The 143,280-nt window shown below is 34.7% G+C and overlaps 12 protein-coding genes and 1 pseudogene across 31 annotated transcripts; 6 read left to right on the forward strand and 7 right to left on the reverse strand.

The window, feature by feature from the left end:
* Positions 1 to 20,380: 20,380 nt before the first annotated feature.
* LOC100246810 (protein Asterix) lies at positions 20,381 to 24,754 on the reverse strand. Its single transcript, XM_002284244.5, has 4 exons — positions 24,666 to 24,754; positions 24,328 to 24,576; positions 23,384 to 23,484; positions 20,381 to 20,657 (listed from the first exon to the last, which is right to left on the reverse strand). Exons 2-4 carry the CDS (start codon positions 24,484 to 24,486, stop codon positions 20,588 to 20,590), a joined length of 330 nt encoding a protein of 109 aa, XP_002284280.2. The 5' UTR covers positions 24,487 to 24,576; positions 24,666 to 24,754; the 3' UTR covers positions 20,381 to 20,587.
* A 109-nt stretch (positions 24,755 to 24,863) lies between these two features.
* LOC100251942 (uncharacterized) lies at positions 24,864 to 30,819 on the forward strand. Of its 5 annotated transcripts, none has more exons than XM_010664963.3 (8): positions 24,864 to 25,099; positions 25,393 to 25,477; positions 26,158 to 26,199; positions 27,588 to 27,756; positions 28,729 to 28,781; positions 28,895 to 29,119; positions 30,169 to 30,215; positions 30,541 to 30,819. In XM_010664963.3, exons 1-8 carry the CDS (start codon positions 24,864 to 24,866, stop codon positions 30,593 to 30,595), a joined length of 912 nt encoding a protein of 303 aa, XP_010663265.1. In that variant the 3' UTR covers positions 30,596 to 30,819. The 5 variants fall into 5 exon arrangements, with proteins under 5 accessions (XP_010663265.1, XP_010663269.1, XP_059590182.1 ...); XM_010664967.3 differs by having other exon boundaries at positions 28,895 to 29,030; XM_010664966.1 differs by lacking the exon at positions 24,864 to 25,099 and adding an exon at positions 25,106 to 25,216 and having other exon boundaries at positions 25,329 to 25,477.
* Positions 30,820 to 31,442: 623 nt separating this feature from the next.
* On the reverse strand, positions 31,443 to 32,698 carry LOC104882399 (agamous-like MADS-box protein AGL80). The gene has a single exon (XM_010665554.2). It carries the CDS (start codon positions 32,474 to 32,476, stop codon positions 31,484 to 31,486), a length of 993 nt encoding a protein of 330 aa, XP_010663856.2. The 5' UTR covers positions 32,477 to 32,698; the 3' UTR covers positions 31,443 to 31,483.
* A 130-nt stretch (positions 32,699 to 32,828) lies between these two features.
* LOC100262180 (uncharacterized) lies at positions 32,829 to 39,676 on the forward strand. 4 transcript variants are annotated; one of them, XM_010664968.3, is made up of 8 exons: positions 32,829 to 33,347; positions 33,641 to 33,725; positions 34,375 to 34,416; positions 35,825 to 35,993; positions 37,131 to 37,183; positions 37,297 to 37,521; positions 39,068 to 39,114; positions 39,398 to 39,676. In XM_010664968.3, exons 1-8 carry the CDS (start codon positions 33,112 to 33,114, stop codon positions 39,450 to 39,452), a joined length of 912 nt encoding a protein of 303 aa, XP_010663270.1. In that variant the 5' UTR covers positions 32,829 to 33,111; the 3' UTR covers positions 39,453 to 39,676. The 4 variants fall into 4 exon arrangements, with proteins under 4 accessions (XP_010663270.1, XP_019082131.1, XP_010663272.1 ...); XM_019226586.2 differs by having other exon boundaries at positions 37,297 to 37,432; positions 39,398 to 39,453; XM_010664969.3 differs by having other exon boundaries at positions 33,203 to 33,464; positions 33,577 to 33,725.
* Positions 39,677 to 53,687: 14,011 nt separating this feature from the next.
* Positions 53,688 to 55,430, reverse strand: LOC100255340 (pentatricopeptide repeat-containing protein At5g66520). Its single transcript, XM_002280984.3, has one exon. It carries the CDS (start codon positions 55,428 to 55,430, stop codon positions 53,688 to 53,690), a length of 1,743 nt encoding a protein of 580 aa, XP_002281020.1.
* A 4,162-nt stretch (positions 55,431 to 59,592) lies between these two features.
* Positions 59,593 to 78,480, reverse strand: LOC100265641 (uncharacterized). 9 transcript variants are annotated; one of them, XM_059734235.1, is made up of 12 exons: positions 78,346 to 78,464; positions 68,593 to 68,674; positions 68,221 to 68,471; positions 66,552 to 68,008; positions 65,379 to 66,464; positions 65,133 to 65,278; positions 62,764 to 64,776; positions 62,416 to 62,464; positions 62,057 to 62,304; positions 61,824 to 61,931; positions 60,374 to 60,587; positions 59,593 to 60,234 (listed from the first exon to the last, which is right to left on the reverse strand). In XM_059734235.1, the coding sequence occupies exons 3-12, from the start codon at positions 68,411 to 68,413 to the stop codon at positions 60,169 to 60,171; spliced, it is 5,580 nt and encodes a 1,859-aa protein (XP_059590218.1). In that variant the 5' UTR covers positions 68,414 to 68,471; positions 68,593 to 68,674; positions 78,346 to 78,464; the 3' UTR covers positions 59,593 to 60,168. The 9 variants fall into 9 exon arrangements, with proteins under 9 accessions (XP_059590218.1, XP_059590217.1, XP_059590213.1 ...); XM_059734234.1 differs by having other exon boundaries at positions 66,552 to 68,011; XM_059734230.1 differs by having other exon boundaries at positions 65,379 to 68,008.
* A 6,288-nt stretch (positions 78,481 to 84,768) lies between these two features.
* Positions 84,769 to 95,630, forward strand: LOC100248444 (protein LEO1 homolog). 2 transcript variants are annotated; one of them, XM_002280939.5, is made up of 11 exons: positions 84,769 to 85,337; positions 87,025 to 87,359; positions 87,962 to 88,097; positions 88,218 to 88,403; positions 89,268 to 89,444; positions 90,916 to 91,047; positions 92,700 to 92,879; positions 92,967 to 93,098; positions 93,467 to 93,571; positions 93,675 to 93,920; positions 95,259 to 95,630. In XM_002280939.5, the coding sequence occupies exons 1-11, from the start codon at positions 85,221 to 85,223 to the stop codon at positions 95,382 to 95,384; spliced, it is 1,872 nt and encodes a 623-aa protein (XP_002280975.2). In that variant the 5' UTR covers positions 84,769 to 85,220; the 3' UTR covers positions 95,385 to 95,630. The 2 variants fall into 2 exon arrangements, with proteins under 2 accessions (XP_002280975.2, XP_010663257.1); XM_010664955.3 differs by having other exon boundaries at positions 84,883 to 85,337; positions 87,965 to 88,097.
* Positions 95,631 to 103,368: 7,738 nt separating this feature from the next.
* LOC100852505 (uncharacterized) lies at positions 103,369 to 103,896 on the reverse strand. Its single transcript, XM_003634210.1, has one exon. The coding sequence runs from the start codon at positions 103,894 to 103,896 to the stop codon at positions 103,369 to 103,371; it is 528 nt and encodes a 175-aa protein (XP_003634258.1).
* Positions 103,897 to 104,865: 969 nt separating this feature from the next.
* Positions 104,866 to 107,763, forward strand: LOC104882296 (uncharacterized). Of its 3 annotated transcripts, XR_009464594.1 has the most exons (7): positions 104,866 to 105,767; positions 105,875 to 106,015; positions 106,109 to 106,466; positions 106,590 to 106,998; positions 107,096 to 107,180; positions 107,260 to 107,527; positions 107,649 to 107,763. XR_009464594.1 is itself a non-coding variant. In XM_059734108.1 (4 exons), exons 1-3 carry the CDS (start codon positions 105,495 to 105,497, stop codon positions 106,220 to 106,222), a joined length of 528 nt encoding a protein of 175 aa, XP_059590091.1. In that variant the 5' UTR covers positions 104,866 to 105,494; the 3' UTR covers positions 106,223 to 106,466; positions 106,590 to 107,063. The 3 variants fall into 3 exon arrangements, 1 of the variants encoding a protein (XP_059590091.1); XR_009464593.1 differs by having other exon boundaries at positions 107,096 to 107,527; XM_059734108.1 differs by lacking the exons at positions 107,096 to 107,180; positions 107,260 to 107,527; positions 107,649 to 107,763 and having other exon boundaries at positions 106,590 to 107,063.
* A 1,005-nt stretch (positions 107,764 to 108,768) lies between these two features.
* Positions 108,769 to 108,843, reverse strand: LOC132253029 (small nucleolar RNA Z122; annotated as a pseudogene).
* Positions 108,844 to 111,990: 3,147 nt separating this feature from the next.
* On the reverse strand, positions 111,991 to 112,512 carry LOC104882397 (uncharacterized). The gene has a single exon (XM_010665552.1). The coding sequence runs from the start codon at positions 112,510 to 112,512 to the stop codon at positions 111,991 to 111,993; it is 522 nt and encodes a 173-aa protein (XP_010663854.1).
* Positions 112,513 to 116,808: 4,296 nt separating this feature from the next.
* On the forward strand, positions 116,809 to 121,394 carry HSP101 (heat shock protein 101). 2 transcript variants are annotated; one of them, XM_010664718.3, is made up of 7 exons: positions 116,809 to 116,981; positions 117,859 to 119,038; positions 119,214 to 119,395; positions 119,507 to 120,129; positions 120,240 to 120,519; positions 120,615 to 120,812; positions 120,901 to 121,394. In XM_010664718.3, the coding sequence occupies exons 2-7, from the start codon at positions 117,886 to 117,888 to the stop codon at positions 121,198 to 121,200; spliced, it is 2,736 nt and encodes a 911-aa protein (XP_010663020.1). In that variant the 5' UTR covers positions 116,809 to 116,981; positions 117,859 to 117,885; the 3' UTR covers positions 121,201 to 121,394.
* Positions 121,395 to 134,463: 13,069 nt separating this feature from the next.
* F3'H (flavonoid 3' hydroxylase) lies at positions 134,464 to 137,024 on the forward strand. Its single transcript, NM_001280987.1, is given in 3 exon segments — positions 134,464 to 135,064; positions 135,500 to 135,952; positions 136,201 to 137,024. Coding segments are annotated over 3 exon segments (1,530 nt in total). The 5' UTR covers positions 134,464 to 134,629; the 3' UTR covers positions 136,843 to 137,024.
* The last annotated feature ends 6,256 nt before the right edge of the window (positions 137,025 to 143,280 follow it).

Raw genomic sequence — 143,280 nt, forward strand, 5'->3', positions numbered from 1 at the left:
TCAATTCTCCCCCCCCCCCCCCCCCCCCCCAACCAAGTTGAACATTGTCCCCAATGTTTCAAAAGCGATTAAAAATAAAGGGAGGAAGTGGTACCTCCTGAGTGAGAGAAAGTCTGAGTGTAAAGGAGGTATGCAGTACCTTAAACCACATGTTCCAAGGACAAAAGAGTAATGAGAAAAGGGAATATAATCAAAAAGGATATATATATATATATATATATATATATATATATATATATATATATATATATATATATATATATATATATTACTTGAAAAAGAAATATACAATGTATGATTTCAAGTACTATTTCCAATCCCAATTTATAACACATGCAAAAGATGGGATTTACAAGTCTAAAATAAAAAGTAAAACATAAAAAGATCAGATATGAGTGGGGTCATGTGATGGCTCTGCTCTGATCTCCTCCTCTGGTATAGGCTGCTCAGCTGGCAAGCTCTCCTCATCTGGCACTAGAGGCTCGGATGGTGCAGACCTATCATGCCCAAGAGGGGTCTGCATACTCAGATGCTGCTGAATCTGATGAAGGATCGTGGTATGCTGGGCCTGAGTAGCGATGATCTGATCCTGGTGTGCCCGAATAGTGGCCATCTGGTGGATAATAGAATCCTGAGCAGTGCTCAGTGTCCGCAATGAACGCTCTAAGCCTCTGAATTCTGTAAGAGAAATGGTGACAGTGGGCTCAGATGGAGGAGGAGGTGCTGGGGTAGCTGGCGCTGCTGGTGGAGCACCCTGAGTGATAGGGGAGGTAGAATGTATAGCCTCGGGCATGTGCACTGAAGGATGTGCTGCAGGGGCAGGAGGTGGTGTCTTTGTGAGAATCTCATCCTGCTGGGCCTGAGGTATCTGCTCATCTCGGGGTAGCTCTGGAGGTGCATGTACAGCTGGGGCTCCCTGAGGTGCAAAGTAGGCTACCAAGTGATGCCATTTGTCGAGAGAGAAGTCCTCTCGGCAATGGCGGCGCCTCTCAAGACGGGGCTCTTCAGGATAGCCCAAGTGCTCTAAAATCTGGCAGAGGAGCCTCGGAAATAGTAATGGGATGCCATCTGCCCTCTGAAGCTTCTTCTGATGGACTTTCTCTTCAAAATGAAGAAGAGAAGTCATAATCAAATGATGAGGGCCGAAGAAATAGCCCTCAGAAATCCTGAATAATGCCTCAAGTATAGCTCCTCTCCTCTGAACCTTATGCTGAAGGGGGAATAGGTTGGCACGCAGGAGCACATCAATGAGGAGCATCCCAGATGGAAGCTCTCTCCTGGTCAATACCGAGGCTGTAGAAGTCCCCCTGGACAAAATGCGGACCATGTCACTCTGAGAGAATGAGGACCACTCCCTGAAATCTGCCTGAAATACGGGCTCATAAGGTATATGGAGGGCCTCAGCAATGTGACGAGCTCCAATGGCACCCTGACGTCCGTCTATAGTAAACTGGATGAGGGTAGGATTGCGGAGACCTCGAGTAGTCATAGATTGATAAAAATCTATAACTACTCTGGGATAGTAGAATTGCCTAGGAGTGAGAAAAGACTCCATGTGATACCTCTGCAGCAGTCGGAATGAATCTCTGAGCTCTGGCTGCTGTCTGAGGGCCTCTATATCAAAATAGGTCTCAGAATGGAAGGGTCGATCTCTGCAATCCAGGTTACCCTCAATCGGCGGTCCAGCTATCATGGGACGCCTGATAATGGCCTCGGGAGGCATGTCGACTGGAATCCGAGGTTCCTCTGTAGCTGGTTGTGGCTGAGGTACGTGGGATGGCTCTCCAGGACCCGAGAACCTGGACCTTTTCGCAGGGGGCCGAGAAACAGGGCTCGTGGCCTGTTCGACTGGTGGCACAGGGTCCGCGGGTGGCCTCCGGGTGGGGTATCGGCGCTGAGAAGGAGCTTCCCCCTCAGATGGGGGAATGGCCGAGGCCTGAACGGGAGGTGAAGGTGCGGCTCCCATGGCGGCTCGCTGTGGCCGAGGTGTCGGTGAGGATGGGGAGGCGGAAAGGCCTCCTCTGGTCTTCGCCATGGCCGAAATGAAGGGAGATGGGTGTTCGGGATTCCAGAGGTTTTTCAGCTGGTGCTTAGGAGAGTCCTTTGAGCTTCTGGACTTCAGGGGTTTATATAGGAATGAGGTTTAAGGGGTTTCTGATCTTTTAAAATTTTCCAAGGCAACCGAAAAGTCGTTTTTGGACGTTAGGCACAATTTCGGGGGTAAAATTTTAATTTAAAAGTCGGTTTTAAATTTTTAGAAGTTAAAATTTTACCGTGCGAAATTTTCGCACCTTGGCCTGCAAATTTCGCACATTGGAATTTGGTGTGCGAAAATGGCACCCTTTTTACTGATGATTTCGCACGTTAAAAGGAGGTGTGCGAAATTTTCGCACCTTGAATAGTGGTGTGCGAAATTTTCGCACACTATTTCGCATAATGCGAAAATCAGCTTGAGGTGTGCGAAATTGGCACACGTGTGCCAGGAGAGGATTTCGCACAGTGCGAAAATTTTCGCACCTTCCACAGTGGTGTGCGAAATTGGATTTTAGGAAATTCGCACCTTGAAAAGGGATTTCGCACCTTGAAATTGATTTCGCACCTTGAGGTAGGGGTGTGCGAAAATGGCTTCTTTTGGCCCAAGGATTTCGCACCTTGGTTTTGGGGTGTGCGAAATTTTCGCACCTTGAAATCAGGTGTGCGAAAATTTTGGCACCTTGAAATTGGGTGCTCTGCTTCCTTGGTTTTACTCCCCTGTTCTGCTTTTGAAGAGCTCTCCTCACCTTTCATGATTTTTTTCTGAAATTTATCATGAAAATTGACTTGAATTAAGACAAAATAAACTAAGATTAAAGAAAAATTAAAATATAAAGAAATAAAAATACTAATATAACTATAAAACTATAACAAAAAATTCATGGACTTCTTTAGCCCATGATACCCTGCTTTTCCTTAAAGTTGTGGTGGTTCAAGGAGGTTGATCTCCTCCTTGTCTGTATTGTAAGGCTCTATAAATGGCTTGAGACGATGGCCATTGACTTTGAAGGTTTGATTGCCTGTGGGATTGAATATTTCCACCACTCCGTTGGGATGCACTTCATGAATTATGAAAGGACCCGTCCACCTGGATTTCAATTTTCCCGGAAAAAGATGAAGCTTAGAGTCATAAAGCAAAACTTTTTGTCCTTTGGTAAAATTCTTCTGATTTACCAACTGATCATGCCATTTTTTCAATCTTGCTTTGGCAATTTTTGAATTGAGGTATGCATCATTCCTCAATTCCTCTAATTCATTCAAATCTAAACATCTCTTTAACCCGGCTCTTGACAAATCCATGTTGAGCTTTTTGATTGCCCACCATGCTTTATACTCAATTTCCACTGGAAGGTGACACGCTTTGCCATAAACAAGGCGATAGGGAGACATTCCTAGAATGGTCTTGTAAGCGGTCCTATAAGCCCATAAGGAATCCAGGAGCTTGATAGACCAATCCTTCCTATTCACATTGACCACCTTCATCAATATATTCTTGATCTCACGGTTGGCTAACTCAACTTGGCCACTAGTTTGAGGGTGATAAGGTGTAGCTACCTTGTGCTTAACCCCATATTTGGCTAGAAGAGTCTCAAAAGGTTTATTGCAAAAGTGGGTTCCCCCGTCACTTATAATGGCCTTTGGCACTCCAAATCTTGCAAAAATGTTGTCCTTGAGGAATTTAAGTACCACCTTATGATCATTGCTCCTACATGGGATTGCTTCTACCCACTTAGAGACATAATCCACTCCTACCAAGATGTAGGAATGTCCAAATGACATTGGAAATGGTCCCATAAAGTCTATACCCCAGACATCAAAGATATCCACTATTAAGATGGGGTTCAAGGGCATCATATTTCGGCGTGTCAGCTTACCAAGCCTTTGACACCGATCACATGCCTTACACATAGTATGGGCAACCTTGAAAAGAGAGGGCCACCAGAAGCCTGATTGGATCACTTTCATAGCTGTTTTCTGGGAGGCAAAATGACCTCCACATGCATTATCATGGCAATGGGAAAGAATTCCCGATTGCTCTTGCTCAGGAACACATTTCCTTATAATTTGATCTGCACAATATTTGAAAAGAAAAGGTTCCTCCCAATAATAGGCATGGATCTTAGCCAAGAAATGCCTCTTGTCTTGAGCACTCCACTCACTTGGTACTTCTCCAGTAACCAAAAAGTTTGCAATGTGAGAATACCATGGAGCTACATCTACTGACATGAGAGACTCCTCAGGGAAGTCATCATTGATAGGTAGACCATGTGAGTCATGTGCTATCACTAGTCTGGACAAGTGGTCAGCTACCACATTTTCTACCCCCTTTTTATCCCTGATTTGGAGATTGAATTCTTGGAGCAAAAGAATCCATCTTATCAATCTTGCCTTGGCATCCTGCTTGGTTAGCAAGTACTTCAAAGCAGAATGGTCAGTGAACACTACTATAGAGGACCCTACCAAATAAGCACGAAACTTATCCAAGGCAAAAACTACAGCCAACAACTCCTTCTCAGTAGTTGTGTAGTTCTTTTGAGCCTCATTCAAAGTTCTGCTTGCATAATAGATCACATAGGGCTTTCCATCTTCTCTTTGCCCTAAAACAGCCCCCATAGCAAGATCACTTGAATCACACATTACCTCGAAAGGTAATTTCCAATTTGGGGCTCTCACTATTGGTGCAGTTGTGAGGAATTGCTTCAATTCCTCAAAACTTCTCTGACACTTCTCATCCCACACAAACTTGGCATCCTTTACCAAAAGCTCACACAGGGGTTTTGAGATTTTTGAGAAATCCTTAATAAACCTCCTGTAGAATCCTGCATGTCCAAGGAATTGCCTAATTCCTTTAACATTTGTGGGAGGTGGCAACTTAACAATAAGTTCCACCTTTGCCTTATCTACCTCAATGCCATTTTTGGAGATGATATGTCCTAAGACAATTCCTTTTTGTACCATAAAATGGCACTTCTCCCAATTTAGCACTAGGTCTTTCTCAATACATCTATGGAGAACAGCTTCTAAATGCATCAAACACTCCTCATAAGAACTTCCATATACAGTGATATCATCCATGAAAACTTCCATGATACGTTCAACCATATCACTGAAGATGCTTAGCATGCATCTTTGGAAAGTTGCAGGAGCATTACATAGACCAAAGGGCATTCTCCTATATGCAAAAGTACCAAAGGGACAAGTGAAGGTTGTTTTCTCTTGATCTTCCAAATCAATTTCTATTTGGAAGTACCCTGAATAACCATCTAGAAAACAATAGAAAGGATGTCCTGAGACTCTCTCAAGGACTTGGTCCATGAAAGGCAGTGGAAAATGGTCCTTCCTAGTTACTGAATTCAACCTCCTATAGTCTATACACACCCTCCATCCTGAAGTAGGACGTGTAGAGACTTCTTCCCCTTTCTCATTCTGGATCACAGTGATTCCAGATTTCTTTGGGACTACTTGGGTGGGACTCACCCACAAGCTGTCTGAAATGGGATAGATGATCCCAGCTTGAAGTAGCTTCAAAACTTCATTCCTCACCACCTCTTGCATGTGAGGATTCAGTCTCCTTTGGGGTTGCCTCACTGGTTTTGCATCATCCTCCATATAAATATGATGGGTGCAAACCAAAGGGCTAATCCCTTTCAAATCAGAAATTTGCCATCCAATGGCTTTCTTACATTTTCTGAGGACTCCTAAAAGACTATCCTCTTGATCACTATTGAGGGTTGAGGCAACCACTACTGGACATTTTTCATCATCCTCCAAGTATGCATACTTCAACTCCACAGGAAGTGGCTTTAAAATAAGCTTTGGAGGGTCCTCCACAGCAACTCCTTGTGAGTCTTCCTGGTTGAACAGTGGCAAGATCTCTTCCCGTCTCCTCCAAGGAGACATAATGGCTAGCACATCAGAGGGTTCAGGGAACCCATCTTCAAGGACTTCCAGGTTTTCATTCAAGCTCTCCTCTAAACTCTTGTCACAGTGCTCTTCAACCAAAGTGTTGATCAAGCATACTTCCTCAAATCCTTCTTCCTCTTCAGGGTAAAGATGCCTCTTACATAAGTGGAATATGTTTACTTCCAAAGTCATGTTTCCAAATGTGAGCTGCATCACCCCATTCCTACAGTTAACGATGGCATTTGAGGTAGCTAGAAAAGGCCTCCCTAGGATGATTGGCACATAATTTTCTTCTTTGACAGAGGAATCAGTATCAAGCACCACAAAATCCACAGGATAGTAGAATTTGTCCACTTGAACTAGAACATCCTCTATCACACCCCTTGGGATTTTGACTGACCTATCAGCTAAAGAGAGGGTCATGGCTGTAGGCTTTAATCCTCCAAGTCCCAGTTGTTTATAAACAGAGTATGGGAGCAAATTCACACTTGCTCCCAAATCTAATAAAGCTTTTTCCACATGTGTCCCTCCAATGTTGACTGATATGGTGGGACATCCCGGGTCTTTATACTTAACTGGGGACTTACTCTGGATGATAGCACTCACTTGCTCAGTGAGGAATGCATTCTTTGTCACCTGTAAACCTCTCTTGACTGTGCACAAGTCCTTTAGAAACTTTGCATATGTGGGGACTTGCTTGATCATATCAAGTAAAGGTATATTCACCTTCACTTGCCTCAGCACTTCAAGAATTTCTGATGAATTCTTGACTTCTTTCTTTCCATGTAAAGCTTGAGGAAAAGGGGGAGGCATATGTTTCTTCATCATATCCTCCTTAATCACTATCCTTGGTTCTTCCTTAATGCTTGATTTGGATGCACTTTTCTTCCCACTCTGCTCTTCTTGGTTTTTGCCCTCTTTAATCAAGGGTCCCTTTGATCTGAGTTCTTCATCAGGCCCCAAGTTAGGCAAGGGTTGATCAACCTCCTTTCCACTCCTCAAGGTTATCACAGCTTTGACCTCCCTCAACTTTGAAGAATCCCCCTCTTGGGTTTCAACTTCATGAACACCCTTAGGATTTTGGCTTGGTTGAGAGGGGAATTTTCCTTTCTCATTCACTGTGTTGAGGTTGGTAAGTCTAGAGATGGAGTACTGAATATTATCTATCTTATGATATAGATCATTTTGCATCCCATCCATTCTCTTATTTAGAGAACTCTCAACATTCTCTATCTTTTGGTGCAATTGGGAGTTGATTGCCCTTTGTTCACCCACAAAGTCATTCATGACTTTACTTAGGTTTGCAATGGCTTACTCCACTGAAGATGGTTGTTGAGGTGCTTGGGTTTGGCCTTGTGGTTGGTATGGAGGTGGTCTTAGTTTCCAAGAAAAATTTGGGTGGTTTCTCCAGCTTGAATTATAGGTGTTACCATAGGGTGCATTGGTGTTAGGCCTAAATTGCCCCACAACATTGGCTTGATCACCTAACATTTCTCTCACGGCTGGCATGGTTGGGCACTCATCTACCACATGATCACATGATTGGCAAATGGTGCATGGCATGGCATGGGCTTGAGTTTCGGAAATAGCTTGGACGTCATGCATCTTTTTCAACTCAAGTTCTTCCAACCTCCTTGCTATTGTTGCCACCTTAGCTTTCATGTCCACATCTTCACTCAACATGTACATTCCAGCCTTTGGATTTTGGGTTTGTTGAGAGGGGAATTTTCCTTTCTCTCTTGAGTTGGGCTCATCCCATCCTTTTGACACCTCAGCCACATAACTTAAAAAGTCCATGGCTTCATCAGGATTCTTACTCATAAAATCTCCCCCACACATGGTCTCAAGAATTTGCTTCATGGAAGAAGACATTCCATCATAAAAATAGCTCACTAAAAGCCATGTATCAAAACCATGATGAGGACAAGCATTGATAGCCTCCATATACCTTTCCCAACACTCATGGAACTTCTCATTTTCTTTTGTAGAAAAGTTTGAGATTTGTCTCTTCAACCCATTAGTCCTATGGGTGGGGAAATATTTTTTCAGAAATTCAGCTTGAAGATCAACCCAATTCCTTATGCTCCTTGGCCTTAAAGAATTAAGCCATATTTTTGCCTTATCCTTCAAAGTAAAAGGGAATAGCTTGAGTCTCATCAAGTCTATTGAAGCTCCTCCCTCTCTAAAAGTATTACATACCTCCTCAAACTCCTTAATGTGAGCATATGGATTCTCACTCTCCATTCCATGGAAAGTTGGTAGGAGGGGTACAATATGGGGTCTTATAACTAACTGCTCAAGAGGGGGCAGGATGCATGAGGGTGCACTCATCCTTGGGGGATGCATTCTATCCCTCATGGATAGGTATGCATTAGGATTACCCCCTTGACCTTGTTGAGAATTCTGATCCTCTGGTGGAGGGTCCATGATATTTACACAGATATCCAACTCTGTGTCTTGAGGATTCTCAATCCTTACTAATCTTCCCTCTTGGTCCCTAATCCAATAGGGCATGCACAAGTTACAATACCTGAAATAAGACAAAAATAACAAAAACAAAAGGAATCTAGAAAAAAGGTTAAAGTTAGGAAGAAAATGAAAATAAAATTAACAACAGGGAAATGAAAGAAAATGAAATTAATGAAAAAGGAATTCACCTAACTTGTGATAAAAATCACAAGTAGCCTCTAAAAGGTTGTATCACTGTATTGTGGCACCATCCCCGGCAACGGCGCCATTTGATTCTTTAAGCTTGACTTCCCCAGCCGGATCTTTTAATCAAAAACATTTATAAAACCTATGACCTTATACTGGCGTAGCAAAGCTACTGTAGTATAGCAGTTCTAGGGTCGAACTCAGGGATGGGTTTTCACTCTACCAATGATAGACTCTAAATTAGAAATTGATTCTGATGATTTCCTTTAGCACAAACTTGAAATTTAAAAGAAATTAAAATTGTTTTGAAAGTGGTGATTTAAACTAAACTCACATAGAACTAAGTAAAAAGTGGAAGAAAGAAAGTCTCTCGGAGATAAAGGTTGCTAGGTTCAAGTTCCAGATGCAAAGTGGAAAATTCCGGATTTTTCTCCTCGCATTGGGGATTTAACCTATAGTTATTTCCCGAACCGGTATAGGTTTGACAATGAAGTTTTAATCCATAAAAAATCATTAGAGATGGTAGTCAAGGTCCATTAATGACTTAAGACACTATGGACTATCACCTTGAATCACTTTCCACTGGCTCGTACATGATAACTAATGGACTGATATGGATCTAGCAATAAGCATCCACAGAGACCTTAAGCTTACCATGTATTGGCCAGTCAAAGTGATCCTAAGGGATTTAAGGCAAAAACCTTGGCTTTAAAAGCCATTTATGGACTCCAACTACCTGAATTCAATGCACGGAAACTTTCCACCTTTTAATCTGGACTTTTCACCTAGCTTCCTTCACTCCAAGAAACTAAATGTTTAGCCTCTCATCCTCTGGGAAAACATCCTCAGAGGGTGTTTGGCTTGCAAGAAAATAGAAAATAGAAGAGAAAAGAAAGTAAAAGAGATCTCTGTATTTCACTAAGTAACAAATTTACAATAGTTGGTCTCCTGGAGAAAGCTCCCCGACGAAGATCTATATTCAGTGATTACAAGAGAATTTATATAGGAAGGTAGTTTTACCCTTCCTTGGATACTTCCTAGCTAAGGAATTACATGGTTGGTTGAATACAAGGAGAAAATGGAAATTTAAACACAAAAATATCAGAAGAAAAAGAGTCGGCAAAAATATCCAATTTTCGCACGCTGAGTTCCAATTTCGCATGTTGGTTTGAGGTGTGCGAAAATTTCGCACAGTGGACTGAGGATTTCGCACCTTAAACAGTGGTGTGCGAAATTGTTCCTCAGCTTGATGCAGTTGTCTTCCGAAGTCCATATCTTCCTCATTTCAGCTCCAAATCATATATGGTTTGAACCGTTGGATTCTTGACTTTCTGAGCTTCAAAATGGTATATAGAATGCAGAAAATGGACTTCGGGAAGTGCTCCAAAAGTGCACTAAAAGACTGCAGCTGTGTCCCCTATTTTCATCCCCTGTTTTCTTCTTCTCCATTGTTTCTCCCTTGTAAACTTTGAACGATTAAGGCAAAGGATTATGAGGCTCCATAGCTTGATTTCTTCATAAATTTAAGCTTTCAAAAGCTTTGCCCTGAACTATAAATAGCTCTCCCTCATTCTTAAATTGCTTTGGTGAGCATAAAGCTATCAAAAAGCACCAAAACTTAACACAATTGTTAGAAACGATTGCAAGGGCTCCTAACATGCTAATTGGGTTAAAAGGTAATAATTACTACTCAATGGTGTTTAAAAGAGCTAATTACAAGCTACAAAATAGCATGTTTTGAGTAGTAATCAAGTATCATCCACAGTGAGTTAACAAAAAAGGGACAATTACCCTTCCAATGACATACAATTATGTGGGTCTAAAAGGCATGAAACATGTATAATTAAGACCAAAGCCAAAGCCAGGAGATGTATGTAATTGAGATAAAGGATATTTGACGTATTGACCACCCAATGATACCGAAAGTATCCTTAATGGATATGAGATCATTTTCAAAGAAAAAATCTCTCTTACACGACCCTCTCTTTTGCACTACCCCCGCAGAAGAGATTGTCTTTATTCGTTTTTGAATAAAAACTTTAGGACAAGAGAGTCTTCGAAATTGTTTTTATATTGTCATTAAACTTTAGGAACCAAGTAATTGTCAAGAAATTGTTTTTTTATTATTATTTTTAATTGTCTTTTAATTTTTTTTAGGATTAGAAAATTGAGGGGGGGAAAAAAGGACATGAGCAACAAGAGAGCTTTTGTTCCTAATTTTTTTTAAAATATTATAGGCATTGCATTGTTCAACTGAACCTATTGGCTCCATGTCCACCAAAAGTCGATTACCTTCATCACCATTAGGGATGGCAACGGGGCGGGTTCGGGGCGGGGCGGGTTCGGGGCGGGCGGGTATGCTACATTCCCATACCCGCCCCGTTTAGCTTTTTATTTAATTTTAATTTTAATTTTTTTAAAAAATTATTTTTAAATTTTTTTAATTATATTAAAATAAATATATTTTATAAATAATTAAATAATTATATTTTTATAACTTATTTTATTAAAAATAATTTATTATTATCTATATATTAAAAATAATAAAATAAAAATTAAATTAAATTAATTTTAAATTTTAAATTAAATTTAATTTTAATTTTAATTTTATATATAATCGGGGCGGGGCGGGGCGGGGCGGGGTGGGGCAATACCCGAACCCGCCCCGGGTTTCAAAAAAAATCCCAAACCCGTCCCATACCCGTTTAGAAAAATAATATCCCACCCCATTAGGGGCGGGGCGGGGCGGGTACCCGAAATGACCCGCCCCATTGCCATCCCTAATCACCATTAGCATTTTGTTCTCTCTCAATAGCTTCAATAGTTCATTGAAAGTCTTTAGTGTAATGAACCGCAAGCCTTCCAATTCAATTGTGAAGCAGCAGAAGCTTTTCTTTTTCTTTTTTCTCTTTAATAAATATTTTGTGAGTTTTTTTATATTTTTAATCAATTAGCTTAACAACATAAGAGAATACTATTGTATATAAATAAGGAAGGAAAAAGAGAAAGAGAAAAAGAAAAAGAAGAATATTTATATTCTCAAATACATTTATTCTTTTTTTTAAGGGAGAATTGTGTTTTGGCCTGGTTAACATTTGGTTCATATAACTTGAGAAGGAAATGATATAAGATATTAAAAGACCAATATATCCTTCAAATTTCTATATATTACCTTTTAAGGATATAAAATAGTGATGGACTAAAATACCCAATGACCTTTCACTTAAGCTTTTTTTAGTCTTTATTGCACTACTATTCATGCAACCATAATAATTCTATTTTAACAATTTGGATTTTTTCATTGTTTTTTAAGAAAATATATAAATAATTGAAAATCAACATTATTTTCTATTTTAAATTATAAATAAAGAAAAATTATGTTCAAAAAATATTTTAAAAAATACTTTCTAAAAAAATGGCAATATAATTTATATTTTTTATATTTTCTTTTTTAAAAAACATTTAATTAAAAAATGAAAACTATTTTTAAATATAAAAATTGAAAACCTTGTTTAGTACTATTTTTTATATGAAAATAAAAAAAAATTAAATTTCATTCATTGATTATCCATTTTTATTTTTTTCCATTAGTTATTTTAATAAAAAAAATATATAGTATCTATACAATTAAACAAAGAAATTGATCAATTATGTGTTTTTTGTGGGACTATCTTTTACATGAAAAATAATTAAATAACTAAATTATATATATTTATTACTCTTTTTAATTTTATTTTCTTTATTTATTTTTTGTCTAATAGAAAATTTTAATATATTCATAATTAACAAAGTAATAAATGCACATTTTAATCTATTAAAATAAATTACTTTCTAATTTAAATAAATAAAATGAAATAAGTAAATAAATTTGGGGTTATTTCTATTTTTTAACATATCTTATATCAATATTTTTTATGGTTAAATAAATTTTTTATTTTTTATTTCTTTAATTCCAAAAATAAAATGAAATAAATAAATAAATTTGGTATTTTCCAACCGATCTTATATTCATATTTCTTATGGTTAAATAAATTTTTATTCTTTTTTCTTTATTTCCAAAAATAAAAGGAAATAAATAAATAAACTTGGCTTAAATAATAGTTTTTAAGTAATTTCTTTGTCTTATTTTTAATTACATTTTGCATTGAAAATAAAATAAAATAACGTTTTATTTGAGTCACTGTACAAGGTATTTCTACTAAGTGTACATGACAAATATACTAACTGTACAAGGGTGTACAAGACTATTATTTGTGAATGATTTTAAGTGATTCTGAAAAACTTGTTTGTTTATTTCCCCTAATCGATGATAAATGACATTCCTTACACACATTGGTTAAACATGCATTCATCTCATGCACTTTATCTAACTTGTATATGGCCATTTGAATAAGTACCTCACTTATGATGATTGTAAAACAAAATTATATAACAATTTTTCTTCTTTTTTAAAACCAAACCAATACAAACATGGTTAACCGACCTATTGTCATATATTCATGAGATGATGTATGAAATTTGAGTTATTATACAAGGGTATTACACTAACTGTATAAGACAAATTTACTAATTGTATAAGGGTGTATAAGACTATTTTTTGTTAAGGATTTCAAGTGATTTTGAAAAACTTTCCCATTTTTTTCCACTCAAAGATTTTTTCCCCACTCAAATTCTCTCACTCAATAATTGTTTCGAATTTTATTTTTAAATTTCATCATTAAATTTTTGTAATTGCATATTTTGTTTTTGTAGTTTTAGCAATGTTCTTTCTTTCCACTTTTTTTTTTTTTGTGAAATTTTATCCAAATGAATCTATATTTAAAATTATAATCATATTTATCAAATTTTTTACTAAGATTATCTTTAATTCTTTTAATATATTTATACTCATTTATTTAAAAAATGAAAAACTAATTTTTTTTTTTTTTTTTTTTGTAAACATGTTCTATTACATTTCAAGTAAAAAATTAGATAAGTTTGAAAGTCAATAAAAAAAATTAAATACCACTTTCAATAATTTTTAGATAAAATTTTATATAATATATTTTATTTAAAATTTAATTTCTAAAGTTTCACTAAAAAATTGTATTGACAATTTTTTTATTGTGAATCAAAATACTTTACATTAGTTTATCTAGATAAGAAAAATTATTAATATAATATTAGAACTTAGTTATTTTTTCAATAAATTTATCTTTTTATGAATTTTAAAATAAAAACATTAAAAATTAAAAAGCTAAAAGGATATATATATATATATATAAACGGAAGTGATGGTCAATTTTTAAATTTTTTTAAAATATGGTTAATGTAGAAAATATAAAAAATAATTAAAAATAAGAGAAAAATATAAATGAAAGGGTAATATAAATTTAAATAAAAAATGAAAAATTAAACTAAAAGATAAATACAAAAAGATAAAAAAATATTTAGATGAAAAATCCCAAAATTTTTATCATTGCTTATAATAAGAGCAAAAAGATTCAATATCTTTAAAAATGAAAAACAAAAAAATATTATTGTTTTTTATTTGACATAAAATAGAAATATAGATTGGAAGAAAAAGAAAAAGAAAAAGAAAAAAGAGTTAGAAATGAGTAATACTTAAATAGAAAAGGGAAAAAAATACAAAAAAAATTGAAATTCACATTCACTTGTAGCTATGTAAGGGTTAAGGGTATTTTAGGGATTAATAAAAGACAATATTTTTCATCTTAATTTTCATACTTTGTTTGAGTTTTAAGCTTAAATATACATGATATATGGACCAAATGTTAATTTTTGGGCCCAGTTGCGCCCAAAACACAATTCTCTCTTTTTTTGTAAGAGTTCTTCAACTTTTCTTACTTCAATTAAAAGGGAAACTCTACGCCTTTTCTGCCCATTCAACCATTTCATAATCAATTAATTTTTAGGTGTAATGTTTGATTGGTTAGATATGGTATAGAATTAAATTGGATTAAAGATGGAATAATGTAACTCATCCCATATTTAGTTCACGATGGAATATGATTAATCATGTTATATCTCATACTCATTAATCATGTTATATCTCATACTCAACCTCACATCAAATAGGATAAGTAATGTAATATATTATATAATTTCTTTTTTTTTATTGTTGTCTATATGGATATATAAAAATATTTTTTATTTTGGAAAACAAAAATTTTTATTAAAAAATTAAATTTATAGTTAGAAAAAAATAGTATATAAGTTTTTTTATACATTTAATGACAAATTATGATTTTTTTTATTTATAAATTTTAAATACTTTAATCATGAAAATTATTAATAAAGAAATAAAAATTACTTATTACAATAACAAATATCAAATATTGAAATGCAATATTTTTACAATCTAATTTTCTTTTCCATTTTTTACAAATTAAATATAAGTATAATTAAAGATAAAATATCGATTTTCATGAATATCAATAATCAGATTTTATGGATATATAAAAAAATATTTGTAAAAATTTTAACAAAAATATTTAGTGGGACAAGAATTGATTAAAACTCAAAAAAATATTAGGTAAAATTCCAAAAGATAATAAATAATAATAATAATAACAATAGATATATTGAAGTTGTTTTGATAAAAAAAATTAATATATCTATGATAAAATTTATGGTAGTCAACAATAATATCTTATGTACTAATAAAAAATGTGAATTTTCTAAAGTGTACACTCAATATTAATCTATATTAAGTAATCAATTTCATTAAATATCATACCAATAATTTATATATATTACATTGTAACGGTTCCTAAAACAAGGACCTATCAGTTGCATGGCAGTATTGGATAAAACATTCTCATCTTGAAAAATGTTAGATTGGTACTAAAACATGATAAAAGAAGCAACAGTACATATATTAAAGTTGTTATACCGAATAAATCAATATATGATATGTTTAATATTAAAATAATAATTTATTTACTATAATTATTTTCTATTTAAAAATATCTATAATTATATATATATATATATTTGTATTTAATTCATGATTTTTGTGTTTTCAATAATAAATAAAACGGAATTTTAAAATAAATAATTAAAATTAATAATTTATTAATATTTTTATTTTTCTACATATTTTATTTATTAATATGTAGGCTAACATATATAATAAAAGCATATTTACCTAAGTGTAAATACCAAAATGGGGAAAATCCCAAGAAATTGGGGGAAAAATTCAAAAAAAAAAATTGTGAAAATATCAATTGTTAGATATATCTTACCAATTTTCGCATCGAAATCCAATAATATCTTCTATTAGATAATATTATATCTTATTAAAGTTGATATCTTAGCATATACTTATCCTCTAAAAATGGGTATAACATTCTACATAAGCTCAGCATCTATTCAACCCATAGGCATAGTCGGACAACTTCATGTGAAGCCCTGCCTAGGCCTTATGCAGGGTATGCCATCGGCTATTGCTAGCACATGCAGACGCCTGCCCATTGTGCCACTGCCACCACCCTAGGTATCGTAAGTCCCCTCCCTTGATGGAGCTATTCGCCACATTGCGAAATCATCCGTCCAGTAAGAATAAGCCACCTGTCCCTCACAGCAACCCAAACATTGTTCCTAAACTACCCTTTGGATGTGCCATTTGATGAATCCAATAACAAGGGACAATGAAAGCCATGTTTAGCATGAAAATAGTTTTTTGTTCTTCAAAATAAAAAAATAAAAATACAAACATGTTTGATCGTGTGATTGAAAGATATTTGTTTAATCAGTTTTTTTCTAATTCCGGTTTTTTAAAAGCAAAGTGAAGTAAAAAATAATTTCTAAAAGTTGTTTTTAAAAATTCATAATATTATGTAATCGTTGTTCTCTAATTTCAATTTTTAAAAACAAAGTAAAATTGAGAACAATTTTTAAAAGCACTTATTTTCATTTACTTTTAAAAATAAAAGAAAAACATAGAGAAATTTAAAAAAAAAATTAAAAAAAAAACAAATAAAATTGAATATGATATTATTTTTTTGTCTTTGTGATCTAATGTCAATATTGAAAATTTTTAAATATGATATTTCTTTAAATTACATATATTTTCTAATTTATTTTTAATTTATCTAAAAGAATTATTAAGAAAATGAATTTCAAATCAAAATGTATTCGATACATAAAATTTATTAATTTTTAAAAATAATTTGAAACTCAAAAACTTATTTTAAGTAGTACTAAAAAGTCATAGAACTTAATAGCATTGAAAAATTATAAACCAAAATTATATATATATCAAATAATAATTCAATTAATACAAAAAATTTATGAACAAAATTTAGTCTAAAATGACTATTATTTCTCGCAAATCATTTACCTATCACTACTCAATATATCCTTATGAAAATTTGATAATATCTTAGCGTTTCTGTGGTCAAATATCTCCTTTATATAAAATTATTATTTTTCAATTTTTCACTAAATAAAAAAAACTTTAAATTAAATAAGACTAAGTCTAGTAATTTTTAAAAATAACTTAAAATTCAAATAGTAATCTAATTAATGCCAAAAATTTATGAACAAAAAATGGTTCAAAACAACTCTATTGTTTCTTTTTGGCATAGAATCATTAATTTCTATTTTTTTTTAGTGAGCAAATGAACTCTAAATTAAACAAAACTTAATGTATTGGATTTGTTAATGAATCAAGTAATTCTTAAAAATAATTTGAAACTCAAATCATAAACTCATGGATAAAAATTTGAATAGACTCTATTATTTTTTTCCGCATATAATCACATTTTTATAAATTTTCTCATTAGAAAAATAAGTTTAAAATCAAGTGATACTTTGTATTAAATTTATTAATGGGGTTGATAGTTTTTAAAAATAATTTAAAACTCAAAAAATATATCTAATTACTTAAAATAATAATAAATCAAAACTAATATATTATGAGTAATGACTTTATTATTTCCTCTATACATAAAACTACATCTTTTTAAATTTTCTTACTAGATAAATGGATTAGAAGAAAGAAAAATTAATAATTTAAATTATTTAATAAATTATTTAATTTTTAAGAATATTTTGAAATTAAAAAAATCAATTCAATTAATTATAAATTAAATCAAAACATTCTAGAATATCATGCTCATAAGTAGTACTTAAGTACTAAATGTGAGTATATAATGAAAAAAATGGGCTCATTTACAACTTAAAAATGTTAAACTTTATTCATTATTCATTTTAAATAAAATATTAATAATAATTATTATTCATTTTTAACAAAAAAAAATTATGAAAATGTTAATATCCTTATGTTTATAACATTTATTAAATATGAATAAAATAATTTATGATTTTATTATAATATTACAATTGATGTTTTACTAAAAAAAAATATTTATTTTTTAGTCCATGTCTAATTACAAAACTATATTCTTTTTTATTAAGACTTGAATTAAATTTAATTGACATTACTCAAATTGAATTTACAATTTTACAAAATCAAACCATAAAAATTATTTTTACAAATGACTTATCCAAATAAGTTTTTTGATTTTTATTTTTTAAAATAACTTGCTAAACATCATTATTTTTATAAAACACGAAAAACTATTTTTGATTTTTTAACTTAAAAACAAGTATCAAAAAGCATGGTTTGACGTGTCCTAAATTAAACACCCAAGAAATACAGAAATCTTAAACAAAAAAAAAACATTCTTTTTTTAGCTATTTTTAATTATTTTCACTTGTTTTTTTAAAGGTTGTTTCAAGAATTAATTATACAAATATGGAAAATGATTAAAAATAAAGTATTATATATAAAAGTTATTTTTAAAACATATTTAAAAATATAAAATCCAAGTTAACAATATTTTAAGTTATAAACAAACTTTTGTTTTACAGAACAATAAAGAACAAATTTCAAATTTTGGTTTTTTATAATTGTTTTCTAAAATACTTCCATAACAAAGCCTAAGATTCTTTTTTTAGAAAAAATTCTAGAAAAATAATTTTTGAAAATTATTCTATGATATTTTATATAACAAAAATATGTTTGAAAAAAGAAAAACTCATCTCTTATAATCAAGGATTTCGACAAAAGAAGGAGAAGAATGGGTGAATAGACAGAGTTTTGAGAGACCATTTAGGTGTTGTTTGACAATGTTTTCAAAAACATTTTTCTATCCTTTCCAAATCATGTTCAATAACTAGAAAATAGAAAATATTTTTTTTGACAACATTTTTTAACTCGATTATTTTATAAGTATTGTTTCAAGGTCCTCTAGGGTTTTCTCTGTGACAGGGCTTAGTCTTCACCAGCGTACCCACTTAAAAGCACAAGTTCGGCTAATATTCTAGGGACCGAACTAGCCTCTTCGAAGTTGTCCCAACAGGCTTGGCTTTAGTTTCTCCATTTCTTCTGTTTGAGTACAGCTTGAATCACCATTTTCAGGGCTCTTACAGTCCTTAACTCAGTGGCAAAGCAGCTTCTTATTTCATTCTTAACCGTTGCTTTCTTTTTTTACCTCTTTATTAAAAACAATTTGCTTTCAAATTTCAAATCATTTGTATTTCACCTTTTCTTTACTCATTACTTATTTCTTAAGTTTTTTTTATTATGTTAATTTATTATTTAGTTTTAAAATATTTTGATTGAATAAAAAAAATCAAAATTTAATACAAAAAATAACCGAGGGCTTTTTTTTCTTCTTCATACTTAATAAAAATAAAATATATATATAAAAAAAACCATCTTCTTCGTATTTAATACTTAACACTATTAAATATTATTTAATTTTAAATTATAATTATAATTAAAATTAAGTAAAAAAAACAAACACCAACTTAGTGTTCTATAAAATACCTGCCTTCAGTTTCTTCGGACCCTTTAGGTCTACATCAGACTAAAACTAGAGCAGAGTATCTTAAAATTGGTAGCTTAAGGATTTTAAGTACTTTGAGGTAACAAAAATGTAGAATTATTGGAGCCAACAATAAGTGATTGTCAGGACATCAGGGCGGAGTTTGTCTTCAACATCGGTTGGGAGGCTTTAATGCATCCCTTACTCAACTGAATGGATGGAAGCAATGCCATTCTTGCCATTCTTGCCATTTGTTCCTCATGAAACTTCAAACATGTTTTGATATTTCTCCGGACGCTGCCTTTTCATTCGCATTACTTAATCATCTTTCTGCTTTTTCATTTGTGTTAGTAAATGATCATCACAAAGAAATCAACACTTTAACACATATGTTGCAATCTTCTCAATGAGCCAAAGGACATGAAGTTACACCTCTCAAGAAGGGCATGTAGAGATTTTTCGCAATGCACCATAGGATATGTAGGGATCTTTCCCATTGAGCCAAAAGGGACACTGAATCACACCCCTAAGAAGGGAATCTGCAAGGCTATCAGTAGTCAACCTTCCAATGATAACTAAGATTTTTGTTATTAAGAGATAGATCATTCTTCCTTGATACAATTTACAACATGCAAAGGTGCAGTCCCTGCTCTTATAGTGATGTAGCATCAATTTAAAGCAACCATCACAACAAAAGATTTCTCCCCAGAAAAAGCAATATCACACTCTTTCATTATGTTATATTTTGACCATCACAAATGCAATTTGGGGTTGTCTATTGATCTCAGTAAGCAACACAAGCAAGTTGAGGGTATGGTTCTGTTTCGCATTTATTTTTGTTTAACTTCACAGGCTAAAAGTGAGGAAGAGGCCCTAAACCCAGTTCCCATGGTAGAGCTGAAATGCATCTATGTGACTTGAGCCATGATCACAACAGTTAGCCAAACAAATCAGAGAGAAGTAATAGTTTTGTGAATTTAAAAAGAGAAAGGTCAATTAAATATAGTTCAACATCACAAGGTATATTTTGATGTGTCTTCAATTGAGTTTCATTGGATTCCATCAACATACCATCACAACTCAATAGCATGATTGTCATATAAAAGAAAACCTCATTACTATCACGGTTCAGTTTGACTCAGTGTTCCAAGCAATCTTTAACCTTGTGTGCTTGGCCGTGTAGGCCCTAAGCCCAAGTAGTTTGTCATTAAACCCATAATTGCAAACCTGGTATTCAGATATAAAAAATAAAAGAAAAAATATTAGTAGCCATCATTTTTCCAAGTTCGAAGTAGAACTAAGGTGTGAACTATAAAAATCAGTACGACCATTATGGCAAGAAAATAGCAAGCCTGTAAAGCTCAGGACTCTTCAAAGCAGGGTAATCAGTGTAATCTTCACCAAGTTCAAGATTATGTCTATATCACAATAGCCAATACATGCCAAGAACAAGTTTAACATATGCAAAGTGGCATCACCGCCTATTAAATCCATATTCATCTAGCATAACTATGTATTTTAATTGTATATCCAAAGTTCTTGTCAACCCTAATGTATTCGTATTCTCCTGTAGCATCACAAATAAAATGTTATCTTTTAGCTGCAAGTAAAATATCTTACTAATCGATGACTTTTTCAATAAGGACACATGTTTAACACATGATGATGGAATGGGAATACAAAGACCAAGCTTTTAAATCCAAAATTCAGGATAAAATTAATTGAGTGATTGGCTGTCTCAAAGTGGTAAATCCAATTTCTTTCCATGTGTGGTGTATGGCTATGAATTACAAATATCATATTGAGAAAGGACCTCATGATGATCTATTTGATATTGTTTATAAAAATTATTGGAGAGGAAAAAACTTCAAAATAAATTCATATAAATGAAACACCTTATATGAAACACCTAGAATTTACATTTAAATGTTTCAGGAGAACCAGTCATATTATTATAATTAATCCCATCCACTATAACCATAAACAGCATTTTTGTAATATCTTTAAAAGAAGCAATAATGTCCTTACAAGTATAAAAACTAATAAATAACCATAAGTTTAGGTTGATCTAAACACCCTTTCAGAGAGTAATGTCAACACAAAATGCTCAACTAGGTAGCCTCTTATGGTTTGGTGTGGCGGTTAGTGAGCTAGATTAGCTAGGCATAGGTTGGCAATTTTGCTTCAAATAACACTGGTCAGAATCTACGTACTTCCATGGGATTTTTTGGCTTCAAAACTTCAGTTGCACAGGGCATCTCATTGGCAAGTCAAGTATGTAGGAAACATTGAGAAAATGTAATGGCAGTGTAGCATCATTACAAAGGCATATTTTATTGATTACAGGAAATGTGTTTGAAATTGCTATCCCAACTATTCCTGATGCATCATCTTTTACAAGATGAAATGGGTTGGTTAAAAAACAGAATATTGCAAGGAGCACTCAAGCGCCTCATAGGAGCGCATCAGCATCCATTGGGAGCAGTCAAGTCCTCAAGATGGGGACCATTTTTTTTGGGTTTTAAGGTTGTTTTGGTCCACCCAACCTTCTAAGGTTTGTTTACTATAAATATGCTTAATATTGTCTAAATTAGTGATATGTCTATCGTACAACATTAACATTACCCTACCAGGATATCCTTAAACTCTCAAAGCTTCTTCAAGATTAGAAAGGAATTGGTGCTTGACCACATTGCCTCAATAAGGAGTCAAGGTGTCCATTAAGGAGTACAAGGTGTTGCATCGAGGGCATGAAAGTAGAGTGTATGTGCTAGTTGGAGCAAGTCTCTTGGGAGGAGGTAGTGTTTGTGTCCAAGTAAATATGTGTATTTGTTTTTCATATTTAATGAATTTGCTTTGAGGTCCATTAGACAATTTAGACTCATAGTTTTTAAATCTATAGTGTTTCTATTGAGACTGTGGAAGTAGTTTTCTTCAAACACCGTATCTCATTGTGTGGTTAATTGGTTATTCATATTATTCTGATAATTAAATAAATAAGATTACAAAGATAATTGAGAATCATAAAAAAAAAATTATTTTTTGGGCTTATTTAACTAGACCTGTTCACCCCCCTCTAGGTAGTTTCACGAATAAAGATTGTTCATCAACTTTCAGCGGCATTATATAGTGAACCCTCAAGTATGTATGGCCACCTCAAAGAGGGAATCTAGGCCCCTACGCAGACAGTTGGATTATAAGGGAAAGGATGAGGTAAAGAAAATAAAAGGAAAAAAGCAAGGAAAGAAATAGTGAAGGAAAATAAAAAATAAGTTTAAACTCATTAAATTTTTCTCTCATTGTTTTCCAATTTTTTTCCTCTTTCATAAAGAATGAAGAAAATGAAAATGTATAAATTTTTCAAATGATTTACATTATATTTTATTCCCTCTTATTTTAAATGGCAAACCAAACAAAACAACTTCGGATTCCTTCCTACTTATTGAAAATGTTTCTGTAAGATGGGGAAGTCAGAAAAGGGTTATTTGTGTGACAGGACAAATCCATTTCCATTAAACATCCAAAAGAAATCCATGAATGGTTAAACAAATTTAAACTTTTTTTTTGAGGTTGATTTCATTTTACATATTTTTCATGCACCCCCTAGATGAATAGCAATGCTGTCAGGTAAAAAAAATTTGAACTCTGCTTTTTCACTAGCCCCAGTTCTGCAATTAATTAAAAACCCTGATACAGTGCTCAGAATAGAGAGAATAGCCCATGATTGCAAGATTGCCCAACATGATATCTACATCTATGTGCTCTTTTTTTTCTTTCCCAAAATTGAGCTAATTTCTGAGCAAACAGTTGACTGCCTGGCAAGCTAAACAAGAAATAGGAATCCTAAAAGAATCCACATACATCAGTCACTCACAGGCTACACATATGAACCACAATGCAAAAGCACACACAAGATGAATGCACAAACAAATAAAAGACACTTCAGAACTTACATCATGGCCATGGAAATCTGTTTAAGATCATTTTCGAAATTCCTCATGTTGGAAAGTGATTGGGCACAGAATATGATAGCAAGCCACGAGCAAAGCTTATACTGCAATGAATTATGAATCCAACTTTAATCACAGTGAGAAAAGAGAATATATATATACCAAGTTCCAACAACAGCACAAAAAAAAGGTCATGATTTTAGAGCTAAGATATTGTGAGGCTCCATTTAAAACTTATTTTTTATTTCTTTCGCTCTCTCTTTCCTTCCACTGGTTTTACTTTACTTTCTTTCTCTAGTGTTTTCCTCAAATCTCTAAGATCCAAAGGAGACTAAAACAACAAAAGGGCACAAATCTTATGTCTTCCAACAATAGCATTTGAGTTAGCAACGAATAATGAGTCACAATAACACACTGAATCAAAATATTAATTCCAATTCAATATATTATTGAGTCACAATAACACATTGAATCAAACTATCAATTCCAATTCAATATTATTCTGTGAAATCTATTGGTTCACGAATAGAGATCAATTCAAGCACGTACTTTGGCATTTTGAAAGTAATTTTCTTTCTTTTGAAAACAAAATTTGCTTGATTTAGTACTTCAAAACCAAAACCAAAAATAATAATAATAATTGTTTTCGAGATTAATAGGCCAACATCAAAGTATTAGCTATTGGCTGAATCAAATTACTAATTTCTTTCAGACCAATTCAATCGGCAGATGTTTTGCTCGCATTTTCAAACACTTTTTTTTTCTTTCTTAGCTCTTCAAATCCAAAAAATAAGAACTTCCAAAAAGCCAACCAAACAGCATCTTAAAGAAAAAACAGGGAACCGTGATTCATATTGCACAGATCTAGACAGAACTTGAGTATGATTTTTGGTATGAAAATAAACCGAAAAAAAAAAAACACAAACACAAAAATTGAGAGCACGGACCCTGAACATTAAGCCGACGATAGCGAAGATGACGGCGATGAATCCTGAGTAATCAACTGGTAGATCTTCTGGTCGTACCATAGGAGCCACGTACGGATTCGCCGTTGACGGCTGGCGTGGATCGTTCACCGCCGGCGACGAGTTGTTATGTGACGACATCTGTCCTCTCCCTCCTCCCCTCCGTGAATCAGAGTTGATGGTTCTGGGCCTCTGGCTGACTGGCTCCCAATCGGCCTTAAAATTTTCGCACTAATAAATAAAAAGAAATCAAAATTAAAGTTAAAATTAAAAATAACAAAGAATAATAAAAATAAATAAATAGACCAAAGAAAAACAACCTAGAACGGCGTCGTTTTGTTTGAAGAGGGCTAATGGCTTTGGTGAAGGATAAACGGAGAAAGTCCCAACCTTATGGGATTTCTACAAACGGCGTCGTTGGGAGCCTCTTTGAAACGCGTCGTTTCGGTTTCACCGTTTGCGCCCGTAGGTCGATTGATCAATTTCTGTGCGTGGCTTGATCCTAGGCGGAACGGACCATGGAAACCCTAGACTCAACTTCTTCTTGTTCTTCTTCTGCTTCAAATCTCCAAAGCCCTAGCTCCAAAACTCCACAACCACCACCTTCTGTCATTCGCCTATGGAGACCAGCCGCGCAGCGAAACCTACGAAACCAGTGGTCGAAATTAGCTTCCTACAGACAACAATGGACTTCTACTGCCTCAAAGGGAAGGTCACATGCCACAGATCTTGTCAATGCTTATCTCTCTCTAAGGCAATTACAAACTTTTTGCTTCAACTTAGGGTTCTTTGAATTTTATGGTCCGTTTGGTTACTGAGGAAACGCGGGAAAAGACAAGAGAGATGCAGTTGAGAAATGCAATCTCAAAATGTTTGATTCTTTGCCTATTTTTGTGATTTTCATTTTAATTGTCTCAAACCGAAGCAATATGGCAAGGAATTTGAAAATATCATAGTTTAATTTTCCTGAAATTTCCCAGCAGCCAAACAGAGGATAAGGGTTTGTGAGAGTCTTAATGCGCTCATTGGGATTACTTTTTGGCTCAGATATATGCCTGCCATGGAGTTGGGTGTTCTGAGTGATATGCCCAATATTAGAAAGAAAGCTTGCATGAAATTATTAAAGCAGCAGGTACTTCTACATTATGTCTTTGCCTGTGTGTGTGCATGATTCTTAATTTCCTGGTTCAATGTTTTTATAGCTTATGTGTTATACCTACTACCATTTCTTTTTGTTTGCGTAGATTATACGCCAATGATAATCAAGCATTTTTAAGATTCATCTTAAAGTCTTGTCTTGTTAGCAGTCTTTGGATTCTAACTAGGTGCCGAATTGAACTTAGGATAAATTTGGATGCAGAAAGTTTTGCCTCTATTTGTAACTTTTTCCAAAACATGGAAATGGGAAATTTTTTTGTGAAATTTTGGCTTGTTGATAGGTATTATCATTAATTTGACTCAACATCCAGTCAATATATTTGGAACCACTGTCTGCAGCCATGGATTTTTTTTGCGTTAATGGGTCTTGGATTTAGTTTTTTGTATATTGTCATTTTTTTTAATATTCTGCAGGAAATATGCATTTCCATAAATGCATTCCATTTTAAAGGTTGATGAGATAAGCTCTGAACTCCTCACATTGTTGCTGTGGTTCACTGCTTGGCTAAATGATTTCCTGTTTTGTCTTTTCAATGAGAAATGAATAAGAATAGATTATTTTAGGATCCCGAGTCTGTCATGCAAACAAGTTTTGCTTACTATCTACTTTTATTTTGATGGATCTGCATCTTATAAAGTATTTCATCGTTTCAGGGCCTTCATGGGAGCAAACTTTTGTCAGCATACAAGGATATGGTATGCATACTGAACATGTGTTATTAGGTCCATTATAGGTGTCAAAGATGTTACCTTGCAGAATTAGAGCAGTATTTATGTGGGTAAATAGTAAATTAGATTAGACCTAACTGAAAATAAACTCTTTAAGGACGAAGAGGCAACAAGAAATCTGGAACTGCTTCCATCCAAGCTTAAATTTCTCTCAAATTTTTAGGATATCTTGCCAATTCATGGGTAATAGAACTTCCATTATTTAAAGACAAGAAGGAAAACAAGCACTGAAAGGAAAATGCATTTAGGGATATCAGCTATGCTGGGACCACCAGGAGCTAAACCCTCCTGCATGGATTGAGTCATTTGACAACAAAGGTCTCCTTCCAGAATTACTCAATGAAATTAGAAAATAAATACGAAACTGCTAACTTTAAATGCTTAAATTTCTATACTTTCAATATTCAAAAAAAGAAACCCGAATGAAAATGGAAAAAAAAAAAAAGGAATAATAAAGGAACAAACTCCAATATACACAGAGTATGTATTCTAGTACCCTGTTTATGCTTATTCTTCACCCACTGCTTTTTCTTTCACTCCCCCAAATGGAATTTGGCTTCACTGCATTTGAAACTGTTTTATTTATGGGAAAAATAGATGTCAAGATTACAAGATGTTTAGGATGATTTTGCTCACCCTTTAAGCTCAACAGCTAAAACGGAGCTGTGCTCTTGAAAATTCATACAACTCTCATTTAACAGGGAAATTGTACAATATACCAATATGGGAACTTATGCTGTATGAGGTTAATTACTAGTCAAAGCTCATATCAGTATGTTAAGGTGAATAAGAATAGAAATAGTAGAAGGGATTTAAGAGTAGATCATGCTGGAACTAACGCGAAGAAGAATTAAGGAAAAATCAGTAAGAATGGGATATATTCTTGAAGTAAAGTTAATGATTTCTCAACAGATATATATATATATATTTTTTGTGGCCTTAGTCACTATTGAATCCTAATGTTCAAAATTTGCCTGGAAATTGACAAATGGGTCCACTCTTTCTCTCACTTGATCAATGTTGAAATGGATAATATGGTTGTGTTCTGCCATTGCATGGATAGAGAACACACAGTATTAAAAATTGATTAGAAAACACCTGTTTTATTAATTTTTACCCAAAAAAAGAACAGTAAGAATGATAAGATATAATGACATTTTTCTAGGTTATGTCAACATGTCAAGTGATCATCTTGGACTCCAGAAGCTCCAAAGAGTGGAGCAAAGCCTGTAGATTCATTGGTAATGATTGTTCTTCATTATGGAAGGATGCAAAGCCAATGACGAGTTAAATATTTTATTTGTTGAATAAGCAAAGTATTTTTATCATGTTAGACCTTAATAATTCATCTGCAGGTGGCTGTCGTGACTCACATGGTCAATACCAGTAGATCCATGAGATGTTTCCTTAAAGGGACTAGCAGCAGTCCACTTGTGCAATTTTCTAGCTTATCTGAGGATACAAATGACCTTGGAGATGGTGGAGGAACTCCAGCCTTTCTCTTTTGGCCAATCTCTTCTTTCGGTAAATCGCTGTCTGCAAAGATTTTATACTGCATTTAGTTTTTTTTGGGATGTGAGTCATCAATTGTAACAAGTTAAAAGCTTAAATTAAGGAAGTAAAAAAGTGGCCTCAAAAAGCCATTTATTTATTTATTTACTTATTTTCTGATTGACCAAAGGTTCATTGATTTAATGAGAACGGTGATAGTGATGGGGAGAGTGATGCGACTAAGTTGAAGTGAATGTCTCTATTGTAGTACAGAGATCCTCAATTTACTAGGTCTATTAACTTCACGTGATATCAGAAAATAAATGTATGTTCACATTCAAAAAATTTAAGCTATATGTTTAATCAAAAGTAGGTTGGTCATTTGCATTTTTAGCACATATCTCTAACATTATATCTTAGCAAGTATTCTTTTATTAAAAAATGTAAGTGAATTACCCAAATGTTATTGTACTTTGAAAAAGCATACACATCATTGTTAAGCTAATATGTCATTAATATGCATACTCTTATTTGCCTATCAAAAAAAAAAAAAAAAAACAATGTTAAGCTAATATTCCATGTCAAATAAAGTGGTGATTTTATTGAGTTCCAAGCAGTTTTGAATAGTTACAGTGAACTTTGAGAAGTTTGGGAAAGTTTAAATGAGCTTTTGAGTATCTGTAAAATTAAATTAGAGAGAGGGAGGGAGGGAGTAGCTTCCAGGAGTTATAATTTAAAACTACATGGAGGGAGGGAGGGTGTAAAAAATTAGAAGTTACATTTAGACTTCATTTCTATTGCCTCAAGAATGGAAAATTGCGTTTTTTCTTTGAAAACAGGTTGGAACTTCAAACCATGATGTGTTGGCATGTCAATCTTCCCAAACTCATGTAGTATGATACTTAACCATGCCTATTATCCTCTTGAGTTTTTATTTGGCTGTCTTTTTTTCAATTCTCCAACACATTTAATCATGACATTTGTGATCTTTGAACAATCTCTCAGAGAAATTAGCAGAGGAACTTGTTCAGATGTTCATACTTGAACTAAATTTGAAGGTGAATTTTGGTTTTGTTTTGCTACTCCAGATTTCTATTTTATTTGGACATGTAATAGATCACTTGTCTTTGCTTGTAACTCTATTCTTATTGGTATTGTTTGCTCTAAGCAGCGGTTGCTTGTAGTGGAGTTACTCTCCATCAGTTGTGAAGAAGCTCCACAAGATGATCGATATTGTTGGTCAGATGAGCTGTATCCAGGGGAATTTGATGATTTGGGTATATGCAGCTTGCATTCAAAAGAAATTGGTGAGCTTATTCCCCCAAAAATAATAGGTTTTGAATCTCATTCGCCTGTTATACGTTCTAATCAGCAGCCAGATCATGAGATCTTACAGGTATAAAACATTCATTATTGTATAATGCATATAATTAATTGTTTGAAAGTATGATCGACTTTAGCATGCATTTGCTTTTGGGTTAGATGTGTATATACATAGATTTTATACATGCATATTTATTACATTTGTAAGCTTGTATTCTTGAACAAGGAACTACCTAGAGTGGGATGAATATGTCTTCAAAATTTTATGCCGAAGCGAAATATCTTAAATCAATAACTTTTAGGTCTATCTCAAATTGATTAATGTGATTCAATTATGCCATTTAGATTAGCCCTATGAGAATTGATACATGTCCCGATAATCTTTTTCTCTGATAATTTTGCTCCAAAGATTACTTGTCCGAGACTACTTTACTACCACTATACTAACATGTTTGAGTTGAAGACACAAAATTTGAAGCTAAGGTAAGAATGTGGTTTTGGATTTGATTAAGCAATGACAAAATTCAATTTAACGTAAAAAGAAGTCTAAAAAATTTAAGGAAGTTTAAAATAATGTTTCCTTATTGATTTCCACTTTCCACTTTCCAATTCTATTAAACATTCTATTGTGTTCTAACTAGGTTTTTGTGCTTATAAAAAGAAGACTACTTTTCATAATCCTGTAATAAATTACATCACCTAATATTACCACAGATGATGCCTTGCATAGTATCTAGTTTCTCCGAGATAGTAATTCTATTTGTCTTCATAAAGAAGCCATTTCCTTACTTACAATTGACAGTGGTGAGCAATCAAGTTGTCCACATACACATGGGTATATTCAGAAGGAAGGATCCACCGTTATGGATCTCAAGAATTCCACATGCACAGTACCTAGGAATGAATGACTAGCTTTCTTGATGGAAACTTTAGTACCGAATTCACCCAAAAGAATTAGAGATGAAATAAATTTGCGCAAGTGAAATGATATAGTTTTGTTGATAACTGGATTTGGATACTCCTTTGTATTTGAATGCTTTTCTAGTATTCTCACCATAACCAAAGATAAAAGAAGTGGTTTCTATCTCTGTTGCTGACTGTTGAATTATTGGAGTTTTGCAGGTTTACCTTACAACTTGGCTTGCAGAGGTGAACATTGATACACATAGGTAAAAATGAATTACAAGATTTGAAGCTCATTAGATACTTTCAAACCCAAACTACCCCTCCCCACAAAAAATAAATAATAATAATAAAAAAAAAAATTCAATTCCTGAAGTATGAAAACATAAGTGACAGACTTGAAGTTAGATACCAATATCTGTTTTCAAAAATTGTGAAAAAGCTGGAACTTTTTAATGCTCATGTATCCTTAATGTTGAGCACAGACCATTGCTTACTGTCTTTATAATTTGAAATTCTCACCATTTTGATTGGTTGAGCATGAATGGTTACTTAGGTTCTGATCCCTGTTTTCCTTGTTTTCCTTTATAGGGTTGATGAAATATTTGCTGTAATTGGGGAGGAAATGCACGTTGGCCTTCCATGAACCTGCTTGTATGGCAAAAAGGAGAGAAGTGCTACTACAATGAATCCATCAAAGATTCTGCAGACCACAATAGGCTAAAAATTGGGTAGTCCTATAATTTATCTGTATCTATACCATATATAAAAGAGCAAAGTGTTAAGACTTTTTTTTCCCTTAAATATCCTGTTCATCACTCTTATGTACGCATACATCCTATTATTATTTTATTGAATTAATTTGGATAATGTTTTTTTTTTTTATTTAAGAAACACATTATTTAAATAATGTTTTTTTTTAATTATCATAATTTATTTAAAGTAACTTTAACATGAAAGTTTTTATATTATTTATAAAATTTTTAGATGAAAAAGATAGATGATTTTTTTTTCTTTTTTGCATTTCTAAAAATGCAATCATATGAAACAACCTAAAAACTTTGATTCAAATAATATTTCTCTTTTGAAAAATCATAATTTATAAACGGTAATATTTATATAATATAAAAAGTATGAATTTACTTTATATCTTTGAAAAATCATTTTTAAAAATTTTAGAATTTGAGATAATAAATTTTTTTTACATCTCATTTTTTTTAAATAATTTTTAAAATCATTAATTTTAATGTAAATCTTTAAAAAATTTATTGCACCGTTACGACTACTTTTTTATTTTAAAAACAGAAAACATGAAATATATCTAGAATATAATAAGGAAATAGTTTGCATACAATGTGTAATGTAAGCTTCAAGTAGAATAACCTTAAAAGAAACAATTTCAAGGTTTTCGTAAAACATTAACGTAACCATATATAATGAAGTCTTAGAATATAATCATGCTAACAAAACTCTTATGGTTCGGATGTCGGATGTACAAAATCAAGAATGAATTAAGAACAAATATACGTCAAAATCAAGAATGAAAGAACAAATAACCGTCCAAGAGGTACTGCCTATATGCCGATATTTGTTGCATAGAGATGCTATGATCCATGTCGAACATCGTATTCTCAGACAACCCCATCTGCGGCATGGAATTTGTGGGATGGGTGTTAAACATCATCGTATTCTTGGATACCGACATCTCTTGCATGGGAGGAACAGTCCCCATCTTCTGATATGAAGTTGAAGGATCAGGGTTATTCTTGAACATCCCATGAGCTGGATCATAATGAATTGGGTCCTGAAATTGAGTACTGTGGTGCAGGAGCTCACTGCTGGATGCCTTCCCACTTCCAAATTCTTGATATCCGTTATTCTCCATATTCATCATCATCATCGGGTTCAAATCAGATTCAACCACTCCACTACTTGTATCGGGAAAATCCAAATCATATAAGAACATTTCAATGCCTTCAAAGGCTTGCTCATCAGCTGTAGGCAAACCCGGGATATGAGAGGAGTTCACAGGAGTCTTACTCATCAAGCCCGCTTCTCCCTTCTTCAAATCAATCAGACTCATCACATGTTCAAGTTTCCTGTCCAATTGATCATTTATTTCCATCAGATTTTCATAGGAAAGCCCATCCAGTTCCAATCCAGTCTCAGAAGTCTGCCCTTTGGTTTCGCCATTTTTTTCCTGCAGCTTTTGCAGCTCAACTTCGGCCTTCCTCTTTCTGCTTTCAAGAATGTCAGATAAATCCACCGCCCTCTTTCCATGGTCTGCCTTCACGTACTTGTTCACTATACGTTGAACTTCATAGTGATTTTCAGGCCAAACATCAGGCTGAGAAGAATAGGAGCCATTGCCATTCTGATCACAATACATGATCATACACGCTTCAACATCACATAGAGTTGACAACTCCTGGAGCTTTTTCTTCAAGCCCTTTTGCCTATTTCGGAAAGTTCTGCACCGAAGTTTCTCATTAGCGATCAACTCCATTTTTAACTTGCCACGACCCATTCTTCTTCTGAAGAAGAACAAGAAGAAGAAGAAGAAGGATTGATCAAAATGCAGTCACTGGGTATGTGGAGCAACAGAAGAAAAAGGGGAGAGATCGATCAAGAACAGCACTTCTCCTCTAATGTCGTCAATGGGTCACCGGTGCTATTTATAGAAAAGCTAAGCTATGGAAACCGGATTTAGAAACCAAATATAAAATACCCATAAAAATAAATAATAAATAAAAATAAAAATAAAAAGTGAATGATCAGTTACTAATTATGATTACGGATATAAGATTCGAATTTTTTTTTTGACGTTGCTAAAATCGTTTGCTAAAAACGTTGGGAAAAGTATAGCATTGGAGTGATTGAGATCAAAACGGACGCAGCTTTCATCTTCTCCGGCACCGCTCAGATGGGAAGGATCTTGCTATTCCCAAAAGGCTTCCTCTTCTATTATTCATCTGTGCCTGCTATGAGACGTGCCTGTGGCTTTGGTGAAGGATAAACGGAGAAAGTCCCAAACTCATGGGATTTCTACAAACGGCGTCGTTGGGACCCTCTTTGAAACGCGTCGTTTCGGTTTCACCGTTTGGCGCCCGTAGGTCGATTGATCAAGTTTTGTGCGTGGCTTGATCCTAGGCGGAACGGACCATGGAAACCCTAGACGCAACTTCTTCTTGTTCTTCTTCTTCTTCAAATCTCCAAAGCCCTAGCTCCAAAACTCCAACACGACCTCCTTCTGTCATCTGCCTATGGAGACCAGCCGCGCAGCGAAACCTCCGAAACCAGTGGTCGAAATTAGCTTCCTACAGACAACAATGGACTTCTACTGCCTCAAAGGGAAGGTCACATGCCACAGATCTTGTCAACTCCTATCTCTCTCAAAGGCAATTACAAACGTTTTGCTTCAACTTATGGTTCTTTGAATTTTATGGTCCGTTTGGTTACTGAGGAAATTCGGGAAAAGACAAGAGAGATGCAGTTGAGAAATGCAATCTCAAAATGTTTGATTCTTTGCCTATTTTGTGATTTTCATTTTAATTGTCTCAAACCGAAGCAATATGGCAAGGAAGTTTGAAAATATCATAGTTTAATTTTCCTGAAATTTCCCAGCAGCCAAACAGAGGATAAGGGTTTGTGAGAGTCTTAATGCGCTCATTGGGATTACTTTTTTGCTCAGATATATGCCTGCCATGGAGTTGGGTGTTCTGAGTGATATGCCCAATATTAGAAAGAAAGCTTGCATGAAATTATTAAAGCAGCAGGTACTTCTACATTATGTCTTTGCCTGTGTGTGCATGATTCTTAATTTCCTGGTCTCAATGTTTTTATAGCTTGTGTTATATCTACTACCATTTCTTTTTGTTTGCGTAGATTATACGCCAATGATAATCAAGCATTTTTGAGATTCATCTTAAAGTCTTGTCTTGTTAGCAGTCTTTGGATTCTAACTAGGTGCCGAATTGAACTTAGGATAAATTTGGATGCAGAAAATTTTGCCTCTATTTGTAACTTTTGCCAAAACATGGAAATGGGAATTTTTTTTCTGAAATTTTGGCCTGTTGGTAGGTATTATCATTAATTTGACTCAACATCCAGTCAATATATTTGGAACCACTGTCTACAGCCATGGATTTTTTTTGCGTTAATGGGTCTTGGATTTAGTTTTTTGTATATTGTCATTTTTTTTAATATTCTGCAGGAAATATGCATTGATGAGATAAGCTCTGAACTTCTCACATTGTTGCTGTGGTTAACTGCTTGGCTAAATGATTTCCTGTTTTGTCTTTTCAATGAGAAATGAATAAGAATAGATTATTTTAGGATCCCGAGTCTGTCATGCAAACAAGTTTTGATTACTATCTACTTTTATTTTGATGGATCTGCATCTTATAAAGTATTTCATCGTTTCAGGGCCTTCATGGGAGCAAACTTTTGTCAGCATACAAGGATATGGTATGCATACTGAACATGTGTTATTAGGTCCATTATAGGTGTCAAAGATGTTACCTTGCAGAATTAGAGCAGTATTTATGTGGGTAAATAGTAAATTAGATTAGACCTAACTGAAAATAAACTCTTTAAGGACGAAGAGGCAACAAGAAATCTGGAACTGCTTCCATCCAAGCTTATATTTCTCTCAAAATTTTAGGATATCTTGCCAATTCATGGGTAATAGAACTTCCATTATTCAAAGACAAGAAGGAAAACAAGCACTGAAAGGAAAATGCATTAGGGATATCAGCTATACTGGGACCACCAGGAGCTAAACCCTCCTGCATGGATTGAGTCATTTGACAACAGAGGTCTCCTTCCAGAATTACTCAATGAAATTAGAAAATAAATACGAAACTGCTAACTTTAAATGTTTAAATTTCTATACTTTCAATATTCAAAAAAAGAAACCCGAATGAAAATGGAAAAAAAAAAAAGGAATAATAAAGGAACAAACTCCAATATACACAGAGTATCTATTCTAGTACCCTGTTTATGCTTATTCTTCAACCACTGCTTTTTCTTTCACTCCCCCAAATGGAATTTGGCTTCACTGCATTTGAAACTGTTTTATTTATGGGAAAAATAGATGTGAAGATTACAAGATGTTTAGGATGATTTTGGTCACCCTTTAAGCTCAACAGCTAAAATGGAGCTGTGCTCTTGAAAATTCATACAACTCTCATTTAACAGGGAAATTGCATCATATACCAATATGGGAACTTATGCTGTATGAGGTTAATTTCTAGTCAAAGCTCATATCGGTATGTTAAGGTGAATAAGAATAGAAATAGTAGAAGGGATTTAAGAGTAGATCATGCTGGAACTAACGTGAAGAAGAATTAAGGAAAAATCAGTAAGAATGTGATATATTCTTGAAGTAAAGTTAATGATTTTTCAACAGAATTTTTTTTTTTTTTTTTTTTTTTTTTTTTTTTTTTTTTTTTGTGGCCTTAGTCACTATTGAATCCTAATATTTGAAATTTGCCTGGAAATTGACAAATGGGTCCACTCTTTCTCTCACTTGATCAATGTTGAAATGGATAATATGGTTGTGTTTTGTCATTGCATGGATAGAGAACACACAGTATTAAAAATTGATTAGAAAACACCTGTTTTATTAATTTTTACCCAAAAAAAGAACAGTAAGAATGATAAGATATAATGGCATTTTTCTAGGTTATGTCAATATGTCAAGTGATCATCTTGGACTTCAGAAGCTCCAAAGAGTGGAGCAAAGCCTGTAGATTCATTGGTAATGATTGTTCTTCATTATGGAAGGATGCAAAGCCAATGACGAGTTAAATATTTTATTTGTTGAATAAGCAAAGTATTTTTATCATGTTAGACCTTAATAATTCATCTGCAGGTGGCTGTCGTGACTCACATGGTCAATACCAGTAGATCCATGAGATGTTTCCTTAAAGGGACTAGCAGCAGTCCACTTGTGCAATTTTCTAGCTTATCTGAGGATACAAATGACCTTGGAGATGGTGGAGGAACTCCAGCCTTTCTCTTTTGGCCAATCTCTTCTTTCGGTAAATAGCTGTCTGCAAAGATTTTATACTGCATTTAGTTTTTTTTTGGGATGTGAGTCATCAATTGTAACAAGTTAAAAGCTTAAATTAAGGAAGTAAAAAAGTGGCCTCAAAAAGCCATTTATTTATTTATTTATTTATTTATTTATTTTCTGATTGACCAAAGGTTCATTGATTTAATGAGAACGGTGACAGTGATGGGGAGAGTGATGAGACTAAGTTGAAGTGAATGTCTCTATTGTAATACAGAGATCCTCAATTTACTAGGTCTATTAACTTCACATAATATCAGAAAATAAATGTATGTTCACATTCAAAAAATTTAAGCTATATGTTTAATCAAAAGTAGGTTGGTCATTTGCATTTTTAGCACATGTCTCTAACATTATATCTTAGCAAGTATTCTTTTATTAAAAAATGTAGGTGAATTACCCAAATGTTATTGTACTTTGAAAAAGCATACACATCATTGTTAAGCTAATATGTCATTAATATGCATACTCTTACTTGCCTATCAAAAAAAAAAAAACAGTGTTAAGCTAACATTCCATGTCAAATAAAGTGGTGATTTTACTCCATAGGGATTGGTCCTTAGTGGGAGTTCGTTTGTTTTATGTGTATTTTCCTGTAACTTAGTTGTCTTTGGTGGGAGGATTTCTCATCCTTCTTCTTGTACTTCTTTTTTATATTAATATATCTTTGTGGCGTTTCCAATCAAAAAATAAAGTGGTGATTTTATTGAGTTCCAAGCAGTTTTGAATAGTTACAGTGAACTTTTAGAAGTTTGGGAAAGTTTAAATGAGCTTTTGAGTACCTGTAAAATTAAATTAGAGGGAGGGAGGGAGTAGCTTCCAGGAGTTATAATTTAAAACTACATGGAGGGAGGGAGGGTGTAAAAAATTAGAAGTTACATTTAGACCTCATTTCTATTGCCTCAAGAATGGAAAATTGCGTTTTTTCTATGAAAACAGGTTGGAACTTCAAACCGTGATGTGTTGGCATGTCAATCTTCCCAAACTCATGTAGTATGATACTTAACCATGCCTATTATCCTCTTGAGTTTTTATTTGGCTGTCTTTTTTTCAATTCTCCAACACATTTAATCATGACATTTGTGATCTTTGAACAATCTCTCAGAGAAATTAGCGGAGGAACTTGTTCAGATGTTCATACTTGAACTAAATTTGAAGGTGAATTTTGGTTTTGTTTTGCTACTCCAGATTTCTATTTTATTTGGACATGTAATAGATCACTTGTCTTTGCTTGTAACTCTATTCTTATTGGTATTGTTTGCTCTAAGCAGCGGTTGCTTGTAGTGGAGTTACACTCCATCAGTTGTGAAGAAGCTCCACAAAAGGATCGATATTGTTGGTCAGATGAGCTGTATCCAGGGGAATTTGATGATTGGGGTATATGCAGCTTGCATTCAAAAGAAATTGGTGAGCTTATTCCCCCAAAAATAATAGGTTTTGAATCTCATTCGCTTGTTATACGTTCTAATCAGCAGCCAGATCATGAGATCTTACAGGTATGAAACATTCCACCATTGTATAATGCATATAATTAATTGTTTGAAAGTATGATTGACTTTAGCATGCATTTGCTTTTGAGTTAGATGTGTATATACATAGATTTTATACATGCATATTTATTACATTTGTAAGCTTGTATTCTTGAACAAGGAACTACCTAGAGTGGGATGAATAGGCAGTCTTCAAAATTTTATACCCAAGCGAAATATCTTAAATCAATAATATTTAGGTCTATCTCAAATTGATTAATGTGATTCAATTATGCCGTTTAGATTAGCCCTATGAGAATTGATACATGTCCCGATAATCTTTTTCTCGGATAATTTTGCTCCAAAGATTACTTGTCCGAGACTACTTTACTACCACTATACTAACATGTTTGAGTTGAAGACACAAAATTTGAAGCTAAGGTAAGAATGTGGTTTTGGATTTGATTAAGCAATGACAAAATTAAATTAAATTTAAAAAGAAGTCTAAAAAATTTAAGGAAGTTTAAAATATTGTTTCCTTATTGATTTCCACTTTCCACTTTCCAATTCTATTAAACATTCTGTTGTGTTCTAACTAGGTTTTTCTGCTTATAAAAAGAAGACTACTTTTCATAATCCTGTAATAAATTACATCACCTAATATTACCACAGATGATGCCTTGCATAGTATCTAGTTTCTCCGAGATAGTAATTCTATTTGTCTTCATAAAGAAGCCATTTCCTACTTACAATTGACAGTGGTGAGCTATCAAGTTGTCCACATACACATGGGTATATTCAGAAGGAAGTAGGGATGGCAATGGGGCAGGTCATTTCGGGTACCCGCCCCGCCCCGCCCCTAATGGGGCAGGATATTATTTTCCTAAACGGGTTTGGGATTTTTTTTGAAACCCGGGGCGGGTTTGGGTATTGCCCCGCCCCGTCCCGATTATATATAAAATTAAAATTAAAATTTAATTTAATTTAAATTTTAAAATTATTTTAATTTAATTTTTATTTTATTATTTTTAATATATAGATAATAATAAATTATTTTTAATAAAATAAGTTATAAAAAATATAATTATTTATTTATTTATAAAATATATTTATTTTAATATAATTAAAAATTTTAAAAGTAATTTTAAAAAAATTAAATAAAAAGTTAAACGGGGCGGGTATGGGAATGTAGCATACTCGACCGCCCCGCCCCGCCCCACCCCGTTTAATTTTTTAAATGGGACGGGGTTGGGAGGGGGGCGCCCCGCCCCGAACCCGCCCCGTTGCCATCCCTGGAAGGAAGGATCCACCGTTATGGATCTCAAGAACTCCACATACACAGTACCAAGGAATGAATGACTAGCTTTCTTGATGGAAACTTTAGTACCAAATTCACCCAAAAGAATTAGAGATGAAATAAATTTGCGCAAGTGAAATGATATAGTTTTGTTGATAACTGGATTTGGATACTCCTCTGTATTTGAATGCTTTTCTAGTATTCTCACCATAACCAAAGATAAAAGAAGTGGTTTCTATCTCTGTTGCTGACTGTTGAATTATTGGAGTTTTGCAGGTTTACCTTACAACTTGGCTTGCAGAGGTGAACATTGATACACATAGGTAAAAATGAATTCCAAGATTTGAAGCTCATTAGATACTTTCAAACCCAGACTACCCCTCCCCACAAAAAATTAGAAAATAAAAATAAAAAACCAATAATAATAATAATAGTAAAAATTCAATTCCTGAACTGTGGCAGACTTGAAGTTAGATACCAATATCTGTTTTCAAAAATTGTGAAAAAGCTGGAACTTTTTAATGCTCATGTATCCTTAATGTTGAGCATTTTGATTGGTTGAGCATGAATGGTTACTCAGGTTCTGATCCCTGTTTTCCTTTATAGGGTTGATGAAATATTTGCTGTAATTGGGGAGGAAATGCACGTTGGCCTTTCATGAACCTGCTTATATGGCAAAAAGAAGGAGAGAAGTGCTACTACAATGAATCCATCAAAGATTCTGCAGACCACAATAGGCTAAAAATTGGGTAGTCCTATAATTTTTCTGTATCTATATCATATATGAGCAAAGTGTTAAAGACTTTTTTTTTCCTGAAATGTCCTGTTCATCACTCTTATGTACGCATACATCCTATTATTATTTTATTGAATTAATTTGGATAATTTTTTTATTTTTAAGAAACACATTATTTAAATAATGTTTTTTAAAAAAAAGTATCAGAATTTATTTTAAAGAACTTTAACATAAAAGTTTTTATATTATTAATGAAAATTTTGGATGAAAAAGATAGATGATTTTTTTTTTTTTTTTACATTTCTAAAAATGCAAATATATAAAACAACCTAAAAACTCTGATTCAAATAATATTTCTCTTTTGAAAAATCACAATTTAATTAAAAATAATAATATTTCATATCATGTATTTACATATTTGTTTTTTAAAACTTTATTTTTTAAATTTGAATTTGGCATCCCATTCATATCCACCGACCCACTTATATCCTTACATCATTTAATTGACTTTTCTTTTCAATCCACTTATTTTGATTAATTTATTCAGTAAAAAAAATAGATTTAGATAATGTTTCTCTATTTTTTATATGATAATAATGTGAGTTTTCATATTAATTTATTCAATAAATAAATAATTTAGATAACGTTTTTCCTTTTACGTCAATAAAAGTAAACGTTAAATTATAATTTTGTGATAAAAAAAATGGGAAATATATTGTAAAAAAATTAAACAAAAAGATTTAAAATTTAATTTTTAATTATAACGAATACAAAACAACTTCTAATTCTTATTAATTTATTCAATAAAAAACCCTGTAATAAAAATTGATGTCTTTTTAATTTATCTTATTTTTTTTAGTTGACATTATTTAAATATTTAAATATTTTCAATTCATACCATCTAAATAAGAATCTTCTTGTTCTATTATATAAAAAGTATAAATTCATTTTATATCTTTGAAAAATTATTTTAAAAAATTTTATAATTTGAGATAATAATTTTTTTTATATCTCATTTTTTAAAAATAGTTTTTAAAATCATTAATTTTAGAGTAAATCTTTAAAAATTTTCTTGCACTTTTATATCTCTTATTTTAAAAATAAAAAACATGAAATATATCCGAGAAGAATTCAATTCTCAAACAAAATATAGAAAGGAAATAGTTTGCATACAATGTGTAATGTAAGCTTCAAGTAGAAATAACCTTAAAAGACACAATTTCAAGGTTTTTGTAAAACATTAACGTAATGAAGTCTTAGAATACAATCATGCTAACAAAACTCCATGGTTTGGATGTCGGATGTACTCTCTTACAAAGTTGGACATGTCACACAAATCTAAAAGCAATTACATGCATCAAAATCAAGAATGAAAGAACAAATAACCGTCCAAGAGGTACTGCCTATATGCCGATATTTGCTGCATAGAGATGCTATGATCCATGTCGAACATCATATTCTCAGACAACCCCATCTGCGGCATGGAATTTGTGGGATGGGTGTTAAACATCATCGGATTCTTGAATACCGACATCGCTTGCATGGTAAGATCAGTCCCCATCTTCTGATATGAAGTTGAAGGATCAGGGTTATTCGTGAACATCCCACGAGCTGGATCATAATGAATTGGGTCCTGAAATTGAGTACTGTGGTGCAGGAGCTCACTGCTGGATGCCTTCCCACTTCCAAATTCTGGATATCCGTTATTCTCCATATTCATCATCATCATCTGGTTCAAATCAGATTCAACCACTCCACTACTTGTATCGGGAAAATCCAAATCATATAAGAACATTTCAATGCCTTCAAAGGCTTGCTCAGCTGTAGGCGAACCCGGGATATGAGAGGAGTTCACAGGAGTCTTACTCATCAAGCCCGCTTCTCCCTTCTTCAAATCAATCAGACTCATCACATGTTCAAGTTTCCTGTCCAATTGATCAATTATTTCCATCAGATTTTCGTAGGAAAGCCCATCCGGTTCCAATCCAGTCTCAGAAGTCTGCCCTTTGGTTTCGCCATTTTTTTCCTGCAGCTTTTGCAGCTCAACTTCGGCCTTCCTCTTTCTGCTTTCAAGAATGTCAGATAAATCCACCGTCCTCTTTCCATGGCCTTCCTTCATGTACTTGTTCACTATACGTTGAACTTCATAGTGATTTTCAGGCCAAACATCAGGCTGAGAAGAATAGGTGCCATTGCCATTCTGATCACTGTTGATACCTCAAGTCCCTGACGATCCACGCAGTTGCTGAATGGGTGGACACGTGATCTCAACCTTCAAAGGTTCTTGATTCAGCCGTTGTACCTGCAAAAGACGTCCGGACAGGGTGTCCGGACGCACCCTCCGATGGTTTTGTTAGCCATAGTTAGAGAGGGAGATATAGATCAGTTGGCCTTTTACTAAGTATCGGGTCCTTACCTTCCTCTTCGTGTGAAGGTATATATATAGTGCTAGGGACACTGTTCCTCTCATTAATGGTGAGGAGATATTTTATGTTGTTATGATGACATGAGGTGGCAGCATGGTTATCGCCACCCTATGGGCGGCTGTCAGAAACCATGGTAGGTGATGCTGCTGTCAAAGATCGTGGGAAGTGATCATGTCGAATGGCCATGGGAAGTGACTTGTTGTCACCTCAACCCGTCCTTTCACTCTACAGGTGATGGGACGTGGGCCATGGCTGGTTGTCGTGATAGCGTGTAAGACTTGCTATACTTTAGTCAATGATCCGGACAATCTTATCCGGATAGCCCGTGTTGGTTATCCGGATGTATTGTGGAGCGGATGCATTTATGGAATCCGTCCGGATGCCTGTGCTTTGTAAACGTCGTTTGATCTTCCTTGACGCGGTCCGGATAAGAGAAGCTGAAACGCCGCTTGTACTTTCTTGAGGCAGTCCGGATAGGAGAAGCGCATCATGCGTATCCTAAGGGGAATCCGGATGATGCTGGTCCGGATGATAACACGTGCCACATGTCACTGTGAGCTGCGTGCCACGTGTTTCCCAGAGGGAGGGGTCCCTACATTGCCCCCCTTTTTAACTTGCCTATTTTGCCCAAAAAATGGGCGGGTTAAAAAATAACTGGCCTTTTTGAAAACTGAAGAGGTCACTTCGTCTGAGTGGGCCACGTGGCGAGTGGGGGTGCGAAAGCCAAAAAAGGGCCTTTATGAAGAAGCCGCCGACCCTGTGTATCCCCAGGCAATATGTCGTTTCAATGATGGGTTTTGTTTGGACGTTTGGCTTTCCGAGGGTCTGTCCCCCTATAAATAGCGCACTGTACCTTCTTTTTGCATTTTTTCTACTGCATTCTCCTGAGAGCCTTTCTTCTTCTTGCTTTTGTTGCGTCCTTTGCTTTTTCTGAGTAAAGAAACTCGAAAACACTTTTGTACCGGTGATTTTGTGTCGCGACACTCGTTTGCTGCTGGTGTTCTTGTATCGAAACAGCGATCTTTTTCTTTAGAGCTTCATTTGGTACGTGTACTTTTGCTATTGCTGTTCCTTTTGTTGGGTTTTGTTGGTTCTTTGGTTTTGGTTTCTGATTTGTTTGGGTTAGGGTTTGTGTATTTTCTGGGTTACTTGTGTTTTACCCATTGCGCTTCTTGTGTGTAGGTTTGGGTTTGTGTTTGTGGTAAGAAATGGCTGAAAAAAAGACTGTTTCATCTTCCCGGGCTAGCGAAGTTCGTGGAAAGGCGATAGATAAGCTGGATGCGAAGGAATTCCGGGAACGGTTCTGTATCCCGAATAACGTGGCTATCGAACTGCTGAATGGGAGGGTGCTTGTGCCTTCTGAGAAAGCAGAAGAAAAAACTATCATCTTCTCGAATGAGCAATTCAACGCGGGGCTCCGGTTCCCTCTGCCGGCGTTGTTCAAGGAGTTCCTCCACTTCACCAAGATTCCACCCGTCTTCATTCATCCCAACATCGTCCGGGTGTTGATGGGATGCAGCATCATAAACATGCTGTACAACCTCGATCTCACGCTGCTGGAGGTGTTTTTTGTGTATTCTTTGAAGAAGGTAAAAAATGACATCTTCAGCATGTCCGCACACCTGCCCTCCCTCCAACTGGTGACGGAGCTGCCAGATTCGACAAAGGGAGGGGCGACGGGACACGTGGTGGTCCGGGGTGCATGGGCGGGGCTTTTGGAGCATCCGGCAAGGCCTTTCTCTCCAAACTACTCCTTGGTGGTTCCGGGTAGGTTTGCTTTGTGACTATTGTCCGGCTTTTACTTTGTTGATTTTTTGTTGACTCTTCCGGATGGTATTCTCATCTTTTGTTGCTGTTAATGTAGGTCCGGAATTGAGGGGCCACCTTGTGGACTGGGTGGAAAAGGCGTCCTTTGGCTGTCTCAGCAAATTATTCGAGATAGACGCCAAGGAGAGGCAGTGCAAGACGCTGCTGACCGCGCGGAACCTGACGGCGGTCGTCCGGGAGCCCCAAGAATATGTCATCAACATTCTCCCCAGGAAGATGCCAAATGAGGTTGTTCCTGGGGAGCATTATACTGTGAAGGATTTCCCGATTTACGAGGCGTTAAAAGAGGCTGACGCTAAAAAACGCCGACTTCTCCTGGAGGATCGGGAGAAGAAGAAGAACGAAGGGACCCTTCAGAAGGCTCCCGGACAGAAACGTGACACAGACTCCCCTCCAAAGAAAACTCCAGCGAAAAGGAGGAAGCTGGTGAAGAAAAATGGGAAGGACGTGAGGGAGCCCACTCCTCCCATGGAATTTGCTCCTCCGCCCATTATTCACGAGGCGGAGGTAATGATAGAGGAGCCAATGAACGCTGCCCCTCATTCCATCTCAAGCGGATCCGGACACCTTGCGGGGCTGAACCACTCAAGCACCTCCTTAGCAGCGGTTGCGCCTCTAGCGAATTTGGCTGAGGAAGCTGCGTCTGTCAACCATCCGGAATCCCGTAATCCGGATGCCGATGCAGCTGAGGCCGTTTGCGCGGCCCCCATGGAGGAAGTGGGAGTAGAAAGTCAGAGTCAGCCTTCTGACGATCCGGACCGGCTGGCTCTTGTTCTGGTGACGGCGCCACCCTCAAAGAAGTCTCGCTCGGTGCGCAATCTGAGGTCCGGACTCCTCGGGCGGCTTCAAGAGCGGCAGCAAGAGATTGAAGTTAGTTGCTCATCTGCCCACGACGCTCATCCGGAGGGGGGCGAAGTGGAGATGGTAACTGAGACACCAGCTGTCCCGGTGGTGGTCCCGGCTGAGGTTGCACCCGGGGATGTCCATCCGGCCGGAAATGTGGAGGTCCCGAATCCGGAACAAGAGTCCTCTTCTCTTGCCTCATCGGAGGGGGATCCTGTTAATGATGCGTCTTGCACCTCCGCTAACCCTTTTAGCTTCGCGAAGTTGGAAGAGAAGCTAAAACAGATTCCACCCAGCTTGCCCCTTGTCAAGCCTTCAGCCCAGATGTTCGAGATGGTGGAAACGGTAAAACTGTTTTTGTACTTTTTGATTGTCATTCTGATGTGTGATTTCTAACTTTGCTTTTCTTGCTTGGCTATTTGTTTGCAGCTGGTGAGTGGTCTCCGTGGCATGGCCAGTCAATACGATCTTTTCACTGACTTGCTGCGGACTACTGATTATGTGAAGGCTTTCGCCACTCGGCGCAAAGATGCTGAAGATTAGTTGCGTCTGAGACTGGCGGAGGCTGAAGCCAGCTTATCCACCGCCCGGGGGGAGAATGAGGCCCTCCGGGCAGATTTGGCTGACGCAAAGGGCCGGGAGGAATCAATGCATGCCCGTCTGCTTGAGGCATCAGATGAGATGGTCGATTTGAGGGGGGAGGTGAGGCAACTCCGGACAGAAGTTTCTATCGAAAAGAAACAGAGGGAAGATTTGCAGCTGCGCTTGGTTGCACAAAAAGAGGAGCTAGAACGGGAGTTTGCTGCAGAGAGGGAGGAAATTGAAGCAGAATACCAAAAACAAGTGGATGATACGTTCATCTTTGGGTATCGGTGCTGCATGAAGAAGAACGGTATCAAGCGGGACGTGCCTTCAATTCCTCCGGGTGAAGAAAAGAAACTTCACGACACGCCTGCTCCCTGATAGTTTATCTCTTTTTGTAACTTCTTCTGTAATCTTCCTTCTGTATTTTTTTTGTCGTCCGGAGACCTCCTTGTTCATATTTTTAGCTACATCAATAAAAATATTTCTTTTCTCATCTGAACTTGTCTTTGCTTTTTTATTGATAATACTGCTTTAAATTAGACACGTTCCACGGTCTAAGTAACGGAGTTCCGTCCAACTTTTGTAAATGATAGGCTCCATTGCTACTTGCCTTAGACACTATATAGGGTCCTTCCCAGTTGGCTTGGAATTTCCCTGCACCCACTTCAGTAGTATTTTCAAAAACTTTTCTAAGGACTAGCGTACCATTTTTGAAGCTTCTTGGCCTGACTTTGCGATTGTAATGTGCTGATGCCCTTTGTTGATAATCTGCCATCCGGATGGCCGCACTTTCTCTCACTTCATCCGTCCAATCCAAATTTCTTCCTAATTCCATGTTTGCATCACTTTGTTTTGCTGCATCAGTCCGGATAGTAGGGAGACCTATTTCGGTAGGAATGACTGCATCCATTCCATATGCGAGAGCGAAGGGAGTATTTCCTGTTGGCCGTCCGGGTGTAGTTCGGTAGGCCCATAGGACGCCGGGCAGCTCCTCGACCCATTTTCCTTTGGCTTGTTCAAGCCTTTTCTTTAAGGCAATGATTAGGGTCTTGTTTGTGGCTTTTGCTTGCCCATTGCTTTGAGGATATCGTGGTGTGGAGTATGAGTTCCGGATGTTTAGCTCCGAACAAAAATTCCTGAATGCAATGCTATCAAATTGTGGACCATTGTCGGCTATGATGGTTTGGGGAATTCCAAAACGGCAGATAATATTTTTCCATACGAACTTGGTGACATCCTTGTCTTTGATGCTAGCATATGCTTCAGCTTCCACCCACTTACTGAAATAATCTGTGGCAACAAGCAAAAATTTCTTTTGGGCAGGCGCAGCTGGGAGAGGTCCCACTATGTCCATGCCCCATTGTGCGAAGGGCCATGGTCCTGAGATTGATTTTAACGTTGTTGATGGCATATGTGGAGTGGGAGCATACCTTTGACATTTATCACATTTTTTGACATATGCTGTCGCGTCTTTCTTCATTGTTGGCCAATAATATCCTTGCGAATGAGCCCTATGTGCCAGAGATCGTCCTCCCGAATGATTTCCGCATATTCCCTCATGTAACTCAACCAACACATATTGGGCCTCTGAGTGTCCTAGGCACCGAAGGTATGGTCCTGTGAAGGATCGTTTGTACAAGTGCCCCCCAATTAAGGTAAAACGGGCAGCTTGCACCCGGACTTTGTGTGCCTGTTTGAGATCTCCGGGTAGAGTTCCTGCCCGGATATATTCTGTGATGTCATACATCCATTCTCGGCCGTCCGCTTGGGGTTCCTTAATGGTATTGCAGGTTGAGATTTCTGGGATAGAGGGATTGGGTTGCACATGTATGGGCAATAGAATGGCTTCTTTGATAGGGAGGGAGGCAGCTATGCCGGCCAAGGCGTCAGCGCGCCTATTGTCAGTTCGCTTAATTTTTTCGATTGCCCATTCGGTGAATTGCTGCAAGGTGTCTCTTACTTTAGCTAAGTATCGCGCCATGCGTGCGTCTTTAGCCTCATATTCCTCCTGGACATGCTTTACCACGAGTTGTGAGTCACTATAGATCCGGAGTTTGGAGACAGATAAAGCAAGGGCGAGGTCCAATCCGGACAGGATAGCCTCATATTCTGCTTCATTGTTAGAGGCAGAGAATCCCAGCCGGATGGCTTGCTCCAAATGTTCCCCAGTTGGGGACTGTAGTAAGAGCCCAACTCCAGAGCCTGATGAGCGTGAGGCTCCGTCAACTCGCAGAGTCCACCATTCTTTTTTACTTGATTCGTCATGCTGGCTGGGCCTTCGGGAATATTCTAGCACGAAGTCAGCCATTACTTGGCCTTTCATGGCCAATCTGGGTTGGAATTCGATTCCAAATTCGCTTAGTTCAATGGCCCATTGCAGCATTCTCCCGGTTAAACCTGGCTTGTGCAGAATGTTGCGAAGGGGTTGATCGGTTAACACGATCACGGGGTGGGCTTGAAAATAGGGCCGGAGCTTTTGGGCAGCGCTGCGAAGGGCTAAGGCTGTTAGCTCCGTTTTTGAATATCTGGTTTCTACGTCTGCCAATGCCCTGCTGACATATTAGATAGGTTTCTGCTCCTTGGGTGAGGGGCAGCGGAATAGAACGGCGCTGATTGCCCATTCTGATACCGCCAGATACATGTATAATTTCTCCTTTGGGATGGGGCTACTCAAGATGGGTGGTTGCATGAGACAATGCTTAATTCTTTCCAAAGCGTTTTGGCAACTGTCCGTCCATCCGTGCGCTCCAGCTTTTCGTATTGCCAAGAAGAAGGGTCGCAACTCATCAGTGAAGCGGGCTATGAATCGTCTTAACGCAACGAGCTTGCCTGTGAGGCGTTGTAACTCTTTCTTGTTCCTGGGAGGAGGTGTTTCCATGACTGCCTTGACTTGATCCGGGCTGACTTCTATGCCCCTTTGACTGACCATAAACCCTAGAAATTTGTCGGCACTTACGCCAAAGGCGCATTTAGAAGGATTTAGCTTCATGCCATACTTTCGTAAGAGGTGAAAAACTTCTTGCAAATGAAGGATATGCTGCTCTCGAGTTTTGCTTTTAACCACGATATCATCAATATATACCTCTACCGAGTGGCCTATCAGAGGTTTGAAGATTTTAGTCATCAATCGTTGGTAAGTGGCGCCAGCATTTTTGAGTCCGAATGGCATGACTTTATAGCAATAGAGGCCGTGTGGCGTTATGAATGCTGTTTTTTCTTCATCATCCGGGGACATGGGGATTTGATGATATCCGGAGAAGGCATCCAAGAAAGAGAGCATCCCTTGCCCGGAAGTGGAGTCCACAATCTGATCTATTCGTGGCAAGGGAAAACTGTCTTTTGGACAGGCATTGTTGAGGTTGGTGTAATCTATACAAACTCGCCATTTTCCTTCTTTTTTTGGCACCACTACTACGTTTGCCAACCAATCTGGATAAGAAACTTCTTTGATGAATCCGGCTTTGAGCAATTTGTCAATCTCATTCCGGATGACTCTTTATCTCTCCGGGTGAAAACGCCTAATTCTCTGTCGGACGGGTCTGGCAGTTGAAAAGACGTTAAGCCTATGAGATGCAATGGAGGGATGAATTCCCTTCATGTCAGAATGTGCCCATGCGAAGATGTCATGGTTCTGTCTGAGAATACTTTGCATGTCCTGAGTTTCTTCTTGTGTCATGAGGGAACTGACGTTCGTGAGGTGAGTGTTTTCCTCCGAAATTTGGATTGTTTGTAAGGGATCTGCCGCCGGGGGATCTTTGTCCGCCGGACCCAATAATTGCTATTGGTCATGTGCAATGCTGGGTTCAGGGGGAGATGCATCCTCCTGGTTGGCCCCTGCCTCTCGTGCTATTTGATAGCATTGGCGAGCGGCTAATTGGCTGCCATATAGGTCGATTTGGCCATCGTTGGTGAGAAAACTCACCATTTGATGATATGTAGAGGGGATAGCTTTCATGTAGTGGAGCCATGTACGCCCCAAAATGACATTGAAGGGTGATAACTCCTGTACTACCGAAAACTGTACGTTGAGAGTGACTGGGCCAGCTTGGACCGGCAGTATGATATCTCCCAAGGATGTGGTTGATGATCCGTTGAATCCGGATAAGATTCGTCCGGGGTTTTCAAGGCCCGTGAGACTATGTCCCATGTGGCCAACGACTGATGCTTGCACCAGGTCGGCCGAACTGCCTGGGTCAACTAGGATACGCCGCACATCGAAGTCCCCAATTTCCAGGGACAAGATGAGGGCGTCGCGATGTGGTTGTAATGTTCGGGTGGGATCTACTGGTGGAAAAATTATTGTTCCATCTATGGGGCGAGGGCCCTCTCCAGTTAGACTCGGCCGGATGGAATTAATGCGTTCGCGTATTGATGCAGCTCGCAATAATTTTTGCCTCTTTCGCCTAGAGTCGTACTCCTCGTCAAATGGACCTCCGGTAATATAGTTTATGACGGCCTTGGAGGCAGCTGGGGCCCTAAGGTTCCCGGGGTTGTGACGTTGGGATGCGTCCCTTCCTCCATTATCTGATCGGAGGTATTGCTTCAAATGCCCTGCTTTTATGAGCTTTTCGACCAGAAACTGGAAAGAGCGGCATGTCTCTGTTGTATGGCCATGATCCTTATGGAAGGCACATCTCCTACTGCGATATCTTGTGGATGGGTCCGTTGCAATGGGTCTAGGCCATCTGAAGTCGGACAAGCCCTGGATCATTGGGAGAAGTTTCTCATATGATATGGAAAGAGGTGTGAGAGGCGGCATTTCCGGGCGACTTAGCCCTTCCTGCTTTCGGTCAGACGGCTTTGGCCGATCCGGAGGTTTATTATTTCCCTCCGTATTATTTCTAGATGGCCGTCCGGCAACCAAAACTTGCTGGGTGGCTGCGCGTACGTCATCTTCGAGCATTGAATATTTGTTCGCACGTCTGAACAAATCGTCCATTGTTGTAGGAGGCTTTTTGGCCAGTGATTCGAAAAATGGAGTGCCTGGACAGATGATTCGTTTGAAGATCTGTAGGACCGCATCCATGCTGCAAGCCTCTATTTGAAGTACGGCCTGGCCAAATCGTTTCACAAATTCCCTCAAGGATTCGTTATCTCGCATTTTTATGTTCTGGAGGGTGCTGATATTCTGTTTGTGTCAAGCGGAGCACAAGTATTGCCCCACGAAAGCTTCGGACAGGTCCCTGAAATTGTCAACAGAGTTGGGAGGTAGGCGATGAAACCATGAGAGGGTCTGCCCTTGTAGGCTGGCGGGAAATACTTTGCATAGTAATGCATCGTTGCCAATATCGAGCGTCATGAGCTGTCGATAGTGCATGATGTGATCGAAGGGATCGTTGGTTCCATCGTATGTGGAAAATTTTGGTACGAGGAATCCCCTTGGGGGCTCGTAATGAATGATATGAGAGCAGAAGGGCATGGAGAGCATGTCATCCAGCCTTTTGCTAATGGAGCCGATGGGTGGCTCGTTTGGAAGGTTTCTTCCAGCTGGTCGTTCCGCTGGGTGCGAACGAACGTTCCGCATCACGGGGGTGACTACGGGGTCACGATGCGGGTGAATGTTTTGCACCATGGGGGTGGCCATGGGGTCAGGGCGTGGTGCCCAAGTTGTGGCCATTGGTGGCCTTGATCTTCTAGGTTCTTGCGGGCCTAGTCTTGCGCGCATCGAATTTGACAACTGGGATTTTTTATCACGTTGTCTCTTCGCTGAAAAGTGAGTAGAGTCTGAGCTTTCCTCACGGGGAGCTTGAGGCATAGGCGTGCGTGGCTCGTGAGGTCTTACGTTGCATGCTCCTGGGATAGCTCCTGTTGTCCCAGGATATATTGACTCCGGTTCTTGTTGAGGCCTTGAGTTTGCTACTTGGCCCCTCGAACGCTGACGTCGAGGAGGCCCTGATGTTGAAGCCTGGATGCGTAACACAGCATTTTCTTCTCTCAATCTCTCTGTCTCCTGGAGGAGAGCTTTCAGCTGTCTTTCGCTTGCCAACTGTCTCCTTTCGATGGCTAGGCGCCATTCAAAATTATCCTCCTCTCCCCTACCAGATGAACGGCTTTGGGAAGGTGTGGCCATCTTTTTTAGTGACTGAATCAAAGTAAAAATTTCCCACAGACAGCGCCAATGTTGATACCTCGAGTCCCTGACGATCCACGCAGTTGCTGAATGGGTGGACACGTGATCTCAACCTTCAAAGGTTCTTGATTCAGCCGTTGTACCTGCAAAAGACGTCCGGACAGGGTGTCCGAACGCACCCTCCGATGGTTTTGTTAGCCATAGTTAGAGAGGGAGATATAGATCAGTTGGCCTTTTACTAGGTATCGGGTCCTTACCTTCCTCTTCGTGTGAAGGTATATATATAGTGTCAGGGACACTGTTCCTCTCATTAATGGTGAGGAGATATTTTATGTTGTTATGATAACATGAGGTGGCAGCATGGTTATCGCCACCCTACGGGCGGCTGTCAGAAACCATGGTAGGTGATGCTGCTGTCAAAGATCGTGGGAAGTGATCATGTCGAATGGCCATGGGAAGTGACTTGTTGTCACCTCAACCCGTCCTTTCACTCTGCAGGTGATGGGACGTGGGCCATGGCTGGTTGTCGTGATAGCGTGTAAGACTTGCTATACTTTAGTCAATGATCCGGACAATCTTATCCGGATAGCCCGTGTTGGTTATCCGGATGTATTGTGGAGCGGATGCATTTATGGAATCCGTCCGGATGCCTGTGCTTTGTAAACGTCGTTTGATCTTCCTTGACGTGGTCCGGATAAGAGAAGCTGAAACGCCGCTTGTACTTTCTTGAGGCAGTCCGGATAGGAGAAGCGCATCATGCGTATCCTAAGGGGAATCCGGATGATGCTGGTCCGGATGATAACACGTGCCACGTGTCACTGTGAGCTGCGTGCCACGTGTTTCCCAGAGGGAGGGGTCCCTACAATCACAATACATGATCATACATGCTTCAACATCACATAGAGTTGACAACTCCTGGAGCTTTTTCTTCAAGCCCTTTTGCCTATTTCGGAAAGTTCTGCACCGAAGTTTCTCATTAGCGATCAACTCCATTTTTAACTTGCCACTACCCATTCTTCTTCTGAAGAAGAACAAGAAGAAGAAGAAGAAGAAGAAGAAGAAGAAGAAAGATTGATCAAAATTCAATCACTGGGTATGTGGAGCAACAGAAGAAAAAGGGGTGCGATCGATCAAGAACAGCGTTTCTCCTCTAATGCCCACCTGTGCTATTTATAGAAAACCTAAGCTATGGAAACCAGATTTAGAAACCAAATATAAAATACCCACAAAAATAAATAAAAAATAAAAATAAAAATAAAAAGTGAATAATCAGTTACTAATTATGATTACGAATTTAAGATTCGAATATTTTTTTGACGTTGCTAAAAACGTTGGGAAAAGTGTAGCATTAGAGTGATTGAGATCAAAACGGACGCAGCTTTCGTCTTCTCCGGCACCGCTCAGATGGGAAGGATCTTGCCATTCCCAAAAGGCTTCCTCTTCTATTATTCACCTATGCCTACTATGAGACGTGCCTATGGCTTTGGTGAAGGATAAACGGAGAAAGTCCCAACCTCGTGGGATTTCTACAAACGGCGTCATTGGGAGCCTCTTTGAAACGCGTCGTTTCGGTTTCACCGTTTGACGCCCATAGGTCGATTGATCAAGTTTTGTGCATGGCTTGATCCTAGGCGGAACGGACCATGGAAACCCTAGACGCAACTTCTTCTTGGCTTCGTGTTTCTACTTTTGGATAGTTTGAGTTTGAAAGTATCTAATGAGCTTCATGTGACATCCCAAAACCCGGAGGCCAATGGCACCACAGTCACTTCACAAATAAAATTGTAGAGCCCTGTCCATTCCCATAACTGATCACATTTGATGACTGCCCTTCAATACAAATCCTCCATGGCTTTGCTGCGAGTTGTTCTTAACTGAATCCAAAATTCTCATAAGGTGAGTTCAAAGCCCTGGATTATGCAAATTTGGACCTCTACGTTCTTTGTTTGCAAATTCAAGATTATTTTTAGTTTTACTATGAAAAGAAAGTCAAGTATGAGTAAAATTATTAAGGATTTTATATATTTTTAAATTATTTAATCTTTATATAAAAAACTTAAATAAATTTCAAAAAAATTAAGTATTATATAATAATAATTTATTGATTTTAAATATATTTTTTATTTTCCTTCATTTTTATTTCTTTCATTCTATTTTTCCTCTCTATTTTCTTTTCCTCTTATTTTCTTTCATACTTTTCGATAATCAAACATAACTTTTAAGGGATCCCCTCATTCTCAGAAAAGTAGACATCAAATCTACCTTAATTATATTTCATTCCAAAAGAGAGGGGAAATATTTATAAACACATGGAATAAAAAAAATCAAATAAAATAATTGAATTGGATTTGTTCAGGAAAAGCCATCCTGTTATAAAGCTACATTTTTTTTGAATGGTAGATGACGTAATTACCAATAGTCATTGCAAGAACACCCTCTTTCTCTGAAATGGTGGAAACGAACTCTATCTCTTACTATTATTTCTCTATTGTAAACCTCGGATATGAGCTTTATGACCTCATGGCAGTCTCTGCAAACTCTAAGGTTCTTCACAATTCTAATGGGTGAGCCATTGGGGGTGTGTAGCAGGCCATAAGCAATAGCCAGCCTCTCACTATGAAGGCCTAATGCATATTCTTTTTCCTCTTCATCTATGTCATGGAGCACATCAACTGTAGAATTTACATGACCCACTTGTTTCAACTTTCTAGCCATTTGGTGAAGCATCCCATAAATCTTTTCCCTTTCTGGGTGTGATTCATCTCCCATGATGAACTTGTGGACCATGAAATTTATCTCTATGGAGCTCCACCCATGTTGTTTTTTGGGTGCCTTGTCTTTCATTAGGCTCCTAACTTGGCAAACGCTTGACCATCTGCCTAGAGAAGCATACACATTGGACACAAGCACATAATTCTCAGGGCTGCTTGGATCTAACTTGAGGATTTTTCTACTTATGTGCTCTCCAAGGTCTTTATATCCATGTGTCTTGCAGGCACCAAGCAGTGTTCGCCAAAGAACAACGTTAGGCTCAATGGGCATTGTTTGGATGAATTTGTGGGCATGACCCACCATCCCTGCTCGGCAGAATAGATCAACCATGCAGCCATAATGCTTTATTTGGGGAGTAATTTTGTATTCAGTCCACATGGTCTCGAAAATTTGATGACCCTTTTCAACCAATCCGGAGTGGCTGCATGCGGATAAAACACTAGTGAAAGTGACACAATTGGGAATTGTCTTTGATCTTTTCATGGCATCAAACAATTGCAGAGCTTTCTCACCGTGCCCATGTATTGCATACCCTGCAATCATGGTGGACCATGCCGTCACATCTCTTTCAGCCATCCCTTGAAAGACTTTGAGAGCATTATCCAAACTCCCACACTTTGAGTACATGCCCACAAGGGCAGTGCCCAACACAACATCAATTTTGACACCCTCTTTGTCCATGTAAGAGTGAACCCACTTGCCCAAGTCTAGAGCACCCAAATCGCCACACACCCCCACAACACTAGCCAAAGTGAACGCATCACTGCTCACATTCTCCGCTTGCATTTCTCGGAACAACTTCAAGGCCTCCACTGCCTGCCCATTTTGGGCATACCCGGAAACCATGGTGCTCCAAGAAGCACTGTCTGGCTCAGGCATTTCATCGAACATCACGCATGCATAGTCCATACACCCACAAGCGGCATACAGTTTGATCAATCCGTTGACGAGTGGAGTCTCAAAATCCAAACCCACTTTCACAATCTGTGAATGAAGCTCTTGGCCCTCGCAAAGTCTCAGTAGTTTACAACATGCCTTGAGAACAAACCCAAAGGTGTAGCTGTTCGGTGAAATGCCGCAGAGAAACATGTCTCTGTAGAGTGCGATGGCAGTGATGGGTGAGTCGCTTATGGAGTAGCCTCTGATGATGGTATTCCACATGAAGAGATTTGGATGGTGGGTACATGAGAATATGCGATGGGCGTATGCCACGTGGCCTGATAATGTGACAGCGGAGGACTCTATCAACTTGCTGGTTAGAAAGGTGTCCTGGGTTAGGTTGGCTCGGACCATGTGGGCTTGGATGGCCTTGAGGTCTCCAACCCTGGTGCACCTCTTGATAGCAGCCACCAGTGAGCCCTGGTCCAGCATGGGCTTCATATGGTTATGGATGGATTTTGGTTGTTATTTTTATGTTGAGAGGAAATGTGGGTAGTCCCCAAAATGATTGTTAATGAGACATTGATGACTGAGATTGGGTGTTTGGAGGTGGTAAAAAATTTACCCCTCTTAGCAGCCCAACCCAATTCAAAATTCAAACTCAATTTTTTATTTTTTTTTATGACTATTATTTAGTACGAATATGATTGATTTATTTTTATTTTAAATTTTTTAGTTCATTCTATTAAGTGTAACATAAGATTTGCAATTGATTTGTGTTAAAAAAGAGAAAAATAATATAATTAATTATTTTTTATTTAATTATAGATATAATTTTTTAAAAGTTATCTTCTTTAATTCCTTGATTTATGATGCAATAACTTGTATATGTCTAACACTTTAAAACCAGTGATTAAATACTAATATTTTGATTTGTTCACATTAAAATCAATTTTTTGAAGATTTTAAGCTAACAACTTTTCTCTTTTTTATTATGGCAAAACTAAGGATATTGCTATAATATGATTTTCTTTTAAATAGACAAATTATTAGCGTTTGGACACTTTTATGCATTGGCAATTTCTAACACAAGAACCTGTTTACATAGTGACTAATTCTTCGATGAAGATTCAAGATTATTATTTATTCAACTAGATTGTCACGTGTTTTGTTAAAAGACAAGTTGGTTTTTTTAATAAGGTAAGATTGGATCAAAAATTTTAAAATTGAGTTAAAATGTCTTCATTAATTTTTGGCAACTTCGATATTTTATTCTTTGAAAAAAAAAATCTTAATTAATTTTTAGAAAGTTAATATTTTATTTTTTTAAGAAAATTATTTTCTTAAAATTTTTATGGAAAGTTGATATTTTATTTTTAAAGAAATTTATTTTCTTAATCAATTTTTAGAAAGTTGATAGTTTATTGGGAAAATTGTGCTTTGGACCCTTTTGGGCCCAAAAATTGGCCTTAAATCCATAAAACATGCATAATTGAGACGAATAATATAAAATATGAAGAGAATATACCCTTCAAATTACCATATTTGATGTTTGCAAAACCTGGGTTTCATACGTGGTAAATTGAAGTTGTCATGTCCTTAAAATGTGTATGTGGCTATGACCTATTGGGTCTATTGTCCAATAAAATATATCAAAGACAAGATTTGGGTATGTTTGTGGAAAGAGAGGGTGAGCTTTTGGGAAGAAGAGTCTATGAAGATCATCCAATTCGTCCAAAATAGCTTTGCTTCGGATCAAATGGATCTCAAAAGCAAGAACTCCCATGAACATCTAAAGTCGTTACACCAGTGGTAGTAGATGTGGTCGTCGTGGTGGTAGTGGCCTAGCAAAGGTCAAATAGATGTCAAAAGCAAAAACTCCCATGAAGATCTGCAATCGCTGCACCACTGGTAGTAGATGTGGTCGTCGTGGTGGCGGTGACCTAACGAAGGTCAAACGGATGTCAAAAGCAAGAACTCCCATGAAGATCTACAACTGCTACACCAGTGGTAGTAGTTGTGGTCGTCATGGTGGTGGTGGCCTAGCGAACTCCATTGAACATGAAAATATGTTAAATAAGGTATATGCCTTGGAGTGGTTTTGAGGTTAGTATAGTTTCTAGAATTGGAACCCACGTTTGTAGAGGATTGAGTGTGTTTTTATTAGGTTTCCAAAATTGTCACAAATTTCCCAATTTTTTACATTCTGAACCCTATATGATTAAAACTCCTTTATATTTGAGTAAGAGATTAATAATACGATGACTAGTAGTTAGGGAACAAATTTATACTTCAATTTTTGCTCATTTTATGAACCAAAACATTGCAAACATAGTTAACTCGTGTATGAGCAAACATTCAATTGTAGTTGAATCATAACACTTCTAATAGTGTATTATTCATCGTCCAACATTTTCTCGGCAACCAAACAGGGAAAAATACACCACACTTAAAAAATACATAAAAAACTTTGAAACTGAGTACTAACTTTCTCTTCTTTGTCGACGATTGACGTAGACAATCTCAGAATTCAAAATCTATTATTTTATGTTTCCTAAGAAAACATAGGAAAGAAGATAATGAAATAAAATTAAATAAATAAAGGTTTACTAAACTAACACAAAGCAACGATTCAAACAATGTCAAAATTTTTAAATGCCTTACACTTTCGAACATTTTCTCGGAATCCAAACATAGTATACAACATTACGATTCTAAAAAGAAATCAAATCTAGAGCGAGATTTAAAGAACCTACTAACCTCAAATATCCAACTGCGGTCGACATGAAGGGTAACCTCAGTTTAGAACCAAGGAGGCAATGACCATCGGGGAACTAAAATCGAGAGAGAGATTAGGGCAATGTTTGGGGGTGAAATGAAATGGTTGGGAGAAAGGAAATCGGGAGAGAGAATAGGGCAAATGTTTGTGGACTAAAATGAAATGGTCAGAAGAGAGATTAAGGCAATGTTTGGGGCTAAAATGAAATGGTCGGGAGAAAGATTAGGGCAATGTTTGGGGGTGAAATGAATGGTTGGGAAAGAGTAAAATTAGGGCAAGATACATGAAATTCCAGCCTAAATTTTGTGCTTTTGTTTTTTCAATGATCCTTATATTATATTTTTAAAAAAATCACCCATTTACCCCCTGAGTGTTGCACTATGGGACAAATATTTTTTCAATGAACAAATTGAAATTTGTATTATTCTATAGAAATGTAAGTACAATCTTTATGTTATTCTCTTATTCTTCTATCATAATTGTTAATTAAGGACTTGAAAAACCTTAATCTCAAATGAAGAGTTGTTCAAGATTTGATGTCTCAAACTAGAGCTTAATTTAATCTTTGATATAAGCTTTAACTTGATTTAGGCTTTAACATGACTTGATTCTTAGTGTGTATTAAGCCTTAACTTTTGTCTTTAAATAACATGCTTTGGCATGTATTAGGCATTGGTGATCTTAAGCTTTGACCTGTTTGCACCTTGGTATAGCTCGAGTTTTTAACTTGATTTGGGTCTTAATAAACTTATGTTATGACTTGATTTAAACCTTAGCCTAACTCCAACTTTGGTAGTATTTGAGCTTTGACTTGGCTCAACCTTGGCATGGTTTAGGCCTGGCTCTACTTAAGTTTTGTTAACCAAGATCATAAATGGTTAAACTTCGATTCGACTTAAGTTAGGTCTTGACTTGACTTGGTCCTTGAATTGAGTTAAGAACCAACTTAAATAGCATTGACGAAGGATGTAAATGCTTGATTTTTATTAAAATCTTAAGATCTTCAATATCATTCTTTAAATTTTTAAATTTTTATAAATAATTATTATTATTGTGATGATTATTTTCATTATAATTATCTAAAATTAAAATTTTAATTATCAAATGTAATTAATTTATTTTTATTTCATTGAAAGACCAGTATTGCTTTATGTGGGCATGATGTGATATGCGTCGTTATTTTATTTGAAGTATGAATCATATATATGTATAGTAAAATATGATGTCATAAAGTATCTTGCTATTAACACATGAGAATTGATGAGTCAATAAAATCTAGCCCCCTACGAACCTTTCTTCAAAAACATATTGACGTACACAATTGAGTATGTCAAGCAATGAACAATTTTTTGTTTTCTTACCAAGATTGCCTTCTTAGTTTGTCAATGCAACAATTTTTTTCTATCATTTACAATTTAAGCTCTTGTAGCCCAAAAGTGATATAGAGTTTAAGCTCATGCTTCAAGGAGCACCCCATGTGTTCAGTTTGGTCCAATAAGCATGTTCTTATAACAGAGTTTAATCAAACGCTATGGATAACTTATTTTCAAGTTGACTTGTTTTCATTATTAACCTTGAAGGTGAATGGTTGATAATCAAGGGTTAGCTATCATTTGTTATTAAGACTCGTTGAACCCATGCGTCCTTTAAAGTTGTTTGCCACATGTCATCATGTGCAATATTTACCCTTATTGAACCTACCAATGTCAATTCTTGCTTACTAGAAAAAGGAAACTTTTTTCTGTTCTTGGGAACAACACCGAACGCAGGGGTTTGAAAATAATTGACCCCATGCAGGCAATTCAAATGTTCTTGACTTGATTACTTACAAGATGTGGTGATGTTGTCAATCCATTCCTCGTATACAAATTTTGACAGCAGAGCTTTAAGATAAATTTTCTTCTATTGATATCGGTGATCACTGGGGATACAACTGTCACTTTCAAGAATGATCTAGTAATCGCAGCCACTGGGGACATTTTTATCGTTTAGGATAAAGTTCAGAAAATAAATATTTACACAAAGGAAAAAAAAAAAAAAAAAAAGTGAAATCCAACCATCTAGTACTCCATAAGTAGTTATCCAACCTTGAGCTATGAAAATTGCAGGAAAATTAACAGTTTTAAGCTATGAATCCAGTAGAAGGGAAGGGGAGGGGAGGGGGTGGGGGTTGAAGACATCAACCCGGCCCCATGAAGCCATAATAACTGCTTGTCAAAGAATCTAATTTGAAGTCAGAGGAAGGAGAATAAATATTTTATATGGATAGACATTTGGGGATATTGGCCAACTAACAGTGAAGACTTGAGAAAAACCAGGCTGCACTTGTATTCTCCCCATTTCCTGTAAAAAAAAATGACTGGGCCAGCCAAAGTTTCTATTTTAACTTTCACAGAGATATACAAAGACCAATTTATATTTCTCAAGAATGACATCATGGGCCTAGTAAGATTGAAAAGATCAAAGAGCCTCCACTGCTTTTAAGGAGACAGATCTAGCATCCATTCTTCTCCCGCATTCCCATTCCTAAGGTTGTGGCAGAGCAAGTGCCAGCATATAAATAGGAAGAAAGTAAACCAGAGAAGCAGGAGGGATATATGTCGAGAAAATTGACCATGAGGGAGAAAAATCAATTAATTAATGATCAAAGTGAAAGACATTGTACCCTGTCAGGGAGATTCCTAGGCATTGGGAGTGCGGTGACATATCTCTGAGGGCAGGTTTTCTGAGCATTTGCAGTTGCATCAGAGGAGGACGAGGTCTCAGGCCCGTCAGCTTGCCCCCGGCTATGGAACTTAGCAAAACGGTTGATGACAGAAAACTTCTCTAGATCTTGGCAATCCACTCTCAAGTCCAAGACTGAGGCTCTATTGTCCAATCTGCATCATTACATGAAAGAATAATGAGAGAGAGGGAGACGTTACAATCTATCATATATGAAGCTCAGGAAGAGAAAAACCAAACCCACCCCATAGTGCACCACCTGGGCACCCAAAACAGAACAACCAAAACAAAAACAGCAACAAACAAACAAACAGAGAAACAAAAAAAAAATCCCAACATGCATTAATTGCACTACAACAAGAACTCGGCAGTAGTTTGCATCTCCTCAACCATACTAAAGAAACTAGACAAGTCCAATTGTTTCACTTAAGAATTTGAACATGTAAAGAGAGTATTACAATATTTTTCTTGAAGGCAATCAGCTTCTACAACCATCTTCCCTAGCCCTCCTAATCACCCATATCTCATGGTCCCATCTTTGCCGAGTTACAATTCTGGAGAGCTGAGAGAACTCCACTTGGTTCCTTACACCTTTAAGCTTAAAAACAAGTGTTGACTCCATTATATTAATTTTTCACATAAGGGAACGATGCCTCCCTATGTCAACTAACCATTTTTGGTAAAAATTAGTCACATTTTACAAATTTTATCCCAGGAGCCAAGAGAAACAAGAATTGGAAATTCTTACCTACTCAAGGAGAGAATTAGATCTGGCATTTCATGGGAATTGACATGCAGGAATTGTGATTCCTGGGATCTGGTAAAACTAATTTCCCCAGTTTGAATCCCCAAGCATCGAGAAGACAAAGATACGCAATAATAAGAACCATAAAATATACCTGTTTTCTTATTACATAATTTTCCTTCAGCAGTATAGCGTGCAAGAAGCATCCCTAAGCTTTACAGCCTTTACTCACCAAAATATAAATTCTGTAGGCAATAACCCTCAATCTCTCTACTCATGAAGCACCAAAGAAAAATGCCATGTAGGACTATAGAGGAAAAAGACAATGCTCATCAAACAAAGCCTTAACCTTAATCCTAACCACACTTTGGGTAGCCAAAAATATCCTTGCCATTATGCTTTAACTAAAGAGCCATATACTTCTTAGAAAATATATTAAATTCCACTGCACCTCAATGACTTCTGAAAAGACTTAAAGGAATATGACTGAAATACCTAGAAATATTATACAGTGTCAAATAAGAGCTGACACAGGTGCCAGTTTGATAAAGGTTGGATACACTGTGGCATTACTGGAGACAGATGGGATATGTATTCATTCTCAAAAACAAAACAAAAGTGACAGAAGTAAGAAACCAAGAGTTACCTGAACAAATCATTTTCCAGCTTTCTTGCTCTACTAATGAAGTCTTCCATTACTTTTGTGAAGTACTGATCACCAATTTTCTCAGATGTCTTGTGCTTCTCAGCCAGGCTAAAAAAGCATTTTTTTATAGAACTCATTACTATCAAACATAATAAATTGCTTGGACTAAAAATAGATTAGATGTATCCAGGATGAGCACAGTAAACAATTACAAGTTCAGGAGAAATTCTTACAGGTTTCCACTCTCCAGAGACATAGACGAATCACTTCCTGAGACAGACAGAAAGCTGCACACATCCCCTAATGTTAATCTAGCAACAGAGTAGACCACACTCTCACAATTTGAACTGGCATCCACTGAGAGAATTGCAGCTGGAGGAGGGCGAAGCAATTGCTGCATAAGCTGTGTTGTCAAAATAAGCCTTCTCTTCGGTCTAAGAAATGGAAAACCATCTTCAAAAATTTCAGCTTCATCTTCCACCTGTCATCACACGCAAGCTAAAATAATAACTAGGGGAGAACTTTGAGAAATCTAAAGGAAAAACATTAAAAAAGACTACAGTGGGTCAAACCAGCTCAACTATAAACATACCCTATCAATCAATCGATTTGTTGCTTGAGCCCAGTCTAGTTCTGCCATGCTGAAAATAATAGAACATTGCACAAATTAAAAAAACAGTAAACTTGGCTTAAAAAAATACAATGCAAAATAAATCAAGAAATTTGGTTGGTTAATACAATGATAGTCAAAGAAAAAGAGACCACCATGTGCATTCGCAAAATAACAATAGCAAACCAACTATGATTTACAATCTAAGTTGGAAAAGAACATGAACAAAAGAAAAAAACAAAAAAAAAAAACAAAAAAAAAAAAACAAATCTGCGCTAGAAAAAGAGTAGAGATAAAACATTTAAGAATATTGCAGTCTGTGAAAACTACCTGTTCCTCTGAAGCCTACGGAACTGAGTCACCTCTTTATGCCATGGCAGAAGCTCACATGTAGCACTCTTACGCTTCTTTGGCCTCACAACCACCAAACTTTGATCAGTGACATTTGGAGGCAATGAAAGAGGGGCAGAGAGATGATCACTTGCCATTGAGATGGGGGTAGAACTATGCTGGACATTAGCAACCTGACTGGTATCAAAAGCACCATTTACTTGGTCCATTGAATTCCGTGTGTGCAAACTATCAGAAGATTTACCAACAAAAAATGGCTGCTCCACAGTCCTCATAGTGGTGGTTTTATGCGCATCATACATAGGGAACATCTGCCCATTTTTAAAGGTCCCATATTGATCAAACCAGGAAGGTGCCATCTGGGGACTAATCTGAGAATGCTCGGCTCTAGAAGAAACTGAATTATTACCACTGGAGTAATTTTGAGAATCATTTCGTCCAAACACAAGCATATCCTGGGAAGGTATGCTTCCAGGCAAAACTTGAGAAGATGCATTTCTATTTCGATTATCCATTTGCTCTGATGAAAAACTTAGTATCTTAGGATCTTCAGATGGAACTGAGGTATGATTAACTGATGCATCCCTGGCCACTGTATTGTAGCCATATGCCAACTGTTGTCCTGCCTTAGGAGCTCCCTGAGAGTCCAGACTGCAATCCAGTCCTTTAAATCTCTTCAAGCCCCTATTACCAGGATCAATCTCAGTACCCTTCATGGCATGCATCTGATGCAACAATGAGAAATTCTGATTCAAACTATTATTTGGTTTCAAAGAACGGCCAAAAGCTTCAATATCTCTTTGGGTGGCAGCAGGGTTTGAAGGAGATGCAGCAGAAAGATGATTACCAACAGATTCTTTTCCTTGTGAACCATGCATTGGCTTTTGGACTGGGTCAATGTTCTCAGACGACACTTGCTTCCAGGGGCTGTCTTTCACTGGCTGCTCTTCCACAGAACCAAAGGCTTGATCTTTCAAAGAATATACTCCAAACTCAGATGGGCCACTCCCTCCTTTGTGGGCATCTTGATCATCCAGCTTCTGTGATGTGGAGGAAGTTGTTTCTGAATTACTGGTTGATTTAAAATGGGATTTAAATACATTGGAAGGGGCCTTGTGAGCTTCAACACCTGGTAAACATTGTTGAGTTGAAACATTGGTCCATACATTAGGTACCTTTGAAAAACCATCCTGATGGGATGTGCCAGATGAAAAAGAAGGCCGTGAAACAGGCACAGCCTCCAACACAGGGGTCTGTTGGGTGGAACCTCTCACATGCAATTGGTTGCTACTACTCAGGCGGGACATGTCTGACATGGAAGCAATGTTGTTATATGGTGCATTGGCAGCTAAATCAGATAATGGTGCAGTTGCAGATTGACTAGTTGGAATTCTATCATAAGAGTCATCAACCTTTCTAGAACAGGCAGCAAACCTATCAAAAGATGCATTGACAGATTGATCAGATGTAACTTGCCCACTTGCAACAGTCATATGCTGATTCTGAAGCGGACTCCTAGAATAAGGGAAGCCAGGTGTAAAAGCAGTAGAAAAGCTTCCTCCAATGTTAGGCTGTGGGGCTTCCTTTCCAGTTTGTCCTTGAGTAACAGATCTATTATTTCTCAACTCTCCCTGAGATGCTTCACGGGAAGGAGGCAAAGACTGAACAGAAGCAGTGGATGCCAACCATGCACGACTCTTATCTCCTATCTCAGGAGAGGTATGTGAGTTGAGCAAATTAACTGTCTGTGAGGAGCTCTGAGAAACCAAGGAACGGTTTGGAACAGGCAATCGCTGAGAAGGAGGGGCCAGTTGCAAACCAAAACCCTGAGAAGCAGAGGACTGATTTCGCTGAAGGTGACCTACAGACCCATCAGAAGTTTCTGGTTCTGGCATCTCAGATAGTGAATTCCGCTCTGAAGAACTGAACTGAGCTGCTGTGCCTCGATCCCTTGATTGATCCACCTTGTGAAGAAGTTCAAGCATATTTTGACTGCAATTAAAGAAACGGTCAAGGCTACAACTCAACTCAACTCAACTCATGCAGGTGATCATATAAAAAGAACCAATTGGAGAGGAAAATAAAAATTCAACTCTATAAAGAAGTTAGACACTAGACTTAGTAATAGTCAGCTTTGAAATTAATAAAAAAAAAAATGAGTCAGACAATCAAAATATCTCAAATTTATACACAACAAAAGAATTATATTAGACATTCACAAAGAGCATAATTAAGCAGTAGTAGAACTACCATAATTAGATGGGAACAGCAAAGGATATCCAACAAAATAAGCCAAGCAAAAAGGGGGGAAAATAAGGTTGGCAACAAAAGGTCTAATAATCAACTACCTTGATTGAGCAGTCTTGTTTTGGATATAGATACCAACTGATCTGTCAGGAGGAGCAGACATATTAGGCATAGAACCAGGAAATATGCCTCTAGAAGGTACCTCATCTACTCCTCTTGTGTCTCCCTGAAATTCAGGCGATGGACCCTGTTAATAGAAGAACATCAATATTTTCTGAGTTTAATACAACTTGAAAAGATAATAACACCAGCAACTTTCATCTAATATAGCAAATCTTAGCAATCACCTTTTCCATTTCATTCGAATCTTTAGGAACATGACCAGAAAATTTAGATGGTCCAGAAAATCCTTGTTCATGACTTTTTAATCCCCGGGAAACCTGCTGAGACATGGCCTGTGCGTGTGAAACATGTTTTGCTTCATAAGACGGTTCTATATCCACTTCCAAATTTCCCATTGGATGATACTGAAATCGGCGAGACCCCAAGGTTTTTCTACCAACCTGACCGGACAACTTTTGTTTGGCGCCTGGCAAAGAACGTGAGTCACTTGCATCTAACCAAACATTTTCTCTCAAACCACCAGAGGAAGCACGATGGGATAAGTTAGAGCGATAGCCATCACTGGAGTTCTCTTTTTTATCACAGTTCTCCATCTCATGCATTTCAACTGCTCCCTTGGTAAAGCTATTCACTGATGACTCCAAAACCTGAGGGCCCTTATTTAGATGATGCTGGTGTTTCCCCAAGCCTTCATTTCCTTTAGAGTTCACAGGAGAAGCAACATTTTTCCAATAATCATGTTGACTATTTGGAAGCTGTTGGCTAGTTTCCTGGCTGGTCTTTCCAGAACTAAAATTTGGTATTGCAGCAACATTATTACGATTGGAATCTTCTCTACTGACCTGTGAACTTCCAGTGCCACACTTTACATGGTCCAATTCAACTGTTGAATCAGGAAGGGAATCAGCTTTCCATGTACCAGAACCATGCATGGCTCTGTTAAGATCATTACTCTGAGAATGGTGCAATAAGTTTTCATTTTCATGAGCTCTCATTGTAGCATCCCCACCAGGTGCTCCAGACTCAATAAAATTCCAACCATTTGGTTTATTGCTGGGTTGGCCACCAGTGCTGTAAGAGGATATGCTCTGTCGATGGACCCAAGGTCCTGAAATGCTCTTCAAGTTTGGACCTGCATCAGAAGAACGGGTGGCACTTCCATAATTTTGATTCCCTTCACCAACTGTCTTTTGTGGAGGGTTGCGATCTAGCCACTTGCTTCCTTCTTCAGAAGAATGCTGTATGGATCTGTGAGAAGAATTCATCTGCAACCTCTCACTCTCTTCATTTGAAAATTTGAGTCCAGATTGCTGAAATCCAGGGAAGCTACTATAATTAGTAGTCATATTGACATCATTAGGTAAACTAAAAGGTTTAGAACTTAATGAAGAGGCAACCTGCAAGTTATCGGCCCAAACTGTTTGCTTTTTGCCTCCATCACTGTATGTCGCTGGCTGAGGGTTCCCAGTTGGAGGTTCAATGCTCTGAAAAATCGGCCCACTCCACTCTTCCGGTAGCCCTATATCATTACTAGAAGTTTCTGCTACAGCGGACTGCATAAGAGCACTCCAACTTCCACTCTGCATGGAAGGAAATGCTCCTCCAATGTCTGTACCATCCAGCTGATTATGGCCTCCTGTACCCATATTGGAGCCCTTGCCAAAGACATCCCAAATACTGTCATCAGTACCATACAAAAACTTTTCTTCAGTTGGATCAAGGCCAGCTGAACTCTGAGCACGAGCAACCGGCATCACTGTTTTCTCTTGTAATGTTTCGGATGAACCAGCAAGATTTTGCCTTCCATGAAATTCCTGCAAAGGTGCATTTCTTTGCTGGGAGTTCAATTGCTGCAAATTTTCCAAAACAACACCACCACTTAAATTTTGACCAGGAGCCTGCCCAAACAATTTTTTCACTGGAAAACCCTGCTTAGAAACCAAATTACCATCCTGCATGCTAGGTTGATCTTGGAATGCAGTATATTGATTGCTTGGAAATGAATTACTGCCAGATGGAGTCTGCTGCATTGCTGCCCTATCCACTTGCATATGAGAATATTGGCTCGAAGTACCTCTTGTGTTAGAAACAGGAACCCCATACAAAGACTGATCACCCTGTTGAGGAGCCAAACCCATCATGCGGAGTGCCTGACCTTGATCAGGGGAAAACATGAGTCCATTAGAGGATCCCTGGATTACAGGTGATGCACCACGCTGGATCCAGTTTGTGTTTCCTGACATAAACTCAGGGTGCCATGAATAATTAGATGCATCATGGATGGGAGCTCCATTAATCATGGCAGGTGAATGGTTCCCAGGAGCCTGGTTAGAAAAGGAGGGAATTTGATTTATGGAATTGTGTTGCCTTGTTTCTTGTTGCTGAATTTGTTGCTGTCTCTGAAGTTCTTGCATTTGTTTCAGCATCACTTGTTGCTGGAGAATCTGCATGTCATTAAACCCAGATTGCTGCCTTGCCAAAGATTGCAGCATGCCTGATTGCTGGCCACCCATCTGTGGCTGACCACCAAGAAAATCAAAATTAACAGGAGATTCGGTAGTTTCCATCATTACTGAATTTTTCCTATGATGTTCAGGACCATTCCCTCGCTGTGATTCAAAACTAGATAAGCCTCTCGATGTTAGACTATGCCGATCAGATTCTGTATCCACTCCCAAAAGGTTTGCTTCATTCTGCCTTGTCTGAAAACCAGTATGACCATGCATATAGCCATTCAGATTCAGCTGTTGATTCTGAGACTGATTTTTGACAATGTCAGGCCTCAGAGTTGATTGTGTAAAGTTCAAGCCATGTGGGACTCGAGAAGACTGACTGCCATGTCCTCTCTCAGAATCTGCTGTTGCCAAAAGTAAAAAGGAAGCAATTCTTAAAATGCAGCTTCAGAGAATCAGAATTCAAAAAACACTGCAAATATACATTGCAAAACCATGAGACCTTTAGTCTCAATAATGAGGAAAGCAAAATAGCTCATTTGCAACGGGATGCTTTATGGAAATATTACAAACCATTAGAAACCGACCAATTAAGACATCCAATGATTGATACCTGGTTGTTGTACACTGTAATTCTTGGGATTGGAAGTTGGAAGTGTACCAATCTGTCTCTGGTTTCCCACCCAAAGATTGTTATTTAGACCCGGCCAATTCCCGTCTACAGCCTGTGAATGATGCTGGCCCTGAGACAAGTTGTCTTGCCCAAAAAAATTGTGGACCCTATCTCCAACTTCGTTGCCAGGCATAGATAATCTAGCCCGCAGATTTCCAGCAGCTAGGACTTTGTGAAGAAAAAAAGACTACCTAAAACAGAGATAATAAAATTCAAAAACTTCCACGTTTTCCAGTTCCATCAGGGACAACTTATGTGAAGTTCAACTAGCATGTGATTTTAATATAAATACAATCATGTTCTAAGGCACACCTCTTTTCTGTACATTTAAGTGTCAGTCCAACTTCCATATTGCCAGCCCTCAAAATAAATCATCCTGAATGTAATCAGTTCACTGTATCAATAAAAACTAGATAGGGTGATAAACAATGTCTATACGGTAACCAATATATTTATAAACAAAAAGTCATATCAAGCCACTGGAGTGCAGTGATATTTTATTCTACCTTCATTGAAAAATTGGACTGACATGAAAAGGGAGAAAAATTTGCCACTTTTATGCTCATTTTTATTTTTGCTTTTTTTTTTTCAACCAGTAAATCCTTCATACAAAACTTTTGAGTTCACAATATGACCTCATCAATATTTTTGGAATAGATGCTAAAGGGAGCGCCTAGGCACCTGAAAGTCTTTTAGATCTGGATGATAGGGTAAACCAACACCCCCCTCGACAATCCACCAACCCCTTTTTCTTTTCCCACCAAAAAATGTGCACGTGCCTTTTTCCCCTCGCTTTTGGCAAGGCTTCCTTTGATAAATAATACCCTGGTCTCTAATTCCTGGCTAACACTATTGGATCAGTAAAATAGAAACACCGGAAGTTACAAATCTCATTATATAGCTTTAGCACAAATCTGGAAGGCTGGGACTGCAACTTAAATTGTTGCCTTGGGCAATCTTTTATGCAAGTGATCTTGTGGCTCTATAAGTACAGCAGGCTTGACAGGGTAAAATGATTTTTTTTAGCATGCTTTCCATTTTTCCAAACCCAACTTTATCATCTTCCAATATGTCATAATATCATCAGCTTACATGCATTCAGTCTCCACCTCATTTTTGTTTTCCTTTGATAGGTAATTTTTTCTTCTCTTTTGGTGGGATTCATGCTGAAACTCAAATTTGGAACATCCCACATCCCCACTTCAACACCTTGCCACTTAAAGTCTCAAGGGCTTCACTACTCCTCTTCAATGTTTTCATAACTGAACCAATCATTGAACCGTAAAGTTACCAAGTCATGATTCACTAGTCAAACCAGTGGTTCAACCATGGTCAAATCAAATGTCAACATAACATCATAAATATATAACTTATATATTGTTAATATTAGTTTAAAATTTTAAATATATATAGCTAAAAAGTAAAGATACTTCATTTTCTGTTTTTAATATCAATGGATTAAATTATAATAAAGATAAAATATAATGCATTAATATTCTGAATTTATTTTATTTTATTTTATATATATATATATATATATATATATATATATATATATATATATAAGTATAACATTTTAAAGTTAAGAAAATATCAATGATTTGAAAACTGGACCAACCGATGGGACCGGTTCAACTGCCAATTGGTCCTTTTTCAGGTTTAGTCTCCATATTGGACTGCTTTTCTCATCAAATCGATGAACTGGTGACCTGGCCAGTTGAACTGGCTGACCTTATGATCCAGACAGTTTTAACAAAACCAGCAGGATCATATTTTTGGCCCAAAATGTTGTTGGGCTGAAGGCTAAGTTTCTTCGCTAGCCCAGGGGTAACAGCTTGATCCACTGTTAGGAGAGGCAAGGAATTTAAACATGTAATTACATTCATCACTTTCTGATGTGGGATCCCTATTGTGGGCTGAAACAATTAGCATTGCATGGAAAGGAATTGAACTGTGGGGCTTCAATATAGAATCAAAGGAATGACAAAGTAGACCACCTGATCTTTTGTTAATTTATTTTACAGCCAAATAATATATAAATTATACGTTTATGAAGTCATGCTGACATCATAATTTGACCACAGTTGACCCACACATCAGATCAATAAATCGTGACCCGATAACTTTTCTCATTTAATAACTGGTCCAATTCTGAAAACATTAGAAAACATATCTAAAAATGAAATAAAATTGTATTATTTAACCTCAACTCCATTTCAACAATCATATATTTTGCTATTCTACTATCTTAAAAATTACTAAATTTTTTTTATTTATATTATCTTTACATATATCATCTAACAACAACACGAGTATTTTAATCTTCAAAAGGTCTATATTGGTTATGACCATCTTTTTTATCAAAAAGGCAATGTTGATGCTGGCTGTTAAGGAAAATTTTTTGCAAAAGGGCTTCAGTTTAAGCACGGCCTCAAGCATGCATTCCTTAAAATTGGAGGGGATCTGGCTTTGGAAGAAAAACCTGATCAGGTCAGCCAGCCCCCAGCTGGTTCAGCATTGTTTTAATCCAAAACCAGGGTGATTAGGCAGACCAAATAGAAAGGACCACCCACAGATGATCGGACCAATTTGGCCGGCCAGTTTGATCTGGTTTTTAAAGCATTGCTTCTCTTTACATAACATACTTATCAAACTCCCAGGACCCAAGAGTGTCTGAGATGCTGCTCCACAAGTGCATGTCCACCCATAAGACAGACAAACTTTTAAGCAAGCCAAAAACCATCTTAACCAATTTCACAAATTAAGTCATTTTATCTTCCTCTATATATGACATCCCTATGAAACTTATGACATCTTTCCAAGACCATCATCCAAATCCTATTATGGTAGCAACTTCAAACAAAGGATAAGAAATATTAACAGTGATTTTATCCTTTTCCCTTCAAAACCGACCTGCCTAGGTTTAAGAAGGAGAAATATTGAAGGAATCACCTCTCTCAACATGGCAAAACAACTTGGCTCTTTTCCAAGCCTCAAATTCCACTTACAAAAAGGACCCTTTCACATTACCAAGAATGACAAAGCTCTAACCTCACTCTTTCTTTTTTTTTTTCCCTTTTCTTCTGGGAATTTTTTATTCCAACATCTAAAGCCACTCAATGTCATGACAAAATAATCTTTTCAGCTTTATAAACAAATGAATAAAGATAATTATTGGAAGCTAAAGAAGGGAACACACAAGATGCATATAGAGATAGGTGGCCAAGAATTTGTACTAGGGGCAAGTTTCTAACCACTAAAACAAAAAAAAAAAAACACCAATGCCCCATTTGGTTGGCCATAATGGGGGATTGGAATCCCTATATTTTTCCAATTCCTCCCCTTGGAGAATGGGAATGAGTTTTTCAAATTTCATTCCTATGAATAGGTCAATAATCAAAGAGTACGAGTAACTTCTTATTTTCATTTTAATGTTTTGCAATGTGGCATAAATGAAATTAAAAATAAAGATAATTCTAATAGTAACATTTTTTTCATATTTACCTCACTTTTCCAACCAAATAGAAAATCTTCATTTCTTATCAACAAAAAAAGGTATTAAAAATATTTCTCTCTTTCTTTTCTTCTTTTTCTAGGCAAATAAACAAAAATTTGCACTTTTCCATTAAACAAGGAATGCAAAACATGAATTCAAAAATAAAAATATTTTTAATCCTTTCCTCCACTTTCTTGAAACTTACCTGGAAAAAAAAAAAAAAAAAACTATGGGCCTGTTCAGTAATTGTTCTTAAAATCAGTTTTCTATTCCTTAATACAAAAAGCATTTTCTAACTTAAAAAATACATTTAGCAAACTTTTGATCAAATTTTTTTCTAAAAACAAGTAATTTTTAGAACAAATTTGAGGTGCTTTCATTTATTTTTACAGGGTGTCTAAGCAACAATTGAAAAGATGAAGAATACTTTGCAAACTTTTGTGTCATGCATAATTGTATAATGCCTTCATGAAGAATAAGTCGAAAATACTGTTTTTCATATTTCAATTCCCAAACAGAATTGAAACAATTGAAAATTGTTTTTAAGAATGGTTCTCAAGAACTATTTTTTAGAATTGTTTTCGAAAACATATTCCATCAACCTTATATTTTTTCATGCCCAACTTTACTTGAAACATGACTAGATACAAACTACCCAATTTATTAGCAACAAAAATAATTTTTTGATGGGAAACCACGCGTGAATATATTGATAGAAAAAGAAGTACAAAAGGAGGATGAGGAATCCGCCCGCCAAAAGTAAAACTAAACAACACGAAAAAATAACAATACACTAGGCCGTCCCATTGGAACTATTGGATCTACACACTGCTAGCCAATCAAGTTGTACTACGTTAAGGGGGATGCCCTTAAAACCCGCTGAACAAAAAGCCCAAAAGGACGCAAGGAAATGAATGGAATCCCAAAAATGAAATTTTAAAAAATAATAAATATAAATTCATTTTCTCTTCTTTTCTTCATTTGTCATCAGATTCTTTTCCTCAATTCTCTTAGCAACCAAACAGAAAATTTCATCATTCCCATCAATCAAAATAACATCAAATATATATTTTAATAAAAATAAGAACTTTTATTTGTTATTCCTACTTCTAATAGCTTGTTGTCTTTTGTTATTTCCTATTTGGAGGAGGAATGAAAATAACTAGGGGGTGAGGAAAAAATGAAATTCATGGAACTAACATGGAATGAGAATAAAAAATTTTCATTCCCATTCCAAGCTATTACATAAAATGTCTGAATGAACTATAAATGAAATGGGATTCTCATTCCACCATAAAGTAACCCTAGAGGATAACTAGACTCTTACTGTGTTGCCATGGATCAAAATTCTCCTACCTCCATGTTTATTGACTCCTAGTCCTCAACATCCTGCAATTTCCAATTCCACTATAACTCATCAGATTTGGCAATCCGTGACTTCTCTTCTCTTGTATTGTCTCTTCTTTATGTTCATCACCTACTTTCCCATTGTGAAGGGTTGGTCCTTGATTCCCTGCAAATTTTTCTCCATAAGATATTTCTTCCAAGCTTTATCCAAAATGATTCCCCAATCTAGAAGTCTAAATCTCTGTCTAAAATACGGCTATGCATAGTTATTGGCCAATAAAATGGTTAATAACAATGACATTTTGCAGAAATGGAGGTCTTTCAAGGCTCTGTTCTTTAAATGATGTTTATTTGCTTAGGCAGTGTGGAAATTGTGGACCACCTTCTCTTTCATCATCGGTTGCTGTAGGTATATGACACTAGTCATGTAGACTAGCTAGCTTCGGCTATGTTCCTCCTAGAGAAGTTGCAGGACATTTGACCATTGCTTTTAAGGATTTTGAGGGCAATACGTTGGTAGGATGCTTGGACATGTGGCTATGCTTGTCATACCTCAAGTGGTTTGGTCAAAAAGGAATACCGTGCTATTTTAGAATAAGTGGAGATGTATGGAGTCTCTTAGTACTCTAAGGGGCACTGTCCGTTACCTGACTTTTGTTCATGTGTTTATTAAAAAAGAATTTCTAGGCACTCCTGTAAGTCTAATCATGTTGGAATAAGTCAGGCTTGTAGTTTAATCAGAAGAGATATAGAGTTTGATCAGAGAAGAAACCTCCCTTCATTTGGCTGCCTTAAGCTAAACTTGGATGTATATCATTTTGTAAGTCAGTGGGATGGAATTGATGATACATTTAGTGATCACTGAGGTGGTGTGGTGATGGCTTTTCTCCAAGTTAATGGGGTTTGAGTTCAAGAATGAAATTAGGATCTAGACTTGTTGGATGGGTTGTGGAAGGCAAGGTTATTGGGAATTTGAGATATAACAATTTTGTGGTGGAAGGAGTCTCGACCATTATTATTGCTTGAATGTTTTGGAAAAATCGTATTCCTTGGAAGCTAGATGGTTCAATAAGCAAACTATTGATATTTTGAGAGTATTAGGTTTACCTGGATCCATGTATTTTGGTTGTACCTTTTAGTTAGATGCTTTTAATAAAACTATTTTTGCCTATTGAAAGAAAAAATTTGCTTGGATCTCTATATAAGCTTGTTGTGGACAAGGAGCCTGGCCATTAGAGATTTGGCAAATTTCAAGCCTCCCAGAGTTGAAACAATTTTAGATGTTGAAACCTAGTGACCTTGGTTTCCCTACTGTTTTTCCTATTCTTTTGTTGTACTCTTCTAGTGATGCTTGGCAGGAAGAATAGCTCATTCTTCCTTGTATTTCTATTTCACATACAAAAATAAATACATAACTAATGTAAAACTCTTAGCCACTTTCTCCATGGTGGATGTCATGTCATCAGAAACTCTGCAATTTCATGCCTTCGAAATAGGTCAGATCAGTGCACCCAGATAATGGTTCCAAACTTTTATCTATCTTGGCCCTAGCCTTCAGGAAGAAGGAAAAACATCCTTATCCCAGTGAGAAAGTGCCCAAGCTAAATTAACTAGGTAAAAAAAACATAAAAGAGCAAAGGAACAATGGATATAGAGTTTATCCACTAACTCATACTCCAACATGCCCATACAGGATTAGAAACATTGATAAAAATGATTACCTAGAAGCTTATTTTTTATAGGTAGGAAAAGATCTATTAAAAAGATCTATTAGAAGCTTATATAAACAGGATTTCCTTCGATTCTCCATCCCACTAAACCAAATGGTACTTCAATTCTCCAACCCAACCACTCCAAAAAAGTGCTCTTGAAGCTTCTCAAAACTCTCAGTCACTGTGCCTTTGAGGCATGACTCAAGTGGTAAGAGGCTGAGGTTAAGATATGGGAAGTTCCAGGATCAAGTAAAAAATAATTTACCAATCAAGGGGAAAAAACAGACTCACTGCACTGTGAATGCTGAACAAGGTAACACTGTAAACCAGAACACTCATCAATAACAACCCATCGAGAGTTTTCCCCCTTTCCCAGAAATGTCTGGCTTTCCAATAACACTTCCCATCACATTTAACAAGCAGTAGAGCAATTGATCACAAAAAAATTTTCCTTCTAAGATATAACCAGTCATTTGCAATACATATGGCTCAAGTGGCAAGAATTTGGGGAGGTAGGTAGGAGGTTCTAGGTTACTTATCTCTGATGAGGTCCATTTACCAGTATATAATTAACAAAAGAAACCTTATTAGTTTAAGACAATGTACCAGTATACAAAAAGGGAACCAAAAGAAATCTTGTTATTACATGTGGCTATTTACAATGAACATAATAAGTGATAAATTTTCTTTATTAATTTTCAGGAAAACTTAACATTTTTACAAGTACGGGCAAGAGATTGCAAATGTTAAATTCAGCCAAGTACCTAATTTCTGGCCTTTTTATTTTTATCTTTCTTATTCTGGAAAAAAGAATTCTGACAGAAGGTGAGCCTGGGGATGAAAACTCAGAACATCGTGGTCAAATGGGGATTCACAAGAACCCCAGAATGGCACCTTCTTGTTAAAATTTCTGATTCCAGTAGAAGATTTGTAGAGCATATTAGTGTGGTTTGATGGAGTTGGTGTGAGAAAATCTAGTGAAATGGTGAAGTTTGTAATCTTTGGGAGTCTTTACAGCTCTGCTGTATCTCGCATCAACTGTCGTTCACTTTGGGATAGTTTATACATAGGGTTAATGTCTACTTGCTTGAATTATCTCAGGACTTGCAAACTTGGATAGACACTACCGTTTAAATAGTCATTCTGATGAAAACTGAGTCAGCAGGGGCTTTGTATAAAGGAAATTTAGGTTACGATGATGTTGGATTTTTTTCAGGCATCCAAGACTTCTTTTTGGTGTTTTATAGATCAATGGAGTCGTGTGATGCATTTTGAGCTTGAAGTGTTATTTTCATTGTAGGACCTAAAACTTATACAGGATACTTATCAAAGAATATACAGATGATCAAGTTCAACATGGACAGAGAGGCATGGGACCTTTCCATCTCATTTTTGGCATCTATATCGGGTTCCATATCATCTATGTTTTTCCTGAATAACAGGAAATCCACCTTGACGTGAGACATTTATCCTCACAATCAGAGAAGCAAACGCAAGCATCTTGGGTTCTCCTCTCTACCGTACACCATTTAAATACCAGGGAGGCTTGAACTTTGAACCTCTGGTTCCTTGCCAAATGACATTACCGCTGAGCTGTGTTGTGTGTGTGTAAACAAGTATATAATACATTATATGCCTTCGAATTTTATACGCCACTAATGATACATCTCTCATATCATAGTTTTTTCTCATAACTATGTTCTTTGGTATATTAAAGCATAAGCATTTGTGTCCTGATGTACCCATTGCAGGGTGTGCCATATGTATGATGTGGAAATGGATTGGGTTAGATTGCCTATAGGTGATTGTTCCTTGTCAATGTTGGATTTTGTGGATTAGTTAGGTTGTAGATAAGGCGTAGGTACAGGTTTTTGTGCCTTCGTGCCATTTTTTTTTTTCTTTTTTTCTTTTCTTTTGTCTTTTGGCTTCTTTGTAAACTTCGTGTATAGCTTCTTGGTTTTATAGAGGATTGGGTTAGAGTGCCTATAGGGGATTGTTCCTTGTCAATGTTGGATTTTGTGGATTAGTTGGGTTGTAGATAGGGCACAGGTATAGGTTTTTATGCCTTCATGCCGTTTTTTTTTTTTTTCTTTTTTGTCTTTTGGCTTCTTTGCATACATCATGTATAGCTTCTTGGTTTTCTTTTACTGCTGATACAACCTTTACTTCTTACATATCAGGAAAAAAATGATGCGGAAAAAATTATGTTAAAATCCTTAACACATCTTGCCCAACATGTCTAGAATATTGTCTTGTTACAATAAGAACACAACTTCTTTTTGAAGTATTTGTCCTTGCTGGAATTTCTACTTATATTGTCTAGAATTTCTACTTATATATGCTAGAACTGGGATTCATATGCATACTTCATAAGTAATTTTCTTAGAACTCTATTCTTTCAATCTTGATAGTCCTTTTCTTCCGCCATGCAATACTATTTTGTTTGGACTAGATACCATTATTTGTCCATGCAAAAAGAGAAAAAGTAGCAAAGAATTGGAGATGGGATGGGTCAGAGAAGAAACATAGAATGTTAACCAATGGAAGTTGAGTAAGTTAGCAACTTGGATTCCAGATGTCAATTGTCACAAAGGTACGTCAATTCAAACAACAAAATTCCAGATATTGCATTAAAAAGCTGTAAAGAATTAGCAATGATATCAATAATAATAACAATAACAATAACAATAACAACAACAACAACAAAAGTAGCCTCAGCAGAGGCATTGACGAAGTAGAGACAGGATGTTTAAAAGATAAACCAGATCATATAAATAGAAGCAGCGATAAAGTAGAATCCAATACTCTCTCACATTCAAGCAAACACATGTGAGAGCAACCAATGCATTCATGCCCAAGTAATTGAACTTCAAAATCCACGCAAATCCAAACAGCCGCCAACAAAAATAACATGCTTCTATGGATATAATGAATAAGCTGCCACAAATCTGACATAAAAACCGAAGCCCATGGCCGGAGAGGTCACGAAAGACGATAAAAGAAGCTACAATTTTGAATCTCAAATTTCTAGTCATTTAGGACCCAAAGAAACATAAAACCCACTCTACACGGTTTAAGACAACTGCCCAACTCAACTATTTATATATCCGTTTGGCTTAGTTGACTCGTGTTTCCCATCCTAACCAAGCATGGGCGACATAAACCCCAAAGTCCAAACTTTTTTTTCCTTTTCTTCTCCTCCATTTTCTCATCGGCCTAACAGACTAAAAGAATCGCATATCATCTCAAGTGAAGGCATTCATTACCAAACACCCAAATTTCAAGCCCGACGCGAACAAGATCGAAAGCCAAATTCCACAATTCCCAACTTGGAACCAATGATTGAACAATGCAAGGCGCGAACACGGGCACCGATGAAACTGCCCCACCCTAATACATCCGGACCACAACCGACCCTAACCCTAATTCTCGCCTTGGATGCAAATGGTGGTCACTGAGAGAAAAATTAGGGTTTCGAAAGAGAGAAAAAAAAAAGAGGCGCAAACTTACAGTGGCGTTCTGACACCTTCATTAAAGCTCGAAATCGATCCTCCAAATCACTGCGATTAGGGTTTGAATCTCAGAGAGAACGAGAGGAGAGAGAAAGAAAGAGGTGTTGAAGAAAGATAAAGTGATCGAAATAGTGCGAAATTTTCAACGAACTGTAGAGCAAAATTGTGGTTCGGGCCGAGGCTAAGGTTCAGGGTGCACGAGGCTGAGGCTCAGGTTCGGTTGAGGAAGTTTGGGTGGGGATCTCAAAGTGCTCTGGGTGCGTCTCCAGGTGGCATCTGATTGACTGTCTACGGTCCGGAGTTGGAGAATTGGGTAGTCCATCCAATTGAAGTCTGCCACGTTGGCAAAGTCCCTTTGTCTTTAGTGGGCCTGTAGTAGGAAGCATCACAGCCGTTCATCTGTGAACAGTATTTGGATTTTCCATCCTTTTAATTTATTATTAAAAGATAAATAAATATATTAAACAATGTGTAATAAGTATAAAATTTAATTTGAAATTAAAGATACTTAAAATTTTAATCAATCAACCTTTAGAGGGAAAGAAAAATGTGGGTTACTTAATAGCATATAGAGATTGTGGTATTTATGTTATAAAATGAAATAAATGGTCAATATAAAAATGATATTGATAATCGAGTAGTCATAAATACAGAAGAAAACGAAATATGAATCGACATGAAATTTGATTTAACCATAGAAATTATTAAATTAAATTTGTTTGTGAAATATTAATTTAAGCATGTGATTTATTAAATTTGTCACTACTGTAACACAAATTTTGAACTAAAAGACAAACAAGTTGTATGTAACGGACATCGAGTCCATTTGAATAGAAACGTGCAACATTTATGGAGGAATGTAAATAAAATAATGGTTTCAATAATTTCTTATTATCTTAGCCTAGTTTAACATGCTATAAATTATATCCATGGATTTAAACAGTATAAATTAGGTTTGTGGATTGGAATATCTTCAATGATTTATATAAAATATCATGTTCATTGTGATGTCGGCAATAGATTGATTTATGAGAAATAAACTGGTTTATAGTGACTTTTAAAAAATATATTTAAATGTATAAAAATTTAGAGTCTATTTGGTAGTAATTTTATGAGACGTTTATAACATTTATAACATTTGAAAAATTTTATCATTTAAGTGTTAAAAATACTAAAAATGTTTATTAGAATCCCTATTAAACACACTGTTATTCATCTTACCAATGTGAGAAATATATATGTATATATATATAGCGCAATAAATATCACAATTCTCTAATGCAGACAAAACATTCTTATTGGGGACATCTTATTGTGTAGATATTTTTGGCTTTGGGCTTGATGGGTCATTATGTCTTATAGACATAGTTACCCAATTAGGAGAAATCCACTATTTGATAAACTATTTCCCCTAATTGATGTAAGATGGTACAATGAGAAAACTCGTGAACAATGAGAAAAATGTTTTATAACTCTTTAATTATCATCTTAAATTAACTTGTTAGAAGGTATAAATTGTTTCATACTTTTTAATCATTCTTATAAATCTAACACTATCTCTCTAAACAATTTTTTATTTCGAAAAACAGTAATCTCTAGGAGTTTTCTTGCATTTTCTATTAAAACAAATGTTAAAACCTTTGGCTATGAAAAACAAAGTGGTTTTCTTAATCATAGTTTTATCCACAACTCGAGACAAAAAAAAAAGAAAAAAAATTATTAAAACACTCAAATTGAGATTTTTAGGCATCATCAAAGGTAACTTGATACTTTTTTTTTGTCAAATAAAGATGCCTCGTAAAAAATGAAATAAAATAAATGGGATGAAATGGAGCAAGTCAAGACAAATCATATATGAGAAATTCGTATATCCAACTTATTTATTTTATTTATTTATTAGTATTATTTTTTTTACGTGGATGATAATATGTTTAAATAATCACCCTCATCTTTTCCCACCTAATCGCTATACCTAGTGATAGGTAGGAAGGGGTAACAAATATATACATACATGACATAAACCTTCTCTAATCCATGTTTCATTGTTTTTATACTATGTTCTATTATGATAAGTATACTTATACAATATTAAAACTCATTAATTCAAAAGGAACAAATAAATAAAGAAAAATGTTACATCCAAAATTCTAAAAATATGGTTTAATTATAATATTAAAGGGTTAGCTAATAATTCTATAATTTGAAATATGAATTAATAAACAATGACATAATATTTGTAATAATATATTATTATTTATTTTTATATTTAGAAATTCTAGTTTTATTGTATAGGTAACAAACAAGATATCTTTTTAATATTTATTTATTATTTTATATTAATTAATTTTTTAATAGGAATAGTATTAAACTTTATTTTACAGGTTTCTAATTTAAATGGTCATGCCCTACATAGAAGATAGGAATGGTAACGAGTCAAGTTTTTTCAGCTACCGCTTTGTTTGCCCTAAATAGGATGAGTTTAAAATTTAAATAAACCAATTAGGGGCAAAATTGAGTTTTTTTTTTAAAACTCAGGACGAGTTCAAGGTAGGTTTGAGATTTTTTAAAAAAACCTAGAATAGGTGTGTGTGGGTTTATGTATTGTCTTGTCCTACCCCACCCCATTTTGATTATATATAAAATTAATTTAATTGAATTTTTATTTTTCTATTTTAATATATATATATATATATATATATATATAATAGTGATAATAAAATACTTTTCAATCAAATAAGTTATAAAAAATTTATAATATTTTAATTATTTATAAAATATATTTATTTTAATGTAATTAAAAAATTTTAAAAATATTTTTTTCAAAAAGTTTTCAAAAAATTAAAAAATAAATAGGTCAAGGCCAAGCACGTATGAGAATTTTGTATACCCACCTTGCATTGCTCCGTTTAATTTTTTTTTTTTAATGGATTTGAAATGAGAATTATTTTGACTAAACAAGATAGGGTTTAGACGTGGACGACTTGTCCCAAACCCACCTAATTGTCATCCCTAATAAAATAGGTGCACAGCTTAAAGTAATGCACTTAACTAGAGATGAAGTACCTTCTGTAGCATGTCTATGTTTCTTAAGTTTTCACATTTTCTTTATTTTTTTCACACTTGAAACTTCTAAAAAATCATCTTTAAGTTTTCATTATATAATTTTTGCAACACCCTAAACCTTGAGGCTAGGGGTAACCTTGTTAATTTATCACATTCAACATAAAAGTAAAATATGTAAAAATGACTAAATAGTCAAAAAGGCAAAAGTTATGAGTTGTAACTATTAAATACTAATTCAATTCAAGTTAACCTAATAATTAAAATATAATACATAATTCAAATCAACATGTGTAAACAAAGGCTTCAAAGCCAGACATAAACTAAACTAATAAGAACCCTTCCTATCATTGACATCACTCATTGCCATTTGCATATAGGGTACTTAAAAGGGTTTTCAAAAGTAAAGGTAGTGAACTTTAATGCAATAAGACATATGCTAATAATTGATTTTATAAAAATAAAAGTAACATAACATATAATATAACCTTCCAACATACAAGACAAACAAATTTTATTTTATCAAACTAATGGGACCTTCATAAACAAATTACCCTTCAATTTGAAAAGGACTAACCAATTATATGGAATCATTGGGTTTGTGACTACCCCATTGCCTAGGTTTTTCAATCCTCGTACAATTAGATAGTGATGGTCAACAACACAACCTAACTAGGGCTACTTATTAAAATGCATCACAAAGTAATATTTTTCACAATATAAACTTTTTTTGTATGGTTAAATATTTTCCATTCCTTTTAGAAAGATAACATTCCAAAAAGTACTTACGACTGATAATTTCATAGTTGATGTAAAGGTAAAAGTTGAATTGAGCGACCAAGTTCATAATTTCATATTTGTTTAGGATTCACATAAACAAATAAAATAAATCTCATTAATATGAACTTATTTTAACGTAACAAAATTTTATGTCACAAGTTGTTAATTTATTTTCATAATAATTAATTTATATTCAAGAATGTATTGTTTTCTTTTCATACATTATCCAAATGTATACTGTTATATCAACCAAGTTAATAATAAGAATTTCTTTATTTTTTTCTACATCTAATCTATAAAATATTTGATCATTAATACATATATTCAAAAAATCCAACAAGTAACAAGAATAGAATCCTTAAAAAATTTACCTTAGATTTTACAATGTAGAGAGTAAAAGTAATCAACGGTGAAATCAATCTTAACGTATCTTAGTTCTTCTCTTTTTATCTCTTTGCCAAAATTCACATTTTTTTAGGTGGTATTCCTCTCTTGTAGCCCTTCAACTAGGTTTCAAAAACCATTTTTATAGAAATTAAAGGATGAACTAAAGTTCAATAGAAAAAAGTATAGTAAAAAGACTTGTAAAACAACCTTTCAATATTCCTCAATAGCAATAAACCAAAATTCATTCACAAACATAGATTTTTACCAAAACATACATGTACATCAACAATAACTCATTTTTGACTCACGATATATTTGTCAAGTGACTTCGATGTACATTACCAAATAACACTTCTTCTTTCATAACCTTGGTTCATGTATATTAGCTACTCTCACCTAAGATATACGTTTATACCCCTTTTATATCTACTTATGAATCTTATAAGAGATGTTTTTAGTATTTTGTCATAGGGTATTTTACCCTTCTTCCTTTATGGACTCTCATATATTGTGACATCTCACATCGGATTGGGGGAAAGTTTTTGACGCTATATAAGTATGGACTCCTCATAACCCTGTAAATGCGTTTTAAAGCCGTGAGGGCCTCTTTGGGTTCAAAGCAAACAATATTTATACGATTGGGAGCAGGTCGTTACAAATGGTATCAGAGTCGATCCCCGACTTCAATGCGATGTTTGTTTGACCCTGTAAGGGAGTTTGTTCGTTTAACCCCACAATCCCGTGGGACAATGAGAACGTTGTGTTTACATAGGGGGTGTTTGTGACATCCCATATCGGATAGGGGGGAAAGTTTATGACACTATATAAGTATAGACTCCGCATAACCCTGTAGACGCGTTTTAAAGCCATGATGGTCTGTTTGGGTCAAAAGCGGTCAATATCTACATGATTGGGAGCGAGTTGTTACATATATGGATCATTTCACCCTTATTATTTGTTTTCAAGTCACCCTTTATGGAGCCTTAAAATTGAATTTTTCAGTGTCTTCAACATTGTTTATATTGCTCATGCTGCACATCAAGTTAGTTTCAATAAAACATAATATATCATAACACAACAAAGCATATCTCAACTATGAACAACAATTCTCAACATATCATATTCATGCTCTTCATTCAATCATCTTACATAATCATATCACCCTCACACATGCATAATTCAATACGTTAATTATTTCATAGCTCAACCATTATTCAAGCACTTTGAGTATTATACCAATTGCTAAATCATAACATATGTTTCAACCCCTTTTTAGATGAATTATGAGATGACTTACGAATTTTATATGACTAGATAACACAGAAGGCTAGTTGAATTTTTAACTACACAAAATTACACAAGCAGCTAACTAAGTTGCAAACTCATATACCTATTGGTGTTGCAAAGAATTTCCACTATTAATAACCACCTTTAAGTTACTAGTTTAATGTGTTCATTACCCAACTAATCATTCCACTAATCGAGTCATTAATCTTCATTAAAATATTAAGCAAAGCAATATTAAGCTTTAAATAACTTCAGGTCATTACAAAACCAAAACTAAGTTTTTAATAACTTCATATCATTATAAAAAATGACACATTAATAAGGATTTGTTAGATGGACATTTTAAAGAATATTCTTAAAGTTTAGTTATAAATATACGTTAACCCTTCAATATTTTGTATATTTTGCACTTTGTTCCTCAAATTTATTAAAGAACGATATTTCAATATCATTTATGAATCCTCTATAAATTATAAAAATGATTATTTATTTTATTTTTTTGCATTATAATTCAAACACTTATTCAAACTTGTGTAAAACGAACTTGTATATAACCAACTTTGAATCAATAGTTTTGAAATGAAAATTTTCGCATGTTATTATGAAGCGTGACAATTTTAAACTTAGATAATATGTGTTTTTCTTTGTATCTAGACCTTATTTTTTTACTTTCGACCTTTTTCGTTTATTTCTACCCTTTAACAAGTTTAGGAGTAAAGTAATAACTTTTGAAAAAGTCAAAAAGTAAAGTGTCAGATTTTAAATGTGATGGAACCTAGTATCAACGATGTCAAACATTGATGGTTAAAATATATATAACTTTAAAGCTATATTTTTATATTTTTTTTTGTGAAATTAAAATTTTCCTTAATATATATTTTTTTTCCAACGCTAAAAGATGAGGAAGAAAATTTCAAAATTCAACGTTTTTAAATGCCTCAAATTTATTTTTATGGAATTAAAAAATAATTAAAAATTGAAAATGAGGACAACCCCACACAACCCTAGGTAAAATAGAGCCTTGAGTAAAATAGAAGCATATGATTGTCTTTTTTTTTTTTTTTTTTACTTATTTTTCATTTTTGATATTCGATACCAATTAAACCTAATTCGAATGTAGTACGATATACCAGATGAACTGGTTCCAATACCAGAATCAGATTTGATATTTCTTCGATCCAATTCCCAGCCACTGTAAGAAATCCGCAGTCCGCACGTAGTTTTCGCCGCTTACTCCCTACGTGGCAACACTCTGGGCTTAAACCCTGAGAAAAATAGGGAGATCTGCTATACAAATCGCTGATAAAACAACTCTCCGCCTGCTTCATACATCGAGGTTTTTGAGGAGGACGGAGAGAGATGGGAGAACACAAGAGACACCAGATGATGCAGAACCTATTCGGCGATCAATCAGAAGAGGAAGAAGAAGAGATCGATTCTGAGCACGAGTCCAACCCCCAACCTGGCTACATCTCTGTTCGATCTCCCCCCTTGTTTTTATATATTTATTTTATTAATTTTGAAATAAAACGCTGTTCCTTAACGTGGGGCTGTGACTGCACTCGTATACATTTGGGATTTTTTAGATACGGTTTTTTGATTGATAAAGGCATGTTTTTTTGATGATATTTGGGTATATACGATATGGGATTGTCGAATTGTTGTGTTCTTTGGTCTGGTGATGTCGTGTTGGTTGATAATTTTGAGAGGGGTTTGCTGAATTTTGCCTTAGAAATCCGAATTAGGTCGTGTTTAAGTGGATTTTAGTTGCAGTGGCCTGTTTGGTTACCGAGAACATGGAGGAAAAGCAAAGCTAGTGAAATGTTGGGTTGTGGTTTTGTTTTCTTTTCCTTTGGGTAGAATTTGACAACCCTAATGAACTGACTGTGAAGGTGGCTGATTGGGAAGGGATGGGGGAAGGATTCGTATGGTTTGTTGAGTTTTGAAAATAGAGTTTCACTTGCTCGAGTTAATAGTAGTATTAAGATTGGTTGAATACAGGTCTACATTTTCTAGGCTCGGGAAGAAGAAAAAAGTGTTGAACATTAAAAATTTTGGTTCTTTTATTCTCTTGCATTTTTGCAGTAACCAACCAAAATTCGAGGTTGCATCACCGTCGTGGAGTGAGGTTAGTTTAGTTGTATAAGTACTCTGGTTGGACTAGTAAGCAGTTAGCATGTGGTCTGTTCTGATTGAAAACATCATGCTTCATCCATGCTCACTGGATTTATCTTGCACCCTAGACAATCTCACAGGTCCTCAAAAGATCAGGTATAAACTGGGGAGGCAGGATAGTCTTGGGAAGTTGGAATGGAAATGTGGTGGTATTCCCTGCCTTTGACTAGTCTGATTTGATTTTTAAAATGGTTTCTTCCATGAGAAATCCATAACCTCTATTTGTTAAACCCGACCATCTCCTGCATGGGGACAGAGGAAAAAAGAGGGGTGGGGAAGGGAGGAGAAGGCGGGGGGGTTGTTGGTTGCAGCTTGGTTTCTTTTCTAAAGTGCAAGTTCTATTTTTCTTATCTTCATTAGTTGGCCTATGTCATCTAAACCTCTGTAACCATGAACTCGATTCCTCCCCTCCAGGAGGGAAGATGAGTTGTTGATTCTTATGTGTATCATAGTGTGCAGAAAAAATGTACATATTACAGCTGAGCAGAATAAATGCCAAAAGAGGTTTCAATTTTGTGCTGTTTTGTAACTAAGTAATCTGTGTTCTCAGTTATATACTGATATTGGGTGGGTGAGTTACTTTAACAGTTAATTAAATAGTCAAGCTGCATTATCATCTAACCACATGTTGATTTGATATGTCACGGTCAATGTTTTTGGCATGAGGAATTTGCAAATATGTATGTATGCATTTGTTTGGATTATTGCACAATTTCTTTGAGCACATTAAGGGGTGTGTTTTGGCATGGTAAAATTCTTATACAATTGGGTTTACATGACTACATTATTGCTCTTTGATATCCTGTTTGATGGTCCTAATATAATGATTTCTTTAGGGTTATATATTTCATTTAGAATGCTTTTTTAGTTTTTTTTATTTTTTTGGTCTTTTATCTATGCATGAATTAACTGCTGAAAGTTTGATCATTGTGTGCAGTGCTATTTGGCAATACTAATATCATCTTCTTTGTGACTGTTCTATATCCAGGATGAAGGAGAGGGAGGACCAGAGCCTGAGGGTGAAGGTGAAATAGAGGGGCAAGGGGAGGCAGAGGTGGAGAGTGAGGGTGAATTACGTGATGTAGACCCTGATCCTGGAGAGAGTGAGGCTGAAAGAGATCAAAGTTCTGAGGACGTAGAAGTTGGTGATCAAAGGGAGGAGAGTGAAGGAAGAGAAACTGGAAGTGATGAAAAAGAAGGATATGGTCAAAGGGTAGTAACAAGCAGGCGACGCGATGTTATTGAGAGTGGATCAGAGAGGTCTGAGGAGAACCATTATGCTGACCATGAAGATGAGGAAGTGGATCAGGCTAGAAGTCCTAGGTAATTGTCTCTTTCTCTATCCCTCTGTGGCTACTAGAATGACAAATAATGTTTTCAACTATAAAGTTCCAAGGTTGCCTTTATACAAATCCACATATGCTCATGCTTTGGTCTGCTTGTGATCCAAAAAATCTTTCTTGGTCTGATATACCTCACCAGATAATCTTGTAAAAGAGATTGGCATCTTCTACCTCACTCCATTTACATTTTATGAGAATGATCAGTATTTAGCTCAGTAAGTGTGTGTTTGATACCAAAATGGTATTATACTCGTGTATGGAACTCAATATAGCGATCCTTATTCGAGTTGAATTCTGTATTCCCAGATGAAGGAATATGTGGGTTCCTTTATCTTTGTTGGATTTCAATTTCTGAAATATGCTGGCTGTAGGTGACCAATTAAAAAATTGCAATTTTTTTAGGATATCTCTATCTTAATTGGTGCTTGCTTTGGTTTTTTCTGTGTATACTGCTTGTATATGTTGGATGGGCCTCCCTTTTTTTGGTCGTCTATCAAAAAAAAAAAGGTGACCAATTCACAAACAGTGTATTATTACATTTCAAAATTTAAAATGACTCTTATCTGGATGCTTGTTTAACAGTAGATCACCTGGAGAGGAGAAGGATCAGACTCACAATTCTCACTCTGTTGCTGAGATTCGTGATGTATTTGGTGAGTCTGATGATGAAGAAGCAGCAGAATATGCAGTTGATAATGATATTGAGCAGAATTCCATTGTGAGTAAGAACTGTTTAAATGCAAAATACTTAGATATTTGTATTTCCTGATGCTGTGCAGCATGCTTATAATTCATTCACTGTCATAATGAAGATAAAATTGCCACTTTCCTGCCTCAGAGATCCCCCATGGAAGAAGAAGGGAGCTATGAGAAAAACCTGAGACCAGAGGATATACTCCCTGATGAAGATGCTCAATATGGGTCAGAAGAGGAGAATGTTGAGATTAAATCTAAAGAGAAGCCTGTTGGGCCTCCTTTGGTGCTAGAGGTTCCACTACGGCGGCCTCCAGCTCACCCAGATAAGGTTTTCTCTTACCCTTTCTTCTACACAATGCTGTAACATCTTAGAAATTATCATTTCTTACAATGGATATGGTCCTTGAACATCACATAAATGAAACCAATTCCATTTTAACAGAGTATTCCAAATGGAGGAATTTTATTCTTTTATCATCATGTAAGATGTGGTTATTTGTTCCTATTAACTCAAAATTTGGGTCATTTCAGTGGTAAAGGGATGGGAAGGATTTGTGGGAGGTTCCAGGTTCAACTCCCAATGGGGACAAAAATTTACCTATCAAAAAAAAAAAAATTGGGTCATTTCAGATTTCAAGAAGGATCTCACTTGCACATCTTGTTTGTGTGTGTGCGTGCTATTTGTTTCTAGTTAACACAAAATGTGAGTGTTGTTTTAGATCCAAGAAGGATCTCACTTGCATAACTTATTTATATGTGTGTGCGCGTGTGCATTTGTGTGAGGTGGGGAGGTGTTGGGGGGGTGGTTTGTGTAGATATATGGGCATGTGCATATATAAATGTTTTTATGTATCTATGTATGTATTTTTGTATTTAAGTAAGCTTACGTGTGGGTGTGTTTGTATTTGTTTGTGTGTGTGCAATGTGCATGTTCATGTGTGTGTCTTTGGGCTTTTTTTAGTGGTTAGCTTTTTAGTAGAAGTTTGAGTGGATGCAGTGTTTAAGTTCTCTACCATCTATGCATGGTTTAATCATCATATTTTCTTGGAGGAACCTTTTCATGTGATTATTAATTTGCTTGATGTTTTAATGCTAATAGTGCCTTCAGATCATCTGATACTTGTGAAAGTCTATCAATTTATCTGTCTTGAGCTGTGGCAAAATTTTAATATTCAATAGTACTTTGTTACAGATGAACATGATAAAAGTTTCTAATATAATGGGCATTGAACCAAAGCCATTTGACCCTAAAACGTACGTAGAAGAGGACACATTTGTGACAGATGAATCTGGATCCAAGAAACGCATACGCTTGGAGAACAACATTGTCCGCTGGAGGAATGTTAAAAATCCAGATGGCACAACATCTGTAAGTGAATACATTTTATTTTACATGCCAGAATTATCTTCAATATGTAGGTACATGTATGTGTGAATGCATAGTTACACCCACACCCACACCCACACATATGTTGCATGTGTTTTTCCATGAGATAGACCAAATGGATGCATATGAGATTTTTTTCTTTGATTTTTTGCCTTTTTTGGTGGATTCAAATGTGTCATGATTCCATGTTTCTAAAAAATTATGCTACATTGTATTATGATGCATGAGCTGTTGACTTTGATTCTATGCTTATATGCTCAAAACTCACAGAAACATGACGCAGTATATAATGGTTTTACTTGGTTGTGTTTCTAAACATAAATTGCTATTATATTAGGCTTATTTTTATCCTATGCTGTCAAGTATCATTTTTTATAAGAAAAAGGGTAAAACTGAATATGTTGGAAGTAATGAAGTACCAAAAGTTTACTTTTTTTTTTTTTGGATAAATAAAGAAGAATATATAGATATGAGGCGCCACAAGAAATACCAAAAGTCTATCGAACCTACATAAATCCTAAAGGCAAAAAGCTCGGAAATCTAAAAGGAAAAAAAAATGATTATGAGGTTCCCTGTGAAACTAGGTTTTTTTTTTCTCTTGCTAGCATAATGTTCTTTAATTTTGAGATTGAAAACTTTTGATTTTGAAGAATCTTGTATTTGTTCCTTATATTTACTTCAAAGAACCCAACGAGGAACTGATCTCAATATAACTGTACTATTCCCATAAATCAAGATGGCTTGATTTATGGGCTCATAGCCCATGATATACTTGTGGCACTGTCGTACTGGAGGTTTCAAGGTCAGTGCCCTCTGTGCTCTTTTGACAAGTTGGTAGGTGATTTTCTATGTGTACAGTATTCCTGTGCCTTACCTTCAAGCCTTGATAAAATCCTCATGAACCAGATGAAAAAGTTAGTATAGTGCCAGAAGTACCTTGAGGCCAACTTAAAATAACATGTTGCTTAAGGTTTTATGTACCCATTAATTCAGTTGTTGGTAGAATGAGAACTCAAGGACCTGATAATTTGTACATTGATGAAGTTGAATTTTGAGCTCAGGACTTGCTGTTTGTACATTATGGTTCTTGAGCCTGCTATATTTAACATAGTTTTTCCTCTTGGCATTGAGCTTTCATACTTTCTGTTGTTTTATTTCTATAAGTGAGTTGGGCTCCACGTTTGCTTTTGAACTGCTTCTATTTGGTGATTCTAGAGCCTACTACTATCTTTAACTTTATTTTCTTAGTGGCATTGGGCTTTCTTTTTTGTTTTTCACCTTTAAATGCCAAAATTGTTCTAACCCTAGCAGCTGTAAACAAGGACACTTTTTATGCTTCACGTTTTTAATAGTCTTACACACACACACACACACACACACACACACACATATATATATATATATATATATATATCTTCCAAAGGTGTATGTAACATTTTGTTTGGATTTGTAGTATGAGAGCAATGCGCGTTTTGTGAGATGGTCGGATGGCAGTTTACAGCTATTGATTGGGAATGAAGTTCTTGACATATCAGTGCAAGATGCCCAGCATGACCAATCGCACCTTTTTCTTAGACATGGAAAGGTGACTTCTTTATCTTTTTGAGCTGAGTGATTCAGAATTTATGTGTATATGATGCACAAACACACCAACTAACGCACATACATGCATACATATACATAAATAGATGTGTGCACATGTGTGTGTGCATGTATTTTACTTCTAAGAGAATTATTTAGGCATTCTTATTATGACTGGCCAAGTTACAAAATATTTGGGTTTGAGGAAAGGCTTAGTTTAAGACAGGCTGTATATGTGTCACAATAGCCTGTCTTTGGTGAACAGGCTATTGCGATAAGCGTGTGTGTGTGTGGGTATTTTACTTCTAAGAGAACTATTTAGGCATTTTTATTATGATTGACCAAGCTGCAAAATATATGGGTTCAAGGAAAGCTGGTTGCTTATTAAAAAAAAGGTTCAAGGAAAGGTTTAGTGAACCAGGCTATTGCAATACATACATAGCCTGTCTTTTGTAACTGTTACAGGAAACATCTTCAACAAAGTGCTTGCCTGCATGCTTTAGGGTTTTAGAATTTTTTTCCCCTTTAAATAGGCCTTTTTTCCTGTATGATTCTAATTTAATGTCAAAGGTTGGAAGTTTATTGCTTTTCATATTCTTGGTTTCTTTTCCTTTTTTTTTTTTTTTCTTTTTTCTTTTCTCTTTTTTTGTCTGCTATTCTTTCTCTCTTTCATTAGAAACAGAGGAAAATTTTATTGAATACAAAGAAGCAAAATAGAGAGGACAGGGAGATGTTTCCAATTAATCAAATAACGTTTCGTGTAAAAACTACCTTCCAAGAGAAACCATACAAGGGTGAGTATAAGAGGATAACAAAAAGCCTCAAAGTGTCTATTCTAATTATGGAGGGTAAAAATGATTTTCAAAAGCTATAGGGATTGTAATGCTTATCTTAGCCGAAAGACAGAGAAAAGAAAAAAAAGAAAAAAGAAGATCAAAAGCAAGAAAAAAAAGGAAAAAGAACCTTTCTCTAGGTTTAGTTGATCTAAAATCCATTAATACCCCAACTATCTCCAAGAACAATCAAAAGCCTTCATCAAATGGTTCTACTTCCTAGGGCTCCAAGTTGGAGCCCTCACCCAGTTAATAATAGAAACATTTCTCCTCCATCCTGTAGCACCCCTCTGCTACTTGGATAGATGGGTTTTTTTCTTTGGTTTCTATTAAGCTGCGTCTGGTACTATGGGATAAGAATCATAGGGATCTAGGATTCTGCTAAACCAGATGCTGGATGCAAAGATAAGCTTCTAGTTTGAGCCCAATTATTTCTGTGATTCAGGATCTACTCTGTCACCAAAATACCTTGTACGCATGTGAGACAAGGATTCCTTCATTTGTGGCCATTTTGATCACAGTGCAAAAACATTTGCCGTTCAGGATATTGGATCCTAGTGGTATGCCATACTAAACAGGAAATTCATGCTTTTGGGGTTCAATTCCATTATGAAGTGTCTGTCTCATTTATCAAGTGCAGGTATGGTGCTTCCGAAACTCCTGTGAGATCATCTCCTTGTGGGGCCTCTGCTTCTATTATTATTATTATTAGTAATTTTATTTTTATTGTTAGTAGAACAATGCAGAACTTTCTATATGTCCTTTTGCTAGAGTGACATTCATGGAGAATTTGTCCTTGATGTCCTTTATGCCAATCATGCAGGGAATTCTCCAATCACAAGGGAGAATTTTGAGAAAGATGAGATTTATGCCCTCGTCTTTGTCATCGAATTCTCACAGGTTGTTAACAGCTCTTGTTGATTCACGACATAAAAAGGTTTATAAGGTTAAGAACTGCATCACAGACATTGATCCTGAGAGGGAAAAGGAGGAAAAAGAAAAGGTAGTACTTAAAAAATTAATGTCGTGTGATTCATATTGAGCTTTATGGATTTCCAACTTTCATTTTTTTTGGGTTGTCCTTTTGTAGGCTGTGAGTCAAACAATCAGAGCTAATCAACTTCTTAACCGAAAGCGGGAGAAGGTGAATCGAAAGTATACACAAACAGTGGACAGGGGGCGCCAACTGTCCCCTGGATTCTTGGAGGAAGCACTGGATGAGGTCTGCGCTTTCCATCTGCTTTCTCTATAACATTTATCCTCTTTTTTTTTTTCCCTTTCTATTCTTGTCTTGCTTGAAAAATACTGGATATTTTTGTTATCTGTAATGTTTATTTCGTATCCTGCCCTCTAATATCATAATTAAGTGTAAAAATAGTTATCTCAACATGCTAAAATTGTCAAAGGGTCAGGTTTCTTCTGTTTCGTTTTGTGTTGCTGCTTTTGGTTGAGAAGAAAATTTCATGGACTTGTAGTGAAGCCAATAGTCTTCATTTTATGGTATTGTATGTAATAGACATGGACAAAAGCACTCGGAATGGGTTCTCCAGAAACTTTAATTGGGCTTCTTCTTTCTCCACTGCTCATCAGGATGACGAGCCGGATTATCATGATTCTCGCCGCCATCGTCGTCGGTTTGAGGATGATCTTGAAATGGATACTCGAGCTGAAAAACGTATTTTTAATGTGAAGAAGGTATAATAACTCAATGTCAATGAATAAATAACAATGTTTTCATGTGATTTGCATGTTCTCTTGCTAATAAAAGGAAGGCCCTTTTTTGTATTATTTCTTGCAGGGACATAAAGACATTCCTCGCAAATCATCCTTATCGGCTATTAAATCATCTAGGCGTCCAGTGGATTTCTCTGACAGTGAGAGAGAGGAGTCTGAGTATGAAAGCGATGGGGAGGAAGATGAGAGGTCTTTCTCCCGGAAGAGGGCAGAGGAACCAGAGGAGGAATATGCTGAAGAGGATGAAGAGGAAGATGAACGTGATGAAGAAGAGGCTGAAGCGAATGAAGAATCAGAGGAGGAGGTTGAGGTATGCAGATTTGCTTCCAAACTTTTCATAGTATGTGCTTTAGCATAGGCTGCCTCAGGTATCACAGAGGTCAGTCTGGATAGCATTCCACAAAGTTTCATAAGTGGGGCAAGGAAAATTTGATAATTTATTGAAAACAAATTATATAATTCTTCAAAGCCTTTGTACACCCCTCATTTTATACTTTGGCTTCCTTGCAATAATGATTTTGGTAGTTTAGAATTGCTTTGTATCTCTTCAGGTCAGAAAATGTTTCAGAATCCTAGCTGTTCTAGAATGTTGGCTGTTGTGATCTTCCCCATGGACAATAGCTTGAGATAACCAAGATGACTGTTATCATCAAGTGTTTCAGTAATTACTCATAATTGATTAGGAAAAAGAAGAGTTTAGGAACTAAAAAAGCACCAGAGTAGTGCAAAATGTTAAAAGATGGTATAGTAGATATATTTGTTCTTTTCATACAGCACAGTAGAATGATAACTGCTAAGGTATTCAGGTAGTTGTTTTAGCTTTATTTTAATAGAAATTCCATTATTTTGTTGTTTTAAATCATTAAGTGAGCTGACATTTTTGTTGGAGTGGCATTCGGCCACCTCCTTACAACTTGTGGTATGAACCTGTGATGCCTCTACTGATTAGTGGCACAGATTGAAGTTAACATGCATTATGCATGATATATTGTAGTGGCTAATGGGGCAGTGTTATCTTCTGCAGATCAACATTACATTCATTGTGCATGATATATTCTAGTGGCTGAGGGTCTGGATTTGCTTCCAGGGCCTGGCTCCTCATGAGCACAACTGGTAGATGCTCTCACTCACATGTGAGAGGTCTCAGGTTGTAGTCCTGGGCTTACCCAAGACATGATTTTAGAGGGGAGAGGTTGTGTATCCATGGTTTTCCTTGGTCCTGCAAAGCAAGACTTGTGGGTTTCTGTATTATTAAAAAAACCCTACCTTCTGGGTCCTGTTGAAGAGAGCTCCTACAATGATTTAATGATGTGGTGATGTTAACATTGTTACATCCACAGAGATATAATGGAAGCTGAAAAAAGGACTATTCTGGATGGTTATGATAATGCTAAATCCTAAAAACAAAATCTGTGCACCAGATGGTTTCAACCACTCAGTTCATTTTCTTATGAAATCCTATGATAATTTTGTTGGTGGAGGTTTTTAGGGTTGTGGTAGAGTTATTCACTGTGGTTTGATTTTTCCATTTGTGGGTATTGTTCATTTGTGCTGTTTTACATTGATAAAATAGTCTATATATGAATTGAGAATATTTGTTCAACCATCATATTATGGTTAACAAATTGCGTTTTGGAATTTCTTGCAGGAACCAAAGCAAAAGGGTAAGGAGTATGCCAAGCGCAAGGGAATTGAATCAGATGAGGACTCTCCTCCAAGAAAGACTGCTAGCCACCGGAGAATGGCATTTGTTTATGAAAGTGATGAGGAGTAAAAACTTGCTTCAGAAGCTTACAGTATAAGTGAGTATTTTCACTTACATCTATAGAAAGTGATTGTTAATAAGACTTGGTCTATCTTGTTACAGCAGTTGAACAGTTTTAGATACAGACTACAGTACTGAATGTTCCTTTCTGGGACAGTATGAACACATGCATACATGCTTTGTTAGCTTGTATGTGCATATAAGGACATGGTTTTTCATTTGAATTTGAATTAATTTCCTTGCGGAAGTTTCAAAGTTTTAGGTGTGTACGAGTTAAAATCTAGGGTGATCAATTCTCATTTTATTGGTTAATTTCAGCCTTAAGGAATACTTGGTCACAAACTTTGAGTAGAGATAGCAGGAAAAAAAAGGAAGTGTGGATGGGGTCATTTTGAACTGCCCTTACCATCCTTCACACTCCCTATAGGCATTCCTTAAATAATGGACTCCAATTAGAAGGGGATTTGTATTTTTGATGATGATCCTCCTGACGTATAGTTATCAAGACCATTCTTGTTATTTGCATTGTAGTTATTATGTCCTTAAGAAATTTATGCCAAGAAAGCATCTTTTCGATGTATTAACTGGCTGTTTTAGCCTGAAGATATTGTATTAGGATATTAGTTAATTCTGTAACAAATTTCGACAGATATACAGAGGTCTGAGGTTTGGTCTTTATTCTAGTGTCCATGTTTTGTTTATAGTTGCCTGATTAAGATCACAAGGAAATTCCAATTGCCCTTTTTGTCCCCTTCAATTCTATTGGAAACCAGATTTGGTGAACTTGGTTTGTTTCTACCTGCTATTATTTTAAAAAATGAAAATAGAATCGCACTCTTGGACTGCGGTATTAATTGTATGCTTAAAAGGAATTACAGCCAACTCCCTACGGTTTCGTTGTTTGCTAAGATCTGAAGTTACATTGGAGTATACATATCTATTTTGGTTGGCATTGCATTTTCTAATTACGGTCTTTGTCTGACCCAAAAATAGGATTCCAAACAAAGCCTTATCCTGTATTGTTGTAAGTAATTCTGGAAATAAAATTACTTGTTAATGTGTATTCATTTAGCATCATATGTTTGTATGACAGTTCAAATACAATTCACATCATAGAAAAAGCCAAAAAGGTCAGACTCATGACTTGTTTTTTCTAAATTTCCTGTCATTTAATTCTTGATCAGTACAATGCATAACATTGTCTCATGGTGACAGCCCTTTAGGATATGGTTTCACTATGTTTTAGCACTTGTGTGGCCTGATATTTTCAGATTATATCATATGGTGTGTGGCATTGTATTGATCATGTCTTTAGCCCTGTGCTAAGACTTACCATGAACTTTTCCACCAGAATGCAATTAATTCCATCATGGGCTACATGAAGATGGGCAGGCTGAGAATTTTTCTGGTTTTTTTGTTGTGATCTATTGTGTGAATGCTGTGGTTAGCAAGAAAACGATGAAGATGGTGGGGTCATACTTGAATCAAATGTTTGGCATGGGCAATGGGTTAGGATATAATTCTTTTGGAAACCAGAGTCTTGGAGCCTGTTTGGAAGCTGTTTTATAAAACTGGCTTATGTTCTTAAAAACAGAAAATTGTTTCTGCTTTCTAGACTGACGATTCAGATGACAAGTATTTTTGATTGAAAACAAAACACTACAAATAAAATTTATTTTCAGTAAATATGTAGAAGCATAAAAAATAAGTTGAGAAGATTTTAAGTTATTAAATAAACTTTTATTTTAGAAAATATTAGTGAATTATTTTGAATAAGTTCCAAACAGACCCTTCTAATACGATTTTTGTAGTTACAGGCTCTGCTAATTTTGGAGAACTGTTTATAGTTGGGGTTCTAATATAATTAAAGAAAATAAAGAAAATAAAGGAGAGAGAGAATAGTTGGGGTTCGAAATTCCATTTATACTGGAATTTTCCCCTCATCCACCATCCTCTTCACAAACAACCACGCCATTCCCCATGGAGATGAAGAAGTCATCTCCGCCATCAACCCCTGCCACTTTATTACCGTAACTGGTGGCCGTTTGGCACGACTCAAAAGGACCCCTTCATAACATATATAATTCAGAGTTTTGACCAAAAATAACTCATTAAAAAAAAAATATCCACAAACTAAAATTGATTACAAAATAATACCCAATTTAGTGCATTCATCACGTAGACATTCACGTCATAAAATCGTAATTGATAACTATAGTTTATTATTATTATTTTTAAAAATAATCAAAACTGTAGTTATCAACTACGACTTTAACTTTTAAGCTTAAAAATGTAGTTGGTGATTACACCTTTGACCATTTAAGAAAAAAATTTAAAACCGTAGTCACTAATTACAGTTTTAAACTTAAAGAGTTAAAGTTGATTTTGAATTTGATTCTAAAGTCATAATCACTCACTGAGATTTTTACTTTAAATTTTTTTATATATTAAAATTCATGTTGTTTCATTTTAAATATTTAAATTTATTTATTTTTAAATAAATTGGTTTTACTTAATTTTTTTATATATATACATATATATATAAATTTGTGTTGTTTCATGTGAAATGTTTTACTTCATTTTTTAAAATAAATTTAGTATACTATTTTTATTTTATTTTTACTAAAGATATGTAAAGATACGTAAGTGGTTAATAAAATTATGTGATTAATTAAAAAAAATAATATATGAAATAAATAATTGGTATTTTTAATTTGATAAAAAATTATTTTTGTTTAATTTTATTCAAACAATTGGCATTATATTTAATATAAATTATAAATAGTTAATTATATTTAAATATTATTAGCCCAAGGGTTCTCCTAATTAGGTTTTGATGATAACAAACCATGGTTAAGTTACTAATTGGTTTGAATTGTAAAGAATCTCAGGTATTAATTTGAAAATTCATCAAAGAACCTAATTGATACAAGTTCAAGATGTTTGGAAGACTTTTAATCATAGGAAACAAATGTAAGATGAATGCATGAGTGCACTTATGTTTTACATATCATTTCATACATCTTTGAAAAAATCAGTTTATTATTTAAAGTTACAATTTTATTAAAACTCGAGTTTTATCAAATGTACCTTAGACAAAACATTTCAAAATTGACATATTAATTTACCTAAAGACCTTGCCTAAGTGTTAGAAGAGACAAAAAACAGAAAAAGATAGGTTTTCGGGCCCAAAATGGTGAATTAGTCGAGGCATTGACCAACTGGCTCAATCGGCCAGGGTATTGGTTGACCAGTTCTCTTTGCCATATCGAGGTCCGGTCGAGGAGTGCAAAAAACACATTCTCTCTTCCAGTAGCCTTTCCTTTCCAATCGAGGTATCTTCCTTCTCGGTCGACCTCCGATCGAGGGCCAGTCGAATTTCGGTCAAAGCAATAGTAACCTGTCAAAACATTAAATACTCCAACGGCTAGTAAACCGGTTGACCCCAAGCTCGATCGGTTGAGACTGCCTTTTGATTTTCTTAGCTCCCGAGGTTAGAAACCTATAAATAGAGAGCTCCACTTCATTTATGAATAAGAAAACATTTGCATTTATTTGTCTATCCACTTGTTCTTGCCTTAAAAGCTCTCATTTCTTTCTTGATGCATTAAATCTTCACTTGCATATCCTTTAGTGTACCTTTGTGATTCATCTTAACTTTGATTTGCATTTGAGTTATTATTGAGTTAGTTTGAGGGATTCATTCTTGTAAAATTGAGTGTTAAAGCCTTCAAGTGAGTTGAATTTTGAAGAGATTGTATAAAAGCCCATTTGAGCCGAAATCCAAGTGTAAAGGAGATTAGAAGTTTGGTTGAAACTTCAAGTTAGTGGAATCCTCACTCGGTTAGGAACTTGAGGAGAGTGGACGTAGACAAGGAAGTACCGAACCACTACAAAATCTGAGTTTGATTTATCTAATTCTATCTTTTTATATTTGCTTCTAGTGTGCTTAAATTTGTTGTGTTCAAAAAGAATTTTTAAAAAACCCAATTTACCCCCTCTTGAGTGTTTTTCTCATTTAAGATTAACCTTTACTTTCTCAAATATAAATTAAATACAATAATATGAACTCATATTTGCAAAAAAAATAAAAAATAAAATTATATTAATTAATTATTTTTTATATACTTATAATGTAAGTCATATATAATATTAGAAATACACAAGTAGAAGTTAAATTTTAAATTTATCATATTCTCATTTCAATATATAATAATTTATTCATAATAAAAAAGTGTACAATGATTAACAAATAAACAACCAATAAAAAAATTTTAGTTTGGATTTTAACTTTAAGCTTAAAATTTGCAACTACAGTTTTAATTTTTTTTTTAAATGGTCAAATTCGTAGTTACCAATTACTGTTTTAATTGAGACACACTAAATTAGGTATTATTTTGAAATCAAATATAGTTTGTAATTTTTTTAAATGAATTATTATTATTTTTTTATATCAAAACTCTATAAATCAACCATGAAATTTGATTTTGAAACATATATAATAATTTTAAAAATATTTTTTTAAAAATACGATGGTTGAAAAATATATGTTTTTAAAATTATGACAATGGAAAGGAATCAAATTAAAAGTTGTCATTTGAAAATATAATTTTAATTTGAAATTATTATAAAGTATTGTAGATTTGGAAATGGTATTTAAGCTCCCATATTTTAAAGTTATACTTTTATTAGGTCCTTTATTTTAAAAGACAATTTTAGCATTTAGTAATAAATGATTTTAAATGTTAAAATTTGTATTGAGATTATTTTTTGAAAAGAAAAAAAGTGTGTTCCTATATACTCATATAAAATAAAATAAAAAAAATCACAAAATGAGAATCTAAATTTATAAAATAAAAATTTATAGACCCAAAATTTATTTTTACATTAATTTTTAACCTAATTTTACTCTTAAAATTAAATCCAGATTACATGTGATATTTTTCATCAACTCACCGTTTAATTATTAGTTTTTATTACATTATATATTATTTTATTATTATATTATATTTTTAATTTTATTTTTTCTTTCTTTTCTCTTTCCTCTTTTCCTACCTTCCCCGGCCAGCCCACCCATATCACTCTCTCATGCCCATACCCCCACGTGAGACCCATACCTTCCCCTCACTTCTTTCTTCCCAATTCTCTCTACTTTCATTTTGGCTTTTTCTTTTCATTTTTGCTTTAGTTTTAAAAGGGAGTCGAACATATTTTTTTTCCTTTCTTCCTTCCTTTCTCATCTTCCTGCCCACACACTGCCACTTCCAGAGACATCTTCCACACCCACACGACCCTCCTTCTCTCCCTCCTGTTCTCCCATTTCTCGTTTTTTTTTTTACTCTTTCCTTTATTTTATTTCATTTTTTTTTCTCAAAAGCCCATGAACCTTTCACGTCGGCCGTCACCGTCGCCACTGCCGATGACGTGATGCCTGCACCATTTCCGATGACCACCCCGTCCTCCTATCTCTCACCTCGCCACTCTCTCCCACTCGTTCTATTATATTTTTATTTTATTTCTTTTATTTTTATTTTTATTTTTTTTCCATCTCAACACATTTCCACCCAAAACACATTGCCTCTCCTTACAAGAAAATGTGTAAGTTTATTTTGTGTGTTTTTTTTTTAAAATTTAATGTAATCTTATTTTATTTTAATTTTCTTTGATTTCAATAATAATTGTTTATGAGATTTGGATTATTGAATTAATATGAAATTTGAGTTTTGTTAATTAATATGAAATTTGTGTTAATTTATTATTAGAGAATTAACATGAAATTTGAGCTAATTTATTATTGATGAATTAATTTGGAATTTTTTAATTTGAGTTAGATTTAGTTGATAATTTATATGGTTGTACTCATTTAAATTATTTAATTTAGATATGATATAATATTGTAATATATTTTAGATGTGAGTTTGCATATTAAATTGGATTGATTTTGATTGTGAATTTAAGTTTACATATTAAATTAGGCTTAGATTATGAGATATAAAATTTAGGCCTAATGTGATTTATTTTTAATTTATCATGTTTTAGGTTTGATTAATTGAGTTTATATTTTGGCTATTAATTTGAAAATTTTAGATTAAGGCTTATGACATGTGAGATATTTTCGTTGGGTTAAATTTTCTAATTTGACCCCATTTTTAATTGGAAAAATTTGTTGGATTAATTTGAAATTTGAATTTGGGCTTGAATATCTATTACGAATTTTATACATTTTTAGATATTTACATTTGGACTATATATATTTTTTTTTTGCATGAGCGTATTCTGCAATTTCTTTGGCATGTGGAGTACGGAATTTCATGGAAGAAAGTGAGACTCAAAAAACTGTAGGAAAATATTGAACTTGTTGTAAGCTTGTTTGAGTACACCTTTTATTTCCCACTACTATTTGATTTTATTTTTATTGGTTTCTGTAAATATTCGTTTGTATATATTTATTGAGTGTGTACAAAATTGACTATCGAACAAATCAGAAATTTTGTTTAAATAAGAGAAATAATTCAGTAAATATGTTTTAATAAATTAATAATTTTAAAATATTCTTCTTAATATAAGAAAGTTTTTTTTTATTAATAAAAATTCAGAAAAATGCTTTTAGAAAAATAAAAAAAATGTTTTTAATAGAATTTGAAAAATTATTTTTAATAATAATTGTCCAAAAATTTCTTTGTTTAATAAAAATTGTCCAAAAATTGTTTTGTAAATAAAGTTGTTCCAAATATTAAATTTTACTTAAAAATTCTTCTGCAAATAAAGTTATTTTTTTTAATAATTTGTATAAGTCACTTTTCTTAAATGAAAACAAATTGAAATACTTTTTATAAATAAAATTATAAAAAGTCATTCTTTACTAGTAAAAACAAATAAAAATAATTTTTGTACTCAAATTGAAATTTTATAATAAATTCTTTTAATATAAATAATTTTTTTTTGAAAATTTAATACAAATGAAATTGAGAAAATAAATTGACTTTTTTTTTTAAATAAATAAATTGAAATCATTAATTCAAAATAATTTTTAATAAAATCCTTTGAAATTTCTTGAACACTATTTTTTTAATATTTTTTTATTTAGTTCAATAAATCATTTTGCATATTTATCTTGTTATTTATTTTGTATATTTTGGTAATTAGATTTTATCATTATTTTTATGTATATTGATTTTCATGTACATTAATTATTTTTCTAGCTATCCATAATTAATTAATTAATTAATTACCATAATTCTCTTCATTCGTTTAATAAAAGCAATACGTATACAAGTTTAGAGTGGTGCTACGACTCATCACTGTACATTCCTAATAGGTAACCCCCAAGTCCAACCGACTTTGGTTTTTCTTTTGGAGTTACACTTAGAGTTTTTTTTTTCTTATTTTGTTTTTCCTTAAAAAAATAAAATAAAAATAAGTGACGAATTAAGTATTTTTCAAAAAAATCAATTCTTTACAAATTAATAAATAAATAAAAAATGAGTCTCGCTGGGAAACATACATGAAAAATACAGGTTTACACAATTTTAAACTATTATCTAAAAATAATTAATATTTTATATATTTTTAATAAAATATAATAATAAACCTTTTAGATACTCTTTACTATTTTTGACCATTCTAAGTACTTGTAAATTATTTCCTTAAATATTACCTTTAACGGGCGAGTATATGATATTTAATTTTTTTTTATATGACCGGGTTGAAAAACACACTTTTAACATGCTTTTTTCTTTTGAAAAATCATCTTCAAGTCTTCAATGGTTGTATTAAAATTGTTTTTTAAAATACAACTTCTCATCGACATTTTGAAATGGTTATAGATTTGGAAATGCTTTTTCAATCATCAAAAATCCATTCCTTTTAGGGAGAATTACCCTTAAGGGTAGGCTAGGGAAAAAAATTACCGATGAGGGTAGGTAAATTTGATAATTCTTCTGAAGGCCTAACATTTTTATTAGACCAATTTACCCTCAATTAAATTCTAAAATTATAATTTATAAGGAATTTCCGATCCTGGATCCGATCTCATTGAATAATTCTTGGGAAGCAATTTCACGGGGGGAGGCGGAGCGAGCCCTTTATCCAACCTAAACAGAAAATCCGGATTGGTCTCGGAGGCCGCCGCCTGAGGTGAAGAACCTTCCAGAGGCTGGATCTGCATAGAATTCAGTGCGTCCACGAACCACTGCCGCTCCGATTTGGTCTCGTTGGAACCGAAACTGGTGGATGCAGGAGGGGTCAGCGGGAAGAGAAATAACCTGAGTCTGGCCTGCTTGTTGGATGGGTGGCACAATCGATTGTACTCGAGCATCATGTGTTCAAGATCCTCATCGTTGGTAACCGAGATCAAAGCGTCGAGATCTTCACCGGGTAACTGATACTTCAAGCACACTTCCCCACTAGTCCAAGGTAAAGTCCTCACAAAGCCTTCCAAATCTATCCCAATCCAAGTACGATTCTCAACCCGACGCCTGACCCTAGTCCACCCATCCTTGTAGCTTTCTGCAACCGGCATCCTTAACCCTCACCTCATCCCCAAAGCGATAATTTCTTCATTTTCCTCCTCCATTACTCTCCATCCGAGACTATACAGTTGGAAAGACACTCCACTTTCATTCGATATTGTTGATCTGGTCAAAGGTAACCCTCAATCCAAATTTATTTTGGGTTTTAGGATTTTAATAGAGCAATTGAGTCTCATTTCCCAGTACTTCTATCTCTAAAACTCTAATTCTTTATTTTGGTTCACATATGCAAGTGCTCTGTTTAGGGTTTTTGAGTTCACGTGTTGCAGGTCCTAAAATAATTTTAAGATTTCTAGGCTCTGTTAGAGGAGTTGTTTGGGTGTTTTTTTGTTTGAGTTCATTTTTAAGAAAAGATTTCTAGGCTACTGATTTTGATTGAGATTACAAAGAATGTGGGTATCGGGTATTTGGGTTTTTGTTTGAGTTCACGTTTTTTCTTTAATTTTTATTTTCTACTTTCTCAACATCCAAACGGACCCGCAATTGTTATTAGTGTTGTTGTATTTGCTTGTGTTTGTGATTAGCTAAAAGATTTGATGATGAATCAACATGGTTTTGTTTAGATGCAATTGGTCTAATTCTGAAACCCATTTGGAATTGGGTTGTGCCAATTTATTTAGTATTATGACTGTTGATAGAGGTTGATTTAGGTAATCTGTCTGGATGCCGAGAAACTGGAGGAAAATATATGAGAAAAAATATTGAATCCTTGAACTCCTTAATAAATGTAATCATGGCAGTGGTCAAATTTCTTAGAAAATGCTGTTCTGAGCTACTTTCTTATGTTCCTGGATCCCTAGTTAAACTTGGAATCAACTGAGATGTATTTTCTGCTGTTTTGATTCTATTAAAAATCAAAAACAAGTTTGAACATATAATTGATTTTGTTGATTGTAATGTGGGAACTGGTAGTGGACCTCCTGTTGTGGCAGTGGCATGTATGTAACTGTATTTGGGATCACTAATAGTAGTTAAACCAAAATAAATAAGGGTACAATACAAATGCCCTATATTTACAATACAATTGCACTAGAAGTACAATATATTACAACATTACTTGATTCATTATACATTTAATTATGACAATTGATTATTTGATATAAATTCCATAGTGCAGTGTGGAGTATAATACATGGATAAAAGGAAAAAAACAATACAATACAACCAGGTTTGAACATTATTTTAATTAGTATTATTTTATTTTGACTATATTAATGTTTGACATTGTTGTTTAATTTGACTGTTTTAATTTTAATTTTATATTATCATTTATTTACTTTTACAGGAGGTCAAAATAAATAATCGATGCTCCAGCAAAAAACTTAGACATCTACTTGATGAGCTAAGTGATGAAAAGAAGAGTATAATTCAACATATTGGCTTTGGTGGATTACTTCAGCTCTCTTCCACAGAGATAAGGCATAGTTTATGTAGATGGATAATAACTCATTTCAATATAGCCCACTGTAGGTTAGACATAGGACAAGAAAGGCAATTTCCAATAACTTGTTCTGATGTAGGTGAAATTCTGGGTATTCCATATATTGGTAGGAGGCTCCTACTTTCACCTACTAATAGGAATAATAGGATGGAAAACCTATCAGATCTTAGAGATAGGCTGATTTTAATGGAAGACATGGCCGAGTTCAAAAAATTGTTTATCTTCTTCTCATGTGCTACATTACTTGCTCCAACATCAAAGTTGGATAGTAGTCATGAGTTGTGGTGTACTTTGCTTGCTGGAGACTTTGACATCAATGTTAATTGGGGTCAATTTGTACTTGACACACTGGTTGCTGGAATTAGACATTTTCGATTGGGTAAAGGCTCATGGTTTACAGGTTGCCTTATTTTTTTACAGGTAGATACCTTTTTTTATTAAATGTTGAAGGTTTCCATATCATTTTATATGTTTTAACAAGTCTTTTTCTAAATAACGTATTGATGTGTGGAATATTTGTGTTTCAGCTTTTTTATGTAAATAAATTTTACATTCCAACCATGTTGGTACCACGTACCATCCCAATATGTGCAGCGTGGACTGATGACTTGATGAAGAAAAGGGTGCATGCGGAATTGCATGATTATGGTGATTTTGGACTAGCTGATGTAAGGGACAATTTTCTTTCAACATTTTATTTTATTTTCATATTTGAAAAATAAATTTATAAAAATTATATATTCTTCTTTTTATTATTGTAGGTTCAAGAAGATGAAAGGGAGGAAGATGCACATGAAGACCCTGGTAATCCAGTAAATGAAGTTGAAGAAGAGACTATTGATTTGAGAACCTTCTACATCTATTCTTTTATTTAAAGCGAAAACCAAACATGTTATGCATAATAATATAGATCTTTGACACTTTGTACCATTTTGTAGGAAATTATAGCAGAATATAATGCAGCAGAGAGACAAATTCACCAATTGCTTCGAACAATGAGAGGAGCAATTGGTAAACTAGCAAAGCGGCAGAATACAAATAAAACCCCATCATCTTTTCATCAAAGCAGAAGTCATAATCAACCTGATATCAATGATTCTTTCCCATCACCACCACATGGTAGTACGATTTTTATAGCACTAGTCATTATAATTTTGTATTACTTTTAATTTAATTGCAAATGTTGTATAATTTTTTTTTTTTGGAAAAAATAATTTTGGTTATTATGCATTCTGAAATTAGCTTATGGATCGCCACTGAATGATCGTTTTGCTGATGGTGAAGATAATGTAGGCCCATCAACCTCATAGCCAGCAGCGCAGCATAGCAGTATACTTTTTGCTTCTTTATGTTTTAATATCAAAATAATAATGAGTATATAATAATGGCTAGTATTTCCTGTGCGTGTTATTTTCATTAGTGAATTTTATTTTATTTTATTTTCTATACATATAGTTGAGGATGAAGTTCAGATGAATGCTATTATTCCTTACGAGACTGGACATCCTCTAATACGTTCATATCGGCTACGTCGACATGCTACTGCCCTACAATCACCATATGTGGTACAACCGTCAATCAAATTTTTAGCGTCTTCATCTGTAGCAAAGCAAGTTTTGGCATATGCATTGGACGATACACGTGATGAAAGGTAAGGTTGAACTTAATTTAGTATAAACAAATACAATTAAGATAGGCAATTGAAATAATTAGTTTTAATTTCTAACATCATAATTATTTATGTGTAGCCAAATATTATGTTCCATGCACAATTTCTTCTTGACAAGGTTTGACTTGAAATGCTTGGGACCCGACAAATTGGTTGACAATAAGGTATTCATATTTAGTTATGTGAAGTTAGGATAAAATTACTCTAAAACTATATATCTAATTTTCATTAATTTACATGAAGGTTGTAACCATGCATTGTCGAATTTTGAATGGTATGGATAAAGAAAATAGGAAGCATTTCTTATCTCCAAACTTTGTGGTAAGATATGTTGTAAGAATTATAGATTGGTTTTCTTGTTTTACGTAGATTGTTTTAATCTAATGTATGGCTTGTAATTTTTTTATTACAGTATGATGTGGAAAACAAGAGGGGTTCCTTATCTCCAAAATACATATGTGACAATTTATGGAAATATTTCAAAAATACTCGGTTGTGCACATATGAACAGGTTTTATTTAGTTTAATAAAAGTACTTTGTAGTTGGATATTTTTAAGTATTGTGCAGAAAATACATGAACACAACTAATTTGATAAAATCATTGTTTTATTTTTATTTTTGTTCCTTTTAGTTGTTCATACCAATATGCAGGAAAAATCATTGGTATTTAATCATTTTGAATATTCATGCGAAAAGAATAGAGTTGTTGGATTCATTAATTGACGGAAGGAAAAAACGGATGGATGCCTTCATAGAGAAACTGGTAAATATAGTTATAGTCTAATTACTTATGTGAATCGTTGTCATTATTTTTTTAAAGATGTCCATATTTATAATTGTATATTGTGTTAAGGTGAACGTTTTGTCAACTGTCATTGGGATTCAAGAAAGAAGACCATCAATGGACATGACAAAATTTGAATTTGTTGTTCCAGAAGTTGTCCAACAATTGAATCTGTAAGTTGCAAGATTTGTATTCCTCTTTAACTATGGAAAGCAAATCAGGTTATAAATTTACTAATTTGATACCCAATTGACTTATAATTTCCTTAATTACTATTTGCAGAACGGATTGTGGCATATTTGTGTACAAGTTTATGCAATTATGGAGTAACCGTGGAATTTCTCATGCAATTGCAAATGTATTATATTGTGGTGAATAAAATATATATATATATTTTTTATGATCATGAATTTTTCTTAATATTATATTATATACTCTTTTGTACAGGACAAGGTCATAAAGTACAGGGAAAAACTCCTAACACAACTGATAATGTCTCCAGAAAATGAAGTCAGGGAAAATGTCTACCAGGCTATGGATCAGTGATGTTGTAATTTTTTTGGTTTATAGTTGTTGATATTTTTTTATAGTCTGATGGAGTTCCATTTCCAAATTTACTAGTCTGATATTTTTTTACAAATTGGCTTACATCAACTAATTTGTTTGAAACTCATAGCTGCTACTATTTATTAATAATTATTGTTATGCCATCATTTGTTTGTGATCTTCAAATTTCTCTGAATTGCTGTAGGCATTGCACTGTCAACTCATTATTTCCCAAACTCCATGGTATCAAAATGATATCACACATTGATAACTCCAACGCATCAATGATAGGCCAATCTGGGATAACTTAGCTAAGCTACTTGGGTGATCAATTTTTTTTTTTTTTCTGCCAAAGTAGAATTGAAATAACAACATCAAGAACAAAACAAAAAGACTATCATATTTGTTGTACTTCACAAAGTTTGGGATCAGACTGACGTGCAAAAAATATTTAGCATGGCAAAAAAACCATTAAGCCTATTGATTACTACCGAAAAGTGCTATTTTGTAGACCTAATTATAAGGGTTTTAAGCACCTTTGAGTAGTAATCATATTCATTTAACCCAATTAATTCATTAAGCTCCTTAGTAATTAGTTCTAACCATTTTTAGTGGCAAGTTTACATGTTTTTCATCGGCTTATGAACCAATTCAAGCATGCCAATTGATGGAGGAGCTACTTGGGCGAGTTAAGTAAGGATTTTGGACGTTTACAGGCTTGAATTTCAAGTGGAAACACGAGCACAAGCAATGGGAACACCATTTTGCAAGGGGAGGCAATTCACCTTGCCAAATGACCAATTTCGCAAGGGGATTTTCCTCATGGTGCGAAATTTGGCCATTTCGCACCATGAAGAAACCACCTTGCGAAATTTCGCAAGGTGGATTTAGGCACCTTGCGAAATTTGGACCTTTCATCTTCCCCCTTTGCGAAATGCCTTTGAAATCCCCTGTTTTGAGACGCTGTTGATGATATTCCACTGCCGATTCTCCAAGATATTTTGCTTGACTTTTAGCTTTGTAAATACCTATTTTACCCTTGTAATCAACCAATGAAAAGGTTGCTTTTGTAATAGCTCTTGTAATTTAGCTTTTTATTGTCTTTAAATAGAGGTGAAGAGCCTCAGACACGATCATCTTGTAACCTGTAACTTTATAAGTTATAAGAGCACTTTTGTTCATACGCTTCTTTTCTCTTTTCTTTCTCATTTTCTTAGTAGCCAAACATCCTTGGAGGATGAAATCCCCAAGGATGAGAGGCTAAAACCTTTTAGTTTCTTGAAGTAATGGATGCCATGTGAAGCTCCCGTGTCAGGATGGAGATTTCCAAGCCATAAATGTAAGTAGCTGAGAGTCATAAATGTTTTCATTCAAAGTAAAGCTTTTAATCCCTCTGATTTGCTTTGAATGACCAATACTTGATAACCTTTTGGTCTCAGTGGATTCTTATTGTTAGATCCACTGACGTTCATTAGTTATCTCCTACGAGCCATTGTATTGCAAGTCGAGGAGATGACCTATACCAATAAAAGAGCATTTATGAGGTTCAGCTACCCTTTTTGTAAGTTTTCAAGGACTAAAACTCAGTTGTTAAACTCGTACCGGTTCGGGAAGTAAACATCACCTTAGTTGCTTCCCCAACTCGAGGTGAAGAGTCCCAAAATCTCCATTTTTACACAGTGAGTTAAGCATGGCTATCCAAAGCTTTGAGAAACTTCTTTTTCCATCTTTTAACCTATTTTCATGTTAGTTTAGTTTACAACACCTTCATCTTTTTATGTTTTCATCTTAACCTAATTTTTATTAAGAAAAGTTCACTCCATCCTCCGAACTTCATCAGTTAAAGTAAAAACCCTTCCCAGTGTTCGATCCTAGAGCCACTATGCTATAGTAGCTTTGCTACTTTAGTGTAAGGACCTTAGGTATAAATTTTGTTGATACCCTTACATGCCAAGCTACCAAGAGTCGGGTTATCACCTATGCTAACCTGTTTGAATCTCTCATCATTTCCCAAACTCCAAAATATGAGATTGATTTCATAATTATATTGTCATACAATGAGAAATCTAACCCATAAAATAAACACACAATGAGGTCTATTATTATAACTCCAACAACATAACATTGCACAATCACTGATTCATTGTAGCAATTTTTTTTCACTGTAGTAATAAACACATAATGAGGTCTATTATTTTATCTTATTTTAAAAAATTCCTATTAAACATATTACATTTTCAAGAAACTTATAAGAGAGTAATTTCAAGTATTTCAAAGTCTTTATAACTAAATGACAAAAGGTTTTACACTCTAGTTTTGCATGGTAAAAGCTACCATTTTGAGTCCATTTCAAAGAAAAAAATTATTAAAAAAATAAAAAAATAAGAAATAGATTTTAATTTAATAAATTAAAAAATTAATATAATTTATTTTTACAGGCAAATAAGTTTATGAATAATTCTATTTTATAATGTTTTTAGATCGTTGCAATTTTTTTTTTTTTTTAAAAATACAACAACTCATTATCAAAGCTAAGAAGACATTTCTAATTTGAGGTTACAAAAAAAGAAAAAAAAAATTATTGAACCATTATATATAAGAAATTGGTAATCAACCCAAGAAATTGGACTTTATTTAGTCAAAAGATTGCATTGTTAGTTTATGTTGTAATTTATCATACAGTTAGTGTTTTTTTATTGTAATGTTAGTGAATTTATGTTGTAAATGTAATTAAAAATGTAGGCAAAACTGAGAACTATTATAATTAAAAATCTAATACAAGTCCACATAATGGAGATAAATAACCTATTACAAATAACTCCAAATACAAATACATCAAAGTACAATACAATTAAGCATTACATATATAATCCAAAACTTAATAGACATGAAGTAAGTGTATGATTAAGCAATTTTCAAACATAGAACAAAAATATAAAAGTAGTCCTACTACAATTACTTTATGCATGAACTCAATTCTTGTTAAAATATGTTTAAAATCTTCATCCACGCCATACATTCTTCTTTGAACAACCTCTTATGGTTCTTGGTAGGTGTTGCCATCACCATTTCCTTCCGGGAATGCCCATTTAAAGAAATGACAGTCATCTCTAGTATTTGCATATTGACAACAATAATATAACCTATTTGGATTATCCTTTGATTAAGAGATTCTAACAGCCGCCCTCTGTCTGGGTGAACATTTACACATACAGTTATGATAAAGTAGATATTCACCATTTCTAGTATTACCTCTTATATTTCTAAATGAAGCACTTGAATATGCCATGATGTAACCTGTATTTCAATGGAAAACAAGTTAAACAAATGTAATGAACATGTACAAAGTCAATAATGATCTTCAAAATAACATTAAAAACATGGTTACAAACCATCCTAAATAATGATAAGATCATAAGTCTAAAATAGTGGCATATGTAATACAAACATCTTTGTCATGACAATCAAGTAAATAAGTAAGTTCCAAAACAAATTCTTACAGATTCTAATTTCATAAACCACACATATCATCACAATCAAAACAAGATAAAAAGTAGCATGTCACCAAACAAGCATAACACTAGAATCATGGAGCGGGTAATGGATTTTTGCATGAAGCTCGATTATGGCCTGCAACTTGACATCATGAACAGAAGATAAGCCTTTTTGAACTAAATTGAGACTCTATTCGACGGTGTCGAGGCCTTCCAGGTGGTCGTTTTGAGCATGGAGGTTTAAGTGAAGGATATAAGCGACCTTGAGCATCACGAACACATCCATCAGCATCAACTATAGGCATATTGTGATTTGGAATTGAATTGAAGTGTCCAGAATATATCAACTCTTGCATTGGAAGCTTGAAATATGAGTCAACATATTCATAAACATCTTGTTTCATCTGGCGTATTGCTGCACATGCATGCTCACAAGGTATTCCGGTCATTTGCCAAGCCTTACAAGTACATGTACGCTCTCTCAAATTCACGTCTACATATACTTTCATATTGAATACCTTAAACACACCACCAACATAGGGATATACAGGCAATGACCCACTCTTTATAATGTTTTCCAACAACTTTTCCTCGGTCTTTGGGCCAATTGCAGCTTTCCAATTTTCTGTAGAACCCATATGATCACATGCTAGATGAGCAAACTTATCCATGTGTCATTACTAAGTTGAAAATTGTGTAATGACATTCCTCCTTCAGCCAAACATTGAATGATTCAGCAAGATTAGTTGTCATCTTATCCCATCGTTTTTTGGCAAACTTTGACATTGCCCAATGTTGTGGACTGTTCTCTTCAACCCACTTCGCTAGGTCACTGTTATATGTCTTTAATTTTTCCATGGCTACAACATAATCATCATCCAACCTAGCATACGCAACATTATCAAGTAGCAACAATGCATCCATTTTACATTTTTTTCCCTTCATACTATGTTTCGTCACATAGTTACTAAAATTCTCTTTCACATGACGATAACAATATGCATGATTTTCTACTCCAAAAAGTTGAGAAACACTACGAAGGATTGCTTGATGCCTATCTGATATTATGACTACCTCTTTATCTTGAAGTATGCCCTTCAATTTCTACAAAAACCATAGCCAATCCTCATAGTTTTCTGAACTTACAACACCAAATGCAATTGGGAACATGCCATCATCAGCATCATAAGCTGTTGCAGAAAATAAAGAGCCCCTATACAGTCCACTCAAATGAGTTGAGTCAATTGCAATAACAGGTCGACAACCCATTAAAAACCCTTGAATTGAAAAAGAATGTGCAATGAACAATTGCCAAAAATGCCCATCTTGTCTGCTATATTCAGCAATCGTTCCTGGATTAATGTCTACCAATCTCTGACATAACCATGGCAACAACATATATGAGTTTTCTGGAAGACCATATATTCTCTCTTTTGCCATTTCTTTGTATGTCCAAGCTTGCTTATAACTCAATGAAACACCATACCGACTCCTGAAGTCTTTGCAAATTTGACGGGGCAAATACTGAGGGGTTGCCCTTATTACTTGCTCTATGACACGAGCACCTCTCCTTCCCCGCATTGAAGGTTGGCTTGAACACTCAACATCTGCACAATGATTGTGTACATCAATGAAGATGTTAACCTTCAAAATTTTGGTTGTGCCTACTGAATTAGCAGTTATTCTCCAAGGGCACCCATCCACTAAACAACACACAGATATTCGCTTTGGAGAGTTCTTTTTGAATTTGTATTGAAATCTACCAACTAATGACATCGTATATAATGCATTTCTAAATTCATCTGCATTAGGAAAACTATGCCCACTCCCAATAATAGGTTGAGGACAAAGACTTAAATCATGTGGCATAACTTCAGTTTTTGCACATCTGGACATGAAGCCTTGAGAAAGTCCTAAATTAGACTCATTGTTTGCTTGACATGATGCAACTGAATTGTGTGTTTCCTCCGTACTATTGTGACTGCATATTATAGCACACTCAGTTAATTAATATTAAAATCACTTTGCATCATGGAATTAATGACAACTAATACAAGATATATCACTTACCAATAATCATTTTGCACATTGACTATACCTCCTTCAACTTCTACTCTTCGAGTCCGTTTTAATACATAAATACGAGCATAATCATAACTATGGGATAACATCATATGCATGTCCTCATCATCATCCAACTGTTGAAGTGCAGATGAATCAAACTCAAGGGTGTAATGAAATGTATATCCATTTGAATTAATATCCAACCGTTCACATGCCTTTGAAACAAATTCAGCATATGACATCCTTTGTCCAATGTACATGCCTTTTTGTTGTCCACCCTTGTATTGTATTTGTTTATCCTCCTTAGGTACAATCTCCCCTTCTTCATGAAGGTAGCCATAAATGGAATTTTCCAAGTCCATTTACCAATTCAGAAGTACGTCTTCTTTCACCGACAATCAAATCAATCTATTTCACAATATTACAATCAATGAAAATTTTACAACGAATACAAAATAAACAAATGAAAATTATAATCAATTGAGAGACATATTTTATATAATAAATAACAATATTTGTTGTATATTATACATGTTAGGGATATACCAAAGAACCCATAATTGCCCAGTTTCATAAGAAATTTGACATTTTCAAAATTTTACCTTATCGTAATGTATCGTAATGTTATTGTATTTGTATTGTAATTGTACTGTATTTTTATTATACCTCTATATTTTTATATAAAAAAAATTAATTTTATAGATTTTTTTTTATCCATCATTGAATTATCATCAACAACTATTTCACAATATTACAATCAATGAAAATTTTACAACGAATACAAAATAAACAAATGAAAATTATAATCAATTGAGAGACATATTTTATATAATAAATAACAATATTTGTTGTATATTATACATGTTAGGGATATGCCAAAGAACCCATAATTGCCCAGTTTCATAAGAAATTTGACATTTTCAAAATTTTACCTTATCGTAATGTATAATGTTATTGTATTTGTACTGTATTTTTATTATACCTCTATATTTTTATATAAAAAAAATTAATTTTATAGATTTTTTTATATCCATCATTGGATTATCATCAACAACTATTTCACAATATTACAATCAATGAAAATTTTACAACGAATACAAAATAAACAAATGAAAATTATAATCAATTGAGACATATTTTATATAATAAATAACAATATTTGTTGTAAATTATACATGTTAGGGATATGCCAAAGAACCCATAATTGCCCAGTTTCATAAGAAATTTGACATTTTCAAAATTTTACCTTATCGTAATGTATTGTAATGTTATTGTATTTGTATTGTAATTGTACTGTATTTTTATTATACCTCTATATTTTTATATAAAAAAAATTAATTTTATAGATTTTTTTTTATCCATTATTGGATTATCATCAACAACTTCATGTATTGAAATTACAATAGTGTATTTTTGTTGTTGTTTTTTTTTATAATTTTGGCTTGCAAGGATGCTTTATGATAGGAATACAACATGATAGCCTAGAAATGCCAATTCAGTAAAAAATAATTCCATATTTTGTCATTTTGGTATATTGTAATGTATCATAATGTTAATATTTTTTCATTGTAACTATATTGCATTTGTATTGTACTTATACTTTATAACTGAAATAATGGTTCTTTTACACAACCTTCAAACTACTAGGCATTCGACTCATCATACCAAAATAATACTTATACAAAAAGGTAACAAATTTATAACAAAAATATAGTGATCTTAACTCTTTAACAAATTCATAATAAAAGACAAAGTGGTCTCGTACAAAGGGGATTTCAGTTTTCAATGACAATCCAAATATGTTTATAAATACACAAACAAAGTGGTCCCAAACAAGCATGAAACAACTGAGAACATTTTTTCTTCAATCATGTCAAAAAGTCTTAACAACAAAACTAAAGTGCAAACCTTTTCAATGGAAATCAATAATAATCATATCAAACAACCCACTCAGAAAATAAATTAAAAATAAAAACACATCTTCAGTATGACCTAAATAATATAAAAAAATTCAAAATAATAAATTTAAATAACATTTAAAAAAAATGTAATTTTTTTTCTCAAAACCTCATTCAATATTTCAGATCTAATATCTTACAGCTACATTGTTAAAATTATTAACTTTTCCTTCATTCAATCCGATTTTTAAATTATTTATTTATTTTTCCATAAACTGATGTTTTTTTTTGTATTAAAAAAAAAAACTGACCTTTAATGGATTTCTTGCTAGATTCACAAAAAAAAAAACAAGTTTTGTGTATCGGTTGCAGAGAATGACCTGAAGTGCGTACCTTTTTCCTTTCCCCTTTTTCTTATACAACTCGACTCCAGGTAGGTTAAAGAAAGGGAGAATAAACTCTTTTTTATTTTATGTTACTTTTCACTTTTCTTGCTTTTCACTTATTAAGGGTAGTATTGACATTTAAACAAAATAAGGCTTTTGGAGGAATTATCATTATTTTACCCTACCTTTTACAATAATTATCAAATTTACCTACTCTCATCGATAATTTTTTTCTCTAGCCTACCCTTAAGGGTAATTCTCCCTTCCTTTTAAGGGTTGGCATCGATGATGTGGATGAGCATTATGATCAGTTGGGAACAATTGTGAGTGGATTAAAACTTATAAAACAACTCACTTCCCCCGCACGTTGTCTTCAGTCTTCACGTTGATACAACTCTCTCTATATGGCGGAGTCGGGAGCGTGTCCACAGCCTTCTAGATGGCGCGTGGATGATAAAAATCTGGGCCAATCTAGTAGCTTCTCCTTTTCAAATTTAAAATAAATGTTCATTTATAAAAATATATAAAAAAAGATAAATCGCCGACAAGGAAAAGAATATAATAAAATTTTATTTAGAATAATAATAAAAGCACACGTGGCATGAAAAATTATAGAGAGGGTGGTGCAACCGTCTAGTAGTTTCTAGGCCCATCACCCGGCATCCAGAATCCTCTCATGGCTCGTCAAAAGCACATCTCCTCCGTTCTTCCGAATCAATTTCAGTGTTTCGCACAACAAACGCATACGAAGTCGAGCGTCTTCAGCGCTTTTCTTTTCAGTTCTTCACAAAGGTAATTTATACGCTCTAATGCTTAATCTTCTACTTCTTCTTCTTCTTCTTCTTTTGTTTTTTTGCCGGTTGATTTTCCGTTTGATTCCCGAGAAATTAAATGATATGGCAAGTGTTGGAGAGCTTTGGTGTTGTTTCTGTTGTTGATCTTGGGAATAAGGGGGACTGGGTTTTGGGTCGTTGGAATTTGGGTGTTTGTGATAGCCGGGAAGCGGGAATCTTGCTGGAGTTAGATTTTAGTTTCTTTGAGGGCTAAATGGGATGCCATTTACATTGTGGTTGCTGAGAAAATGTCTGAAAGATGGGATAAATTGGAGGGGTGGATATTTTATTTTAAAGTTATGGGAGTTGTTGGTTTTGAAAATTTTGTGTGTCCTTCCTGTTTCGTACATTTCTAGCAGAGGAGAGGATGTTCAAGATTTTTGTTCGTAAATTCTTTTTGATTCTGCGTACAAGTTATAATTATATCCCGTGTGTTTTTCACTCTGGAATTCAATTTTTGTTTAATTCTTGTCGGATCCAAGCCATTCAGCTTGGATGTTCTAGATTTTGGTTTCTTTGATTTTCTGACATTTTCTCAGCAATTTTATTGAAATTCTTCTGTAAACCAGCTTTCCGTTGTCTACAACCAAAAAAAGAAGAAGCAGAAAGTAAGAAATTCTTCAAAGAGTTGTTTTTTTTTTTTTTTCTATTTCTGTAGAACCATTTCTTCAAAACAGAGTTGAAAATAAGTAAGATGTTTTGAGAGTGACGGACTGATCTTATTTGTTGTTCTTGAAACAATTCAGAAAGCGGTGCCATTGACTTTTATACTTCATTTTTCTGTTTCAATGCTTTTGTTTGTCATGTTCTTGATGTCATTTTTGTTTTGATTACAGTTTTTGTAGGTAACAAGAAGCTAAAGAATGAATCCAGAGAAATTCACCCACAAGACAAATGAGACTCTTGCTGGGGCTCATGAGCTTGCTATGAACTCTGGCCATGCTCAGCTCACACCACTTCACGTTGCTGTGGCTTTGATAACTGATCCCAATGGCATCCTCCGGCAAGCCATAATCGGTGCTGGTGGAAATGAGGAGGCTGCCAACTCTGTTGAAAGAGTCTTCAATAAAGCTCTGAAGAAACTCCCATCTCAGAGTCCTCCTCCAGATGAAATCCCAGTAAGCACTACTCTAATCAAAGTGGTTCGAAGAGCCCAATCTTCACAAAAGTCACGGGGTGACACCCATTTAGCAGTTGATCAATTGATTCTTGGCCTTCTTGAGGATTCCCAAATTGGTGATTTGCTTAAAGAAGCCGGGGTTAGTACTTCTAGAGTGAAATCTGAGGTTGAGAAGCTTCGAGGGAAAGAAGGTAAGAAGGTGGAAAGTGCTTCTGGGGACACCACATTCCAGGCATTGAAGACTTATGGGCGTGACCTTGTTGAGCAAGCTGGAAAGCTTGATCCTGTCATTGGCCGGGACGAAGAGATTCGGAGGGTCATCAGGATTCTTTCAAGGAGGACCAAGAACAACCCTGTTCTTATTGGAGAACCAGGTGTGGGTAAGACTGCTGTTGTTGAAGGATTAGCTCAGAGAATTGTAAGAGGGGACGTTCCCAGTAATCTCGCTGAAGTGAGGCTTATAGCATTGGATATGGGTGCTTTGGTTGCTGGGGCAAAATATAGAGGAGAATTCGAGGAGAGGTTGAAATCTGTTTTGAAAGAAGTGGAAGAGGCAGAAGGGAAAGTGATTTTATTCATTGATGAAATTCACCTTGTTCTTGGTGCTGGTCGGACTGAAGGATCTATGGATGCTGCTAACTTGTTTAAGCCCATGCTTGCCAGAGGTCAGCTACGCTGCATCGGAGCAACGACCCTTGAGGAATACAGAAAGTATGTTGAGAAAGATGCCGCTTTTGAGAGGCGGTTCCAGCAAGTTTATGTAGCTGAGCCCAGCGTCCCTGACACAATAAGCATTCTTCGAGGGCTAAAAGAAAGGTATGAAGGGCATCATGGTGTTCGAATTCAGGACCGAGCTCTTGTAGTTGCAGCCCAACTATCAAGCCGATACATCACTGGTATGTATACAATTATAGCTTGAAATTGTGTTATGAATTTTTAAATTTAATGACTTTTTACCATTAGAGAGGAATCTGTATTCTAGGTGGATTCAGTCACTGAGGTACAGATTTTACTTCAATCATGAAGGAATATATATGGACTTTGATTGAAATGAGCTCTTTCTTTGTATAGGCCGACATCTGCCAGACAAGGCAATCGACCTGGTTGATGAAGCTTGCGCCAATGTGAGAGTTCAACTTGATAGCCAGCCCGAAGAAATCGACAATTTGGAAAGGAAGAGAATGCAATTAGAAGTTGAACTTCATGCTCTTGAAAAGGAGAAGGACAAAGCCAGTAAAGCTCGTCTTGTTGAAGTGAGTATTTTGTCCTCAGTAGAATTGTTGCGAAACACATGTTAATGCCTCTTACTTGAATTCTTTCTATTTTTTTCTAATCTCAAATGTAACTTCTTGTCACCATTTCAGGTCCGCAGAGAGCTTGACGACTTGAGGGACAAGCTTCAACCCTTGATGATGAAGTACAAAAAGGAGAAAGAAAGGATTGATGAGCTTCGCAGGCTAAAACAGAAAAGAGAGGAGCTCTTGTTTGCTTTACAAGAGGCTGAAAGAAGATATGATTTAGCCAGAGCTGCTGATTTGCGATATGGGGCAATTCAAGAAGTGGAGGCTGCTATAGCAAACCTTGAAGGAACCACTGATGAGAACATGATGTTAACGGAGACTGTTGGGCCTGAGCAGATTGCTGAGGTGGTGAGCCGCTGGACTGGCATCCCTGTCACTAGGCTTGGACAAAATGATAAAGAAAGGTTAATTGGGCTTGCGGAGAGGCTGCATCAGAGAGTGGTGGGACAGGATCAGGCAGTCAGTGCTGTGGCAGAGGCTGTCTTGAGATCGAGGGCTGGGTTAGGAAGGCCACAACAACCCACTGGTTCGTTCCTCTTCTTGGGTCCAACTGGTGTTGGTAAGACTGAGCTTGCCAAGGCCCTGGCTGAACAGCTCTTTGATGATGAAAATCTTTTGGTGAGAATTGACATGTCCGAGTATATGGAGCAGCATTCAGTTTCAAGATTGATTGGGGCTCCTCCTGGGTAAGTGTTTTATCATTTGTTTATTTACTTCCATCACCCTTCAAGTCATATGCCTGTTTTATGGAGTTTCCACAATGCTTGCTTACCTCCTCCATTGTCACAAATTTCAGATATGTTGGACATGATGAAGGTGGGCAACTCACAGAGGCAGTAAGAAGGAGGCCTTATAGTGTTGTACTGTTCGATGAAGTAGAGAAAGCACATATCGCCGTATTCAATACCCTCCTCCAGGTTTTAGACGATGGAAGGTTAACTGATGGCCAAGGCCGCACTGTAGACTTCACAAACACAGTGATCATCATGACTTCAAACCTTGGAGCTGAGCATCTCCTCTCGGGTTTAGTAGGCAAGTGTACAATGCAAGATGCTCGTGACCGGGTGATGCAGGAGGTAAAATACTAATGTCCTTCGCTATCTTTTTCACTTTCATGCCCTATTGTCTTTTATTAAGACTAGAAGCTAATCCATCTTTTGGTATGTGATAGGTGAGAAGGCACTTCAGGCCAGAGTTGCTTAACCGGCTGGATGAAATTGTGGTATTTGATCCCCTCTCACATGATCAACTGAGAAAGGTTGCCAGGCTACAAATGAAGGACGTTGCAAGCCGCTTGGCAGAGAGGGGCATTGCTCTGGCTGTGACTGATGCAGCATTGGATGTTGTTCTAGCAGAGAGTTATGATCCGGTAAGTCATTATTCCATTTCTAAGCTTCTAAATTGTGTACATTGCTTTTACATCAGTGACTTAAACAGTATTCTTTTCTCCATGCCAGGTTTACGGTGCAAGACCCATTAGGAGATGGCTGGAGAAGAAGGTGGTGACTGAGCTATCAAAGATGCTCATAAGGGAGGAGATCGATGAAAACTCAACTGTTTATATAGATGCGGGAGTGTCAGGAAAGGGGTTGGCGTACCGAGTAGAAAACAATGGGGGGCTGGTGAATGCATCCACCGGACAAAAGTCAGACGTGTTGATTCGGATCCCAAACGGGCCAAGAAGCGATGCTGCCCAAGCGGTGAAGAAGATGAAGATCGAAGAAATAGAAGACGAAGAGGATGAGATGGATCTATAAATAAAAGTTTTGTGGGCTTGCGAGTAGAAGGTGTATGGTTTGGCTTGGTGTGTGTTTTTTTTGTAATTTGAATTTTGTAAGTGCTAAAATGGGGATCTTTCCCTTTTGTGTACAGATGCAGTGACCTGTAATTGGTCTGCTCTGTTTTTGTTACCAAGTTCAAGTTTTCAAGATCATCAATCGTTCACCAATAATTCATCGTTACTTATTATTTAATGTTTTAAGAATATATTTTTCTTCATAATTACCTATTATTCAATAATTTAAGTTCAATTAAATTATTCTTAAATTATTTATTTAAAATTTATTATTTAATTTTTAATTTAGGATTGTTCAATTTATTATAAATTATTAAATTGATATATTTATTTTTATTTATTTTAATTAATATTTACTTTGACTTATGTGGTAAATTTATTTGTTGAACATGTATTATAAATATATAAGATAATTGAAGGTTATGTTTGGTTAGTAGGAAAGTTTAAGGAAAGATGTGAAAGAAAGAAAATAAAAAAGAAAAATAGGAAAGAAGAAAAAATTGAAGGAAAAAAAAAATATAAAATTAATAAATTATATTTACATAGTTTTTCAAAATCAAATTACTCTTTAAACTAAACTTAAAGCCTTACTACTTTTTTCCCTAGTTCATTTTGTAGGGACCATATGCAAGATGTTATTATGTGATGGTAGGTCAGGGTTCATGACAAATTAGTCATTAGGTTGGGAGTGATTTGTTTTCACGTTTTAACCAACTCACAGTTCTAGGGTTGTTGTGTACGCCGATCAGGTGGGCAACCACCAAGGGTCTAAACTACTTCCACAATGAGTTGTGGACTGTTTGGTAAGCATTTTGACTCATATTAACGTGCACCCAGTGAATTGAGATAAGGAAGGTAAGATGGGAGTCCTCAAATCATCAGTCCCTATCAAGTATTCCATATGAAAAGGATTTGTTTGGTGACCGGGAAAGTGGAAAAGGAAAATTAGAATCTCAGATAAAAAAAGAGTAATAAGTTTTAAATTAATAACTAAAAAATTATTTAATTTAAAATCAACTTAAGTAATTAAGTAATAAGTAACAAGTTTTATCAATCACTCATTTCAATGATGTTTTTTTTTTTAAAAAAAGAAATCATTTATGCATTATTGATAATTTTTATGAAAAATGAAATTGATTATTTCAAAGATAAAAACTCATGTTTGATATGTGCTTTTATCACTAAAAAAGGGCTTTTCAATATTAAGTTTCCAACACGTAAAGATTATTATGTAATACTTTTCTATGCTTCTTATGTAATTGACCAATACATACACTAAAGTAGTCAACTAATTGAGAGTAACAATCTTCCAATAGTCAATTAGGGTATAACTTGTGTCTAATGTGATTAATTTTAGTTCAAAACTTCTATTTAAGGCTCTTGGATATTTATGAGTGTTGTGATTATTGAATATTTTTCTTGTTATTTGAAAAAATGTTTTTAATTCATTATTTGAATTCATTTACTCCAAAACTAGAAAAATCCTCTTAGTGCGCCTTAACCCTAGCTATCATTTGTCATTGTATTCCATTCAAAGCCATATGTTGTGTTCTTGAAAGAAATTTTATTTGTACTCTTAGTGAAAGGAAGTTGGTATAAAGTGTGAGAGAATTCTTCGAAGATTGTAAAGGTCCATCCATACATAACAAATTTAAGTGTAATGAAGAACAAAGAAACTATTGGTTGAAAATAGGGTTGGCAATGAGACAGGTTTTTTCGGGTACCCGTCCCGCCCCGCCCTTAATGGGACGAGGTTTAATTTTAATAAACGGGTTTGGGATGGGTATGAATTTTTTTTTTAAAACCTGGGATGAGTTCGGGTATTGCCCCATCCTGCCCCGTCCCGTCTTGATTATATATAAAATTAATTTTAAAATTTAATTTAATTTAAATTAAAATTTAATTTTACTATTTTTAATATATAGATAATAATAATAAAAATTTAATAAAATAAGTTATAAAAAATATAATAATTTTATTATTTATAAAATATATTTATTTTAATGTAATTAAAAAATTTAAAAGTAATCTTTTTTTAAAAAAGAAAGAAGTTAAACCGGACGAGGCGAGGTGGGTATGGGAATTGTTTTTAATAAATGGGGCGGGGTTGGGATGGGGGCGTCCCGTCTTGAATCCGCCCCGTTGCCATTCCTAGTTGAAAAGACCTTTGAAATAATGAAATGCCTTTAGGCTTGTGGAGGAGCTAGAGAGTGTGGAAGTAGATGGGCTGATGAGCCACGATAAAATTACTTTGTTTGCAATATCTCTTCCATTACTTTCTTTATTTTTAGTGTTGTAGTTTCATTATTTGTATGCATATATTGTTTGTATTAATATTAGCCCATCGTTTCCTCTACAAGTAATTTTGATGATTACTGAACAAAAGTAATTGATCTAATACTATGCTTGGTCTCTTTGAATTAGATTTAAAGATTTTCAATCCTTCAAGAGCTAAGGAAAACAAGTGTGTATTTCATAAAGGTTCAAGACCGTTCTAGGTTGAATTTATGTAAAAATTATGGGTACATTAAATTAGGATCGCACTTCATCAGTTTGTAAAGTACTATAACTTATCCAAGTTATTAATTTTAAATCATTTTTATATTTTAAAAAATTGAATGAAAAATCATTGCAAAGAAAACTAAGCGTAAAATCACTGTATTTTATCTTAAAAAGGTGTTAGATCAAGGTTAGGTCAATCACGATTTTGATGATAACAAATTAAAATTAAGATGCTAATGATTTTACTGTCTTAATGCATCATTCTTTGTGAGCACAATCTTGTTAAATGCAAACATGATCTCAACCCTTGTTTTCCCAAGTAAAGAAATTGACATTAACTTCTAATAAATGTTTGGCATATAAATGACATCATTGAGAGCAAATGTTGTACCTTAAGGTAGCTTATGAAGCACTTTCCCTTTGTTTGGCCTTGAGCCACACATAAATACCTGATTTTCACCTTCCCTTATTATAGTGCAAGTTGTAAGGGCCCTCTTGTTGCCACATATGTTCCTAATAGCCCTAAAGTCTACTACCTAGTCTACTATTTAGTCTTTCACACTAGTGACTATAATCATCTAAGAGGAAACCACCACAACTAACACATCAGTCTCAACTAAGTTTTTCTTCACATGTCGATAACAATATGCATGATTTTCTGTTCCAAACAACTTGGAAACACTACGCAATATCTCTTGATGTTGATCTAATATAATAACTTCTTTACTATCTAGGACCCCCTTTAACTTCTCTAAGAACCAATACCAGTCCTCATAATTTTTTGAACTGACCACACTAAGGGCTAGAGGAAACATTCCATCGTTTGTATCATATGCAATGGTGGATAAAAGAGCTCCCTTATATGGTCTGCTTAGGTGGCAAGAATCAATAACCAATACCAGTCGACACCCCATGATAAACCCTTGAATTGAAAATGCATGGGCAATGAACAATTCCATGAAGTGACTTTCATGAGAAGTGTACTCCGCAATAGTTTTGGGGTTTATTTCCCTTAGCCTATGGCATAACCAAGGAAAAAACATGTAGGAGTCACGTGGAGCTCCATATATGCACTTTTTTTGCCTTCTCTTTAAGGTGCCATGCTTGGTTATATGTCAATTCAACTCCATGATCATGTTCAAAATCCTTGCATATTTGACGGGAAAGATAAACTGGAGTTGTTCTAAAGACATCTTCAACAACAACAATAACTCTCTTTGAACTAATCCCCACCTCATATGAACACTCATCATGAGCTATATGATTATGATTAACTTGGTAAATATGAACTCTCAAGATTTCATTCCCTTCTATAGCATGAGCTATATTATCTTCCAAGGACAACCCTCAACCGAACACTTCACTGACATATGATTAGGTGAATTTTTCTTGTATTGTACTTAAACCTTCCACCTAACGACATCTGGTATATTGCCTTTTGAAACTCCTTTGCATTTTTAAATGTATGTCCTGACCCTAATATTGCCTCACGAAATCAATTCGATTCTAAAGGGATGTATTCACTTTCTGCACAATGTGATGCAAAACCTCTTGATAACATCATAGCATTAGGAATTGCATCACATCATGCATTAGAGAAAGGAAACGTGGGAGGTGGACTTCTGTAAATTACATACATAAAAAAAAATTAACTACATCATGTGTAAAATTGATATTCACAATATTTTAAGTACACATTCAAGTCAAAGCACATTACCCAAATGCCAACTGTGTATTCGATATATTTCCCTCAATGGCTTCAATAGGGGGTGACTCTACTATGTACACATTTGCAAAGTCATCACTGTGAGAAATCACGTTATCCAAGTCATCCTCATCTTCTAAATCTTGGATGACTCTAGGGTTAAACTTGAGGGCGTAGTGCATCCTCATCACATCAAGGGAGATATCGAATTTCTCTAAGACTCTTTAAGTGAATTCTTCAAATGACATTCCTTTATACATGTGAATACCTTTGATTTTTCCACCAACGTATTTCCACTACACATCATTTTTTTGGACAAGTTTGCCTCCCATGATAATGTAATAGTATATCCTATTTGTAGCCTCCATCAACCTATTCAAACAAAACACAACTTTCATACTATTGAACAAACAACTATGCATATTCAATGTCATCCGAAAAGTTTTTTTGTCTCACAGTATATATTGTTCCCAAACAAATTAGTACTAGTAGCATTTTAAAACATAAAAAACTATCAAATGGAGGCCTATGTGGAAATTGTTCTGGAAAACAATTTTCTGGCCTTGTGAACAAAATACAATTCTCTAAAACATAAAAAACAATTCTCTAAAACAGAAAACACTTCCTAAAAAAAATTAATATATACAATTTTCTAAAACAAAAAACAAATCTCTAAAAAAAACACATTGATAACATGCTTTTTAAATACTTGAAAAAAAGTTGTTTTTTTCATATTTCAATTTGTACACAATGGAACAATTGATAATTGTTTCTAAGATTTCCTCTTAGAAATTGTTTTTTTTTTTAAATAAAAATAAAAATTGAGAACTATGTTTTAAATCATTTCCAAGGTAGCCCTACAATTTCCTAAACAATGTAATGACTTTCTAGGTAGTTCCCAACACTAAGCAAATCAAACATAGAAATTAGGAGAATATATCTAGCCACAAAATTTGGAAGCATTCTGTTTGGTAGTAAACAAACACATCATTTAGAGAGACAACTTTCATAACAAAAAATGGTCAAACAAACTTATATAAGGTCTTAAAAAAAAAAAAAAAAAACTTGAACATAAAGGTGTAACAACTACCAACAATAATACTATGATTTGATAAATCATTCCTTATCACGTGAATATTTTTTTTCCTTTTTTAGCTCAAGCATAACACTTCAATTTTGTATTTTTCCATTCTCTAACATTTTCTTGGCAACTAAATAGGGAAAAATGCACCACACTTAACAATTACATTAAAAAAACATTGAAACTAGCACTGACCTTCTTTTATTTGCCGACAACCAATGCATAAAATCTTAGATTTCGAAATCAACAATTCGATGTTTCCTAACAAAACACAAGAAAGAAGAGAATTAAAAAAAATTAAATAAATAAAGGCCTACCACAAAGCAACAATTCAGACAACCTTAAAATTTTTAAATGTCTTACATTTTTGAACATTTTTCGAAATCCAAACAAAGTATGGAACATTACGATTTTGAAAGGAAATCAAATATAGGGCGATATTTAGAGAACCTACTAACTTCAAATATCCAAATACGGTTAGCACGAAGAGCAATGTTGCTGGGGATCGACGAGGGAGCGATAGACGATGAACTAAAATCGGGAGAGAGATTAGGGCAACGTATTTGGGCCGAAATCAAATGGTCGGGAGAGATGAAATCAGGAGAAAATGAAATTAGAAAACCTACTAACCTCAAATATCCAACTATTGCAGCACGAAGGGCAATGCCGGTGGGGATCGAAGAGGGCAATGTATCGCCAAAAATGAAAAACGCCACTATCTAGGCCTGAAATCAAATGGTTGGAGAGAGACAAAATCGAGAGATGAGTAGGTATGGACAAGCGTAATGTATCACCAGAGATGAAAAACGCCACTATTTTGGCCTAAAATCAAATGGCTAGAGAGAGACGAAATCTAGAGATGAGTGGGGATCGATGACACCAATGTATCTTCGAAGATGAAAAACCCAACTATTTAGGCTTAAAATCAAATGGTCGGAGAAAAATGAAATCAAGAGATGGGTGGGGATCGATGAGGCCAATGTATAGCCGAAGATGAAAAACCCCACGGTCTAGGCCTGAAATCAAATGGCCAGAGAGAGACGAAATCCAGAGATGAGGGCTTGTGATTTCCTTAATAATCTCTATGGTGATTTCATTTTTTAGGGCAATGTTTCGATAATAGAAGCAAAGGAGGAAATCGGGAGAAACGGAAACTGCAATTGTCTAAGACTGAAATGAAATGCGGGACATAGTAAAATTAGGGTAACATGAATGGAATTCCAATGTGGATTTTTTTACATTTTTTTTCACATTCAACAAATGTTATTTCTGGAAAGATAAAAAATTCATATCATTCTTCTCAATTTTTATACTTCCTCTAACTCTTGGACTTAAATGGTGAACTTATATGAATCAAAACTTAATTTTTAAACCCAATTGAGTCCAAAACATAATTCTCCCAATTTTCTTTGGGTATTGATTCCTTAATCTTCTCATGTTTTGCCATGCTCATGATGCCTAGGCTTTCCACACTTATATAGTACTTTCAAGGAATTCAAATGATTTTTTTTTTTTAAAAAGTTTTAATTGAATTTTGGAGACATCAACTTTAGTTGAGTTGAATGTTTAAGTTGTAGATATTATAAAAAGTGAGTAGATTTGGAAATAATTTCAAAAGTAACATATTTTAATAAATATTTTTTTTTAAAAAAATTATAATATTATTTTCAAAAATCCCTATAAGGACCTGCTTTGTCGATGATAGTACTTGCATAATTCATTGAATAAGACAAAAAGTTGGTTGTAAGTTATAACTTATGAGGCAATGTCTATAATAATGGGATTCGAGCAAGGAAAATTAAATCCTTAGGAAGATAACTTTCATCTATTAAAACTAAATGGACTTTAGATGAGGCCGGGGTGGGCATGCATGGGATTCCAGTTTTTCATTTTCTGTTTGGGACAAATAAACTCCAGCTATCTTCAACCTTCAAGACAAAAATCATTGACTGGTTCGACAAAATTAAAGATAAAAGAAAGGTACTGTTAAAGTATCAAAGTGGTACTTACTAAAAAAATCTTCCATATATATAATAAAATTTAAGTCATCCAACGAGGGTACAAACTAATAAGATTAGGATATAAGAGTACAAATAAATGGAATTAGAGTAATAAAATTTAAAAATATGTATGGTGTCAGATTTAAAAATATATATCTGACACCATTTGATTAGTGATGATTCATAATGTATTTTTATAAATATCGAAAAAATATGTTTCTGTATTATAACCATCCCTAAAAAAACAACTATTTTAATAAGATATAATGTTTATTTTTTTGATAATATCGAAGCTCATATAGGAGGGTTTTGAAAACAATATAATAATTTTTTTTTTAAAATAATTATTAGAATATGACACTTTTAAAATAATTTTCAAATATTTGCACTTTCCAAAAATTCAATTGAAAAATGTCTTTTTAAAGAGTATCAATTGAGTTTTAAAAGGATTAATTTTAGTTGAATTTTTAAGTTGTGTGAAAAGATAATTTTCGTATTTAAATTGGAAAATAATTTCAAATGTAACATATTTTAATAAATATTTTTTAAAATTATTGTATATTTTCAAAAATCACAATAAGCATATGCTTAGGTGATAATACCTTCATGATCATTGGATAAGACAAAAAGTTGATTATGAGTTATGATAATGAGAAACTAGAGCAATGACAAAATCGAGTGCTGTCTGGTCCCAAACATTAATTATCCATTTTAATTCTCTTATGTCAATGCCACCAACCCCATATTAAATGAATGGAATTGGGATACTGATAGCATATGGTGAAATAGTCACTTTGAAGTTACTTACACGAAATGTGATGTGAAACGTATCTTATGTAATTTAAAAATAATTTTTTATTTTTCAAAACATAAAATTGTTTTTAAAAATTCATAATATTGTTCTAAAAATAGTTTTTAGAGAATAAGTAGAAGTTGTATTTAAGGATAAAAATATTGGTAATCACAAATATATTGGTACTTTGATTTTAAATATATATAAAAAAATATCGATAGATATTTCTTTCACAAATATTGGTGGAGTAAAAATTCATAAAAATACTAGAAAAACTAGAGCAATCACAAGTATTGTCTAGGTCCCAAACATTAATTATCCATTTTAATTCTCTTATGTCAATGCCACCAACCCCATATTAAATGAATGGAATTGGGATATTGATAGAATATGGTGAAATAGTCACTAAGAAAATAAAGATTATGCTTAAATGAGAAAAACACCCAAGAGGGGGGTGAATTGGGTTTTTCAAAAACTTTTTCAACATAACAAGTTCAAGCACAATATAATAAAAAAAATAAAGAGATAGTTAAAGAATTCAAACTCGGATTTTATAGTAGTTCGACATTTCCTTGCCTACGTCCACTTTCCTCAATCTCTTAACCGAGTGAGGGTTCCATTAACTTGAAGCTTCAACCAAGCTTCCAATCTTCTTACACTTGGATTCCAGCTCCAATGAGCTTTTACACAATCTCTTCAAGATTCAAACTTTTTGAAGGCTTTAACACTCAATTTTTTACAAGAATGAATCCCTCAACTTAGCTCAATGATAGCTTAAATACAAAACAAAACTAGGATGGCTCACAAGGGTGCACTAAAAGATATGCAAGTGAGGATTTAATGCACTAAGAAAGAAATGAGAGCTTTTAAGGATAGAACAAGTGAGTAGACAATTGATTGCAAGTGTTTTCTATGTCATAAATGAAGTAAAGTTTTCAATTTATAGGTTTCTAAACTTGGGAGTCAAGAACAACAAAAAGTAGCCTCAACCGGTCGAGCTAGGGGTCGACTGGTTCACTAGCCGTTGGAGCATTTAATGTTTTGGCAGGTTACCATTACCTCGACTGGAGGTCAACCGGAATGAGGAAACCTCAACCGAGAAGGGAAGGCTACTAGAAGAGAAAGTGTGTTCTTGACACTCCTCGATCGGACCTTGACCGGACAAGGGCAACCGATTGAGCCGATTGGCCAGAGCCTTGACCAGTTCGGTCTTTTGGCCTCGAAAACCTATCTTTTTTCACTTCTTTTCTTTTCTAACATTTAGGCAAGGTCTTTAGGTAAATTAATATGTCAATTTCGAAACATTTTGCCTAAGGTACATTTGATAAAACTTGGGTTTTAATGAAATTGTAACTTTAAAGAACAAACCGAGTTTTTCAAAGATGCATAAAAAGATATGTAAACCCTAAGTGCACCCATACATTCATCTTACATTTATTTCCTATGATTAAAAGTGTTCTGAAAGTCTCGATCTTGTATCAATTTGATCATTTGATGAATTTCCGAATTTATACCTGAGATTCTTTACCATTCAAACCAATTAGTCACTTAACCATGGTTTGTTATCATCAAAACCTGATTAGGAGAACCCTTGGGCTAACAGTCACTTTGAAGTTACTTATATGAAATGTGATGTGAAACGTAGCTATTTTGTTATGTAATTTAAAAATAGTTTTTTATTTTTCAAAATATAAAATTGTTTTTAAAAATAAAGTGAAGTAAAAAATAGTTTTTAGAGAATAAGTAGAAGTTGCATTTAAGGATAAAAATATTGGTAATCACAGATATATTGGTACTTTAATTTTAAGGATATATCATAAATATCGATAGATATTTTTTCACAAATATTGGTGAAACGAAAATTATTTGAAATTCATAAGAATGCTCGAAAAACTAGAGCAATCATAAGTGCTGTCTGGGTCCCAAACATTAATTATCCATTTTAATTCTCTTATGTCAATGCCACCAACCCCATATTAAATGAATGGAACTGGGATATTGATAGAATATGGTAAAATAGTCACTTTGAAGTTACTTACATGAAATGTGATGTGAAACGTAGCTGTTTTGTTATGTAATTTAAAAATAGCTTTTTATTTTTCAAAACATAAAACTGTTTATAAAAATTCATAATATTGTTCTAAAAATAGTTTTTTTTTTTTTTTTTTTAAATAAAGTGAAGTAGAAAATAGTTTTTAGAGAATAAGTAGAAGTTGTATTTAAGGATGAAAACATTGACAATCACACACACACACACACACACACACACATATATATATATATATATATATTGGTACTTTGATTTAAGGGTATATTAGAAATATTGGTAGATATTTTTTTACAAATATTGGTGGAGCGAAAATTATTCAAAATTTATAAGAATGCTTGAAAAAGCTCCAAAAAAAATGATAAAATAAGCAAGAATACATGTTTTAAAATTATTTTGTATGTGTAATTGACATAGATATGATGAGGAAGAAAAACATCGGTAGATAGAGATATATCGGTAAATTTAATACTTGGATTTTAAGAATAATAAATATGAATTTTGGAAGTGTATAAAGTTAGAATTGAGTTAAGAAATATTTGATTTTATTGAATAAAAATAATTTATATATAAATATAATATGACATTGTAATAGTCCTTAGTACCAAAATGAAGATTGATGTGGTTCTATCATATTATTAGATGAAGGGAGTCCATCTTGTCGAAGACAATATTTATTTAAAATTTTTTTAAATACTTTTATTAAAATATGTTTTATTACATTTTAAATAAAAAATTAAATTAGTTTATATAAAATATTTTATTTGAGATTTAATTTCTAAAATTTTATTAAAAATATGTGATAACAACTTTTTCTATTAACATTAATTAATTTAAATAATTAAAATTATTAATAATTTATCTTATCAAATTAATTTTAATTTATAAAATATTAGAACTTTCTTAATTTTTTATATTATAGCAATTTTTTTGGGTAAAATTATATTTTTAATATTTTAAAATAAAAACATTTAAAATATAAATAAAATTGAAAGGATAAATATAAAATAAATTTAAGAGTGAGGTGATAATAATTTTTAAAAGTAGGATTAATGAGATAAATATAAAAAGTGTTAAAAATAAAAGGATAATATAAAATAAAATGATAATATAAAAACACGGGGGAAATTTGGGTCAAATTCAAATATGGAAAATTTCAATTTTTTCAAAAAGAAAACCCCAAAAAAATAGGTGATTTATCCGAAAAAATCTAACTATCAAACACATTTTTTAGTTCGTGTGTCGTTCCACTTGCATTTTTATTGCTGATTTATTTCGGGCAATTTTTTTCGATATTTTTCCGATATTCCTCCCGTTCGATAATTGGTGCTCAAAATCATTTTGGAGCGTCCGATATTTGATATATCGGTAAAATATCGCAGATAAAAACTGAAACTTGAATCCATTGTTGTATTCACTTTATTTTTAAACAAAAAGAAAAAATAGAAAATTTTAAAAATCATAAAAAAATAAAATTAAATATAGTATCATATTTTTTCTCATTTTACAACTCAATACCAATACTGAAAATCTTTAAATATAATATTATTTTAAATTACATATACTTTTCTAAATTTTTTTAACTTCTCTAAAATTTTTCATCAAATAAATAAATTCTAAATCAAATTGTACTTTATATATAACATTTTTGAATTTTAAAAATAATTAAAAACTAAAAAACTGATTTAATTAATTACTAATTAAATAAAAAAATTATAGAATATTATGTTCGTAATTTATTATTAAATGTACAGATGAAATAAAAAACTCAACTCATTTATATATTACAAAAGTTGAACTTCATTTATTATTCATTTTAAATAAAATATTATTAAAAATTATTATTATTCATTTTCAACCAAAAGAAATTTACGAAATTATGTTTGTAACATATACTAAAATATCATTTTTTATAAATAATATAATTTATAATTTTATTATAATATTATTATTTATATTTTAATAACTATTTATTTTTTAATTTATTTGTAATTACAAGACTATTTTCATTTTAATAAAACTTAAATTTAATTTAATTTATATTATATAAATTGAATTGATAATGTTTTTACAAAACCAAAACAAAAAAATTATCTTTAAAAATAATTTATCCAAACAAGTTTTTTTGTTTTTTATTTTTAAAAACAACTTATTAAACACCCTTTTTTTTTTTTATAAAAATAAAAAAATAAAAAATCTTGTTTTTTAATTTGAAAACAGTTTTTAAAATCAAGTTTTCAAAAATATTGCCAAGTGGCTCTAATGTCCCGCTCCCTCAATTTCTATAAAATAAAACAATTATACAACCTTCTAACGATCGACTCAATGGAAATTTATGATGATCAGAAGTACTATAATATTCTAAGATCCCATTTGATAGTGATTTTAGAAAATGTTTTTAATCTTTCTAATATTTAAATTTTTTTTATCATTCAAGTGTTTAAAAATTTTTGTAAAATCACTACCAAACATACTTAAACTTATCCAAATTATATTATCGGTTAATTTCTTTTCATCCTTATCACTATTAAGTGAAAAGAGTCACATCCAAATATGGAAAATTCTCTCCAAATATTAAAATATATATTTTTTAAACTACATTTAAAATATGATACGAAATAAATAGTAGATAATTTAATACATGCATGCACCCTGGGTTCCTAGAATAACCTCCTTTCTAAGGAAATGAGATGTTCTACTTCTAATACAGCCATGGACCAAATTAATGTTCCTTTCTTGGAAAAATATTTATTTATTTATTTATTATGAAATTAGTTTTATATAAGTTTGAATGCATATGCAATGCAACTACCATATTCAGTCACTTATGACATACTACCTCTAAAATGACTATTAACCAATTTCTTGATCTGTTTTATTCCACAATTTCAGTCTTATTTTTGAATATTCATATTTTAAATTAATTATTAAATTTGTATTTTATGAGGGGTCATTCTTCTCCCTTTCTTGGTTTCATGTTAGGGAAGGCGAGTCAAATTTAGGGATTTGATTTTGTAATTTAAAAAAAAAGGGAAAAAGGGGACAAGTCAAATATAGGAAATTTGATGGGAATCTGGTGAGGGCCGGGGGAGCTACCATTCTTGTGGTGCAGTTTTCAGCTACCACACCACGCACGGGGCACGCTCTTAGTCAGAACTTAGAACACACTTGTACCTGCCATCTTTGATTTAGCTAACCCCGAATCCCCCTTTATATTCCTCTCTGGATTCAGGAGCGGAGACTCAGAGATAAGCCAAGAAGCCATGAATCCCCTGGCGCTGATTTTCTGCACGGCTCTCTTCTGCGTCCTCCTCTATCACTTCCTCACGCGCCGCTCCGTCCGCCTCCCTCCGGGGCCCAAGCCATGGCCGATTGTGGGGAACCTCCCGCACCTGGGCCCCGTCCCTCACCACTCCATTGCTGCGCTCGCTAAAACCTACGGCCCTCTCATGCATCTCCGTATGGGCTTCGTCGACGTCGTGGTGGCCGCCTCCGCCTCCGTTGCTGCTCAGTTCTTGAAAACTCATGATGCTAATTTCTCCAACAGGCCTCCGAATTCAGGTGCCAAGCATATCGCTTACAACTATCAGGATCTGGTGTTCGCTCCCTACGGCCCCCGGTGGCGCATGCTCCGCAAGATTTGCTCCGTCCACCTCTTCTCCGGCAAAGCCTTGGATGATTTTCGCCATATCCGACAGGTACCTAGCTTAATCTCTCTCAGAAATGAATGCTTTCTCAATTTTAATCCATTTTTCGTTTTTTCTTCCTGATCGCTTCTATTATTTCATCGCAAATTAAGATCTGGTTACACAGATTTCATTTTTCCATAAAAACATCTAAGAAAATAATAGCATGTGTCCACCATCATTGTCTAATCCTGTCAGAGTATTTGCAGTCTCCACTCTCTGTGTATTTCAAACTTACTTTTCAATACTACACATCTTTTTGAAGAAGGCCCGGCTCCACAAGTTTATTTTTACTATTTTTTTAATGATTTTTTTTTTAGTAAAGTTGTTTTCCTCCGGCAGGTGGTGTCTTGTCCGAACTGACAAGTCCATGCATTCACGCGAGACTTTTTCCAATTTTAATGATTAGAAAAATAATGAGTTGATGAAAATTTATGTGACGTACAGGAGGAGGTTGCGGTGCTAACGCGCGCACTTGCGAGGGCGGGTCAAACGCCGGTGAACTTGGGGCAGCTGCTGAACGTGTGTACTACCAACGCCCTAGGGCGGGTGATGTTAGGCAGGAGAGTGTTCGGCGACGGCAGTGGAGGCGAAGATCCGAAGGCCGACGAGTTCAAAGAGATGGTGGTGGAGCTGATGGTCCTGGCCGGAGTTTTCAACATCGGCGACTTTGTGCCGGCGCTGGAATGGCTGGACCTGCAGGGCGTGGCTGCCAAGATGAAGAAGCTCCATGCTCGGTTTGACGCTTTCCTGGGCGCCATCGTGGAGGAGCACAAGATCAGCGGCTCTGCTGGTTCCGAGCGTCACGTGGACTTACTCAGCACGTTGATCTCGGTGAGGGATAATGCCGACGGTGAGGGAGGCAAGCTCACCGACGTTGAGATCAAAGCCTTGCTCTTGGTATCTCTCATTATCCATTTTCTTTCGTTCCTTTTAAAAAAAAAATAATTATATTTATTTACATTTTTTCCAGAAAAAAAAAAAAAATTATTAATGGGGTCAAATCTCCCAAATAAAGTTTGATATGGACATTACAATAAACTTTTGTTTACTTGTAAAAGTAAGAATTATTATCTGTCACTGTTTCGTCTACTTCTTGTGGTAATTTGGTACCTGAAATTGATGAAAACCGTCTGTTGACATGGCAGAACTTGTTCACAGCTGGAACTGACACCTCATCCAGCACAGTAGAGTGGGCCATTGCAGAGCTCATTCGCCACCCTGAAATGATGGCCCAAGCCCAACAAGAGCTGGACGCAGTGGTGGGCCGAAGCAGGCTTGTAACTGATTTGGACCTGCCCCAACTCACCTATGTCCAAGCCATAATCAAGGAAACCTTCCGCCTGCACCCATCCACGCCCCTCTCCCTCCCTCGGATGGCGGCGGAGAGCTGTGAGATCAACGGCTACCACATCCCCAAAAACGCCACTCTTCTAGTGAACGTGTGGGCCATAGCGCGGGACCCAGAGGTGTGGGAGGAGCCACTAGAATTCAGGCCCAACAGGTTCCTCCCAGGAGGGGAAAGACCAAATGCGGACGTGAGAGGGAATGATTTTGAAGTGATTCCATTCGGGGCTGGCCGGAGAATATGCGCGGGGATGAGCTTGGGACTGAGGATGGTGCACCTGTTAACCGCGACGCTTGTTCATGCGTTCAACTGGGAGTTGCCGGAAGGCCAGGTGGCGGAGAAGCTGAACATGGATGAGGCATATGGGCTGACCCTACAACGAGCCGCCCCACTCATGGTGCACCCACGGCCAAGGCTGTCACCCCAAGTTTTCGGGAAGTAAATGAGGTTGTTTGCCCATGATTAAAATAGAAGACTTGGTGATGGATTTGGCTGAATAATTATGATGTTCGAGAGCGAGTTTAGTAGTTTTGTGATGGGTTTTCCCTCAACCACCTGCATGTTAATACTGTAAACGATGATTCTCAAGGGGTATCTAATAATGCAATATGTTGGTTTAAAATTTAAAATATTTACTTCACAATATCGAGCGTAGGAGAAGAAACTAGAAAGTCATATGATGAATAATGTCCCCAAAACTCAAACAGAGATCATCACAATCTAAAGAGTCGTGCAAGGCGGCGAGTGTACCAACTACCAATAAAAGCACGAAAGCTGAACAAGGAGTAGCTTCATCTGTCATCTGACCAACCAGCCTCCTCACAAAATACCATATTCCAAGTCAAAGGTAGTATATATGATTTATTGGACGAGAAGTTGAGGCTCCAAACATCTTTAATACAGCACCTTTCAAACAAGATACTTGAAAATGTACAAAATCACCTCATCTCGAAACCAGGATTATAAAAGAAGACGACCTCCCGGACCTATCAGATGACCTGATCGTACAAAATCACCTCATCCCGAAACCAAGACTATAAAAGAAGACGACATCCCGTACCTATAATATGACCTAATTGACCGACATGTGTCTAAAAAGACGAGTCCAATTACCCTTATCCCCTTTATCCTTATATGCACAAAAGTCAATAAAGCCTACCGTAAAAAGTGTGCTGAAACAACTCCTTCATAAAGAAAGTAACTTTAAAAGAGAAGTCTCTTCCTCCTTAAGGGCTCTCTCTCTCTCTCTCCATCTTAAAGAAGAGAAAATGTATCTTTGTATCCAAAATGATTGAATAAAATATCTAATATGTTTCTTGAAGAATTTTAGCATATTGAAGAAGTATCATAACTCCTAATAGATTTAATTATCACTAAAATTATTGAAATAAAACCTCTAGATGTGTTGTGATCATGAATGCTTAAATACAGTAATTTTTATTTATTTTTAAAATAAATAATAAATTAATTAATTTAATCTTATATATTCTCTAGATCATGTGGTATCTTTTAATTTTTTAATATTAATTTTTTTACAAATTAATTATCAAATTTATAAAAACCCCATGAATAATTGACTAAATCGATTCTTCCCTAACTTTCAATATCTTTCATAAATAGGTAATTTTTTAAAATATTAAAGAGTAGCGTGGAAACTAATTATTAATCTAATTACGATATTAAATAAATAAAAATTAGATATTTTTGAAATTCATGTACTATATAGTTATTTTTTCATAAATAAATTCTTATTTGTAATTAATAATTTACATTAATAAAAATTTATAACATTACTTATATCATCGTAATAAATTTAAAAAATGTGGACTTTGTTGAGGCCTCGCGTCCGTGGTAATCCATGTAGTTGCCAAATGGATGGACGCACGATCTCAACCAATATAGATTTCTGGTTTAGTCGTTCCTGCAAAAGGCGTCTGGACAGGGTGTCTGGATACACCCTCCGATGGTATTGTCAGCCATGGTCCAAGAGATAAATCAGTTGGCCTTTTACTAGGTATATCAAAACTTACCTTCCTCTTTGTGCGAAGGTCCATATATATCGTCTCAGAAGCTCTATCTCCCTCTTTAATGATAGAGAGATATTTTGGCTTGTCATGATGTCTCTAGGTGGTGACAGGGTCATCATCACTCGTAGGGCGGCTGACAAAGATCGTGGGAGGCGCCGCAGCTGTCAGAGATCGTAGGAAGTGACTTGCCATCATTCCTGTCCTTTCACTCTGCAGGTGGCGGAACGTGGGCCGTGAAAGACTGTCGGAATGACGTAGTAAGACTTGCTTACTTTAGTCAACGATCCGGACAAACATATCCGGATAGGATATGTCAGTCGTTCGGATGTGATATGACGATCGTCCGGATGTGATGTTTGCGAGTGTCATGTGCTTCTCCCTGAGGAAGTCCGGATATGAGAAGCGCGTCACGTGTCTCCTTTGGGGGAAATCCGGATGGAGCTAATCCGGATAGAAATGTGTGCCACTTGTCATCAGGGGGAGGGGTCCCTACAGACTTGTCGTTCATTTCTTTCTCTCTCAATATATTATTAAATACATAAATTAATAATATTTATTAAAATGATATTTGCAAGTTGGGGGTGGGATGAGAACTATTAAATACATAAATTAATAATATTTATTAAAATGATATTTGCAAGTAGGGGATGGGATGAGAACTCGTGTTGGGATTTTTGATCCTAAACGTCTAATTGAAGGGATTTTGAAAAAAAATATTTATTAAAGTATATCAATTTTAAAACCATTTTCAAATCTACTATATTTTTTATAATATCAATTAAAAATTATCTTTTTATAAAACACCAACTTTAAATCAAATATGAAAATTATTTTGTGAAAAATTAATTTTAAAATTCAACTAAGTTTTCTCTTCAGAAAACAACTTTTACTTTAAGTTTTTGAAAGTACTATACATTTGGAAGTAGTTTCAAAAGTGTGATATTTTAATAAATATTTTTTAAAATTGCAATATTTTTTTCAAAATCTTGACACTTAAGATAGAGTGGGCAAGCATGGGAAAAAAATTTACATACACTCAAATTTATGTCTTAGACTAGGAACTGAAAAATTGTGGGGCATATGGATAATACAAAAACAATTATCTTACTTAGAGTTACTTATTATTACTTATTATTACTTATGCATTAATTAAAAGGAAAGTGTTAAGGTATCCAAATGCTACATATAGAACTTCAAATTCGGACTAAATTGAATATATATATATATAATGATATTTAAGTAATGAAAATTCAAACAACTAGGATTATGGTATAAGAATAGGAATAAATGAGATTATGATACAAATAATAACATTTGAAAATGTATACCTAAGATCATTTTATTGAGTTTTTTCATACATTTATTTGAGCTTAGGATTGCAGATGGTGCATGTTGGGAAGTGTCACAAATTCCTAATTAGTAAAGATTGAGAGATATTCAATGGAACGAGATGACTCGTGGTTCAAGGTGTAAATATAAAGAGTGAAAATATATTTTGAGAACCTAATAATTATATTTGGTTTTGTCCTCTATAATGTTCTCTGTGATATAATGAAAAGATTTTCTCTCGTCCGTGAATATAGGTATGATTGATCAAATCACGTTAAAACCTCATTGTAGCCTACTCTCTACGGTGAATGGTTTGTTTTTGTTTTTTGTTTTTATTTATTTATTTATTATTTTGTTCTTCTGACCACCCGGAATCATTAAAACCTCGTTGTAGCGCCCCTGCCTCCTGTGAAAGGGTTTGTTTTTGTTTCTATTTTTTTTTTTTTTTTTTTTGTTATTCTGATCACCTCGGAATTAAGCTGATGGGGCGACCAAATACGAAAGGGGAGAGAGAGAGGGAGTTTTGGGCAAACATGATTCCGAAATTCACGGAATCATTATTCTTATTTTAAAGTCTTGGGCGACGGTGAATAACTTTTTAAAATTTCCTAAAATTTTAAAGTCTCAAATTTATTTATTTATTTTAAAAATACCATTCTCAAAATAATTTTCTAAAATTTGATTTTAAAAATTTAGTTTTCAAAACTTTAATTCTCGAAATTCACTCTTCTAAAACTCCATTTTTTAAAATTTAATCATTTAAAATTCAATTCTTGAAATAATTTTCTAGAATTCTAATTTTAAATTTAATTTTCCAAGATTCAAATTTTTAAAATTTAATTTTCCGAAATTTCCACAATCCCGAATTTAATTTTTTATTTTTTATTTTTTTATGTCACATTCAAATAAATTTTCGAAACTCCAATTCCTTTTTATTCATTTACTTATTGATTTTTAAAATTCCATCTTTTAAATAACTCTTCAAAATTCTGTTTTTAAAATTTAATTCCAATTTCCAAAATTCCAATTTTCGTATCAATTTATTTAATCATTATCACTTTATTCATTCATTTATTTGTTTATTTTTTTAAAATTCAATTTTTAAATAACTCTTCAAAATTTCATTTTTTAAAATTTAATTCCAATTTCCGAAATTCCAATTTTCGTATCAATTTATTTAATCATTATCACTTTATTCGTTTATTCATTTGTTTATCTTTAAAATTCAATCTTTAACTCTTCAAAATTTCGATTTCTGAATTTAATTCAAATTTCCAAAATTCTAGTTTTCTTATCGATTTATTTAATCACTATCATTTTATTCATTTATTTATTTGTCTATTTTTATCAAAATTCAGATTTCCAAATTAAGTTTCCAATTTCCAAAATTCCATTTTTTTCATTTACTTAATCATCATTATTTTCATTATTATCATTATTCTATTTATTTATTTCAAAAATTCCTTCTTCAAATGATTCCAATCTTATGACTTTCGAATTTAATTTCTAATCTAAAAAATTTCAATATTTATGTACGTTTTTCCCAAAACCCCAATTTCCGAACTTAATTTTCCAAATTCCAAAATTCTAATTTCCTTCAAATTTACTCTCCAAAATTCTGATCATTAAATTTAATTCCCAAGACTCTAACTCCCAAATAAATTTCAAAAGTCCAGTTTTCACTCGAACGGTTTTGATTCCACTCTAGTTTTCAAATAATCTTCTTTTTCTTTTGATTTTATATAAGCGTGAATGCAATTTTCATAATTCCAAAATAATGGAATTTGTGATATTAATTCATGCAAGATTAATCGGGCTTTGGTAGGGGCCCACATATGAGTTTTCTCTTCTGATTGTAAATTGTTATGCTTGATGAGTATTGTTTGATCTTTGTCTTGCTCTTTGATATGCATGTGATGATTTTATATCTGAGCTAACCTTGTTTCCATGATAATGCACTATTACCTGCTGTCAAGATACGCTCCCACTCCCGCTTTGCTTACTCTTATGCGCGATTCGTTTTATTATTTGATCATTTCATTAATATCCATTGACTTCCTTATCAATTGCCACACTTCCTTCACCTTATTTAGTAGAGATCCGAATTTAGGGACTTAGAGGGGTGCTGCGGTCCTTATCATACCTTCCCGATAAGTAACCTGACCCCCGAGCCTAATCCGGTTTTTCACAGACCACCTTTTTCGAAATAATGAGTCACACTTAGGGTTTTATTTCTTATTTTATTTACCCTTTAAAAATAAAACAAAAATAAGTAGTGACTCCAAGTCCTTTTTTAATCAATAAATCATTTTTTAAAAATAAAAATTGAACTCGCCATCGAGTGGAAGCGCATGAGCCGAAATGCGGGGTCCACACTTACGTAATCTAACATTATTTATATTAAAGCTTTTGTTAACGCAACAAACTAGTCTTCAAATTGATGAATGGGGTTTTTTTTTTTTTTTTTTCTCATTCATACTGTGGACCCCGCATTTCGGCTCATGCGTTTCCCACTCGATGGCAAGCTCGATTTTTATTTGAAATTTTGATTTTTATTTGATAAAGAAAAATGACTTGGAGTCGCCACTTATTTTTCTTTTATTTTTAAAAAGGTAAACAAAATAAGAAAGAAAAACCCTAAGTGTGACTCCTTATTTTGGAAAAGGTGATCTACGAAATATCGGATTGGGTTCGGGGGTCAGGTTACTTATCGGGAAGGTACGGTATAAACCGTAGCACCCCTCTAAGTCCCTAGAGTCGGGTCTTTACTAATACAATGAAACTGACGTGGCAATCAACGAGAAAGTCAATGGATACACACCTAAATTATACACAATATGGGAATCAAAACACGCAATAGAGATTGACTAGAATGAGAGTGGATGCGTACCTCGACCACAAGCCACAATGCGCTATCAAGAAACGGGATTAGTGCACAATTAAGGAACACAAAAAATAGCTCATGCATATCGGAGTGCAAAACGAAGCTCAAGCAAAATACATTAAGAGCCCGTTTGGCAGTGATTTTTAAAAGTGTTTCTACCCTTAAAAACACTTTTAAGTGTTTTTGGGATGAAAATAAAGTGTTTGGCAAATTTTAAAAAACACTTTTGAAAATCTGGAAAAACACTTGAAGTGATTTTTAGAGAATCACTTGATAGGTGTTTTTTTAAAAAAAACACTTCAATTTTTTTGAAATATTCCAAAAATGCCCCCCAGTGATAAATCAATTAGAAAAATCTTTTTTTTTTTTCCAGAAATTAATAGGTGGTCATATATTGTTTTACTTTTAAAATTATCTTTTATTCAATGTTCTTTTTTTTTTTTTATTGATTTAGATGTTTTTTGTAAATATTTTTTAAAATTTTAGTATAGTGATAAAAAAATTATTATTTTTAATTAGAAAAGTCTTTTTTTTTTTTTAGAAATTAATAGGTAATCATATATTGTTTTAATTTTAAAATTATCTTTTATTCAATGTTATTTTTTTAGTGATTTAGATGTTTTTTCATTAATAAAAAGTT

The sequence above is a fragment of the Vitis vinifera genome, chromosome 17, assembly GCF_030704535.1.
Source record: "Vitis vinifera cultivar Pinot Noir 40024 chromosome 17, ASM3070453v1".
In the NCBI taxonomy this organism is placed as follows: domain Eukaryota; kingdom Viridiplantae; phylum Streptophyta; class Magnoliopsida; order Vitales; family Vitaceae; genus Vitis; species Vitis vinifera.

Coding starts and splice junctions, on each gene's coding strand:
- LOC100246810 (XM_002284244.5), bottom strand. CDS start 24,486: ATGTCGTCACATAACAACTCGTCGCCGGCGGTGAACGATCCACGCCAG. Junction 23,485..24,327: donor TCGTCGGCTTAATGTTCAGG/GTCCGTGCTCTC, acceptor AATTCATTGCAG/TATAAGCTTTGCTCGTGGCT. Junction 20,658..23,383: donor CAGATTTCCATGGCCATGAT/GTAAGTTCTGAA, acceptor TCTGAATACCAG/GTTTGCAATTATGGGTTTAA.
- LOC100251942 (XM_010664963.3), top strand. CDS start 24,864: ATGGAAACCCTAGACTCAACTTCTTCTTGTTCTTCTTCTGCTTCAAAT. Junction 26,200..27,587: donor TGTCAGCATACAAGGATATG/GTATGCATACTG, acceptor ATTCATCTGCAG/GTGGCTGTCGTGACTCACAT. Junction 27,757..28,728: donor TTGGCCAATCTCTTCTTTCG/GTAAATCGCTGT, acceptor ACAATCTCTCAG/AGAAATTAGCAGAGGAACTT.
- LOC104882399 (XM_010665554.2), bottom strand. CDS start 32,476: ATGGGTCGTGGCAAGTTAAAAATGGAGTTGATCGCTAATGAGAAACTT.
- LOC100262180 (XM_010664968.3), top strand. CDS start 33,112: ATGGAAACCCTAGACGCAACTTCTTCTTGTTCTTCTTCTTCTTCAAAT. Junction 33,726..34,374: donor TGAAATTATTAAAGCAGCAG/GTACTTCTACAT, acceptor TCATCGTTTCAG/GGCCTTCATGGGAGCAAACT. Junction 37,184..37,296: donor TACTTGAACTAAATTTGAAG/GTGAATTTTGGT, acceptor TGCTCTAAGCAG/CGGTTGCTTGTAGTGGAGTT.
- LOC100255340 (XM_002280984.3), bottom strand. CDS start 55,430: ATGAAGCCCATGCTGGACCAGGGCTCACTGGTGGCTGCTATCAAGAGG.
- LOC100265641 (XM_010664957.3), bottom strand. CDS start 68,413: ATGCCTGGCAACGAAGTTGGAGATAGGGTCCACAATTTTTTTGGGCAA. Junction 68,012..68,220: donor TTACAGTGTACAACAACCAG/GTATCAATCATT, acceptor TTTTGGCAACAG/CAGATTCTGAGAGAGGACAT. Junction 64,777..65,132: donor AACAAGACTGCTCAATCAAG/GTAGTTGATTAT, acceptor CTTTAATTGCAG/TCAAAATATGCTTGAACTTC.
- LOC100248444 (XM_002280939.5), top strand. CDS start 85,221: ATGGGAGAACACAAGAGACACCAGATGATGCAGAACCTATTCGGCGAT. Junction 88,404..89,267: donor CTCCAGCTCACCCAGATAAG/GTTTTCTCTTAC, acceptor ACTTTGTTACAG/ATGAACATGATAAAAGTTTC. Junction 92,880..92,966: donor AAAAGGAGGAAAAAGAAAAG/GTAGTACTTAAA, acceptor GTCCTTTTGTAG/GCTGTGAGTCAAACAATCAG.
- LOC100852505 (XM_003634210.1), bottom strand. CDS start 103,896: ATGCCGGTTGCAGAAAGCTACAAGGATGGGTGGACTAGGGTCAGGCGT.
- LOC104882296 (XM_059734108.1), top strand. CDS start 105,495: ATGGAAAACCTATCAGATCTTAGAGATAGGCTGATTTTAATGGAAGAC. Junction 105,768..105,874: donor GTTGCCTTATTTTTTTACAG/GTAGATACCTTT, acceptor TTTGTGTTTCAG/CTTTTTTATGTAAATAAATT. Junction 106,016..106,108: donor GTGATTTTGGACTAGCTGAT/GTAAGGGACAAT, acceptor TTATTATTGTAG/GTTCAAGAAGATGAAAGGGA.
- LOC104882397 (XM_010665552.1), bottom strand. CDS start 112,512: ATGGATAAGTTTGCTCATCTAGCATGTGATCATATGGGTTCTACAGAA.
- HSP101 (XM_010664718.3), top strand. CDS start 117,886: ATGAATCCAGAGAAATTCACCCACAAGACAAATGAGACTCTTGCTGGG. Junction 120,130..120,239: donor TTGATTGGGGCTCCTCCTGG/GTAAGTGTTTTA, acceptor CACAAATTTCAG/ATATGTTGGACATGATGAAG. Junction 120,813..120,900: donor TAGCAGAGAGTTATGATCCG/GTAAGTCATTAT, acceptor TCTCCATGCCAG/GTTTACGGTGCAAGACCCAT.